The 144,179-nt window shown below is 33.5% G+C and overlaps 1 protein-coding gene across 1 annotated transcript; it reads left to right on the forward strand.

Moving 5' to 3' along the window:
* Positions 1-22,418: 22,418 nt before the first annotated feature.
* Positions 22,419-100,276, forward strand: Znf804a (zinc finger protein 804A). The gene is made up of 4 exons (XM_047543874.1): positions 22,419-22,481; positions 26,314-26,457; positions 94,219-94,349; positions 96,609-100,276. Exons 1-4 carry the CDS (start codon positions 22,419-22,421, stop codon positions 99,844-99,846), a joined length of 3,576 nt encoding a protein of 1,191 aa, XP_047399830.1. The 3' UTR covers positions 99,847-100,276.
* The last annotated feature ends 43,903 nt before the right edge of the window (positions 100,277-144,179 follow it).

Below are 144,179 nucleotides of genomic sequence, written 5' to 3' on the forward strand. Positions count from 1 at the left end.
TGAGATATTTCTTACTTTTAAAAATTTTCATTCATTCATTCATTCATTCATGGTGGTGCTGGGGATTGAACAGAAGTCCTTGTGCTTGGTATGTAAGCACTATACCAGTGAGTTGCATCTCCAGTCACCTTACTTTTGAATGTATTTATATATTCATATTTCCCTCTGCCAGTTGCTTTAACAGCACTGTTTACTTCTTGATATGCTTTGTGTTAATTTTCATTCATCTGTAAATATTTATTGGTAATTTACTTTATGTTCTATTTTTATTTAGAAATTTGCTATTTAATTTCCAAATATCTGTGAATCCCCTGTATTTCTATCTGATTCATTTCTAATTTTATTCAATTATGGTCAAATAATATAACTAATATAATTTTAATCTTTGTCAATTTATCAAGTTATTTCTTATGGCCTATTGCATGGTTTTTCTTGCATAATATCCCACGTATGTATGAATGATATACATTCTACTATTGTTGGGTCTACATGTATCCATAAAACTGATTGGTTTACAAGGTTTTTCAAATATTATATAAATTTGTTAATCTTTTGCTTAGCTACTATATACATTACTTAAAATGGTATTGAGATCTTTCACCATTATATTGAATTTTCTATTTTTCTTCCAATCTTGTCAATTTTTGCTTCATATATTTTGAGGCTTTCCTGCTATATGATCTGTGTTTTATTGTTAAATCTTTCTAAGCCTAGATTTTTTAAATGTGCATACTTCTATTTCTTGCAACATAGTTTTCTTTGAAACTGAATTTGTCTGGCATTACTATGGTCATCTGGCATGCTTATGGTTGTTTTTTTGCATAGTATTTTTCCCCATGATTTCATTTCAACTTCTTCTCCTCTTTGAAGGTAAATCATGTCTCTTGTAGAAAGTATATAGTCAGATTTTTAAAATACATTTTGATACTTTCTCCCTTTGAATTAATTATTCTTTTCATATCTAATATTATTATTGATATAGTTGGATTTGCATCTGCTATTTTATTTTCATTTTATTTTGTCTTGTGCCCTCTTTTTTCTCCTCCTTTCCTTTTTTTTCTTTTCAGTAAATGAACATATTCAATGGTAAACATAAGAATTCTTCACTATGTTTTAAAGTTATTTTTTAAGGACTTTTCTAAGGTTTACAATATACATTGTGAAAAAAAATTTGCACAATACTATTTTATATGTCTCTATTTCATTATCCCCATTTTTATGTTGTTAGTGCTATACATATTAGGTATCTCCCACCCTGTTCTCCAATATATATTAAAAATCTAAAATGTATTCTTAGAATGATTTTACTATATAATTTTATGTATTTTTAAAAACTGAGAGAAACAAGAACAGACAAGTATACATTTAAAGTGCTTCTTCTACTAATTTGTACTTACCATTTCCTATTCTCTTCATTTTTCTTCTATTTTAAGATGTCATGTGATGGCATTTCTTACTTCAGTAAAGTCTTCTTCATTTGCAGCCTACACCATCTGACATTGCTTTTCAGAAAACATAACCTGGGACATGTTTACTAGACCTCCTTTACCATAAGAGAGGACAATGGTGTTGCCTGGGCTCTTCTTTACCATATATCTCTATGATTTCCCTGTTAAAGTTTGCAGTACTATTCCTTTGTTATTACAACCATTGTTAACTTCAACCAATGATAGGTGATTATTCTATGACTTCTACAATGCCCAGAATATAAAGTCCTACAGAATTTGATCTGATTAAAGCTTGTTCTTTTTAAGGGAGTAGCCTTTTAGTTCAGTCCTTGAAATTTGCAGTGACTCAGGAGGATCCTTCTTGAAAGTCTCTTTCCTAAATTGTCTCTGCTAAACTTGGATCTGGTCTGCCATTTGAAATTGTTGCTATAATGCAATTCTGGCCTTGAGTTCTTAATGATTACCACCCAAAACATTATTTAGAAATTTCCCTCGGTCTTGATTTTACCACACTCTGTTCCAAATAAATAATTTTTCCCTTGGGAGCACTACAAAATTCTCTGTTCTTAAAGTTTGGCTTCCTCTCTGAGCAGAAAATTTGTGCCACTGCTCTGGAGTAACACATTTTGAGTGACATCCTAATTCTGTGAGCAGAGTGATGGTCTGGTGCAGTAATCACTGACCTTCTTGGTACAGTTCTACCTACATGGAATCCTTGCTCTACAGGGAGCAGAGTGCGTAGGACCCAGGATTATGGGCATGTCTTGCCTGTAGTAGAGTTGCCATCCTATGGGTAGGAGTTGAGTAGAAGAAGGGAGTCTCATCCTCTTATGTGTACTTGTTAAGAATAGAGATTCTGCAACACAGGGCTGGGGGTTGACTATGCTAATGGCCTGCATGTTCCTGGGGAAAAACTGTCACCCTACACTGGACACTAGGAGCAAAGAAGAGAGCCATCTTGTCAACCATACTCCCTGAAGTAGATTGTACCACATTGAGCTGTGCTGGAGTTCCTGGCTAAAATGTCACATGCTTTTTCTTGCTGGCATTGCCCATTTAAAAGACTTTCTAGGGTAAATGTTTCTCCATTCTTGTATGCACATTGAACAATTTCCAGAGACTTTATATGATTGTTTATTTTTAAAACCATTTTACATATTTGGTTGCTTCACCAAAAAGATCTGCAGAGCTCTTCATACCACTGTTAAGGACTTGCTTCTCATTTTCTATAGAAATTTTAACTTGAATTATTGTCTAAGTTCATGAATAAGGCCTCCTAGGATTTTGATACTGTACTGAATGTATAAATCAAATTATATAAAAATGACAGCTTTATTATGATGCTAATAGTTAGCACTAATCATCTAATTTTTCCATTTATTCAAATCTTCTTTTGCGTATATTAATAAGATATAATTTTCCTGCAGCAAGCACTATAAGGTTGATTCTGAAAGTCTGTTGCTTGAATTAAAATTACAAATGGTATCTTACTGTGGTTTTTCAAGGTGCTTTGCTGATATTGTAAATAACATGAAATTTTGAAACATATGTTGTGTTTCAAACTGAAATTTCTTTTGAATTCTAATAGTTTATCATATTAATTTAAAATATCAAACCATTTAAATAGTTCCTTTATGCATAGCTATATATTTTTAAATATAAAATTATTTTTTCAAATTCCCCAATTTTTAATCTAATAGCATTGTTATTACCAAAGAAAGTATTCTTACAATATATTTGAGTTACAGATGAAGGATTTGTGTTTCCCTCCTATTCCTAAAGTCCCTAAGACAGTACATTTATATCATACACAGCTAACATGATAATCTGATAATACAATTTAGTTAGCCATATTAGGGCCTGATGCACTTAACTAGATGATTCGATCTCACCCCAAGACTCAAGGCATACCATATTTGAGTCTCTGCAGTATCACCAACTGGCTCCTTTGATACAGGCTTCATATTCTACAAACGCTATTGCTTGTTGTGCCCTTCACCCTTATTTCTGCAGTCTTAGGACAGTCTACTGACTTTCAATTGAGCTGCAAACTTCATTTTCCTTCCAACATCTGCATAATTCTAGGTCTAATTAATATGGGTAAAACAGGAGGGAGAAATGTGAAAGTCCAAGTCCTGCAATACTACTGACTACTAAATTTGTCCTATTTGTTCATCAGATACTTATTGGGCATCTGATTCATGCATTAAACTTCTCTGGTACAAAAAAAAAAAAGTATTTTGAAAAGAAAAAGAAGATGCAACTCAGTGATAGAGCATTTGCCTGATAAGCACAAGGCCCTGGGTTCAAATTCTAATACCTCCCCATGGGGTGGAAAAAAAAAAAGAAGAAGAAAAAGAAAAACACAGTACTTATAAAGTATGCATTCTGAATTAATTTGTATGTGTTCATTGTTAGTTATTATTTCACCAGCTACTAGGCAATATTCATTCAGAGTTCATACAAAGTATTCCACCTTTGGATTCTATTATTAACCTGCATATATCAGATTTGAAGCTCTGGCTATTATCTTAGATCTCAATTTAGTACTCAAAATCAGCTATGAGGATTGGGGCATTAGGGCACATTTCATATCTATCTACTATGATTCAGTCACAGAACTAGTACCTGGAATGCAACATAAAAAATAAATTGCTCCTTTGTCAACAAACTAAGGGTTAGAAGAAGACCAAGGGAGAAGCTATAAAACTCAGGTAAGAGAGAAATAATTCATTTAACTTAGGAAGGCACAGGAATTTCAAAGAAAGATGAAGCAGAGATAACATTAAGTGGAACCCTTGGGGATTAGCAGACTCTAAAATGGGTGAAGAGCATTTGGTGAGGGGAATAGCATCAATGAAGCTTGGAGTTGAAAGATCACAATTCTGGGAGCAAGTGGGTTGGTTATTCCAGAGGGTCTGTGAAGTGCTCAAAGAATAAAATTGGGAGGATACCCTGGTTTAGGTTAGAAGAGTTTGTAGTTCATGATAATAAACTGAAATAGACTCATTGAGCAGGTTTAAGTACTGTCTGGCATTCATTATCTCTGGAAACATGGAAGAACTACTTCATCTGTCTGTCTTCTTTTATGATCTATTAATTAAAGGTAATAACAGTTAAAGTGTTGTTATAAGGATTAAATTAGAAATGTCTCGCCTGGTGCTTGGTACATTTTTAGTTGCTCCTTAAAATTAAGTTGTTTCATAACAATGAAATATCTCCTACGGAAAGAGATTGTGTTAGTCAGTTTTCCATCACTATAACAAATATTTGAGATAATCAACTTATGAAGAAAAAGTTTTACTGTGACTCACAGTTTTGGAGGTTTTAATTTAAGGTTGGGTAGACCATTTTGCTTTTGGGCCTGTGATAAGGCAGCATATCCTGGCAGGATCGTGTGGCAGGGCAAATCATTCACCTCATGGCCAGAATGTGAAACAGAAAGAGAAAGAGAGAGGCTTGGGTGCCACAGTTCCCCTGAGGAGCATGTCTCCAATTACTTACAACCTTGCACAAGGCCAGCCTCTTCAAAGTTTCCAAATCTCTCCAAGGTACCAAGTTGAGAAGCAAGACTTTAACATCTGAGTTTTGGGGGGACATTCCATAGCCAAACAATACTAGAGGCCAAGGAGGAACAGGAAGTGACAGTGTGGTAGATCTGAACTCCACTGAATGACTGTTACTAAAAATAAGGAGCTTCCTGAACACAGGCAACCACCTAGGAATGGACCTGGGGGAGCTGGGTGTGCACACATCCAACTGGGACAGGCTGTGTATGCCCGATGGAGACTCTGTGCCTTACAGAGAAAAATAATAGAGTTAAGTTACAGTGGGCCCATATGATTAAAATGGGATATTATGACATTAATTCCATTAAACGTTGAACAGTTTCCTTCGCAGAATCCTTTGCAAATTATTGAAGTTCAAATATATCATAGAATTGTGCTCTTGAAAAGTCAATGTGAATGCTGATCTCAGAAATGAAAAAAATAATTTTTCCTATAGGTTTCACAGTATGGCCATACTCCCATCATTTCTTTTCTTTTTTTTTTTTTTTTTTTTTTTGGGGGGGGGGGGAGTGTTGGGGCACGGTGTTAGGAATTAAACCCACCCAGGGATGCTCTATCACTGAGCTACAGCCCTAGACCTTTTTATTTTTCTATTTTGAGACAGGGTCTTGCTAAGTTGCTGAGGGTCTCCACTAATATGCACATGGTGACCTACAGCTTATGATCCTCCTGCCTCAGCCTCCAGAGTGGCTGGTATTATAGGTGTTTGTGCCACCATGCTTAGCCCCCATCTTCTCTTGTTTGAATGATTTTAACAACCTCTAAAAAAGCCTCCTCTTATCAATCTCTCTTCTTAATGATATTAAAATCAATAACCTAAATAACAACCAAATCCTCAGGGTGCTGTACACATTGCGACTGTACCTTTACTCCTTTCTCTTCCCTTCTCCTGCGTACATGCCTTGGTACTTTAAACCCAAATAAAATCAAATTGGTTTTGTTTGCTGACCCCATCAAGATATTTCAAGCCTCTGTGACTATGTACATGACTTGTTTACTTGCTGGAAACCCATTCAGCATCATTTTTCTTGGGTAATTACTACCGATTCTTCACAGCTCAGTTTAGTTGTCACTTTCTCCAGAACCCTTCTTGACCTCACACGCCTCACTGAATCCTGTGAAATCTTTGCCACGGTGCTTATGCCACTGAGTTGACAAACTCTATTTAGTGACTATCTCACTAACTCCTATGTTCCCATCTGCCAGGAAAACTCTTTACTCCCTCTTTGTGAACCTAGAATGTTAGTAGAATACTTGGCAAACAGTAGGTTAAGCTAGAACAGGGTAGACACCTCTTTTCTGGGTAATTTCACTCTTAAATTATATCATATTCTCTGACCTCAGTTTGATAAATTTTTATGCTTATTATAGTCACATTAAATATTATAGTTTTTTTATTTTTAGATATATTATTGCCCTCAAGTATCTTATTGAATTAAATTTTCATGTGTATTTTTCATACATTGATTTTATGTCTCCTCATCTGTTTATGACATCTTAATTTCTAAAAAGTACAAATAAAAATCACTTGTGGCACATACTATACAATAAAAGGTGTAACCCTAGTAGCAATTTATTCCTAAAGACAGAGAGATGAAGTGGGAGAGTGAGAGGGAAAGAGAATTATAGTAAGTTTTTATAGAAAGATTAGTGATACTATAATTTGTAAATTTAAAAGGCAAAAATGATTTTTATGTGATTTTCATGTAATCTTTATTTACAAATGCCTAATTTGATTTGAATGTGATTTCTTCACTTGAAAAGCCTGCATATGAAAGCTGAGACTATTTCACCAGATGTAGAAAACATTTCTAGAAGTTGCCCTTGTTAAGAAAATAATAGTTATTTCAAAGTTGTTGAGGGATAGTTGAATTTCTCCCAGGAATTTCAGAATTTATAGGATTCTAAATCTATACAATTAGGAATAGAGATCGACCAGGAGGTGGTAAAATGTTAATAATCATTTTAGGATTTAAAATTTTTCCTGGTTCCTTGACACTCAAGTGAACTTCTACAACTAGTGAAGTTTTTTAGCAGCATCTCTGCCTCTTTATTTGGCTGGCAGATACCTGCCTACCTGGTCTCCACCTGTCTTTCATATTCTACTTTCACTTCTATTGACATCCTGTGAGAATGTCCTAATGGCCTCATGGACACGGCAAAGTCATTACTATTCCATAGTTGTGTGGTTCAGGTAAATATCATTAATATCTAATGTGATATTATTTTAGAATTATCTACTTTAAATCTGTATACTAATAAAATATAAACTCCAAGAAGAAAGAGGTTTAATTCTACATTGTACAATGCTGTATTCTTAACCACCTCAGAACTATGTCTGGCATATAGTAGGAATTCTAATATTTATTAAGTTGATGAAGGTATACATCATTAATTTTGAAAGAATATTCACTCCTAAGCATGTTTAAGTGTTCAAGAAATGTTTATAAGTGAAAAAAAGTGGAGTTTAGTTGAAGTATAGCTAAATTATCCTAAACTAGGAGTCTCAATGCAAATATTGAAAATTAATAAAGTTCCACGTAGCATGCTAATTTTCTTAATGAAAATCCAGAGACAAAAACTTCTGTTTTCTTGTAAACTGCCTAATCATTCTAATGTCATCTGAAGGAGAAGAGATGAGGACAGGCATTGAACCAGTCTGCTGAAGTTCAAATCCAGATTCTGTCACTAATGAGTTGTTTGATTTTGGGCAAATTAGTTAAACTCCCTGCTTTTCATTTGTTATAAAAATAAGATCAATGTCATAAGACCATTCATAAGGAGAATTATGTGATGTGAAGCACCTATAAGTGAGCTAGGCAATTAGTACTGTTATATAAATATTCACTATTAATAATATTACTTGTTTTCTATAAAGATTGTCTAAGAAACTTCTCTGTTTGGCTAATTAATTTTCTTTCAGAAAGTCACATTAATATTCTTATTAAAAGCAACTTATAGTATTTTGATTGTTTCTCTGTATGTCTTATTTAAAGTAGTTTTTCCAGCATGAATGTGAACAATACAGACACCTGTATCACAGAGCAACCATAACAAAAGCTGTGGAACATTTTCATATTAAAATAACAAAGTTTTATTAGAGAAAAGTTCAATGTTGACTAGGCAAATACATAATTTGTTCTTAAAATACATACATACAATATTTCCTAGAAATTGATTGTATAGAGAACATTGTTTTTTCTGTTGTTTGCTTCCTGTTTTAGAAGACCAGAGTTGACTCCTTTGTCTAGCAATGTGAGTCAGTCTAAAGGATATATGTTGGTCACATGACACCTTTTCCAGTGGTCAGAGTTTTGATCACTGAAGTTCATACCATCTTTGTTATATTATTCAACCTAGCTTTCTCATATTTTTGCTACATATATTAACTGAATGAGAATTATTCTAAAAGACAGAAAACATATATACCTAATCTAAATTGCCACAATTCTAAAGTACAAATATAGCACTAGAAACAAATTGCTATGGGCATCTATGTATGTATGCATATAATTTAAACAAATGAAGTCATACCACATTTATACATGCCAAAAACTGAAAGTACTTAATCATTTTAATAGTTACACAATATTGTATTTTACGAGGATATAATCTCATTATTTTAAAAGAAGTTTTTAGTGATTCATATGCAATTTAAAAGTGTGAGTCCCTTTGCTAAGTTACACATTGTCAAAATTTTAAACATTATGTTTAATTTAAAATGTATTTCCTAAAGTAAAATATCAATTCATAACTAAAAAATTATATTTTTTATTAATAGCTGAACTTATTGCTGACTTCTACCTGATTCACAGAATAGAGAATCTAAAAATAGTTTGACCTACCTTTCAAAAAAAGATTATAACATAGAATAATTTTGGCATACTAAAGGAAAAAAAACTAGCATCCAGAATCGAATATATACTTAAAAATGTGCAAGAATGTAATGATCTGTATCATTATGTTATTGAATAATACTTGTTCTAACCTAGGGTATTTAATACAAATAAGTAATATTTTCCAGGAAAAGCATGCAATTAAATGAAAATTTTGTACAGTGAAAATTGTAAAATAATTGAGTTTTTTTTTATCATTTATCAGTTCTCAATGAAATGTTGTTTTTTAGAAAATGCCTGATAGAAATTTTTATTAAAAAAAAAATCAGGTTGAGGAACCATACTCAGCCTCTTAAGCTGGGATTTAGGAGTCCCTTGAATCCATAACTTAGTTGCCTTCACACTTGCTAACCCACCCTGATTGCAAATCTTTGTAATAATTGTATGGATTTTATAAATCGACTGAAACCTATTTGCCTAACCTGTGAGTTAGAAGTAGATTCCATGCATGATAAGTCAATGAGACTCAAGTTTCAAGTATTTTTCTATGCTTCTCTGATAAATTAGCTGAAACACAAACTTTCCATGACCAATATTCTAGAAATAGCATACTGAAAGATGAGTTGAAGTTGATATTCTAAAATAGAAATATCATTTATAGTTCAAGTATCAAATTCTGAGCACCCTGCAAGTCCCCCAATATGTTGGAATAATTCATTCAGCAAAACCCAACAAAAATTTTTATTGTCCAGTTTATTTTCATACGACAGGAAGCCCTGCAAACAGGTCCCCCTCCTAACATAGACACACACACACACACACACACACACACATACACACACACATTCCTCTGAGAAAAATAAGGAATTTATTACTTTCAACCATCTCTTTTTCTGCTTCTAGTCTTCTGAATTATTGTGTGCTTTCTATGCAATAACTCTCCTTTTTTTCTGACCTATGTCTAGTCAAACTTACACCATAATTGTCCACTCTTGTTTTATCCTGGAAATACAATCATTTTTGACCATATATTTCTCGCTAAATTTTACTGTAAGCTGGGATAAATTAAGAGAGTTTCACTATAGTGCTGCAAGAGAACAATTGAAAATTCAATATCAGAATTTCCATTTTGATGAAGGTTTTTCAGTTATCTTTGCCTCAGTGAGCCTCTTTCTGTACATGGTGTCCCTTTGAACTCTCTCATAATCATCTCAGTGGAATACCTGCCCTTTTTTTCAAGTTTTTTTTTTTTTTCGGTTTATCGCTGTTTTCTTTGCTCAAGCCACAGAAATGTAAAATCTCTCATTTTCTTGAGGAAAAGCAATTCATTCCTGCCTTTTCCTTACCCTAGTCCATTCCCGCCACACCAGGGAAGGGAGTAGTGGGAAGACAACCACTTTCATCACAGAGGCCTTCAGTGTATCTTCTAAGTAAATATCCTTTCTAAACAGAATCCTAATGGCATAGTTTAAAATGTTATTTCCTTAATACATTTTGATCAGTGTTTAATAACATCTAAATTTTATACATGTCTTCTACCCCTACAGTGTTTCTATTTACTAATTGGTATCACTATAACTTATGATACCTTGTATTCATGAATGAATTTTTAACAATTTATACTGGCTAGGAAAAACTATATGCCTGATATATTTATCAGGTTTAGTATAGTTTTAATGTACTATATGGATAACAACTTTATATAGGTGCTATAAAAATGTCATCTTACTAAAATTTATTGGTTAACCAGTTTCAACTCATTTAATAAGACAGGATTAAGTATTTTATATTTCAAACATTTAAATTTTAACTAAATTTGCATTTAGTAGAAAAGAACTTATCTTAAATTTTTAGTTTTCTTTAAAATCTGTGATATGCGTGTGTATGTGTATTATATACATATTATATATTTCTCTCTGTACTAATCTTTTTGGCCACTATTGACTCTTCTTAATGGAGAAAAAAATGTCAGGCATAGAAAGAGGGCTAATGGGTGGGTCAACAACTGTGAGCTAAAGTCAGAGTACACCATTACATAGTATAACATTTGGGGCAAATTATCCTCCTCCTTCTTGTCTAAAATATAGTCACCTGAGGGAGGGTTCATATTGTCAGAGCTGAGATAGCATATTTGCCATTTGTAGCAATCAATGAATGTTAATTTCTTTCTCTTCCTCATTATGTCTTCTCCACTCAAATCTTAGTTGCAAGTCTTCTGAATTCAAATGTTTCCCTTTTCAAAATATCCCTTTTCTTTTGGATATCTGAAATATATGATTATTTTCAAATGGACTTTCCCTGCTGAGCTAACAATGTATCAGAAACACAGACTATCACTCCCATTTGGAGTTCAAGACAAAGCAGAATTAACTGCAGGGACAGAGCCTGCAGGCGTTAATGGGAGGGACAGCAGGTTTCCATATATTGTTTCTCTTATAATGGGAGCTGTGGTTTCGTGATGATCTTTATAAGGCATCTGGGAAACCTCTGTGATATGACACCAACAGTGTCATGTTTGTTTTTTGATAATATATTTTCTAAAAATGCATAAAGCTAAAAGTTTTGAGGACTATTATTTTATCTTATTTTGTTCTCAGCAAGACAGTTTCACTTCATAGACAGGAAATGGGAAGAAAAGGAAATTTACGATTCTAGGAAGCAGTAAAACTAGTCTCAAATTAATTTGGAATCCATCTTTTTCATTTTCACGATAGATAATCCCTACATATCTGCACTTGATGTTTTGTTAAGTGCTTTCTGCTCCCATTGTCATATAACAAACTTTTAGAATAACATATAATTTAACAAATATACAAAGTTTCCTTGATTTTACCTTCCCAAAATGCAATATTTGAAAATATATTGATCTCATCCAATCCAAAGGTTTCCAAATAATCCTTGCTGAAATTAGTCATGAATGAGTTCAAACCGAGGATCAAAGTGAGACTGGCTAGCTCCTTCTTGAGAGAGAAAGTATTTTATTGAATGGATATAACACATTTCAGGGTACTTTGACATTTAAGAAATATTTGTTATGTCCTTTAAACCTTTTGTTGCTCTTGTTGTGCTGGTCATCAAACTCAAGGCCTCATGTGTGCTAGGCAAGCGCTCTACTACTAAAGTACAACCCCAGCTCTAAAGTTTATTTTTATATGGTAATAAAGTAACAGTTCCAGACTTTTTAATCTATCTTATGCTATGCTAAAATATCTAATAATTTAATAAATTTTCAAGCAAGCAATAAATAGCATAAACATTATAATTGAATAAAGTTAGATGACTAAGGGTTAGAAATGATTAAATAACTCATATCTAAGCACTGGAAAATTTAAGTCTTGATAAAGAATAAAACCTCTGGATCAATTTCATAAATTTAGTAGGTTGGTTCCCCTAGAAATGAGTTGCTACAACCTCATATTTTTCTTTCCCTTTTAAAGGTAGATACTTTAAATAGCATATCTACTATCTCACCTCCCAATCACTCATCCTCGTGAAAGAAATTGTCCCCATCACTCAACTGGAACTGTTCTCCTCTGAAGCCTTTATTTTATCAGTCACACACTCATGTCATGTTGTCTCTCAGATCCCCAGTACCTTTCCATCATTTCTGTCCTGATTGATTCTCTTTCATTAAGTATTTTTTTTTCACCTGGAATATATTGTCATTACGAGTCTCTTTGCTTCCAGTCTTAACTCTCTGTATCATTTTCTTCCCTAGAGTTATATTCTTTTTGCCAAAATGCCAATCTGCTCCTTCCTTACTTCAGATTCTTTTTTGGCTTTCTCATCAGCTTTTATTGACGCTCATACTTCATAGCATAAATAAAGACACCTTCAGAATCTGACCTGGTCTGTGCTGTCATTGTCACCAACGGCTGTCCCTCACCCTGCTCCAGAATAGGTACCAAATCTATAAGCCACATCAAATGTCTTGTAAAACCTCATGGATTAACACATATTGTTTATTTTTCTGGAATATAAAATCTACTACACTGATTCATCTTCTGATACTTATTCAATTTTTAGTGAATTAGTCATTATTTGAAAATAACCTCATGATTCCCTGAATTGGAATTATTTGCCTTATTCTAGGCACCAAAGACCACACCATCCTCAAACACAAAAAATTCAAAGTGCTGAATGCTAATGCCCTCTGAACATTAATCAAGTAATGTTTAAGGAGTTTGTTGGATTCAGAGCATAGCTCCCTTGCCCTGTGAATTCAAAAGCACTGAGGTTTATGTCGTCCACTAGGTTCCAGAGCTCCCTGACGGGAAGGCTTCAATTGTCCATTGTAGAAATTTCCTTGATAATAATTTTATTGGCTTTCAGATATTGTATCTTCAACATATCTGATTTCTTAATATTTAAAGTGGTTTCTTGTGGATAAAAGGTAGTTACACTGACTTTTTCATCCCCTTCAACCACCTGTGTCTTTTAATCAATATAATCAGACCATTTATTTTAAAGGCAATTATTTAAATGTTGGAATAATATCTGCCATGTTTGTAATGCTTTCTATTTATTATGGTTGCTGTTTCTCTCCCCATCCTCATCTTTTTCTGACTTTTTTCCTGTGTTCTTTGGATAATTAATGATTCAATTTTATCTCTTCTCTTAGTATATCAATTATACTTCTTAATACAGTTTAGTGGTTAGTGTCAAATTTACCTTGTACATGTTCACTAACTAAATCTGACTTCACGCACTACCATAAATGGTTCACATATAATGCACAAGAAATTATTCTTGATTCTTCCTCCAGTCACTCATGACATGCTGTGATTCATTTCATTTATTCATATGCTGTAACCACCTACTTAATTGTTAAAATTGTTGTTTTCCACAAATTATTCCTTCAGATGAATTAAGAATTTTTAAAATGTAATGTGTCATTTTAGTTTCATTTATTCCATTTCAAAAACTGTGTATCTAATATCCTTTCTAAAGATCTTCCTTCTTTCTCTCTCTCTCCATTTCTTGAGGGGCAGATTTGTTGGCAATGTATTTCAGGAATTTTTGTTGCTATGGGAAAAGTCTATTTCTGTTGGATAGAGAATTATAGGTTGTTGCTCTTTCTTTCAACCCTTTGAATATTTCATTCCACTGTCTTCTTCCTGTCATGATTTCTGATGAGAAGTATATTTTTAATTCTTATCCTTATTTCTCCATGGGTAAAATTTTACTTCCTTTTTCCTTTTTGAAAATATAAATTTGTGATTTTTCTCTTTGGGTTTCAGTTGTTTGAATATGACATGTGCTGTGTTTTCTGTTGTTGCTGTTGTATTGTTATTTATCTTTTAAGGTTTCCTCTGAGCTTTCTGGATCTGTGGTTTAGTATCTGCTACTAATTTTCACAAGTTCTCACAGTATTACTTCATATTTGCTCTATCCATTTTCTTTCTCCTCTTTTGCTATTCCAAATACATATAAGTTGCAGACTTTGATATTATTCCATAGTTTCTGGATGTTCTCTTCTGTTCATTTCTTGCTTGCTTCCTTCTCCACCTCCTTATTACATTCAGTTTGATAAAAACCTATTGACACACTTTAGTTCACTGATTATTCCTCAGTCATAATATGACTACTGAAGAGTCAATTTTTTATTTCAGTGCAATTGTATTCAATTTCTAGCATTTTATTTTAATTCTTTCTTGAATTTCTATCTCTCTGTTTATTATAGTCCCTCTGTTCTTGAAAGTTGGCTGTTTTTTCTTTAAAGACCTTGGCATATTAAATTCCCCCTATGATAATCCCAATATCTTTGTAATATCAAAGCTTGATACTTGATTTTTCTCTTTGAATTCTTTATTTCTTTAACATTTATCATTTATCATGCCTTTTAAATAAGGCTTGATATATGCCAGGTAATAGGAACTGAGGTAAGTGGCCTTTAGTGTAAACGTTTGTACTCATCTGGCGACACCTTGGATTGTGTTTAAAGTCTTCTGTAGTTAAAACTGCAGGAAGCTTTAAATCCCTTTTGTCTTCTTGATTTTGAGTACCTTTTAATTTAGCATTTCCCCACATCTACTTCTTACATTCTATATTCAAATAATAAAACATACTAGAGTCCTGTTGTTTGCTTGTAAGGTGTGCAGGACAGGGAAAAATTCTATAAACTTTTGATTAAGATTAAATACTAGTCTTGTCTCAGTATTATGACTGTTGTTGTTTTTTTCTGTAGTATAGCTTCTTTTTATTTTTTTTCCCTAGATTCCTACTTCAATTTTTAGCTGAAGAATACCAATCCATTTCCTTGAATCTCTGATGCCTATTGACAGTGTTGCCCCTGCTCCCCATACTCAACCTTAGGAAAGATAGAAAGCCTACATGGTCTGAAATGGACATAAATCCTCTTTCCTGGCTGGATATAGCATTTGGATAGACTTGTGGAAAGCCCCTATCCTTTGGAAGGAGGTCTTTATCACAGAGGAGACTATTACTGACTTATTTGACAGTAATCTTTCCATCCATCTGCCAAGGACACAAGAATCTGTCTTAGATCATCATCATGAGAACATGGTGGAATTTATCAAAGAAAAACACATAAATGCCACAAAAATATTGGGCATCCCCTTAAGATTGTGACCTCAAAGAGTTTGTCTTACCCAGTAGAACGTGCATGGTCTGCTTGCAGCAATTCGTCAGTTCACATTCAAGAGACCCGACAATTTCTTGGCTACAGTCACTTTTGATCCAAATAAACAGATCTTATTTTCTGAATTTCTCTGACTATGCTTTTCTCTCCAGAGTCTGAAGTGGAGTTATATCTTATGATCTCGGTACTCTGATCATTCCACTTAAAAAAAAAAAAAAAAAAAAAAAAAAAAAAACAATTTTCATTTTTCTTTTTGTTAATGTAGGAATGATGACTCTCAAGCTCTGCACAGAGCTGGGATCACAGGTCTTTATCAGCTTCCTACTCTAGTTCACTTTGCATTCTTTTACCAGTGTTTCCTGAGACTCCAAATAAAACACTTAAGCTCACATGGTTAAAATAAACACTGAAGTTCATTATCTCAGTCTCTATTTCTGAGAGAAGTAAATCTAGTATCAACAGCGAGACAATTTATCCAGAAAAACAACTCTTATCTTACACTAGACTACTTCTGCAGCTAAGAAAGCAACAGATATACATTACATGGTTACATGCCTGTCTTCTACCTTTCAGAAAAAATGGATGCGGCCTAGAAATTAAGAGGTTTTGTTTTGTTTTTATAGCTCTAAGGATTGGGGCCAGGACCTTGTATGTGCTAGGCAAGAGCTCTACCACTGAGCTACATCCCCAGATTTTTAAAATTTATTTTGAGACATGGTGTGCCTAAGTTGCCAAGGCTGACCCTGAACTTGTTCCCCTCCTGCCTAACCTCCAAGAAGCTGGGATTATAGGTGTGTGTGACCACACCTGGCATAATTTAAGAGATTTCTATAGTGAAACAAGCATTCTCAATAGTTATCACTCATTTTCCATATTGTGACTCTGTAAGATCTATTTCTATGGGATTCTCATTTTGGAAATTCTATTTATGGTATTTTATATGTTTGAACTAGAACTGTAACATGTCAGCTGGCATTCAGTTTTAAAAATCTAATATGAGTTTTCTTATTTTCCTTGAAGGGTGAGACCCCCTTCCAACCTTACTTCAGCAGAGGGATACTGCAGGGCAATTTCAAATTTGAGCCTCCTCTTAAAATAATCTGTCTAAACATGAGGGTAAAAGTCTAATTCAAATGAATCTGACATAATTTTCCTATGTACATATATGAAAACATCACAATGAATCCCACCATCATGCACATCTACAAGAATGGAGTCCTAACTAGAATAAGATATATTGCATTCTTACATAATTATATCAAAATGGATTATACTCTTATGTTATAACTAAAAAGAAACAATAAAAATGTTTAATTTGGTCTTCCAGTGCATTCCTGAGTTGTAGTAATCACTGGTTTAAATTGATCAGGGAGTTCAGCAAGTACTATTCACAGGCTAGGGCTTCCAGTGATCAAAGGATAAAGAATTAGAAAGATGTCTCCAAAGAGGGGGCAGCTTTTTTTGTTCCAGTTCTCAGAAATGTGAACATTCCTGTTGAGGTGTACTTAATTGAGCTCACCAGTGTTGTCCGTAGATATATGATATTCAAAGTACAGTCCTTTCAGTGTTCAGTCTCTGCTTTCACTTTGATGATGGTGTAGATGAGTTTGCATTTTTGTGGAATCTTTGTAAAAAAATGCTTAAATGTGCATTTTTGGTATAATCATTTCAGTACATCTGTGATTTTTAATAAAATTGTGAATTTTCTGCCTCAGCCCCTCATCTTCCTTCCTGAACTCTCCAAAAGCATTTTGTGATTAAGTGTGTAGTCTTTGTGGCAACAGAACCTGACATTTCAAAGCAAAATGTCAAGTATATTGAGACAATAATATAGACTTTTACCACCCAGAAATGGTTACTTTTTGCCAAATGGGGCAAGAATTTAAACCAGATAAAGTCTAACATAGGTACTAGTAGGATTTATTTCTACTTCCAAACCTTCAGACATCAAATATATGAAAATTCTTCCCCACACTAATTACTCTTCTAACACTTTGGGCAGCACTTGTGTGTCCCATAGTTCCAATTCAGTTCTGATACTAACTGTATCCAGAGTTAGCATCAGACCTTACAGGTTAAGGACTCATTCTGCAAGACTATCCCCACTTTAGATGGTAATCCCAAATCCATGCCACCTGTACAGTTGAACTTCATGGGATATCAAGACTTCTTCCTCAGGTTTGATAATTTGCTAAAATAGATCACAGGATTTGGGAAAGAGTTGCTTTATCATTACCAGTTTATTGTAAGGATAGAACTCAGGAGCAGCCTGATGTGAGAGATGCATAGAGGAAGTTTGGGGAAGTATTGTGGAGCTTCCATGACCTCTGTGGGTGCACCACACTTGTATTCCTGGAGGTGTTCATTAGCCCAGAAGCTCTCTAATCTCCGTAGGTTTTTAAATTTAATTTTAATTTTATTTTTTTATGAAGGTTTCCTATATAGGTGTACTTGATTAAGTCATCAACCATGGGTGTTTGATTTAATTTTTAGCCCCCCTCACAGCACCTTAGGGGTTGGGGGGTGGGGTTGAAAGTTTCGACCCTCCAATAATGTCTTGGTCTTTACAGAGATCAGCCACCATCTGGAAGCCATCTAGAGACTCCCAAACACCAGTCATCAATGTAGCTTACTAAGAGACACTCTTATCACTCAGGAGATTCCAAGGATTTTAGAAGTTCTACAAGGAGCTAGGGACAAAGACTAAATATATATTTCTTATAATATCACAGTACAATAATCACTTTTCCACATCCCTTCTCTAGTACTGTCTCTTTTGTTTTTAATATTGCTCTGAGATTGTGCAACACTCAAAGGTCTTCTATCACTGTTTTCTTCCTGAATAAAATTCTCTTCTTTATATTTTAAGAAAAGATAAAAAAAGACAAAGAATAAAAAGCATTTCTCTTCTAGAAGAATAATAAGGAAAGTAATCATATAGCAAATAACATTTTAGCAGATATCTGCAAGAACTGGATGGAATGAGTGTTTAATGCAAACATCTGGAATAAGAAGATTCTAAGGAGAATAAATATCAAGCCTAGATATCAAAGTGTAAATATGATTCAAAAAGTTTCAGAAATGTTAAACAATTTAAATGGGTGGCTTAAGCTATAAGATAATAATAGAAACCATGACAACTCAGTTCAAGAACCAAATTGCTTAAGGAATAAGTATCATTGTAACAGTATTCATTATAATAATGGTGATGGTCTATTGTAGAGCTTGAATTGAGAAATGATATAATCTTAAATTATTTGAGGAACTGTTACTTTTCCAAAAGTTATTTGTTGCAAATGCTTATGTATACATATTTTGAATTCTCCTTGAAGTTCAGCCCAGGATAAAGACTTCTATCCAGATAATCTGTTTGGGAAATGATTCCAGGAAAAAAATAAACTCCACAAAAGCAGAAGAGGTAAGAAAGGAAAACCAATTTGTTAAACAGTTCAACATTAGTAAAACTAATTTATGCTCTATTTCACTGGGACATTTTGTACAATTTTAGAAATGCTTCTTAGAAATATCTGTCTAGAAAATAAGAGAGAAATAATCTATGCTTGAGTTCTCACCTTCCACGTAGTCAAGGTGGACTCCAATACAAGTAACTTTTCGGAACTCCTGGGTTGTGCATTTGACAGTGTGAACTCCGTACCATGAGTTAGAGAAGCTCCTGGGCAGGAAGAGAAAGAAGCTTCAACCTAAGCTGGAGGGAAATTTAGTCAGGTATTGCTACAGATGCTGTCGGAAACTTTCTTATAGCCAGTCACTTAAATAGTGAGAATGACAAGAGATATGGCCTTGTTATACTCTTATATATGCAGTTTCCTAGGAGGTATAGACCATGAATTTCAAAATGAAACTTTTCTGTATGGACATTATATTAGAAGAGATAAGTTTGGATATTTCTTCCTTGACAAATCTTTTTCCTACAATGAGAAATAAACAGACACTATTTCATGTCTTTTCCCTTTAACTCTTTAAAGAAACTAATAGAATTTATTCTCAATATAGATCACAAGGATGCTCTGAAACTTATTACAAATGTAAATTGTGTACAAATGCTATTTTTCAACATTTAAAATAATTATGTATTAACATAGTTAATTTAATATAAGTATAATTTATATTATTTTATAATATATAATATATAAAATAAAAACAGTGCCCAATCTACTTCTAGTTTTGCAGTTTTAATCACTTTAAATAGGATATTTCTAGCAGAAATACTAAGATATAATATGTGATCAGATCACACCTCCTATTTGGCAATGATAATTTGCATATGGCATTACTTGCTGTAATTCTAAAGATATTGCTCAAATGATTGGGTACCACAAACCCAGGCATAATTAATCATTTTAATAATATCTTGTATATGTTCTGCTAGTTGCTGTTCTGCTATTTTTATACATATTTTATTTTTGCAATTTATTTTGTAGTTTATAAATAAAAGTTATGCATATTTTTCATGTGCAACATATTGTTTTGAAATATATATTAAAAATAAATGTATATAAAAATACATATGAAATGGCAAAATCAGGCTAATTACCATATTCATACTTCATATACATTTTTCTGTTCTTGTGAGAATAATTAAAATTTACTCTCTTATCAACTTTTAAGAATATAATATATTGTTATTGGTTATTTCCACCATACAGATCCCTTGAACTTGTTCCTTCTATCTAACTGAAAATGTATGGCCTTTGAAAATTATTTTAAGGAAAGTTACTTCTGCTTTCATTTGGTTTTCATTTTCATGGACATTTTCCATCCTTTTATTTTCAAGCAGCATATCATTATATATATTTTTTTAATGCATTGAGTCACTTTATGTGTTTTTATTGGAGAATATAATTTATTTACTTTTAAGGTGATTACTGAGAAGTAAGGGCTTGCTCCTGACATTTTGTTAATTATTTTTTATTGTTTGGTAGAGCCTTTGCTCCTTTTTTCTTGTCTTCATCTCTTCATTTTTTATTTAATAATTTTCTATAATAATATTCTTTGATTTCTAACTTTATATCCTGTATATCCACTACAAGTTTTTACTTCATTATTATTTTGGAGATTTAAAAAATACAACTTACTCTAATAATAGGATATCAAGATAATGACCACTTGTTTGGTTACATAACAAACCTTTCTTTACACTTTCATGCTATCCCCTTTGATATGTTTGATGTCATGATTTCTATCTATTTTGTATATTTCTTAACCTTTATTGTAATTCTTATATTTTAGTGTGCTTTCACCTTCCTACTAAAGATATAAGTGATTTACACACCAATACTAGAGTATTAGAGTATTCTGAATTTGTACTTACTTTTACAGTACTTACTTTTATCAGTATTATATGTTCATATGTTTTTCTATTACTAATTAGTATTCCTTTCTTTCAGTTTAGAGATTCTCATTAGCATTCCTATAGGACACTCTCTCCTGGCTTTTGTTTTTCCTGGAAAAGATTTCTTTCTTCTTTTATTATGAATGACAGCAGTGCTGGATACAACATTCTTGATTTCTTTATTGGTAATTATTGTTTATTTGTTTGTTTTTTCCTTCAACACCCTAAGTAATTCATTCCATTATCTATCCCAGAAAGAAAGTTATTGCCTGCCTTATTAAAACTATCTTACATAGTATTTTTTTCTCTCCTTTTAGGGTCCTTTTTCAAAAAGTCTTATTTTGACAGATTATTATAATATGTTTTGGTGTAGTCTAGTTGCGATTGATCTGATTGGAGACCTTTTACCTTCCTTTACCTGAATACTTGTATCTTTCCTCAGATTTGGAATATTTTTGTTATTACTTCTTTAAAACATAATTGCTACTCCTTTGTCTTTCTCCAGTCCTTCACAAAATTCTTTAACTAATATTTCCTCTTTTGATGCTTATCCTTAAATTCCAACAGCATTCTTCATTTTTCCCATTGTTCTTTTCTAACTACAATATTTTCAAATACCCTGCCTTTGAGCTCACACATTTTCCCCTAATTAATCAATTCTGCTATTGACGCTGTGTGAAGTATCTTTAATTTCGTTCAGTGTATTTTTATCACCAGCATTTCTATCTGTATGTATTTATAAACATGTATATATTCGTAACTTTTTCTGATTTATATATACATATGTATAAGTTTCTAACTATTAGTCTGGTACTGGGGTCTGTCTTGGGCCTGGTCTTACTTGGGTGTGCTATTGCATGCCTGTACCCCTAGTCCTCTGGGATCTGAGGCTATGGGTCCTAGTATATAGCTTGTGTCCCCTGGTGCTGGTTTATAAGATGAGTGTACAGACACTGATTTAGAGGATAAAACCCCAAGGACTGGCATGCATCCTGGGGCCTCAGGAAACAACCCAAGATCTGGGTATGTGGCATGGTTCTGAACCCCAGGTTCATGAGAGCCCTCCAGTAATAAAATTTACAGTGACAGATCTAGATTCTAGATCTGCTAGAGAATCCAACTTCTGAAGCTAGACTTAAGAACAGGGTTGTAAGTTTCTCTCATCCTGGATAAACCTGTGATTCATAAGTACCAGTTTGGTGTTTTAAGCAAGGGTTGCCAACCTGTGATAGGGAAGACCTGAAGACTATTACCACGTGGGCCTATATAGACTGGACTCCTGTATCTACAGGGGCAGACTTAGAGGTTGAGTCTGCAGGGATGAGTCTGATGACTAGTATTATGAGGTCCATCTTGACCCTGGGGTGGGTTGATTTGTGACTGTATAGAAATTGGATTGGTGATAAGTTGAGCCAAAAGTGTGGAGCTACTGGGTACTGTCTGGCACTGGGTGGGGTTTGGAGCCTGGGACATCTAGGTTTAGCCCAGCATTGGGATAGCTTGGAGATAGAGTTCACCAGGCAGACCTGAAACCTGAAACCTGAGACCCAGCCTTGCACCAGGTTGAACTTGGAAACTCAGTCTGTAGGTACTCATCTGAAGTCTAGGATAATGGGAACTTCCATGCTAGATTTACTTGGACAAGCTGACTCTGGTGGAGATACCTTATGCAAAGTTTGTTGTTCACACTCCCTCTCTACTTCTAAGAATATTTCTCTCCATACTTTGCTGTTTGAAATTGATGGAGAAATGACATAAGTAATATAAAACTATCTTCTCTGTACTTTTTAAAGCAGCACTTTTTATTTCTGTGATGTACCCATATTCTGTAATCTTTCACCTCATTTATTTAGATCTTGTGAAGGTATTTTCAAGGGTAGATGTTTGTTTTAAATTGATGTTTCTCTGGGGGATGAACACTGGTGTGTCCTATTCCATCATCTTTCTGACATCATCCTTCCTTCCTTACAGTGGACTGGTTTTGTGAAACAGTGGGATGGCTCTGTTAAATTTGTTAATGTATTAATAATCTAAGTCAAAGCCTGTTTCAATATTCATAATAAAGAAAGAGAGGGGCTATAGGGCATCTCAGTCCAGCTAGTACTGGTTTTGTCCATACAATTATATGATTAATTTTAAAACACTCCTGTCCCTCATGGTACACATACAATAATGAGGTCACTGTACTCTGAGAATGTTCTCTCAAATGAAATTCTGATTCCTCACTGTAGTTTCTATTGAATTGAAAGTCTGATCCAAAAATGTTTCTTACTATTGTACCTCTTGCAACTTCTATCTTAACCATGTTATGTTTCTTTTGATACCTTAAGAGGGTAGAAATACAAAGAGAGAGAGTCAAAGAGAGCACACAAAGGGATCAAAGTAACAATGACTTTAAGAGTTGCATATATAAAAGTTTATAGTCATATTTTTCTAACATTTTTGTAGTTCTTAACATATTTAGGTATGAAATATAATTGTTTTAAATCTTAAAATTGCAGTCAAAGGTAAAACAAAGATAATGGGAGACTCAAAATCATCAGGTGATGGGAATATATAGGCATTTTATTGACTCCTTTTTTAACTATCTATTTTATAATATTAGAAATTAGTCAAATTATGTTAAGTGTACATATGAATAAACCACAATCAAGCCCACTATTCTGTACAGCTATTATGCACAGTTAAAAATGTTAGACAATTACAACCATTTGAACACATTGACTGGATATTGGATGTTAACAGGGAATGACTGTGCTTTATTTATTGGATTCATTTGGTCATTTGGCCTGATTACAGTTTTGTGATTTTGATTTTATTTGAAGTCCTTCCAATTTAGAGATACATGCTGAAAGATTTAGAGATAAAATGATATGTAACTGGGAATTTCCTTCTAATTTATCTGGGGCAAGGGAAGAGTGTGTGACGGGAGAGATAACACAGGACTGACCTTGAATTTATTACTGTTGGAGCTGAGTGGTAAATAAAAGGGGATTATTATATTCTTATCTGTTTTGTAATATGCCTAAAGATTCATAAATAATTAAATATTATAGACCAGATTATTCATATTCAAACATGAGCTACGTATTTCCTCATTATTTCCTGGACCTAGTTATTTATTTTCCTGAACATTAGGTTTTCCCTTGTAAATTTAAGAAATGTTTAGAATATATATCTCTATCATTTTTATCAAGATTAATTGTGCTGGAAGCTGTGGCATACTCTTGTAATCCCAGCAAATCCAGAGGCTGAGACAGGAGGCTCCCAAATTCAAGGCCAACCGGGCAACTTGGAGCAACCTAATGAGGTCCTCAGAAATGTAATAAGAGTCTGTCTGAAAATTAGGGTAGTGAAGGGAGGGGAGGGAGTATGTAAGCAGAATGGATAGTAGAGTGAAAGACATTATTACCTCTTTACATATACATATATGACTGAATGACCAATATGACACTACAATATGTGCAATCAGAAAAATGAGAAATTATACCCTGTTTATTTATTATTTATAAAAATGCATAAATGCATTCTACTATTATGTATAACTCATTAGAACAGATAAATTTTTAAAAAAGATAAATGCAAAAATAATAAAAATAAAAAGGACCTGGCATGTAGCTCAGGAACAATTATTGCTTGTCTGAAGGACTACCAATATTACAAAGAAAAAAAAAAAAACTTATGTCATAAGATGTAATCAAGACAGAGGAAGTAAGCTTTGCTTACTTCACTGTAATTATAATTAATGGGGAGAATCAGCTAGTTTATCAAGAAATTTCTGTTCTTTCAAAATAATTCTGAGCCCTAATTCAGCTTTGAACTGAAAACTGTTGTCATTCTAGCTTAATTCCAATATTGGTTGAAACGCTATCTCTGCTTCACACACTTTAGCCATGGAATCATATTACTTAATTTCCATTTCATTTTGATTGGCTTTTCCATAAAGCATTATTTTGAAAATTGAATAAAAATTCAATAAGCAGCTTAGATCTACAGGACTCATTAGCATAATTTAAACTATTTTAAAACATGATGGAAGTAATGAAATTGAATAATTAGGAATAGTTCAAAAATCTGCTGAGAAATGATAAATTAAGTTTTGAAATTGATGGGATCATACATAAATAATTTACATAATTTTGTGCTTTTCACCTCTTTCTCATAAAACCTAACAATGGGTAACTGTCTTAAATTAAGTGAGAAGTATGCTATGTATTTATAGTTTATGAAAAATAGTTGATTACTCCAATGCATGCACCCCAGATTGTGGTAAATTTATTATTACATGTGTTGTGTGCACAAATATATAATATAAAAATATGGAAATATCAGTCATTCATCAGATTACTAGCAAACCACTTTTGAACTTCATGAAAACATTTAAGTTAAACATTCAAACTATGAGTCCCTTCCAGAGATGACAGTTGTCATTTCCACAAACAAAATAACATAATTTTATCTCCAAGTCCCAGTGCCTAAAAAGTGTCTTATGGAAGCATATGAGAACTGAATATATAGTTATTCTGAGTTTTAAAGGAGTTGTGTGTATGAGAATTTGCAAGTGAGAAACATAATATTTCCTGTGATGCAGACTTAAGTTTACATCTTCCTCACATCAGCATTTCAGTGAAAGAATCAGCCAATGTTTCAATGTTTCAACATGTAAAATTTATTCCTGTCTGGCAACATTAACGTTTAAGCAGGCATGAAATAGCACGTAAATTTAAATCTAAAGAAAATCTGAAATCCACAGTCAATCATTTTGCTATTTTATGGTTTTTATACAAAGGCTAATGATGACTGATCACATTTTTCTTCTTCAGAGGTATGAATGTATAGCTGTCTTTATTTACTATAACGATCGTGAATGCAATGTGCTATACAGGTTGTTCCTTTTTAGTTTAGATAAGTAACTTATATGACCTGCAGAAAAGTGCTTTTTCCACAAAGACTAGAAGATATTTTAAATTTCAGTCAAAGTTTATATAGGCCAAGATGAAAATGTTAGTCAAATGAAATCTAGTTTGTGTGAGTACATTATTATATAGATATTAAAGGAAACAAAATTCTCAAATTAAATGTACACACACCAATTTAAACTACTTCCAAGAGGACCCGTTTTAGACATTAAGCATACGAACGTTTTATATTAACTAAGTTGTTGCCAGAAATTTACAATTAAATCAAAACAGCTATATGAGTTTTATTTTTTATGCTAACATAGAGATGAAACTTGTTAAATCAACAGTTTCTATTTCTCCCTAGGATTTTCTTTTATTGTCCATGTTTCTGTGGTTCTTTACAATTATTTTGTCTTTGCTTTTAATATGTAGTTTTTAAACTCATAATTTCTTTTAATTTTAATTGCTGGTATTTGCTTTATTTTTCTAAATCTTATATTTTGTTTCTATTTCTGGTTATTATACTATAATTGACAACTGTCAAATTAAGGTAAACTTCAGGGGAAAGAGTTAACTGAACCCTTTCCCGAAATTTTATTTTTTAGGACTATGCTGAGAAGGAGAATACCATAGCCAAAGCTCTGGAAGATCTGAAGGCTAATTTTTACTGTGAACTCTGTGACAAGCAGTACTATAAGCATCAGGAATTTGACAACCACATTAATTCATATGACCATGCTCACAAACAGGTAAGAAAAAAAATTGTTCATAAAAAGCTGACATTTCTGAACCTTTATAGTAGATTATAAAATATGAATATGATGTATTTTATAATGTTTCTCTGATTTCCAGTTTTTAAAGATGTTATTCTTGTATGATGATTTGGTAATCTATAGCAAAATCTATTTTTTTAAAAGCATCATAAAGTTTGAAACAAATGACCAATGTAAAGGAATACCATTCATTTGCCTTTTAGTGAGTGTAGGTGTCTTGAAAGCAATATTATACAAGTGATGATCTTCTAAAGCCCTCAAATGTATTGTGTTAAATATTTAAATCCATGTTATATTCATCAAATGTAAATACATTTTATACATACAGGCATGCATTGCTTAATGATGAGGGACACATTCTGAGAAATGAGTCCTTCAGTAATCTCATCATCAGACAAATATCCTCATGTACTTAAACAATCAAAGACTTCTACAAAGTCACTAGGCAATAATCTTTTGAGACTACCATCATTCCACATGCCATTTGTTACTGACTGAACTTTCTACAGCTCATTATTATAATTTGTTATGGAAAGCCACTTAAATTTAAACTTACCATGGAATCATGAAGAAATAAAAATTCATGTTCTACAAATGGTCCCAGGGTTATGGATTAAATAAGTATATAATATGTGTATAAATTAGTTTATTTGAATGTTATTGAATTTTACTATCAATTGTAAATCCAAGATGGATTTTGTAACACTATGTAAAGGTACGTTTAAAATAGTGATCATGTTAGATGTGAAGTTAATATAGATTTCATTTTCTAATATGCTTTATGTTTAACAATGCAGCTTTATTTATTGTTTTAGTAATGATATGATAGCATTTTTGCTTTAATTTAAAGAATTTTATAATTTAGGCATCACCTACAAATACTGTCTGCAGAACTCATTTTGTAAATGAAAGGCAGAGCTTTGAACATTCCATTAATATCAGATTTATTTAGTATAAGAAAGAGTAGGAGGAAATGATCATATTTTTTGATGCTTATAAATGAATTGTGGGTATTTTATTTAATATCAATTTTTCATACTAGCTAAACTGTGCTTTGGGGAGACTGTCAAAGGGAGAAACTATCCTTCAATTATGTACTGATTAATTAATGAACATTTAGCTTAATGATCTGCCCTTGGCTTTTTCCCCCTGGTATGTAATAGATCCGCTGACATACTGTCTATGTCTAAATAATTAGAAATATAGAAATATTTCTTTCTCACTAAAAAAACACACATAAATTTATCATTGCTTGATTTGAACATTAAAATCCATCGGAAGTTGTATTTTTTTCTAAATTTGTTGGCATTATTTTATACACACACAAAAAATCTGCAATGTGTTGCTGATGTGACAAATCTAAGAAAGTGGTTCTCTTGTTTTTTTCCTAGAAATCTGAGATCCCAATATATGTTGTTACACAAGTATTTCATTATGTAAAGTAGGTATTTGGAAATGTATATGTGTGTTTGTCTTAAGAATATCTTGCTAGCTATTAATATATATTTCAATAGATTATAACCTTTTAGTTATAAGGTTTCATAAAGGTCAAACTCACTTAGGTTATCCTCAGGACTTTTACACTTCCTTATTCTTTTAAACTTAGCCTACTATATATTCTAAACAAATAAACTAAGAGAGTTCAGGGGTATCCAGCTTGTTATGTTGAAGGTCCAGAGGTTCACATTTGAAAATATTCAGGTACATCAGGTCCTAGAGAGATGCACTTTCCAAACACTCTGGTAGATAGCATTGTTACAACTGATCAATTTGATATGAGATGATATTATAGTAACTGAAAGTATTTAAAATCTATATATTCATTATATCCCTTCTCTTCAGGATAAAGGCACATCCACGTCTTTAAGGGTGTTTGCCTAGAGAATTCTCTCCCTTTTAGAAACAAATGTGTCACCCCATGACAACTATCCATATTTTTACAACATGACCCCCAAATCCTTGGACACTTTAAATGAAGTAGAAGTAGAAAATGGCTGATGGCGGAAAATTCAGAGTCATCTGTATTGATAATCCTAGGTTGGGATACGTTAAAAGCAAACAAACATAGAAAAAATTATGCACTGTCTGATAATGGCTTGACCTAACACTTGAAAATTAGGTCTTATTTAGGATTAAGTCCACCGAACAACCAAGAAATCTGTCTGCATACAGAACAACGACAACGAAAATGCATATGAGTAAGAAATGTAGTCACTCTGTGACACTTGACTGAGAGAATGTAGAAATAGCAATTTTGGTGGAATGAGACAGACATCATTACCCATGTACATGTATGATTACATGAATGATATGAATCCACATCGTGTACAACCATAGAAATGAAAAGATGTACCCCATTTTTGTACAATGAATCAAAATGCAGTCTGTAAAGATAGAAAAAACAATTTAAAAAAAGAAATAGTAATTTTGATTTCTATACCTGTATATTTGTCTTTTCTTAGCTTTGGGAAATTTTCTGTAATGATTGTTTTGAATAAGCTATCTACCCCTTTGGCAGTCTCAATTCCCTCTTGAATTACTTACTATAACCCGAAGTACATATATGCTTCCTTTATTCCTGTGTATTACTTTTCTTTCTTTTTTTCTCCTTCAAGTATGCATTATCAAATAGTTGGTCTTTGAGCTCACTAATTCTTTCTTCTATGCAATCTATTGCATTTATCATTTGCTTAGCATATTTTTTCATTACAAGTATTTCTGTTTTTAAATTGCTTCTCTTTTTTTAAGTTTGTTGAAATGTGAACTATTTTTCTATGTTTTTTCAGACTCCTTGAATTTCCTTAAAATAGTTGATTTAAATTCTCTGAGTTTTTGAATATCCAGTCGATCTCTGGCTCTTTATTTGGAACTTTGACTAAGATCATGATTCCTCAAATCTTTCTATGCTTCTTGGTCAACTGAGTATTAAATGATTAGATTTTTATTCCAGTCATTGCAATCTGAATTTGTTTGACCCTATCTTTCCAAAAATTCTAAGCAGGCTGCTCTGCTTATTTTCTTCAAGCTTATATTCATTTCAGCACAAGATGGTGACTTAAATCCAGGTTTGCTGTGAGTTGGTCATTGATGGGTTGTCATTGTTTCAGCAGTAGAGTACAATCCAAGATCAAGTTTGTCCCAAATGTACCATTAGTGTCTTGTTCAACATGAACCTGGGAAGTACCAAAAAGAGCAGTCTATTTCCATAAACCTCTTACGGTAATGCCTCATTCACAATTACTGGCCTGTGGTTAAGCAATGCAGGATTTGTTTTCTGCCAGTACTGGGCAGTTTCAAAATGGAGGGATGAGCTTCATGTTCCTATGTCATGTCTGTGGCCACTGATTCCACAATGCTGTGTTTTACCCCGAGCCCACTATAATCCACCAAATTCAATGCAACATGGCTCAAAGAAGCCCACAATCTATGGGTTTGCCTACTATTCAGGTGGACTCAAGACCCAGGACCACTGTAATAAGTTGGCTGGAACCTGGCATCACACCTGTTTCAGAGACTTCATCCACAGACACTGATCTGAAGATAAAAGCCATTAAAAGCTGGCCAGTATTAGGTTTCACCAGCTCAGCACTGAGTCCCAAGGCAATTCCTAGGCTTACTATCCTGTCCTACTCCTAGAAAATAGGGTCTTACTCTTTAATATGCTTCTTGAGATTGGTAAAGGCCACTAAAGATTATGTTAAGCTGGTCTGGGTCTCAGTCTGAAGGACCCGCATAGTCTTGGGAATACTTCCTGGCCCACTCTGTAGATGTTGGTGATGTAGGCCAAAACTCAAGTCCATCCTATTATGATGAAGAACTCTCTCTGGTTCCAGAGCAAGTTTAAAGGCTTCATCTATATAATCATTGGCCTTGGGGTAGCTGTGTTTTCTAAGGTTTTTAGATGGTACTTCATGACAGTCCTTTGTCCGCCATGGCTGACACTAAGCTGGTTGACACCTGAGTCTCACAGTCATAAAGACTTGCACAGTTTCTGAGATTTGAGGACTCCCATGACCACTCAAGGCTGTCAATGATGCGGGTGAAAACCTGAGTCTGTCTTGCCATTTGTTTTCTCTCTATTTCAGGCTCTTTCTGTGGTAGGCACAGGCTCTGCATTTCAAGGCAGAATTCTGTGCTAGCTTCCATCACCTTCTCCTCCGTGGGTAGAGTCTTGCTCTACTCTCTGCTGCCCACTGTTGACGGAAGAGTGGTGGAAGGAGTGGTGGAGGTATTACTTTGCTGTTTAGCTAACAGTTTCAACAGCTCAGTCTACAGGCATTGACCCCAGGAAGGTAATTATATTGTTAACACATACAAAATTAAATACTTTGCAGAAAAATGATATTTTTAAGTGTAATAATTATTTTACTCTATATACCCAAAATAGTTGATCTTTTATTTTAAAACATAGGGAATAGTTTTAAATAATCATAAATTCCATATTAAGGATAAATATACATCACCATATCTTATGAAAGTTTCACTTTATACCCACCAACCTGGTTTAATTTTTATGCATCCTCATTTGAGTAATAAATAATATGGTTGGAATATGTATGTTTATTGAAAAGTAACAATATTTCTGGACATTTAAGGAAGATGGAAGTTTAAAGGTAATGACCAAGAAAGCCTCATTTTTCTTGCTAGTGATTTATTTATCCAATCTCTGGAATGTTTGGGGAATTTTTTTAATCTAAAAGAACATATTATTAGTATATTTATATGTTTCCTAGAGGAAATTATAGAAACATATATTTACATATGTAGCAAATGCATTTGAAGAGTCCAGACACCTATATAGCTCCCACTAGCTCCATCAATAACTGCTGGTGTGTACAGAGCTTTTTATTTAAGTCTTTTCAGAGTTCCACTTCTGTGTCTATACACAGAGAATTTTGATGAGATGATTTTCTTTGACCTGTCTGGGTCTAAATTTCTAGAATACAAAATCACCAAGTATAATAATAATACCTATGCATCATTGTAAATTATCCATATATACTCAATTACACACTTCACAATTGATTCTCTGATGTAAAAAGATGAATAAAATAGTTTCCAGTAAAGTTATATCATTCTGAATTCTAGTCACTGAGATTAAAAAAAAAAAAATAAGATCAGAGAATCAGCATCAGGTAAAAAGGAAAGATTTTCCTCTAAACCATTTCACCTGTTCATCTGCCCTTAAAGTAAAGCCACACTGTGTCCGTCCTCTCACCTGGCAGCCTATGGGCAATTCAGAGCTATTTTCGCTGTAAGAGATTTGTCATACTGATGCTATGAAGAGATAGAAAAGGGAATGATTGCCTTATTGCTACTGTCCCTCAAACATCTTGATTTTTGCTTTAGTGGCTGCAATGTGGCTGAAATACCTCCCAAAAGGCACTGAAGTGCCCTCTACCTCAGCAAGTCAGGATTCAGTGCCTTGCTGCTTGCGGTTTTGTTCTGCCCCAGAGGAAGTCAAGGTCAGACTGGGTTGTTGGAATGTGTTGTTCCTGCAGGGACTTCTACTGCTATAGAAATAGAACAGCTTTATTCCTCCATTTGAACATTTCCTAATAATTTAAACTGCTGTTCAGTGACATGACACTTGAGAAATAAATTACTTCTTGATATTTTTGTGTAAATATTCACCTGTGGAATAAAAGTACATAGAAATGAATGGTTAATTTAGAGTGAAGATATAGATAGATAGATAAAAATATATATAATATGAAATAGTCACTTCAGATATCTTCCCTGTGATATTAATTTACTCATGTTTGTGTGCTGTGTATTTCAATTTGTTCTTTTTCCTTACTGTTTTTAAAAATTATTTTGAAATTTTTTCTCTTAGAATAAAGGAAGAACATGTAATTTGCTCCTACAAAAACCCAAAGACCCTCAAAATGAATGTTCCACATGTGTAAATATGTTTGTATACTATCTATACATATATATCATAAGATACAAGTCTTATAAATCATCATTATACTGTTCTCTTGATATTTCTCATTCAAAGCCACTCATGTTTCACACAGCACTAAATTGTAGGTTTTGTCTTGAGTTTGTGCCATGCTTTAGATAAAATAATAATTTCTGCTATCTGAACTGATGTCATTTTTATAAATTTTCCCCCTGTCAGCTTCAGGTCTCCTTCTTCTTTTCTAACGTCCATCATTCATCAGGCTGAGATGAAGGAAGATGGACTCAGTCAGTCAGTGTTGAGTGCAGAAAAAAAAAAATAGAACTGAAAACCACATTTTATGCCCCATATTACCTAAATGTAACTGTGCATAAAAAACACTTGAAAAAAATCATAAGAGAAACATACAGCTAATTCTAGGGAGTTCATTTCATGAATGTCAATTAGGCATTGTAATCTATTAAAAACATTCAACCTTTTAATGACAATTTATGTGTTTATTAACCTTTGGAAGTCTATCCTTCTTCTTGTTTGTGTGGGAACTTGTTAGTGTTATCAATGAGATTACATGTGTTTCTTTTACTACACTATTTTATAGTAATTTTTATGGTACTTTGTTAATGATCATACTTTAACAAATACATTTTCTGTGATTACATCTATTTTGGGAAATAATTAACAAATTTATTATATATTTTTAGTGTGTTCAATTATTTATCTTTCTTTTTTTTTAAAGAAATTGAGAAATTTTCTGGGTGTATGTTAGTTTGTTTGTTTTTGTACTGGGAATTGAATTCAGGTCCTGTGCATGCTCAACAAGTACTCTACTACTGAGCTATATTCCCAGTTCAGGAATTATTTTCAATACAATTATATTTCTAAGAAGAAAATTGATCCAGGAAAAAAAAAGAAATATATAAATCTAAGATTAACAAAATGTGAGGGTTCAATAGCAGCATCTCTTGAATATCAAATTTTTTATCTCCTACTAATCCTATCGAGTCAAACTTTACATTATCTGCTCAAAGGATTATTTCATAATACATTTCAAGATTCTCCTGACATTTTTAGCAGCTAAGACTTCAGTATTTCTGCTCTTGTGGTAGGAGGCAGTCATGGTATAGAGCAAAGAAACTTTAATTCTAGTTGTATGATAAAAGCACCAGAGAAGTTTTTAAAAACAGAATTCCAGAGTCTGGTATAGATTCCTGGCTCATGCTCATGTTAGATGATTTTCAGATGATTATGAGGCCAGGGTTGGAAAATAGAAAGGGGATACCCAGGATGGTAAATTAATATTTGCAATGCACTCTGATAAACTGTTTGTGTCCTTCTATGATCTAGAGGATATAGAATAGCAAAATGGCAATCCTTTGGGCTACAAAACAATTATTTAGATAAATGTAAAGAAGATAGAGTGAGAAGACAAGAGGATGAAGAGAAGCAGTTAACAAGCAGATTTTGATTTTCCACCTTAAACATTGAACTAAAGAAGGAGAGATGTATTACCAAGAAATGGAGAAAGTAGAAACCCTGGAAAGAGAATGCCTTTGGGGCTACCTGCTCCACATCAATTTGAAACTCAGCCAATATCAAATATATTTTGGCAGCAAAAGGAATTTAAGAAACAAATTTTTTGGTTGACCTGTCCAGGATATTACTTTTAAATGTGCCAAAATGTCACCTTGAATTTTTCTGCTTCCCTCTTGTAGGATCCAGAAGGAAACTATTTGAGAACTTGTGATCCTACCATAGATAGGGATGAGATGCACATAGATTAGCTGGGTCAATGAGCAGGTTGGAAGACATGGCTAACTTAGAGATGTCTGACTTGCTAGGGAGAATGAATATGGAACAGAATTTGAATCACCAAAAGAAGACTGCTGAACCTTCAATCAGAGATATAAAAAACATATAGTGGGACACTCCAGGTGTTGACTTCAGAAAATGGAAGCAGTTGTGTTCCCTGTACTGATAGAAAGTAGATAGTGTCTATGAAGAAAGTGTGAATTTCAGTGGGAATTTCAGCAGCCTAAACAACACATAAGACCCCCACCTACCAACCAATACACACAAACATTCCCAGCAACTAAGAATATGTGAATTGGAGTAAGAAAAATAAAGTGGAAGTTAATGATACTTAGCAATTACACCAAAAAATGTAATTAATAATCTATTTATATATAGGTTGAAATACTATTCATTTTCTACTACCCATTTGGGTTTAGCTCAGGTAGATGGGTGTTACAGTTTGGATGTGAGGAGTCCCCCAACAGCTCACATGTGGGACAGTGCAAGAAGGTTCAGAGGAGAAATGATTAGGTTGTAAGAGTCTTTAACCTGATTGGTGATTTAATTCCCTGATAGGGATTAATTGAGTGTAACTGAAGTGGTAGGGTGTGGCTGGAGGAGGTGGGATTGGGACATGACTTTGGGGTGTATATTTTTTATCTGGAGAGTGGAGTTTTTCTGTCTCTTCCTCCTGATCATGATATGAACTGGTTCCCTCTGCCACACTCTTCTCCCACTATGTCCTGCCTCACCTGGAGTCCCAAGAAATGGAGCTTGCTGTCTATGGATTAAGACTTCTGAAACCATAAACCCTTAAATAAACTTTTTCTTCTTTAAAATAGTTCTGATCAGATTCTTTAGTCATAGCAACAAAAAACTTACTAAAACAGAAATTGGTACCCAGAAGTGGGGTCACTGCTGTGCCTAACCTGACCATGTGGTTCAGAAAGTTTTTGAGCTTGTTGGAATTGGTGGGAGGAATTTTGAGATACTTAGCAGTACACGCTGGACATACTTTTTATTGTTGTTCTCTGCAACTTAATGACCAATTCTGGTGGGAACTCAGAAGACCAGAATGGCAATAGGATTATGGTCAGTGAGGGCAGGGCTCAAAAGAATTCAGAAGAGTAGGACTCTATTGGAATTTGGAGTAGAGGCCATCTGTGTTATGTTCCAGATGCGAAGTTGTCCACATTTTGCCTATGTCCTGACACTTTCTTTGAGGCTGATTTTAAAAGTGATTGACTTCTTAATCTGGTAGAAGAAATGTCTACGCAGCATAGCATTCAGGTGGTAACATGGATATTGCTGGCAGCTTTTAGTCGAATTTATTTTGAAAATCAGGAGCAGGAAGCAGAGCAGAAAGATATGGAAAACATGGACTTGAAAGGTCAAAGTAAAACTAGGGCTAAGGAAGTTGTAGTTTGTTAAAGACATTACTGCCACTAAAGAAATACTGAAGAGCGTCTAGAGACAGTAAGAAAGATGGCTTGAGGGCATGTCAGGAGCTGGCAAGAACACACTCATCTCAAATTCAAGGGAGTAAAGGTAAAAATTCTCTTGAGACAAGTGGGGCACCCTTCTTGTACAAGGAGGACTAGGAAATTTTTTCAACATGCTCAGTCACCTAGACACTCAGAGGCTGCTGCAGTCAGGGTCCTTGGAGTCTGGCTACTGTTCAAGATATTGGAAAATCTTGATTTCAACCACGTGGTACTGGTTCTGAAGAAATGCAGGATGCTGGAGTTAGGGTGTCATGGAGATTTCCATGTAGATCTCAAAAGAAGGTCTGCGAAGCGAGACAAAGTACAGCAGGGTTGGAGTCCCGGTGGGCACCCCCTGGGAAGGCAAAGTGTGGAGAAAGGAAGCTGAAGGTGCAGTGGAGACCCCCGGGATTAAGAAATGCCAGTCATATGGGACTTTGTCCTAGGAAAGCTGCAGGAATTGAGCAGAGACAAGCCAACAGAAAGGCCACTTGGACAGCAAACAACAAGGCCACAGGGGCAGAGGTACACATGCCATTTGGGGAGAACATCAAGATGCCATGTGCCCCAGATAATGGACATGGAGATACAGAACTTGTTCGCCCAGCTGGATTTGGGTCATGCTTTGGTCCTACCCCTTCTTTCTATGCCTCTATTTTTGTAAATAGCAATGTTTATACAGTACATTTATATGTTGGATAGTTGTAAATTGCTTTTAATTTTATAGGAGTTCACATGTGAGATTGCCTTAAGCCTCATAGAAGACTTTGGACCTGAACTTTGAGCAATCTCAGAACTGTTGAGACACTGGTGACTCTTGGGAATGGACTACAAGTATTTTGCATTGTGAGATGGTTGCGAGCATTTGGGAACCAGGGACAGAATGTTATTGTTTCAATGTGAGGTGTCCTCCAAAAGCTCACATGTGGGACAAGGCAAAAGGGTTCAGAGGAGAAATGATTAGGTTGCAAGAGACTTAATCTGATTAGTAATTTAATCCCCTGATAGGAATTAACTGAGTGGTAACTGAAGTGGTAGGGAGTGGCTGGAGGTGGGAATTGCATCTTGGCTGTGGGGTATATATTTTGTAACTGGAGAGTAGTCTTTCTCTCTTCTTCCTGATCATGACATTAGCTGATTCCTTCTGCCACTATGTCCTGCCTCACCTTGAGCTCCAAGAAATGGAAATTGCTCTCTATGGATTGAGAACTCCAAAACCGTGAACTCTCAAACTTTTTCTCCTTTAAAATTGTTCTGGTCAGATTCTTTAGTCACAGCAGCAAAAAACCAAAAAAACAAAAACAAAAAAAAAACCCAAAAAACAAACAAACAAAAAAAACTGACTAAAACAATGGGAATGTAATTTATTTAGAAAATGAGAAAGCAAAATGTCTCTTTTCACATCTATAGTACAACACATAGTAATTTTTCACTCTGCTATGTATTTTACCAATAAGTATTTCATTGTTAATAATACAAATGATAATTTGTTTTTGTTTTTCAAGTTATTACAGTGACAAAACCATACCCAAATTTCCAGAATGTGCTAAATTATATCAAACTTGATCATGAATAAATATAAACAGGCTATTAATGCTTAGTAATTAACATAATGCTTATTATTATGCTTGTCTATTTTAGAATTGCCTATGTTTAACCATTAGATGAACTATTGCACTTAGAGATCACCAGCTATTATTAAAAAAAAAAAAATTCTTTGTGAAGGACTACAAACAGAATAAGAAGATGAATGTACAATGTGTATGCATATTACATTTATAATATGTTACATATATGTATGTGTATATGTATGTATATTGAATATATACATATATACAATTAGTCTGCATTCTTCCTTAACCCAGAAATACAAATATTTGCAGTCTTAGCAATTTGGTATTGGAAGTGCTATAAAAAACTAGTATCTTTGTGAGCAGCACTGACAAAGGAAAATTTTGGAAATCTTTGACTTATAACAAATACATGAAATTGTGTACATGATTATGATCACAACCTCTGGTAAAAGACACAGTGATGTTTGAAATTCCCTTTGTAATAAACATTTTCTTTCTTGAAATAAATGCCTTTTGTTTTTACTGAATATTTGGCTTATCAATGCTTTCAGAGGCAGCTGTTGGTATAAACCTTTTTAAAATTTAATCTGGACTTCAGAGAAGTTATGAAATTAGCAAACACAAGCTATTGTGTTGACATGCTGTCATAATTCTTCAAGTGTTGAAATTCTGTTTTATCCCAGTAATCATTATTCTGTGGACAGACAACTTTTGAGATGTCATATGACTTAATCCATTTTATGCTACAACAACAGAATATGTAAACCTGGGTGTTTTATAATGAACAGAAACATTTTGGGCTGAAAGTGGAGAAATTTAGGAACAAGAGGCCAGAATCTGTTGAGAATCTCCTTGCTGGTCCTCTGGTGATGGAAGGCAGAAAAGCAAGAGGAAGTCAGAGGTGCCTGATCTCTCCCTCTTACACAGAGCCAATCCCACTCAGTCTAGTGGCCTCTTAAATGGCCCAACTCATCATACTGTTACAGTGGCAATTAAATTTCACCTTGAGTTTAGAGGAGACATTCAAACCACTGAACAGTATATGATTAATATAATATTGTTACATAAACCTCAAGGTGACTCTGTTATAGTTTTTTTCTACAAATACAAGAAATAAGCTTAAAATATGGATCATCTATAAGGTAACAATAATCTCAAAAATTTTCAAACTACCATTCCTAGAAATAGTAGTAACTCCCTTTGTACTCCCTAAGGTAAGGTTCTAGTTTTTGCTTACCATGTTATTCTTACTCTTTGATGCCATATCTAGCTCATGATGATGTTTAATGAGGGTTTATTGAAGAAATATGTTACTGAGTAAATGAATGGATTTTGGTTTCTTTGTAAAATGAAATGAATGGTAGCTGATGGAAAAAGAAAAGCAATAGACCTACAGTGGTGTCTTGGATCACTATGGTATAGTAGTAAAGACAGAGATAGGTGAATATCCAGCACAAATGTTCTCTATGTAGAAGCAACAAGACTCCCAATGAATTGAGTGTTAGAGAAAGAAAGAAGAACTCACAATCTTGTGCCCAGATTTTTGGCATGAATATCTGGGTAGATGGCATGTATAGGTCTCTTTGGGGGCAGGAGGGAATCAGGGTAACTGGTAGATAGGGCTCTCTTTCTCTTTCCAGGTAGTTTTCAGAACAGTGACTTCATGCTCCCCATTTAGAAATTCCTAGATCCTCAGAAGATATATATCAGATATACAATCTCTATAAGTTTTCAGGAATTCCAAATTGAATACATGTCAATTTTTTTTCTTTTAGTTGTTAATGCTTGGTTCTTGAAACAGTGATTCTCAAGTTAGCCAAAAATCAGGGGTACTTACAATACGTGTGAACTTGTCAGAAAGTCAGATTTTTTCAGGTCATACTGTAAAGCTCTTCTTGAGTCTTAGAAAACTAATATTTTTCTGTGTAAAAATTACTTTACATAAAATGTACCTAAGAATATATTCAAATGTCATTACTTAGCATTAAATTATGATAACTACTATATAAAAGTAATGATAAAGTTTATTCTTAAAGTAAAGAAATTTTCAATGAAGATGCAATGAAGATGTCCTTGAATTTTCTCTAACCTACACCACATATTCTACCTCTCATCTTCATCCTTGCCTGGGTGGTAAAAAGCAAATGTGTATAAATACATTCCGTATGTGCCCACTGAAAAGCACATGTAGACCCTTTTCCATGAGATGGTCTACTGTGTCCCTGTTTCAAGCAAAGGAAACTTTCCTTTCAGATCCCTTGTTTAGCTGATTCCCTGATTTCTGTTTGTTGGTGTGTATTCTCAGCATAAACTTCTAGTCCCAATAAACAATGTGTAAACTTTGAATAATCTAACACAAATCTCTGCCGCACTGTTGTAAAGGTTAACTATCACTGTCAGAGACATGCAGTCCAGAATCTCTCCAAGTCCTCCTAGGTGCCTGCCAAAAGAGACCAGTGTTTCAGGCACTGAAACGTTAAAGGCTTTGTTATTGCTTATTTGATTTCTTTATTGGAGGATTTTTCAAAAGAAGAAAAAAATGGCAGAAAATATAGTCCTATGAGTAAGGACTACTACATAATATTTCAAAGTGTTCTACCTAGTGGAAATTATATGAAGACAAAAATCTATATTACGATATTTATTCTCACAATTTTTAAATTTAAAGTATTCTGTATGTATTTTATGGTGCCTATTGGGTAAAATATATTTAATTAGGCATACAAATGAATAAGAAACATTTCATTACAGTGTCAATGATTTTCTCATCAACATATACACACACATACTTAAAAATACATTCACGCTAACATGCATGTCTTTAATGCACTATAAATATGATATGCAAACATAAAACCAATTTAAAATATTCTTTACATTTTAGCAATTAAATTTCACACCAATTCATTTATGTGATTCATGCTTTATAGATAGGAATTAAATTACTTATTAATGTTTTCTTCCATCTCCACACTTGCTTAAAATGTTTCTTAAGGTTTTTGTACCAATTTGGAAAATATTATCTAAGTATGTAGTCTAGGAGTACATGCAGCTTATATTTTTGTAAGATAGAGATATTTATGTGAAAAGATTGATGCCTCTTTAGTTATATTCCTCAGGGCCAAAGGTGAAGTCAAATCATTAGCATGATGTGTTCCAACCATGAAGGTGTGATTCATGTCACAAAATCTCCTAACAAAATTCTCCACAGAATAGTAAAGACTTTTTTTTAGCAGATTGATAATTTCTTTATAATTTCAAAATGTCACTGTGCTGTCTCATTTTAACAAAGATGTATGGTAAAAGTTTAACTGAAATATCCAATGAAAAGAATATTTGCTAAATGTTTCACCATAAATATTATTGTGTGCTGCAGAAGGTCTTTCACACTGGAGTTTATACAAAATGTTACTGTAAATGTTGCATTCCAAATATAGTTCATATGGGAGGAAAAACAGGGGAAAATAAATCATTGTTATCAAAAGATGGGAAAACATAAGTTGTCAAAGAAAATATTACACAGTTTATTTTGTTCAACCAAAATATCTTTATGGAAAATTAATAAAGAGCAAACAAAAATTTACATGTCCTTTTAGAAGTATCTCTCAAAAATAAATATATACACATATATGTGTATACATATGGTATATATTACTTTTTCTTCAATGTGTAAACTCATGATTCTTGTGAAATATAAAATTATGTCATTTGTAGAAAGATGAATGGAACCCAAGACCACTATGTTCAGTGAAATAAGCCAAACTAAAAAGATCAAAGGTCATATTTTTTCTCTCATATGTGGAAGCTAAAGAGGAGAAAGGAAAAGCAAGGTAGCAGGGATCTCATGAAAATCAAAGGGAGATTAGTAGAGGAAAGGACCAGGGAGTAGGAAGGAAGAAGGAAGGAAGGAGGAAGTGCTGAGGAGTGATATCAGCCAAATTATATATTTTTATATTTTGTGCATGTACTAATTGTACCACAGATTCTCCCATTATATTCAGTAATCCTGCACCAATAAAATAATGTAAAAAGAAAAAAGAAACAGTTAAAAGTCCTACCTTCGGTAGAGTGTCCTCATCCCTAGAGTGTCCCCTAAACAAAGACCAACACGTTATTGAAAACAAAACAAAAATAATTTCTTTTGTCCATGTTCAAGTCTTGGGTAACTCTCCATGATAACTCGAAGTACAGGGTGATATTAGCACCATACTCTAAACTGAATTCTGAATCTATACAAACTTTTCCTTTCAAGGTGTATAACATGTAGCAGATCAGTAACATTTCATATCAGAAAGCATGATGAATAGGGAAACCTGTATTAGAGTGAAGGAATATAATTTTAAAACTCAACTTTTATTATTTTATAATTTTAGGAAAATTAAGAGAATTTTTTTGTTCTTTTCATGAAAAAACAGTAATGTTAATACTGTTATAGAGGATGTGAGAGAATTTAATCTTAGGATTTTATTATTTCATTTTATTTTTAGAAATGTAATACATATGCCTAATATATTAATGAAATAATATATTCATTCTCTAAAATTATACAGTTAATTGGTAGACAAAACAAGGAACTATGTGATAAATCAATAGAAATGGTGGATATTATGAATGTATTTAAGAAATATGGACATAAATAACATTTTTAATATGGTATATACTTCCTGAAACATCTATTTTTACACAGAAAATGTCTTCTTTAAAAAGACTCAATTTTGTTATGATTAAGAAAAAAAAGAACAATAAGTTGTCCATCTCAGTGTTATCATCTTCAGACTCACATTCTCTCTGAATCTCGTTAAGAAAACTAGGAAAGGAAATCATAACATTTTTAAAGCACCAGAAAATGAAAAAATAAATAAATAAACCAGCTAGAGTTTTGCTAAGGTAGGCCTCTCTCTCTCTGACTCTCTCTCTCTCTCTGCTTCTTTTTATGCCCTCTCATACATATATGTATGCAGACATGCATTACACAAACACACACACACACACACACACACATCTGCCCATATACACTACAAATTGTATATAAATATAAATATATATATATATATATATATATATATATATATACACACACATTCCTATTAAGGATCAGAAAGTAACATAGTGCTACCAGTACTGAACAAATTAAAAGGTTTTCCTTTCAAAAAACTTACATTTTGGTGGAGCGAGGATAGTCAAAAAAACAATTTAGTGGCTCAATATGTAAGTTTCAATATTATTAACATTGAAGAAAAGAAGTTAGGAGTTGAATGAAAGACAGGGCGAGTTTAAATGAAGAAGTTAAGACCTCTGGGATGTTGTGGCAAAAACTTAAAGTGAATGAGTGATAAAAAATATCTAAAGTAATATTTCCTGGGTGCTGTAAAATGTGCTGAAGTAGGATTGTGCCTGGATTCTTTCAATAACAAAAACATGCTTATTCCGTCTGTCATTTGTGACAACATGGTAGACCCGGGGGACATTAAGTTAGGTGAAATAAGTCAATCAAAATAGTCCATGATTTTACTTATGGTCATATTCATAGACGCAGAGAATACAATAGAGGTCACCAGGATTTAAATGATGCGGAAAGTAGAGAATTATTTTTATGCAAAATGAATAGATTCCAGAGATCTGCTAAATAAGATAGTACACAAGAATATGTTATATGTGCTTCAAAATTGTTAAGAAGACATATTCTTGTTAGTTAATTATTCTTACCACAAAAAGTAGAAGAAAGGCACTAGGAAACTTTGGGAGGTATTAGATGTGTCTATAACCTGATTGGAGTAATGGATATCACAGATGTTTGCATATGTTTAAACATATAGAATTGTACACATTAAATATATGTGACTATCTGTATAACCCACCTTTTGGTACCTGAGAGGAATAGGTTCCATGTCTCCCCTACAGATGTCAAAATCTAAGGGGTGCTTAAGATCCTTTGGTAAAATGACATATTATTTGCACATAACCTGGGCACATCTTTTTATATATTTTAAATCTCTCTAGATTAGTCATAATATCTAATTTGAGGAAAATGCTGTACACAAATAGTTGTCCTGCTGTATTATTGAGAAATAATGACAAGAAAATATCTATATATGTTCAGTGCAATTCTTTTTATTTTTTAAAATTTTTTATTTGTTTTAATTTGTTGTACATGACAGTAGAATGCATTTATACATTTTGATAGATCATATGTAAATGAAGTGTAATCTTCCATTTTTCTGATTACACATATTGTAAGAACACATCATTCAGTCATATATGTACATGAGGTATGTCCTTTTCACTCTACTATCATCCTACCCCCATACCCCTTCCCTTCTCTTCACTCCCCTCTACGTAATGTAAAGTAACTCTATTCTTCCCTAGTGCCAATGCTTTAATGTGAATTAGCATCTGCATATCAGAGAAAACATCAGGACTTTGTTTTTTTTGGGATTGGGTTATTTCACTTAGCTTGATGTTCTCTAACTCCATCCATTTACCAGCAAATGCCAGAATTTCATTCTTTAAAGTTGAGTAATATTCCATCATATATATGTATATATATACACACCACATTTTCTTTATCCATTCATCTGTTAAAGGACATCTATTTTGGTTCCATATTTTAGTAATACTGAATTGAAGTGCTCTAAACATTGATATGGCTATATCTCTACAGTTTGCTGATATTAAGTCCTTTGGATATAAACCAAGGAGTGGGATAACTGGGTCAAATGGTGGTTCCATTCCAAGTTTTCTGAAGAATCTCCATACTGTTTTCCATAATAGTTGTACCACTTTGCATTCCCAACAATAATGTATAAGTGTACCTTTTTCCTCACATTGTTGCCAACATTTATGGTTGTTTGTATTCTTAATACTTGCCATTGTAATGAAGTGAGATGAAATCTTAGTTTTGATTTGCATTTCTCTAATTGCTAGATGTTGAACATTTTTTCATATATTTGTTGATCAATTATGTATTTTCTTCTGTGAAGTATATGATCAGTTCCTTAGCCCATTTATTGATTAGGTTATTTGTTTTTTTGGTGCTGTTATTTTAGTTCTTTGAAATGATTTTGATATGCAATTAGTTGAATCCATTAATGCAGAATCCAAAGATTTGGAGGAGTAACTGTCCTTCAATAAAACTTCAATAAAGCTGTTTAACAAACAAAAAGCAGGGAGTGGGTTAGGTGGTAGCCAATATGAGTGGCAAAAAGTACAGACTAGGGAATCTATAAGAAATGAATTTGTAAAGGAAATATGGGGACAGATTAACTTTTTGTAGACCATAGCAATGATTTGAGAATTTATTGTTAAATGCTATTGGATAATGCAGAAGTTCTGCCTCAGAAATAACAGCATCAAAATTGATTTTTAGAAAAAAAAAATCACTCTGGTTGTTATGTGCAGAATAAACTGGGAAGAGGGGGTTTGAGGGCAGAAACAAGACTAGTGGGAAGCGATTGCTGTACTCCAGAGTGCAGATGACAGTAGTTTCAGTTACATAACCAAGGTTTCCATGGTACGGATGGACTGAACTCTGGATGTAAAAAGAAAGTCCCTCAAAATTTCTGTTAGAGCATTTCATTGAAATGTGAAGAAAATTGGCAAAGTGTTTAGAGTCAGGTGTCAGGTGGTAGACTTGTCATGTTTGAGTGTTCCTATACATAGATGATAACTATGCAATTAAATATAGTAATCAGACATTTAAAATTGACAGCCATAAAATTGATGGTCATCCAGAGAATTCAGGGATACGGAGATGTGGTAAGGGAAATGAATCCTTAATACTCCACACATTGAGAAGTCGGGAGAGTGAAGAGGGTGTGAACTGTGGGGCTTGAATGAGCAGGACATTAGGGTGGAAGGAAAACAAGACTATTGTCAAGGAGAAGGGGTGAAGAATTGGATCAAAGATAAAGGTAATTATTTGATTTTGAACTTCAAAATGTGAATAAATTGAGAGTTTTTGTGGTATGATGGAGATGAATGCTTAACTACAGGTTCAAGTAAGTATAGTAGGATCATGTAAGAATGCAAAAGTGAAGTGAGTGCAGCTTCTGCTACTCAGATGCAAGTGCTTCTTACAACTGAATGGTTCTTGAGAACATATAAGAGAATGAAAGCACGTAGAAGATTTAGACATCTCTGGCAAGAGGCCATTTTTAAACAATCATAAATATGCTAAGTATTTATTTTCTAATTTGTATTTGCTGCTGTAACTAATTAAGATAATTAACTCTGGCTTAAATTCTAATTTAAATCTCTGCATTTTTCTTCTGAGGCATCTCAATTAAACACTTCTAAAATCACATCTAGTTAGTTCAGGAAATGAAACAATAATTAATAAACATTCAGAAAATTGATTGAGGTATCATACTAAGATGATGGAATCCTTGGATAGAATTGTAAGTAATGGTCAATAGCAATCATTAATAATAATCAATTTAATTTCATTGATTTCTTTCCAAAATTAATGCTTTCTTAAAATTCTTATTAGTTAAAAAAGTTGATATTTAATTTGACCCTTAATATCTTCTATTATATCCATCTTGCATATAACATATTATTATATTCTATAGCACATATTTTTATGTTATATAGCATATTATTTCAATATCACATATGTGTGGTTTACATATTACAAAATATATATATGCTATTCTTTTTAAAATTTTAATCATATTTGTTCTAATTAGCTATACATGACAACAGAATGCATTTTGATTCACTGTACATGAAAGGAGCCCAACTTTTCATTTCTCTGGTTGTACCTGATATACAGTCATACCATTTTTGCAAGCATAAAATACCTGTGGTAATTATGTCAATCACATTCCACCATCTTCCCACTCCCTTGCCCTGTCCATCCCCTCACTCCTCTCTGCCCAATCCAAAATTCCTACATTCATCTCTGCCCATACCCCATTATGGATCAGCATCCACATATCAGAGAAAACATTTGATCTTTGGGTTTTGGGGATTGGCTTATTTCACTTAACTTGATATTCTCCAACTCCATCAATTTAGCTGCAAATGCCATAATTTTATTCTCCTTTAAGGTCAAGGAATATTCTACTGTGTATATATACCATAGTCTCTAGATCCATTCATCTATTGAAAGGCATCTAGGTTAGTTTCATAGCTCAGCTATTGTGAAGTGAGCTGTTGTAAACATTAATGTGGCTGCATCACTGTAGTAAGCTGATTTTAAGTCCTTTGGGTAATAAACCGAGGAGTGGGATGTCTGGTTCAAATGGTGATTCCATTCCAAGTCTTCTAAGAAATCTGCATACTGTTTTCCAGAGTGGTTGTACTAATTTGCAGTTCCACCAGCAATGGATGAGTGTACTTTTTCCCCACATTGTCCCCAACACTTATTGTTGCTTGTATTCTTGATCATTGCCATTCTGAATAGAGTGAGATAAAATCTTAGAGTAGGTTTGATTTGCATTTCTCTATTTACTGGAGATGTTGAACATTTTTTCATATATTTGTTGATCGATTATATATCTTCTTCTGTGAGGTAACTGTTTGGGTTATTTGGCCTTTTGGTGTTAAGTTTTTTTAATTCTTTATATATCCTGGAGATTAATGCTCTATCTGATGTGTGTGTGTTAAAGACTTTCTCCCACTCTGTAGGTTCTCTCCATATTATTGATTGTTTCCTTTACAGAGAAGAAGCTTTTTAGTTTGAATCCATCCCATTTGTTGATTCTTGATTTTATTTCTTGTGCTTCAGGGTTCTTGTTAAGGAAGTCAAGTCATAAGCTGACATGATGAAGATTTGGGCCTACCCTTTCCTCTATTAGGCACAGGATCTCTATTCTAATTCCTAGGTCTTTGATTCACTTTGAGTTGAGTTTTTTTGCAGGATGAGAAATAGGGATTTAATTTCACTATGCTACATATGAATTTCCAGTTTTCCCAGAACCATTTGCTGAAGAGTTTATCTTTTCTCCACTGTATGCTTTGGGCACCTTTGTCTAGTATGTGATAACTATTTATGTGGATTTTTCTCTGTGTCTTCTATTCTGTACCATTGGTCTGCCTGTCTATTTTGGTGCCAATACCATGCTGTTTTTGTTACTATAGCTATGTCATATTGTTTAAGTTCTGGTATTGTGATGCCTCCTGCTTCACTCTTCTTGCTAAGGCTTGCTTTGGTTATTCTGAGTCTCTTATTTTTCCAAATGAATTTCATTATTACTTTGTCTATTTCCTTGAGGAAAGATGTTGGGATTTTATTTGGAATTGCAATGAATCTCTATCATGCTTTTGGTAGTATGCTCATTTTGACAATATTAATTCTGCCTATCCAAGTATATGGGAATTCTTTCCATCTTCTAAGGTCTTCTTTAATTTCTTTCTTTAGTGTTCTGTAGTTTTCATTATAGAGGTCTTTCACCTCTTTTATTAGATCGATTCCCAAGTATTTTATTTTTTTGAGAACAGGGAGTTTTCCTAATTTCTCTTTCAGAGGATTCATCACTTATGAATAGAAATAAATTCAATTTATGGGTGTTGGCTTTATATGCAGCTACTTTGCTGAATTCTAGAAGTTTTCTGGTGAAATTTTTTGAATCCTCTAAATATAGAATCATGTCATCAACAAATAGTGATAGTTTGAGTTTTTCTTTTCCTATTCATATCCCTTTAATTTCTTTTGTCTCTCTAATTGCTCTAGCTAGAGTTTTAAGTTTCAAGTTTCTATGTTGAATAAAAGTGATGAAAGAGGGCATCCTTGTCTTGTTCCATCCTTGTTTTAGATGGAATGCTTTCAATTTTTCTCCATTTAGGATATATTGGCCTTGGACTTGGCATAGATAGTTTTTACAATGTTATGGTATGTTCCTACTGTCCCTATTTTTTCTAGTATTTTGAACAAGAAGAGTTGTTGTATTTTGTTGAATGCCTTTTCTGCTTTTATTAAGATGAACATATGATTCTTATTTTTAAGTCTAATTGATGTGATGCATTACGTTTATTGATTTCCGTATGTTGAAGCAACTTTGCATGGCTGGGATGAACCTCACTTGATCCTGATGCACTATCTTTTTAATATGTTTTTGTATGCAATTTGCCAGAATTTCATTAAGAATTTTTCCATCATGAGAGATATTGGTCTGAAGTTTTCTTTCCTTGATGTGTCTTTGGTTTTGGTATCAGGGTGATACAATTTTCATAGAATGAGTTTGGGAGGGTTCGCTCCTTTCCTGTTTCATGGAATACTTTGAGGAGTATTAGTATTAGTTCTTTTCTGAAGGTCTTGTAGAACTCAGGTGAGAATTCATCTAATCCTGGGCTTTTCTTTGTTGGTAGCCTTTCAATGGTGTCTTCTATTTCATTGCTTGAAATTGATCTATTTAAATTGTGTATGTCCTCCTGATATGTCTCTAGAAATTTGTTGAGGTCTTCGAGATTTTCTATTTTGTTGGAGTACAAATTTTCAAAATAGTTTCTAATTATCTTCTGTATTTCAATAGTGTCCATCATGATATTTCCTTTTTCATCACAGATTTTAGTAGTTTTCTCTCTCCTTCTCTTTATAAGTGTGGCTAGGAGTTTATTAATTTTATTTACTTTTTCAAAGAACCAACTTCTAGTTTTGTCAATTGTTTTCAATTGTTTTTTTTTGTTGTTGTTGTTTCAATTTCATTCATTTCAGTTCTGATTTTAAATTTCCTGTCTTTCTACTACTTTTGGTTTTGATTTGTTCTTGTTTTTCTAGGGTTTTGAGGTATAATGTTAGGTCATTTGTTGATTTTTTCATTCTTTTAATTAATGAGCTCAATGCAAAGAACTTTCCTCTTAGCATTGCCTTCATAGTGTCTCAGAGATTTTGATAAGTTGTGTCGTGTTGGGGGCTATGCCATGCGAACTCGCTGAAGATGGCGCCTGGCAGCTAGCCAGAAGCTGTTTTGATCACATTGAAGGTACACGTGCACAGGTGTTCTCAAGTACTCCTGCTTGCACCTGCTCATGATTGGGCAGCTGGCTCCTCGCCTGATCTCAACTGGCATGGCTCCGCCCTCTGCCTCTTGGAGGGAATATAAGTGGACAGTAGGTAGTAGAGAAAGAGCAGCAGCATGCAGAGAAAAGTGACAAAGAGCAGCAGTAGGCAGAGAAAAGTGACAAAGAGCAGCAACAGGCAGAGAAAAGTGATAAGGAGTTAGGAGCAGCAGCATGCAGAGAAAAGTGACAAGGAGTAAGGAGCGACAGTAAGAGGAGCAGCTAGCAGAAAGAAACAGAGAAGCCATTAGCAGAAAGGAAGAAGAAGAAGCGGCAAGCAGATAGAAACAGCGAGTAGGGGCAGTGGTGGAAGATAGAGTGGAGAGCGGACAACTGAGAACACATCTTTAGGTTGCAGATCACAGATTGCAGTACGCGGGACACATCCCAAAAGCACCTTAGGTAGACGGACCCTTAGTTCACAGGATGCAGGACGCACCTTTAAGAAGCAGCAGCAAAACTGAGAAGACATGGATTTCTGAAAGTGTAGTCTCTCTCTTAAGCAAAGTCTTTCTCTCTTATGCAAAGCTTCTCTCTCTCTCTCTCTCTCTCTTTCTCTCTCTCTTTCTCTCCACTCAAAGCAATCAAATCTCAGTTCCTCTATTCTCTATACCCACACAAAGTGTTGCTTCAGGCAGTGACAAATTGCCATGGGCGGTGACAGTGTCGGTATTCTTGTTTACCTCTAAAAATTTTTTAATCTCCTCCCTGATGTCTTCTGTTATTCATGTGTCATTTAATAGCATAATATTTACTCTCCAGGTGTTAGTGTAGCTTCTATTTTTTTATCTTTGATTTCTAGTTTTATTCCATTATGATCTGATAGAATGCTGAGTAGTACCTCTATTTTTTTGTATTTGCTAAAAGTTGCTTTGTGGCAAAAACATATGGTCTAGTTTAGAGAAGGATCCATGTACTGCTGAGAAAAAAGTTTATTTGCTCATTGATGGATGGAATATTCTATATATGTCTGTTAAGTCTATGCTATTGATTGTATTATTGAGTTCTGTAGTTTCTTTGTTTAGTTTTGGTTTTGGAAGATCTATACAATGGCAAAAGAGGTGTGTTAAAGTCACCTCGTATTATTGTGTTATGGTCTATCAGATTCCTGAAATCAAGAAGGATTTGTTTGATGTACATAGATGCTCCATTGTTTGGGGCATAAATATTTATGATTGTTATGTCTTGTCGATGTATGTATTCCTTAAGCAGTAGGAAATATCCTTTATCTCTTCTAACTTTGGCTTGAAGTCCACTTTATCTGACAGGAGAATAGAGACTCCTACTTTTTTATACAAACCATGAGAGTGATATATTTTTCCCATCCTTTCACTTTTATTCTGTGAATGTCCTTTTCTATGATATGGGTCTCTTGAAGGCAGTAGTATATCATTGGGTCTTTTTTTTAAATACAAATGCCAGTCTATGTCTTTTGATTATTGAGTTTAAACCATTAACATTCAGGATTATTTTTGAGATATGATTTGTATTCACAGTCATTTTGGTTGATTTTTGGTTTTTAACTTGATATCTTGGTTTTGACTTGATATCTCCTTTGATTTGCTTTTCCTTTGGTGTAGTTCCTCCCTTTTCTGGTTTTCATTGTTGTTTTTCATTTTCTCCTCATGGAATATTTTGCTGAGAATGTTCTGTAATGCAGGCTTTCTAGTTGAAATTCTTTAAACTTTTATTTATCATGGAAGGTTTTTATCTCATCATCAAATCTGAAGCTTAATTTTGCTGGATATAAGATTCGTGATTGGCATCCATTATCTTTCAGGGCTTGACATATGTTGTTCCAAGACCTCCTAGTTTTAAGGGTCTGGACTGAGAAATCTGCTGAGATTGGAATTGGTTTCCAACTATATGTAATCTGATACTTTTCTCTTAGGGCCTTTAGGAGTCTGTCTTTATTTTGTATGTTGGGCATTTTCATTATAACGTGACTTGGTGTGGATCTGTTGTAATTTTGTGTATTTGGTGTCCTATAATCCTCTTGTATTTGAGTTTTTCATTTCATTTTTCAAATTTGGGAAATTTTCTGATATTATTTTGTTGAAAATATTGTGCATTCCTTTGGTTTGTGTCTTTGTGCCTTCCTCTATCCCAATAATTCTTAAATTTGGTCTTTTCATGTTAGTCCATTGTTCTTGGAGGTTCTGTTCATGATTCCTTACCATCTTCACTGTGTGGTCAATTTTATTTTCAAGATTATATATTTTGTCTTTGTTGTCTGAGGTTCTATCTTTCAAGTGATCTAGTCTGTTAATTTAGTTCTACCGATTTTTCAATTTGGTTTATTGCTTTCTTCATTTCAAGAATTTTGGTTTTTTTTTCAGTATCTCTATCTCTTTATTGAAGTAATATTTGCTTCCTGCATTTGCTCTCATAGTTGTTTATTGAAGTGATCTTTTGTTGCCTGCTTTTGCTCTCTTATTTTATCCTCTATTTCACAAATCATTTTAATTATGTATGTTCTGAATTCCCTCTCTCTGACATTTCTTCTGTGCTGTTAGTGAATTCTTTCATCGTGGCATCTTGGTTTGTTTGGAGTTCTTTCTCCCCTTGTTTTTTTCACATTGTTTGCATTTCTTCTCCTCTTGCAGAAGCTTTAAGGTTTCTACCCCATAGATTTATAATGTTGCTGCAGATTTTCAATATCACACCTTTAAGGGGGGATCAATATTAATAGCGCCTGATGCAAACAATATGCAGCTTTAAATCACTTATTCCCTATTAAGATATTTATAGTTTTGTCACAATAAAGAATTGATGTGTTCAATTATCATCTACAGTACAAAGAGTAGGTTTGCAATAGTGTCTACAATTTCTAATCTGGGACAAAAAGAGAACCAGGCTGTAGGATGTGATGTTTATGAAGTAGGAGGTGAGAATATAGAGGTATTAGATAATAGGAAGAGTGAAAGAGGAATCAGTAGAAGTTGACTGTTAGCAGGAGAAAAGAGAGATAGGGACTCTCAGGTGTAACCAAGCCTGTAGGGACCTTGGAGTGGTCTTCCAGGTCCCAGCTGTTGTCCCTATATGGAAGTGGCTGCATACCTAGTTGGTGTTGGGGGTGGCAGCTAACCTGTAAGTACCTTGATGTTGGGCTTCTATTTTCTGACTGATGTCCCACAATGGAAACTCCCCCAACTAAAGATGGCAGTGGCAGCAGCAACAATAACCCAAGATGGTTGTGGAGGTGACCTAGGATGGAGGCTACCACTTTCAGAGATGGGACTGTGAGGGCAGTCCTTGCAGTGGTGTTGGGCTACCTACCTGGATGTGCAGCGCTGTGTGGGAGTTGTTGCACAGGCCCTGTCTGTTGTCCTAAGGTGATGGCTACCATGTGGGGGTGCTAAGGCAGTAGCTGAAATGTCCAAAGATGGAGGCTGACCTTCGGAGCCATGGGGACCACATCGTGGGCACTCTCCTCTTCTCCACCCAGCCTGGAACCAGGCGGTCTCCTCTCCTCTGAGCAGGCGGGTGACCAGGTGCTCTCCTCTCCTCCTGTATGTTATTCTTATATTATACATTCTAAGTTTACATACACACATAATCAAAAAGATTATGCACTATGGATACCACAATATAAGAACAATACATGATAAAATAGCATATACTATTGCTATGATCATTGTTATATTCTACATTTTCCACAGTTAGACCTTATATTAAGAGTCTAAATTAATGTCACTAAGAGACCCTGTTTTTACATCGTTAGACATTACTGTCTATAATGCCCAGCTAACATTCTTCTTAGGTTCCAAGTGCTTGACTATAGTAAGCTTTGTTTTCCTGCTGCTGACTAAAGTGTTTTAGTAAGTTCTAAATAATATTTCAATAATTATGCATCTATTCAGTTTGTACTTCTTTTTTCAGTCTTAGTCTAAACTAAGTCTAAACTCTTACCATCTAAATCAAGAATGAATTCATCAGACTGTAAAATTTTCTCCATTCCAATCTATAACAAAAGTAGCAGAGGGCCCTGCTGAAGTCTCCTGTACTTAGCTAAAATCAGACTTCAATGCTTAATAAAATTTTACTGAACTTTGTTATTTAAGAATTATAAAAAGGAATTACAAACTTAAAAAAAAAGTTAAAACTATTTAACACATTATTCATGATATCTCCAGGTGATCCTCCTGTGTAGGGAATCACCTATTATTTTGTTCTTTTTCTTAGTGTCTCCTGTAGGGAAAGCGTTCACTTTCTTCCCCATCTTCTTTCCCCAGAATCTATTAAACTAATGGGGGAAATGTCTTATTTATTAAGTCCTGTCCAGATTCTTCATATACCTAATAATCAGAAAAGTAAAGCTATTCATGGTGAACATTATTTACATTGTTTTGATGAATGGTGTCCCTCCTAGTTATCTTAAAAATCAGTAACTCGAAATTGTAATTTGACATGACTTTGACCAAAATACTTCTCATTGCAATGTTTTCCTAAATCAGAAAATGACTTCAGTTAACTGTTCTGAGAAAACCAAAACTGCTTACAATTGAAAAAAAAAAAAAAAGCTCAATTGCAGAAAATAACAGAAAGGAATTACAATGGGGAAAAATTCTATCTGACAAATGACAGCAGAACTCTCTGTAGGTTATCCTCCTCTTCAGGAAGTCACCTTACATGTCCTCACCAGTTTATTTTTAATTGCTGACTTTAAAAATCAAGGCAACATTAAAAAAAAGTTTGCTTTTTTCTGTGAGATTGTTTTACAATTAACATTGGTATGTCACTTATAAAATAATTTTCTCTCAAATTTACGTCACATAAAAATCATTTAGTGGAAAAGGTATTGTGAAATTACTGATCCTCACTGACTAATTCCAGGAAAGCCAAGTTACATGATGTTCCAATAGCTAGAATCAGTGAAAGACAAGGTTAATTCACAGTTATTGCATTATAAAAAGGCCACATGGGGTGAATGAGAGGAGAAATGTTGTAAGAGGTTTCATCAAGCCATTTTCTCCACATTCTGTTTCTCATATTGTTTTGCTGTTTCCTTGAAATAAACATGCAAACCTACCTGAAGTTCTTGGCTACTGTTTGCTCTAATCATTGGGAACTTAAATCCTGCCTGATTCTGTCTCATTATACTTAGTTCACAATTACCTGTTATAATCAATATTGACTGTTTCATTGTCACTTTTTATTGTTTTTTGTGTTTTACAGTGCTCAGGATTGAAACCAAAGCTTTGAGCATGCCAGGCAAGCACTTAATCACTGAACCACATCTCCAGTTTCCTTTTAATGGAATTTTTATATTTTTAGACTTACATAATAATTGTGCAGAATAGTCAGTTTCCTTGTGGCATATTCATATACACACATAACACAACTTGATTAATTTCAATCTTTATTACTTTGCCTTGTCTTTCCCTCCTCTCATTGTTCACTTCCTTCTTCTATACCACTGATTTCCCTTCTATTTTAATGAGATTCCTCATTTTTCCATTTCTTCTCCCTAGCTTACACATGGGGGAACAAACATATGATCATCACTTACTGAGTATGTCTTTTTGACATGATATGCTCCAGGTTCATTCATTTCCTGCAAATGACATAATTTTGTTCTTCTTTATGGACAAAAACACTCTACTATGTTCATGTGCCACATTTTTAAAAATCTATTCATATGTTGACAGACACCTGGGATGGTCTTATTACTTGGTGAGTGTAAATCATGCTGCTATAAACATGGGCATGCATAAGTCTGCACAGTCAGCTACCTTAATACTTTCTTTCTTTCTTTCTTTCTTTCTTTCTTTCTTTCTTTCTTTCTTTCTTTCTTTCTTTCTTTCTTTCTTTCTTCTTTCTTCTTTTGTTGTTTGTTTGGTTTTTGGTGCTGGGAATTGAACCCAGGGGAATTTAACCACTGAGACACATCCCCAGCCCTTTTTTATATTTTATTTTGAGACAGAGTCTTGCTGAGTTGCTAAGGGCCTCACTAAAATGCTGAGGTTGACTTTGAACTCGTGATCCTCTGCCTCAACCTCCCAAACCACTGGGTTTACAGATGTGTGCCACCATACCTGGCCTTAATATTTCCTTAGAAAAAAAAATGATCTAAAGGAAGGTTAGAGGGAAACCTATTAACAAAGCTTTTTTTTTTCAGTTACAACTGGATAAGTGTAAATTTTCATATCTAATTTTCATAAACTTTAAAATATTCTTCAGTACTCATTTAATCATATTTTTGTTTTTGTGTTTTGTTAAATTTAGTAATGACAAGGGACATTATCAGCATTTATACCTTAAAACAATCCACATTCTAATAACTGAAAAACACTATATTAACTAAGAAATAGACATACTTCTCTGTTGATATTTTCAAACTATATTTGCTCCAAGTTATATGAGAAATTGCTAATAATATAACATACTTTATCATTGCAAATAATGTACTTAGACCTCAAAGTAATTTGCTAATGATTTATGTATTTAATCATTTTAGCTGTTGAAAATTTAAGCCATTTCTTATGATGTTTTCTAAAGATCATTTCTTAATTTGAATTTTAAATTTGCAAGCACTGAGTTTATATGCTTGTCATATTCATTTCTCTTCGTGTAGAAGTACATTGAATAGTCATTTTTAAGTTTGTAATTTGTTGAGATAATGTAAGCGTAGGACTATTACAAGAAATAAATGTGTTGATTGTTACATTTTCAATTGTAAATTTTCAAAATTGTTGTTTATCATTTAAATTCATAGTTTCCCATCCCTTGTCCTGACATGACCTGTAATTTTCTCTGAGGAACCAAATGTTACCAATACAGACTTAAATGCTTAATTATTTCATTAAATTTTTAATTTTAAAACAAGTAAATTCCCTGTAGATTATACAACATCAAAAGGTATTAAATTGTTAATCACATGTTGAAAAAGTTTTAATACATACCTGAAAATCATCTTTTGAAAAGCATTTGATGACAATGTATACATTTTAAATATATCTTCTTTACATATTATAAGGTGTTTTAAATAGTTTTATTTTATTCTTCTGTGTAGTGTATAATTGAAGCATGATGACTTATTCTATAACTTCATATTTCTAAAAGACTAGATACTCTTTGAATATGCAAAAACAGATTCAGAATGGTTTGCAAGAGTTCATAGCATTGTGTACATAGAACTCATCCATAAATAAAATGTTCTATCTATAAATCCATTTTTATGGTTTAGATTAAGATATCCACTAAAATCTTTGTGTGAGACAATGCAAGAAAACTTAAAGTAAAATTGATTGTGTTATGAAAGCCTAAATCAAATCAGGGCATTAATCCACTTGAATGGATTAACTGGGTGTTAATTGTAGGTATGAAGGTTGTGGCTGAAAGAAGCCAGGTCACTGGGCGCCTCTGGGGTATGTATTTTTATCCCTGATGAGGAAAGCTCTCTCCACTTCTGGATTGTCACGTCCTAAGTTGCTTTCCTCCACCATGCTCTTCAGCAATGATGTTCTGCCTTACTCAGGCAGAGAACAATGAAGTTTGCTCTATGAATTAAGACCTCTGAAACAGTAAGCCAATTGAACTTTTCTTCTTCCACTATCAGGTCTTTTGGAGGTAGCAACAACAACAATAAAACAAAACAGCTGACTAACACTTCCACTTGCTTTTCATTTTTATGGCACTTAATTTGGAGACTAAACTGCAATAAGTTGCTCTCTCTTTCCTCTGAGTTCTAATCAAGGTGTTTACATCAAGTAGTTTGATAGCACACTATACAAACTCACACCAACTTGTCTGTGTTGCCTAGAATTTGAGTTCCTCTTCTTTATAAAACATAAAACTGTCCACTGGATGTTCTAGTCCAACTAGCAGAAGCCTCAGATTGTGTGTTTGTGTGTATACATGTGAATCATATGTTTTTTTATATTAACTCTCTTCTACCAATTTTTAAAAATTTCTGTGTATCTGGGGAAAAAAAAGGCCTTCAAAGCATATGTAAGCAATAATTTGATAAGTGAACTGTGAATCTCTGAGAAGTCTTTTAATAGAATTAATTGGCATTAATAAGGTCATCTCACCCTTTGTAGTATTCAAATGTTCAACAAAGTCAATCTGCTAGGTGTTCAAGAAGCAGAAACAAACAAACAGCAAGATACATTTATTCCTAGGGAACTGTGTTGTTTTCTCACCCTATACTACTGTGAAAGCACAGTTTTAACTGTGGCTAATGTTTCCCAGAAGGTTGTCAGGTCATTTAATTAAAGTGACTGAACTAGAGGAAGAAGTGTACTTGCAATTCTCAACCTTAGCAAAGAAACACAATGAGGCTTCACTTATAACTTCATTTTCTTGTTTGTCCAGTTTGTTTGTTTTAGTAAGCCCACTGTGCTAAAACAAAGAAATCTAAAATGTGATCTTTAGTTCAACTTCTTAATAAAATTTGTCTTACAAAATATATTGTTTTGCCTATGCACTTTAGGCTGCATGAACATTATGTTTCTTTTTAAACGCATGTAGCTTTTGTCTTCAGACATGTTACAACAAAGATAAATTCTAAAAAGTTTGTGTTAAAATTAAAAAAAAAACATTGTATTACTGATATTGTAAACAATATGAGCAAAATACTCCCGTTCTCCTTTCTCTACTCTACTGGTCTTCTTTTCACTCATTTATATTTTATTTTTGATTGGTCCTTTTACAAATACATAAATGTGAAATTCCCAGTGTTTAATCTATATCTGCACAGAGGATGATATTTAAGTTCTTTCCTCTCCTTCCCTGTCCCTCTCAATCTCATTCTTCTATGCCAATCATCTTCCCTATAGAAAGATTTATCTGAGCCTCTGCCCCTTTTTTTCTGTTGATTTTGTACGTGAGAAAAAAACATTTGGCCCTTGACTTTCTGAGTCTGGGTTACTTCATTTAGCATGATGTTCTCCAGTTTCATTCATTTACTGGTAAATATCATACTTTTTTCTTCTTTATGGCTCAGTAAAACTCCATTGTGTACGTATACCACATTTTCTTTATCCATTCATCTATTAATGGCCACCAGAATGGGAACCATAATTTGGCTATTGAGAATTGTGCTGCCAAAAACATTGAAGTGACTGTATTGGTATTTTATGCTGACTTTAGTTCTTTTGGATAAATACCAAGGAGTGGGAGAGCTGAGTCATATGATGGTTCCATTCCTAGTTTTTTTGCAGAATCTCCATATTGCTTTCCAGAGTGGTTGCATTAATTTGCAGTCTCACCAAAAATGTATGAGTATACTTTTCTCACTACATCCTCAACAGCATTTATTATTATATTTCTTTTTTGATAATTTCCATGCTGACTGGAGTGAGATGAAATCTCAATGTAGTTTAATTTGCATTTCCCTGATTGCTAGAGATGTTGAAATCTTTTTTCATATATCTGTTGGCCATTCTTCTGAGAAATGTCTTTATCTCTTTTGCCAATTTGTCATTGTATTATTTGCATTTTGGTGTTGTTTTTTGACTTCTATGTATTCTGAATATTAATCCCATCAGAGGAGTAGCTGGCAAATATTTTCTCCAGTTCTGTAGGTTCTTTCCTCACACTTCGTAGTCATTGGCTTTACTTTGCAGAAGTTTTTTAATTTGATGGATCCTACTTATTGATTATTGATTTGGTTTCTGTGCTTTAGGGGTCTTGATGAGGAATTTGGTGCATGCACCAATATGATGGATTGTTGACCAATAGTCTTTTAGCAGTTGTAAAGTTTCTTATCTAATTCCCAAGTCTTTGATACACTTCGAGTTGACTTTTGTTCAGGGTGAGAGATAGCAGTTATGTTTTATTCTTCTATATATGACTATTCGATTTTCCCTCTTCTCCATCAAATATTTTTAGCATTTTTGTTAAGTATCACATAGCTGAAAGCATGTGGATTTGTCATGTGTCTTCTATTCTGTTCCATTGATCTTCATGCATATTTTGATAACAATACAATGCTATTTTTGTTACTATAGCTCTGCAGTATAATTTGAGATCTGATTTTGTGATACCTCCAGCATTGCTCTTCTTGCTTAGGATTGTTTTGGCTATTCTCCATCTCTTATTTTTTCAAATGAAATTTTAAAACTACTGAATGGAGAAAAACTGAAAGCAATTCCTCTAAAATCAGAAACAAAACAAGGACGCATGCTCCCATTGCTCCTATTCAACGTAGTTCTTGAAATTGTTTACCCAGAGTGATCAGACAAGAGAAGGAAATTAAAGGGAAAGGCATAGGGGGAAAAATGTGAAATTATCTGTTTGCTGATGATATGAACCTATATCTGGAAGACCCAAAAATTTTACCCAAGGACTTTTAGATGCGATAAGTGAACTCATCAAAGTATCAGGACACAATATCTGAATAAATAAACCATTGCTTTCCTAAACTCCAACTGTGATTCTGCTGAGAAGGAAATCAGAATAACTACCCCATTCACAATATTCTCAAAAACAAAAAACTACAACAGCAACAACAACAACAACAACAACAACAACAAACTTGTGAATTACCCTAACCAAAGAGTGAAAGATAGAATACAAAGAAATTGAAGAAGAGCTTAGAAGATGGAAAACCTCTCATGTTCTTGGGGAGACAGAATTGATATTGTCAAAATGGCCATACTATCCAAAGCACTATACAGATTCAGTGCAATCCCCATCAAAACATCAATGGCATTTTTCACAGAACTACCTTACTGAATATTTTTTAGTATTTTAGATTTCTTAGAAATGGTTGGTTTAAGCCTGACACACACAAAACATAGCAAATTTAGATTTTGTGAGAGCTTATCTAATTCATAAGTGGTACTTTCTTTCCGTCTTCCTGAGGTGAGAGGGAATAAGGCAGCTCTCTAGGATCTCTTTTAAAAGGGCACTAATTTCAGTTACGAGAACTTAACCCTCATGATTTGATCACTTCCTTAAACAATCCATCTTTTAATATGGTTGCCTTAGAAGTTAGGATTCACACATATAAATTTTGTGGGGCTGCAAATATTCAGACCATAGCAAATACTTTCTCCTTTTCTAATACCTTTAGTGAGATACATGTTTAATACAGTTAGATTCCCCAGACATATTCTGCCTTCTTTTCTTCAATCCCTTAATTTCCTAAATGAACGTTTAAGGTTTTTATACTTAAATGGTAATTCTTGGTGTTGTGAAGTTATTTGGGTTTGGGAAAACTAGTAATGTCAAGTACCCACCATTATAATAGCATGCAGAATAGTTTCACTGCACTAAAAATCACCTGTGTTTCATTTACTCATTCTTTTCTCACTTGCTTCAAATACCTCGTGACTACTCCTTTTACTGTCTCTATGGTTTTGTCCTTTATGTTTGGTCTTGTGATTGGAATCATATACTATGTAACCTTTCAGACCAGCTTCTTTCATTTACCAACATGTATTTAAGGTTTGTCCATATATTTTAATGGCTTAATGGTACATTTATTTCTATTGTGAAATGATATTTATTATATGAGTGCACTACAAGTTTGTGTGTGGGTGGATACAGGATTGAACCCAGTTTTCTATCCATTCAGCTAGATGACATTTTAGTTGCTGCACATTTGGGACCATTGTGACAAAATAAATGCCTTATAAAAATCTGTGGGCAGAATTTTGAATAGAATTTTTCAATTGATTTGATAAATACCTAGGCATGTTATTGTTAGATTTTTTTGTTAAGTTGATATTTATCTCTGTAAGAAACCACAAATTATATTGCAAAGTGACTGCACCATATTACATTCCCACAGCTATGAAGAGGTCCTTTTGTTGTTCTATGTCCTCATTGCTGCTTGGTTTTGACAGATTTAGGATTTGATTCTTTCTAACTGTACATAGAGGTATCTAATTGATTATTTTGCCATTCTCTAATGGCAAAAGATGTTGAGCATATTTCCACATAATTGTCATTGAATTATCATCTTTTTAGATCATTTTCCATTTATTATTTATTTGTTTGTTTTTGTATTATTTTTTAGTTTGGTTTTGTTTTGAGTACTGGAGATGGAACACAGGGGAACTTTAGCATTGAGTTACAGCCTCAGACCCTTTTATGTTTTATACTGAGACGGGGTCTCACTAAGTTGCCCTTGCTGATCTTGAATCTGTGGTTCTCATATCTCATTCTCCCTGGTAGCTGGGATTATAGGAGTACTCCAACATGCCTGGCCTTTTGCCAATTTTTAAATTCTGGGTTTTTTTTTTTTCTTCTTACTGTAGAAGTTTAAATGTTTAGTGTATAGTGTAGATGAAAATCATAAACCATTTAAAAGTTTTATTTCATTTAACATCTGAAAATATCAATACTTATGCTTGAAAACACACTATAGTTAATCCTACATTAAAAATGGGTAATTAAGATTAGTATAGTAAAGATAATAAAGATGGTAGAGCATTAGGAGTTGTTTGTATTACAAACACGTTGGTGATAATATCTGAATATGGGAGAAATATATTTTCATAGATTGTTTAACCTGCAGAAAGAATACAAAGTTACTTTAGTAGTGAATACAGTAATAATGAACAATAAGAAAAATATTTTTTACTATTTTCAATAGTTCAATAGCTCTTTACTTTGAAACCTATTGTTAAAAATTACTTGCTTACCTCATAATTTAATACAGAATATCAACTGCAAAGTAGTAGCTTTTCTTACCTAAATTCACTGTCTTTCTAGTTTATAACAAATGTAGACCTGGAAAGGTGACAAAAATTTTCTTACTTAGTTGCTAGTAGGGCACAAAGTACAAGCAATCTTCACACTGAGTAAAAGCACAGAGAGCCTGGAGAAGCCTTTTAAAATTTTTTCAATATGTCTATATTTCACCGTCTTCCAGATTTAAGTGACTTGTAAGTGCAGAGTTTGAAAATAATTGATAGTTCATTTTTAGATAGGATATAAATTGCTTAGATAGAGACATTTTTATTATTTTCTTACCACCTAACTCTAAGAAATACTTAGAAAAGTATCTCCATGTTGAAACATTTCAATTTACAAATTTGAAAATGTTGCTGTCACCAATATGAATTTTGTATATACATGAAAATTGACCAAATCCTTATTGCATACTTATTTTTAAATAATGTCTATGATTCATGGCAATTATAAGGTAGTCTTGTGTTTATAAATGTGGTTTAGACATTATACTTTTAATCTAACTATGTTTAATTTTATATTTATTAATATTTATATGATAAGATTACTCAATATTTGCATATAATGACAATCACTATGTCAAAGGATTTCACTTAACACATTGTTCATTCTTACAATTTTAAATGGGTTTCCACTTGGTTTTTTAATTAATCTATTAGATTTTACTTCTTAACAATCTCTTTTATGTTCTATTGAATATAAAATAAGTGTACATTTTTGACTATATGTGTGTGTGCATATTTGTGTCTATGCATGCATGCATGTATAGTCACTTGTAGAAGTCAAATGTTGATTTTGGTAGTTGTAATCATATACAGATATCACTAATTGAGGACAGTGTGAATTGCATAGATTTGAGAGGCATTGTGAGTGTATATGTAGTTTTCAAAATTTCCTTCTTATGTGATAGATTTTATGTGTATGTATTGTATGTGTGTGTGTGTTTAACTCAATTTTTGTGTTATAATTGGTATGTAGTTTTGTAGGTATTAGTCATAGCCTGTGTACTTGGAGTCTGGACTGATTAGCATAAACCAATTGACTTCTCCAGTCCCCTTATGTGGTTTTCAATTTTGATAAATCACCCATCCATATATATCATTCCTATGGCAGTGGATCTAAACATCCAATAATATCAAACACGTTTTTTTTTTTTTTTCAATGAGGTGGGAACTACTATTTTCCAACATACACAAATAAGAAAATACTCTTCAGACATGATGAAATATCTTTTTAGACTATGAAATAGAATATGAATTGGACTTGTGAAAGAGAAAAAAACAAAATGAGAAAAGTTTGGATGGAGGAGTCCATGGAATCTTCTATCTGCTCTCAGTTCTGGCAGTTCTTTCACAGCAAGAGATAAAACTTGGTTTGTGTAGTACAAAACACACTGTCTGGTTTGAGCTTTTAGCCTGTAACTGTTAATGATCATCATTTTTTTTCATTATTCTTCTGCAGGATGTCAAAACAACTTAGTTATAACTGACTGGTGATGCTCTCCTTGCAGGGGTCTTTCAGTCCATCTCCAAAAGCTTGAGGCATTCTAGTGGGACGAATGTTCTGTCTTTGGCAATTAAGCTCCCCCCTTGTGCCAACAATTATCCATACCCCTAAACTTTTTATGATAGCATGTTCTTTATCCATTGAGCAGTGATAGAATCTGTTATAAAACTCCATTTTACTACTTGTTTCTCAGAACACTCCTGAAATAACTTTTACTTGTGTAGGTTTTACTTGAATCTCACTCTAAGAATGATTTAGAACTAAAATATGTGTATTTGAGCAAATAACTATAAAGAATAAGGAAGAGGGACTGAAAGAAGGTTGGGGGTCTACAGATCATAATACAGGACTAAAACCTATATAAAAGAAAGCAGTGGTAAGGAGGTAAGTTGGAAAATTTGGGCCAGGCACAGGTAGGGCTTTTACCTTAAGATCATCTCCTGCAGGAACCACAGGTCCTATAGGAATGTACCTATATTGGTACAGATACCATGCTTAGTCATTGACTCAGAGAAGTAGGGTGCAGGGAGTGTGTCCTTAGCATGAATATGGCATAGTTCTTGAAGACAAACAATTGGGGCAATGGGTAAATTATGCTTTCCTCAACTACACATCTCATAGTGAATTTTCATTGTCACTTTTGTAATAATTTCTAGTGGGATCAATAGATTATTATAATAAGAAAGTCTTATTTGATTAATAAATCTTCAATGAATATTTATGGTATATGCATTTTTATGAACTCTAGAAAACTATTCATATGCATGAATAATCTTGGATGTAATGAAGATTTTTCCTCTTTTGTATATTTTGCTGATTGTGCTTCTTATCTTGGAAATTGCTAGATTGGAATGGTATATTGCCATATAGAAATGAGATTTTAGGTAATTAATCCATGTCTGTGTTATGTATAGATGTGTATGTATATATTCATAACACTTTTCTTATTCTCCATATATATATGTTGATTTTTTTAAATCTCTAAATGATACAAATACTTAGCTACATTTTCCTCAAAACTATACGTAAGAACATGCCAGAATGCAAGTCAAAAATTTTCTCAGCAAGTATCTGCAAGCTTATTAATACTTATGTGACTAAATAATTGTATATAGAATTAGCCCCCTGGACTCATTGTGGATCATCCCAGTTTTGTTTATATCTAATTGTTGTAGTCATGATTCACTTGTAAATCCTCACTCCATCAGGCCTGATCAGGGTGTCAACCTTGACCTGGTCAGTGTCACAGAACTTCTTCACAACCTGTTTGTTCTGGTGCTGGTTGGTTTCCATACTGGCAATAACACAGTGTGTGACTGTCCTTATCTTCTTCATGGTTAAACCTGGTGATGGCACATCAAGCTTCTCTATCCTGGGAGAACTCTTTGGCAGATGTATTTGGACTCCTGTGGGAGCCTCAGGGTCTTTGGCTGCTGGAAGATGGGTGACAGGTGGACCTTGTGAGTGTGGGTGTCTGTGTGTGTGTGTAGTGCAAGTGCCTGTGGACACCTTTCATCTTTTGAAGCCTTTGCTTTGGCTGTTTTGACTTTGAGAGGGACAGGAGCTTCTGTCTTCTCTTTCAGTGCCATCTTGGAGTTAAGGTTCCTAAAGTTTTGCCGTGTCTAGGACGTATTCAGTTATGCTATACTGGACCTTCTTTGTAGCATTCCCAGTGAAAACAAAGAACAAAACCTTTCTCAAGCTCAGGCAGGGTTGTTCTTTTGAATATTTTTGTTTTTTGTTACAGAAACCATAGATCTTGCATGTGATATTGTTTCCTTTCTCACTGGTTATGTGATAGGCTTAAAACCAATTTTGTGAGCAACCTGAAACTCATTTGATATGACTTATGTTATTATTTTTGAACAGCTCATGCTAGTGCTATGCTTTGGACCTGACATTTAATCTAAGCTAAGAAATGCAGTTACATGATTTAAAACATTGTGCATAGTCATATCAGATTAAAAGACTATGCTCTAGATGTTCCCCACTCAGGAAGCAATAGACATAACTGTAAGGTACTTCAGTAGGAACTATTTTCTTAAGAAACGTTATAGATTGTCACCAGCTGCTGCAGCTTGGCCATGTCTCAATGACACAGTAAAAGACTGTTTTCCCTACAACATTTATCCACACCGTTATAGGTTTACCAGCCCTTATGTCTTTATTATTCTCCACTATCCCCCAACAACTCATGTGTCTGACTGAAAGCTCTTAAATATGAGTTATTAGAAATTCGCACACAAAGAATGAAGGTAACTTCAAAAATAGTGTAAGTTTTAACGTTTATGTGTTCTTACTCTCAACTAAAAACTGTGCTAAATGTTTTTAAATGGTTTAGTATAGACTATGAAACCACCAACACAACCTATGATGGAAACATATTCCTTCCCTCCAGAAATTTCAATCTGCCCTCCTTATTTATTATCTTGTGTATATGTGATAAGATCTGTCTTTAATAAATGATACAATATTATGAACTGAAGACTCTATTCTGTCTCTCCCCTTTTTACACCAGTCCAGGGAAACAATCATTCTACTCTCTGCTTCTGAGTTGGATTATTATTTTAGACCCCTCATAAAATGGTATCTTGTGGTATTTGTCCTTCTGAATCTAGTTTATTTCACTTAGCATACTAACCTCCATATTCACCTACATTGCTGCAAATGGCATGAATTCTTCCTTTAAAAAACATTTTACTGAGGTATTATTGACATATAAAGTCACAAATATTGCATGTGCATGTGTGTTTTATGTGTGTGTGTGTGTGTGTGTGTGTGTGTGTATTCAATTTATATAACTGAAACTTGTTCTTTAACTAATGCCTCCCCAACTTCCTCCTCCCCTACAAACCCTGGCAACAACCTCACCACTCTCTGCTTTTATGAGTTTGATTACTTAGGATTCTTCATGCAAGCAATATCATGCACTTTTAACCCTTCTGAATCTAGTTTATTTGCCATAATGTGAAACCTTCCAGATCTAACCATGCTGTTGAAAGTGGTGGTATTTCCTTCATCTTTTAAGGCTGAATATTTCATTATGTATGTGTACCATTATTTATTCATTCAATTATCATGGACATTAGGCTGTTTCCATATCTTAGCTATTAAAATTAATGCTGCAATGAACTTTTAAGCACACATATTTCTTTCAGTTCCTAATAGTTTTTTTCATTTGGATACACATTCAGAAGTAGACTTGCTGAATCAAATGGTTTTATATTTGATTTTTTAAGGACTCTCCATACCAATTTCCATAATGATTGCACTAATTTATATATCTACTAGCAAAGTATGAGTTCCCATTTATCTACATCCTCACTAGGATAATAGCCATCCTAACAGGTATTTGGTAATACATCACTATGATTTTGATTTACATTTCCCTGATAATTATTAATATAATATTCATATACCTGTCTTCTTTGGAGAATTATGTGTTCAATTCCTTTGCTTATTTTTTATTCTATTTTTTGTTATTGAGTTGTAGGATTTCTTTCAATATTTTTAATATTAACTGTTTATCATATATATGCTTTGCAAATATTTTCTCTTGTTCTGTAAGTTACCTTTTCATTTTGTTGATTGTTTCCTTTGCAGTGCAGAAACTTTTTAGGAGATATTACAACTGATGCCACAGAAATAAAAATGATCATAAGGGACAATTACTAGTAAGTATTTGCCAACAAATTGAACAAACTAGAAGAAATAGACTATTATTGAGCATCATATTACCTATTAAAATTTCAGTTGAAGAAAATAGAAAGTGTGAACAAACCAATAACTAATACTAAGATTGAATAGTAATGAAAAGCTCCCCAGAAAGAAAAACTAAGAAATAAGTATCTTCACAGGTGAATTCTGCCAACATTATGGAAGAATTAATATCAATCCTTCTTAAATTATTCCAAAAAATTAAAGAAGAGAAAATACTTCCAACTAATCTTCCAAGACCAACATCAAACAGATACTAGAGTCAGACACATGATACAAGATAAGAAAGCTAAAGACCAATAACCCTGAAGGACACAGATGCAAAAGTCCTCAATGAAAGATTAGCAAATTGAATTCAACAGCACATTGAAAGAATCACACACTATGACCAAGTGGGATTTATCCATATGATGAAAGACTGATTCAACATAAACTAATCAATTGATGGTGAACACCATTGACAATAAATTAAGAATAAACTTTTTAAAAATTCCATTGACAATACCATTAAAAAAGAATAATGATTTACACACTGAAAATAATAAAATACCGATAAAATAAATTGAAACAGACAAAAAGGTCGTAGCAGTAAGGGAGACAATGAACAAAATTGAGAGTTCATTAAATTTTTCCCATACTTTGTTAAGTAAATATAATATTTTCTCCATCTTACAGGTATGGAAAATAATTAAACAGTTGAAATCTTATAGATGGGGGTTTGAACAAAGGTTTACTAGAATCTAGTCCTGTGTTGTTTACCATTGTCAGATGACAATTTAGAATTGTGGATAATAGCTAAACAGTTGATTAAATTTTTTGGCTATGGCCTGGAATTTGAAGGTGAAAATGCATTAGTTTTCACAAGCATGGTTACAATATTATATTTACCATAGCACAATATCCAGGGTATAAGATTTACTTATTTGAGTCAATGAAGGAAGTTTGTCAGGAAGAGTTCAAACATCCTAATCATATTCGAATGCCTTTAAAAGGATGACAAACTTATCTTGAGTTTCTTGTAAACCTATTATATCATGATTAACTGAGTCATGATTTAGTCTTAGCACTGGTCCAATGATAAATGGCAGGCTTTTTGCCATATTAGTTTATTAGTTTTCTTTGAAACTGAGAAATGAAACTCCATCCATCTTTACCAGGTTTTAAAACAGAGTTATTATATGTTTAAAGGTAGTAAAAACAGTTGGTATTCCATAGGGATAATTAAACTCTACCATATCAATCTTCTAATTTATTTTTGTTATATTCCAAAACTTTTCCTGAACCATCTTTGAAATTGTGGAGGGTTAATTTTTGTATCTAAAACAGACTTTAAAGTTGTAAATATGCAAAACAGCTTTTAAAATCTATAAATACTTACAAACATGTAGAATGATCCTCAAGAATATATTGTCTTGCCTTTATTTCTCAACTCCATCCTCAGTTTCAAACAGTAATAAGTTTATAACAATTTCTAAAAATGCTTATCCCAAGGTACTTAAGTGTATACATGTGTGTACATATACACTATATAGTCTTACTAACTTAATTTCAACTTGCATTCTGATATCCCATTATGAAAATGAAGAATTGCTTTCTTTACCTCCTGATTTTTTCTGCATCCACCTATGAATTTTATTAAATATATTATCTATACGGTATCTAGTAATCTTTGATGCTTTTTTCTTTACTTCAGAATTCATTAGCATTGCACAATACATATTGACCTGTTGATATAAAAGATAAAAGTCTTAGTATGCCTGCATTTAAAATTCCCCCTTCTTCATAGATTTGTTAGACAATTTGACAATTTTAAAAGAACGATATTACATTTATTATGTTCTGCAACCATAATTAAGTCGTCAATGCACTGTGTCTATGTTGAATCATTTTACACCCAACAGCAGTATATATGTTATGATGACTAAGTTGGTGCTTTTTACAGAACTAAGCTGGTAACTGAACACATAAAGAGGGAAATGTAGTCTTTTGTTACTAAGTCCTCTTGCTTGAAAGAGACTAATGCTGCTTTCAAGAGTCAAAACAACTTCCTTTTTATTTTGTATAAGCTTTATTTGATTCTTCTTGACAATGCTCAAGTCACTGAGTCACATAGCATGCTTTTTCTTCTTATCTTTTTTTTTTTTTTTTTAACTGTAGTCTTTCCTGGTAAGAGATGTCATATTTAGAATAATCATATGACATGTTTTAGCTCTGGCATATTTCAAAATAGTTTCTTTGCTTTTGACATTTGCTTGAGTATAGAATTCTGGATTTAAATGTTTTTTTACTTTCCTGGTGCTGGGGATTGAACCCAAGGCCTGGCACACATAGGGCATATTTTTCCACTATCCATACCCCAGTCCAGCTAGACTTCTGTATTTAAATGTTATTTCTTCAGCTATTGAATATGCAGCATTTTGTTTGGATTTTATCATTCATGATACTGAGGATCTCAGATTCATTCTGACTTCTTTTAGGTGATGTGTTTTAATTTGGAAGGACTGGGGTTATTTGTACAGAGATATGGAATATCTGTTTCCTAGGTATCCCTTCCTTGAAAAGGAGTTTAGATTCTGGGCTTTTTCATTAGGGGTACAAAGTATTCATAGGTAGGTTTCCATGAGAGGTGAATTGATGGCGAGGAGCTAGAGGGAAAGGGCCCCTCTACTATTGTTAAATTAGGATGTTTTGGTTTTGTGAGAGGAGACTTACCAGTATAGTGTTCAGTTTCATTTTAAAATTTAAATAATTAAATTTATGTCCATTCCCCATTTTTGATCCAGTAGGCAGATTTTCTGGATTTCCCTTTGGAATTACATACTTAACTCAGAATTTTGGACTGTTGCGTTTCTTATTCGTATTTCTTAGCTGTTCAGTCTAATTGACTTGTATATCTGGATTTCTTCCAACATTCAGGTCCCCTTCTGGCTAATTTTCTTAGTTTGAAGAAACTTTTTTTTTTTTTTTTTTTTACTTTTTAACTTATATTTTTTCATCTTATTTGATCATTTGAAAAAAGAAAATATAAAATATTTGCAGTAACATATTTTTCAAGTCATTTGACATTGCCGGTTTCCTCAGAACAACTCAGAAAATAATATATAAGAGGGGTCATTGCCCCAAATATCTATTCATAGAATAGAATCCAAGCATTGGAATATAATTTTCAAGGTTTTCTTCAATAGAAAAGCATTTACTTTTATAAAGAATACATTTTTTTTTTTTTTAATTTCCCATAGTAGTTGGGATTCTAGATTGGCCATCTTGATTACCAGCCCCCGTTGTGCACATGTCTTATGTTACTTATTAATTTATATCCTACCATGAAGGAATTTTGCAGATACCAGTAAGATCCCAGATGGACTAAATTTAAGATTATCCCTTTAGGCCTGTCTTAATCCCATAAGCCCTTTAAAAACATAGAGTTTTCCCTGGTTTATTTAAAGAGAAAGTCAGATTTGAAGCATGAAGGGAATTTGACACGTGGAAAACTCCCACCGAAAGCTTTCCAGAGCAGGGATTACACAACAAGGAATGAGACACCCTGATGAAGCCAGTTCTGATGGGCAGCCAACAGAGGAACAAGTATCAGGGTCCTACACTGCAAAACCAGAACCCTTTCTATAGCAGGAATGAGCTCAGGAGCCTCCAGATAAGTCAGTCTGACTGACACTCTGATTTCACATTTGTGCACCCTGGGGAAAGCACAGTCATTCTGTATCTCATGATTTGTGGTACTGTGACTAATAACGTGTGTCACTTTAAGCTATCTAGTTTGCAGTGATTATTTTTATACAGCAATATAAAACTGATGCATTCCCTTACCATGGTAAATTTGTCATGCTAAACTCTAAGCATTCCTTCTCCTTTCTCATGTCTTTGTTTCTAGCTTAGAAACTACCTGCCGTGTCCCTTCTTCTCTCTCCAGAGTTGGTTTGTATCATTGTTCTGTTTCGTTTTTGACAACATACTCAAAGCTTATTTACAATTCTTCATAAATTCTTTCATTTCTTGGAAATATGATTCCAACCACTTCTGAAAAAAATATCACTTTACGTCCATACATGAAATATTTTTTTCTGTGAAATTTTATATTGCTGACAGCATTCCTTTTCATCTCTTTGCTTTCACAGCACCTTCAATAGTGCTGTATACCTAGGAAATAAACAATCATACTGCTCAATTAAATCATGACACTGTAGACACAAAAACGGCAGCAAGTTAAATATAATCCTTCAAATGGATGGAAGATTTGAATAAAAATATTGCACTGTTGACTGTAAAATAAATACTGGTAGTGGTTTAGGCTTGTGAATTCAAATTATCAAAGGTCTCATCATCTAAATCATGATAATAACAATATTTATGCCATGTAACTGCACATCGCATAGTTTGACAAATATTTCATATTTATCATTTTCTGATGTTCAAAAAAATCCTAAAATGTAATAAGCTCACATTAAATAAATGAAGACATATACTTCTTTACAATATATAGCATCATATTGGTGAATGATAATATAGCTTAGTTTTCATATTATTTATTCATGTGCTTATTTATTTATTGGTACTAAGTTGCTGAGGGCCTCAGGAAGTTGCTGAGACTGGCCTCAAATTTGCAATCCTCTTGTTTCAAGCCTCCCAGGTAGCTGGAATTACAGGAGTGCACCACCTGGCAGAAATTTAAAATCACAAAGAAAAATTTTAAAATCCTCTCAGAGGCTAACAAAGGAATTAATTTATCTTCTTAATTTATCTGTTAATTTTGCTACATTTTTCTTAGTGAAATGGGATAAAGTCATTCTTACTGTTGCTTTCTGTTGAAAACAGATCTGTCCTTCACAGAACAGTACAATTGTCCACAGATAAGTTCTCTAAAGCCTTAATGAAAAAGCAGTTTATAATTTGATCAGTTTATGAGCTAGAACAATTCTCAGAGGATCTATTGTATAAAAATTTCAAGTTACAGGATTGCAAGTTTAAAAAAAGCTGGTGTTTCACCTCTAACACTGAAATTTGCTATACATTTGCTCAAAGTCACACTACATAGTAGAGTAATACTTTTTGCCTTTATGTTTTTTTACTCCAGTGCTAATCTGATCTCTTCTCTTTTATTGGATATCTGCTGCAAAGTAACTCCCATTAAACTCAAATTGAGAGTGACAACCTGTATTGTATATAAGCCAGTTTTGTATAACTATGGAAAATGGTAAAGAGTTGTTTGTAAATTAGAAATATATATTATCTCGATGAGCAAATAGATTCAATAAAGCACATGTTCTATACTGTTTCATCTTTTAAGTATAATGTATTCTACTGTTTAAATGTAGAGGTTTTGATGAAGAGTTTTATATGGAAGTCTTCTGAAATCAATACTTGATAAAAGGCTATTGATTTTAGCTAATTTATAGTTCTAAACAGAATTACACATGATGGAAAATATAATGCCCCCATCAAGATATTTGTGTTCTAATACTCAGAAATTGCACATATGTTACCTTACATAGCAAAGGGACTTTGACTGTGTGATTAATTTAAGGACTTTGAAAAGGGGACAGTCTCCTGGATGTCCCTGCATTATATTTTGAACTAGATGTAATTCTCAAAGGTTCTTATAAATAAAAGAAGCATGCAGGAGAGTCATAGCCAAAGCTTACTAGTGAGAGAAAGACTGCTGGCTTTGAGGGCAGCAGAGGTCAAGCCCCAAGGAATGAAGGTGACTTCTGAAAACTAAAGTGACAAAGAGATGTGATAACTGTTACAGAAGCAATAGGAAACTCATACAGTACCTAAGACATGATTATTTTTAGCAGAAATGTACCATAACAAAAGTGTGCAGTACGTTTTGGAAAAAGAATAGATTTCAGCCATAAGATTTATCTGGACTCTCTGGGCACAGTGGTATATGCCTATAATCCCAGTAACTTTGGAGGCAAAGGCAGGAGGATTACAAGTTCAAGGCCAGTGTCAGCAACTTAGTGAGGCCCTAAGCAAATTAGAGAAATCCTATCTCAGACTTGGTGATATAGCTCAGTGGTACCAAAAAAAAAAAAAAACCTAATAAATACAATTTTAAATTGATTAATATGTAAATGTATGAACAATTGCTGCAAAATAGACATACAAATCACATTGAAAAAGTAACATTGATATGATATTGATTTTCTAAAACATAAGGAACAAAGCACATTTGACAATGTCTTCTACCTTCAGAAATGTACTTGATATCCATACTCAATGAAATGTCATCATATATAACATGTATAATAATATAAAATCTTTATGCTAATAAATTTGAAGATTTAGATTAAATGGACAAATTTCTGAACACTGACCTACAAAAATTTAAGCAAGAGGATATAAAAAATAAGTAGATCAATAGAAAGTAAGGAGATTGAGTAATAAAAAGTCAACAAACAAATCCCAGGTCTAGATAGATTCTCTACTAAATTTTAGCAGACTTTCAAAGAATAACAAGCTTTAATGCTTCTCAAAGTGTTCTCTATAAAATGAATGAACCCTTTCAAACTCGTTCTAGAAAGACAGTGTTGTCCTGCTTGCATAACCTGATGAGGTCTTAAGGAAGAAAAAAAGAAAGAAAGAAAGAGAGAGAGAGAAAGAAAGAGAGGGGGAGAGAGAGAGAGAGAAAGAAAGAGGAGGAAAGTAAGAAAGAAAGTTATAGATCAATATCTCTGATGAATATAGATACAAAAATCTTCAATAAAATACTTGGAAATTGAATTCAGCATCACATTAAAAAACATACACCATAATGAAGTTGGTTTCATTCTAGGGATGCAAAATTGTTCAATATATGCAAATCAGTAGACAATGCAGCATATAAATAGAATTAAGGATAAGAATCACTTGATTTTCTCAAAAAATGCAGAAAAAAATGCTTTAATAGAATTCAACAACTCTTCATGATAAAACCCTGATTGAATTAGATATATAAGAATCATAATTCAACATAATAAGAGCTATGATAACTAGCCCATAGTCAATGAACAAATGTGGAAAACCGAAAGCATCTCTTCTTCATACCAGGCACAAGATATGGGTGTTCATTCTCAATATTTAATAGACTATAAAAATTTTAGCCAGATCAATGAAGCAAGAAAAACAGATAAAAGGAATGCAAATGGAAAAAGAGGAAGTCAAATTATCCCTGCTTGCTGATGACATAATTCTATACTTATAATATACTTGATGGGGTAGAAACCACCTCATCCACAGTGCCTCAAAAAGCAGGGGGCGAGAGGTAGATAGATGAGAAGAATAAAACAAAATAGAAGAATGAAACAAAACAAGGCAAAATCTAGGAATAATCCTAACCAAGTTTAAAGACCTCATTATAAAATAAAAATACTAAACTGAAGAACACATTAGAAGATGGAAAATATTCCATATTCTTGAATTTGGAAAATTAATGTTGTTAAAATGACCATAATAATGAAAGCAATCTAAAGATTCAATGCAATCCCCATCAATATCCCAAAACTAGTGAAAAACACTTCTAAAATGCAATACCAAAGCACTGAAGACTCTGAATAAGCAAAGTAATATGAGCAAAATGATCAATGCTGAAGGCATCACATTACCTGATCTCAAAACATACTACAGAGCCAAAGTAACAAAACAGCATAGTATTAGCATTAAAACAGACTTGCCTACTAACAGAATAAGAAAGAATACATAGAAGAAAATCAGCTTAACTACACCAAAATGGTTCCTGATAAAGATATCAAAAACATACATTGGAGAAAAGACAGATTTTTCAACCAACGGTTCTTAAAATGGAAACTAGGTTCCTATTTCTCACCTGTATAAACATCAGTGCCAAATGGATCAAAAACATTAATGCAAAGCCTGAAGCATGAAAACTTTTAGAAGACAACATAAGGGAAACACCACAAGATATTGGGATAGGCAATGATTTCCTGAATAGGACTTCAGTAGCTAAGGAAACAAAAGTGAGAATTGATAAATAGGGTTACATCACATTAAAAAAGCTTTTGTACAACAAAGGAAACAATCAGTAAAGATACACCTGTAGAACTGGAGAATGTCTTCCCTAAATATTCATCTGACAGAGGAATGATATCGAGAATAAATGAATAACTCAAAAAACTCAGCATCAAAAAAAAATAATCAATCATATTTTGATCTAATCAGACTATAAGCAAATATTCTCAATAGATCTCAAAGAAACTACAAATGACCAGTAATATATGAAAAATGCCTAGTACCTTAGCCATCAGGAAAGTATAAATCAAAGCTATAGTGAGATTCCATCTCACCTCCATCAGACTGGCTAATATAAAAAGAATAACAAATGCTGACAAGGATATGGTAAGAATGTAAATTAGTACAGTCACTATGAAAAACAGTATGGAGATTCTTTAAAAAAAAAACTAACATTGAAATATCCTATGATTTAGCCATACCACCCCTAAGCATGTATTCCATGGAAATGAAATCAGCATACAAAAAAAGAAACTCTTACCATGAATACTATTCATACTACCTAACATGTAGAACCTGCATAGGCACCTGTCAACAAATGAATGAATAAAGCATACACATTGGATAGAATATTAGTCAGTCATAAAGAAGAATGAAATCCTGTCTTTTGTATGAAAATGAAGGACACTGTGTTAAGCTTAATAAGCCAGATGCTGACAAGTATTTTGTGTTTTCTCTACACATGTGGAAACTAAAAAGAAACACACATACACATACACACATGCACACACACACACACACACACACACACACAGACACACACAAACCTGAATGTAGAAGTGTGATTTTCAGAAAAAGGGGAAGGGTTTCCAGGGAAGAAGGGAGAGAGGGGAAGACAGAAGAGGGCAAAAGACAAGATAAAGAGGCATGACCTATGCATATATGTGAATGTCACAGTGAAATCCATTAATTTGGATTATTAATATGTGTCAATAATGAAAAGAAATATGTATTCACGATTAAGCTACTTTAATTCAAAATGCTACTGCTATTTATTTCTTTAAGCAATTATACAACATAACTAAACAGTACTTTGTTAGAGGTTTTGTCCAGTTTTACAAGATAAAGTCACTCCGAGTTCAACATACTAAATTTACTGAGTGAGTGGGTAGTGTTTTTGCTTTACATAGGTATTTTCTTGCTCCTTTGATGAACGGAGAAATGATTACTATGGATCATGAACACAGAAAATGGTGGAATCAGTTTCATTTCTTGAAATATTCCCAAACATATAACTTTTTCATTATACCATTAAAAATTATTTTTTTACATATAGACTTTATTCTAGGGACATAAGTTTTTAGGGAAAGCTAACCTGAACAATAGATCATCATGGATATAGACTTTAAAATTGAAACCATTTGGTGGTTCCATTCCAAGTTTTCTAAGGTGGAACCAACCTAGATGCCCCTCAATTGATGAATGGATAAAGAAACTGTGGTATATATACAATGGAATATTACTCACCCATAAAGAATAATAAAATTATGGCATTTGCAGGCAAATGGATGAAATTGGAGAATATCATGCTAAGTGAGATAAGCCAATCTCAAAAAACCAAAGGACAAATGATCTCACTGATAAGTGATGATGATACATAATGGGAGGCAAGAATGAAGGAACGAGGGACTGTATAGAGGGAAAAGAGGGGTGAGAGGGGTGGGGGGGGAAGGAAAAAAAATAACAGAATGAATCAAACACCTTTACCCTAGGTAAATGTATGATTACACAAATGTTATGTCTCTACTTCATGTACAAACAGAGAAAGAAGTTGTACCCCATTTGTTTACAATAAGAAAATTAATTTTAAAAAATCAGCTAAAAAAATTGAAGCCATTTTCTGGATATAATCCCAATTTCAATTTTATCTGGGACAGCATCATACACAGTTAAATGCTGAAAGTCTCAGCCTTCTGGAGATATCCTACATTTTCTTGAGGAAAATGGCAATAAATATAGATCTTTAAATATGTCTTAAGTTCTTAGGAGTCTCCTGAAGCCTCTATGAAAACTGTGTAGTTAGTAGATTAGATATTATTTTAGCCTCAGGTGTAGTATATGGCACTGTTCATGAGCCTTTCCTTCTCCAAGAGATTAGAGAACGTGTAATTTTGCTTAGCTTATTTCTAGACTGGACTATGCCAAGAAACTATATGACCTGGGCAATTGTTCAGGTTGAAGCAGTCTTCTGGAATGTAAAATGTCTGATTTATTTAAAAAGAGAGAGAAAACAATGTAGTAGTTTTTTTGTTTTGTTTGGGGGTTTTTGTTTATTTTTATGGTGCTGAAGGTTGAACCCAGGACCTTGTGGATGTTAGGCCATCACTCTACCAACTGACCTATATCCCCAGCCCTGTAGTAGTTTTAATGCTAATGATTCTACAAATATCAGATTCAAATAAACCAATTAGTAAACAAAAATAAGTTAAAAAGTTTGTTACTGTTGGATTTTTTCTGCTTTTTGCCTTTTCACATGCTTTCCCTCCTTTAATTCTATATTCTCCCCACTGGAAATTTTGTTTGATGGTCTTCAAATCATAACTATTCATTTTTATTAACCAATTAAGAATACTTATATAAATTCATAATTGTTTAAAAAATGTGATAAAATCAATGTATTATGTGAAGTTCACATAATATAAAATTTATCATAATGAAGTGCACAATTCAGTGGAGCCTAGTATATTTAATGTGGTATAACCAAAATTTTTGTCAAGTTCTAAAACTTTTAATCACCCAGAAGTAACCCTGGATCTTTAAATGGTCACTCCCCATTTCCTTACCCTCAGTCCCAAGAGACTATTAATCTGCTCTCTGTATTTGCAATTTAGTTATCCTGGCAATTTCATATAAGTTGAATTGTACAATATGCACCTTTTTTGTCTAGTTTGTGTCCCACAACATAATATTTTTCAGTTACATCAACAGTACATAGAACTTTTTATGTTCTTACAAATAATAGCCCATTGTATAAATATACCATAGTTTTGTTCCTTCATTATTAATAGGCATTTGGGTTGTTTCCACATTTTGGCTATGGAAAGTAGTATGGCTCTGGTCACTTGTGAACAAGTATTTGTTTGAATATCTGTTTTCAAACAGTTTTGGAACATACATAGGAATAGAATTGCTGGATCATATGGCAATTCTGTGTTTGAATTTTGAGGATATTCCAAACTATTTCAACAATGTCTGTACTATTGTACATTCCCCAAAATAATTGAAAAACATTCAAAAAAGTGGTGCGGGAAAGTCTCATGAAAACTGAAGGGAGACCAGTACACTAGAGGAACCAGGAATGGGGAGAAGGGAAGAGAAAAGGGGAGTATTGGGGAATGCAAGTGACCAAATCATATCATTATATTGTGTGTAGGTATAAGTATGTAACAATGAATTCCACTATTTTGTGTAAATATAATGCACCACATTAAGAGTTTAAAAATTTTAATTTTTCCATATCATTGCCAGCATTTATTTTCTGGTGTTTTTAAATTTTATCCATCCTAGTGAGTTTGAATTTACTTTAATTTACTTTAATTTACATTTTTTTAATTACTAATGATGCTGAGCATGTTTTCCTCTGCTTTTCCACCATTTGTACAACTTTTTAGAGAAATATCTATTCGAGTCTTTTACTAAATTTTAAAAATTGGATTGTTTGTGTTTTGTTTATGTATTTGGAACAATGATTTTTAAAGTTGTATGGTTTACAAACAATTCTCCCATTCTCTTGGTTGTGTTTTCAGTTAACTTGATGATGTCCTTTAATACACAAAATTTCTTAATTTTGATGAAGTCCCATTTATCTATTGTTTTCTTTTCTTTCAGACTTTAAGTGTTGTAGGCTCAGAAGCATTGCCATACCTGAGGTCATGAAGTTCTAGTCCTGTGATTTCCTCTGAGGGTTTTATAGATTGAGCTCTTAGTTTTAGCCTTTCAATCTATTTTGAGCTGAGTTTTCTAGACAGTGTGAGGTAGGTATTCTAATAGTATTCTTTTGTAAACATCCTTCAATTTTATTTTTAAAATCTGCTCTGGTACAGCTTTACACCTTCCAGTTTATGGAGTTATCACTATAAATTACATTTTATTCACTACATATACATTAACAGTTTTATAATATGGGTTTATATATTTGTTTTCAAATTACATAGAAGTCAAAGAGGAGTTGCAAAACAAAATGCCATTTATTTTTATATTTACCTGTGCACTTCCCTTTACCACTGCATTTTTTTTTCTTTGTATGACTTCACTTTATACCATGTCCTTTAATTTCAACCTGAAGGGCTACATGTAACATTCTCATAGTTTAGTTTACTTGAAACAAATCTGGCTTTCGTTTATCTAAAGTATCCTCATTTTCAAAAGGTAGTTTTGTCAGTTAGAGTATTTTTGGTTAGTTCTTCATTTTCCAGGTAGAGCACTGTAGCAAGGAAAAATCCCATAAAGCTCTCCTACAGTGTTTGTTTGAGTGTGTGTGTGTGTGTGTGTGTGTGTGTGTGTGTGCTTGCATGTACAAACACAGGGGTATGTTTCTGTGGCGATGCAATTCAGGCCCTTGGAAATTCCACTCTTTCATTTTCACCAATGTCACTCAATAATAATTTCTAAACATTTGAAAAGATGCTGAACTTCACTACTAAAGCGGCTATGTTTCCAACAGTGCATCCCTCACAGCTTCCTCTGACCACCTTTAATTGTGGCTGAGATTCTGTTCTGGACTTAGGGATTCAGAGGCCCTTTTGTCTGCTATAAAAGAACACCGCGGCCTAGGTAATTTGTAATGAACAAACACAATTTGGAGACTGAGAAGTCCAAATTCCAGGTGCTGACACCTTAAAGGTTTTCTTGCTGTCTTGCCCCATGGTGGAAGAGTACAAGGAAGATGAGAGAGAACATAAAAGGGGGCCAAAATCTCTGCTTTGTAATAAAGTCACCTCTGTTCACAAACTCATGTCCATGACAATACCATTCATCTATTCAATTTGCTGCCCTTCTGACTTAAACACCTCTGATTAGTGTTCACTGGCCAACACTGTTGCATTGGGAATTAAGATTCCAATGCATGCTCTTTTTACATTGAAATCATAGTGCATGTATTCCCTGCCCTTTAGATTCCTCAGGCTGATGTTATCCCAAATATTCAAGCACCACCTTTGAGTTCTGTCTCTGTAGCAGCCTAAGTCAGAATATCTGTTTCTTCAAAAGCTGTGGAACAAAATTTGAAATAGCTCTTGGATACAGGTTAGCATGATCACCAGGCAGACCAAGCTCTCATCTTAGTGCCTGGAAGACACAATTTACTTTGGCATGAACCATCCTGTCATGCATGCAGTTTTGAATGATGACTCAACATTAGATTCTCTTAGAAGAATACAAGTGAACGTCTCACATCCTATCCAGCAAGAAATTTTTTGCTTTCCCATAGCAGTTCTAGGTTTTCAGCATTCAAGTTACAGTATAATTACATACAGATGAGCTCACATGGGTGGATGTGGTAGTCTTTATGTCTTAGAAGCCCCATCTCATAAATAAGAACTAAACCCGGCCAAGTGATAATCCTGGTTTTTTCAAGTCTCAGTTATCACTTCCTACCAAGTATTAGTAAATCCTTCACATTCTTCCCAGTTCAAACCCAATTAGAAGTTATCTGCAATCATAATCAAAGTTTTCTATTACATAACTGGTATTTCATCTTTATTAGATATATAAGAAACAGCTCTAAGGTAAAAATTCCTCTGTAGATGACAAAACATTTGTTAATGGTTTACTCACAATGTCTTTATTATATACTAATTGATAAATCGTAACTGTACCAAGTATTTTTGAGTCTAAAAAAGAGATAGGTTTAAATTTATATAGTGTATTTCCCACAGACCAGTACTTCTATAGGATATATACAGTATTCTCCCATTACACCAAAGAAGTGATAAAAATGTTAATTCACATAGATTTCATACCCTTAAAATAACATATATAAAAATTTGCCAGACTAATTTTATCCATTTTATTAAACATATTGATTTACTTGTGAATGTTCAAATTTTTGGAAATATTTGGAATGATCTAATTACTTATTAAGCCAAATACATAAGTATATAAGAATTCGCATAAGAGTAATTGCTGCTTCAGTTATAAAATACATCACATTTTTATATTTCAAATTTGAATTTAATAAATTTTAATCCAAGTAAAAAATGATAGTAAGAAAAAAAAATGGAAAATGTTATATAATGGAAAATAAAAGTACAATTATCTAGATTTTTCTTACAGAGAGAAAGGGGATTAACAACTTGCATATTTTCTGGCAATTTAATACTATTAATATAGATGAAGATACTTTTAATTATATTATAAAATATTGGCATATTCTTTTAAAAAGTTAGTACTGTAATCCAAACATATTACAAATATTTGATGACTCAACATTATTTGTAATAATGATATAGTATATCCTTATAAAGTTGAGCCATTATTCAACCATTCTTCAATTTCTACCCATTCAAGTTACTCATGCGTTTTTTTAAAATAATAGTGTCAATATCTCTTACAATCAAGTTCCCATTGCTCTCACTATATTGCTAAAGATCTTATCCAGATTTTTGTTAGCAAATTTTCAAAGCCTCCTATTGTAAAAAGAAGTTAATCACTGCCATCCTGTGCCAATTCAATTTGACAAGCATTCATGAGCACTTACAATGCACAAGACACTTCTGATCCAGCACTTAAGAAAATGAACTCAATGGTCGGAAAATCAGTTTTAGACATAACACATACTGATTGCAAAGACTTTTATATTAGAATGAGAATAAGTTTTTTGTCCACAAAAGGAGACTTGAGTTAATGGAATCTAAAGAACGAGAGGCCTTGGGGAAAGATATTGTTCAGATCTGATATGCCATTAAGAGATTAGATGCTTTTAAAGCTGCCAGGAGAAAAGTCCAAATGATACACATTCGTGATAGTAATGGGGGAAGAAATTTTGAAAAAGAGAGTCTTCTACAGTATCACTCAACATAATGCCATTGATTAAATAATGACTAGAAGGAAATTACACCTTAAAATGTGATAACATCCACTAGAATATTTTAACCTTCTCTGAAGAAGTATATTTGCTAACATTCTAATAGAACTCTCTGCAGAGTCTCTTTCAAGAGAGCTAAATTGATTCAGGAAATGGAGGTGGTGATTGAGTTGAAATATTTTGAGGGAATTACTCCTCTATAAGGTAAAAAGCATACTTAGATTTTTTTCAAGAGCCAATGAAAATAGTTCTTGATAGAAACAACTCTCCAGGATTGAAAGGAACTTTTATACCTGAGGAAACAGTAATAGTGGATAATGTATTAACTATGAAATGTGAAACTATTAACAGAAGTGTTGAAACAAAAATTAATAGAGTCACTTGTACTAGGAAACACATAATATAATTCTTATTGCTCTAAACATTTTATTTAATATCAATTAACTTTATTTTAAAAGATGACATTGGAAACATTATTCTTAGAGAGTGAAGTACAAGAAGGACTTTCAATATCATCTGAGAAGACAGCAATCTATTTATATGAAGAAAATTATCTAGAGATAATTAGTAGGTGTTCTACTAAGCAGATACATAAGTTAAGAGTATTTTCAACTATAAATAAGAGAAAATGCAAAGTTTACTTTGTTCTCAAATTCTATAAGTAATCAGTGTAAGGGTGGTGCTATATTTCAATGATGCTATTATGGAGTGGGAATATTTTTATTTTTCTGCTTTAGCATCTTGGCCTATTCAAACTGATAGCATTTCATTATCTGCTACCTGTCTAGACTTATAATTATACATAGAAAGGAACAGAATATCATGTTAAAAATAACGAAGAAAGGTAGTTTTGCTTTTCATGAGATTTTTTTAAAAGGGATATCCACTTCAGGGATATCGATTTACAATTGTATTAGTGGGGACTGTGTGACATATCCACTTTGTTTACAAGGGAGGCTAGGATTTTAATATTTTAATTCAGTGTCTTTTTGCCACACCCCCTCCAAAAAAAAAAGGAATTTTGGTAATGAATTAGAAGAGTATAATTCATAAATTGAGAGCAACTTACAATGTTCATTGCAGAAATCATGATTGGAGTACTCATCTTCTATTAGGGTTCTCTAAAGACTAGAATATATGAATGTATGAGAGGGAGATAGTTGGAGAGCAGGGTGGGGGGGTGAGAGAGAGAGAGAGAGAGAGAGAGAGAGAGAGAGAGAGAGAGAGAGAGAGAGAGAAGAGAGTTTAAGGAACTTCTGCACACAGTTATAGGGACTGATAAGTTCAGGATTTCAGGATCTGCAGGGCACGGTGCCAGGTATAAACTCAGGGCAGAAATCTGAAAGTAGTCTGGAGACCAAAGTTCTTCCTCTTTCACGGGACCTTGGTCTTTTCTTTTAAACTCTTCAACTGATTGAAAGAGTCTCAAAAACATTATTAAGGATAATCTACTTTCCTCAAAGTCTGCTGGTTTCATTGTTAACCCCATCTAAAAAATATCTTTACAAGAAAATCTAAACTTTGGCCAACTGTCTAGATGGTCTTCCCAAGTTGACATGTACATTGAACCATCACAAGTCCACTCTTGCTAACTTGGCACCTGTACACATCCCCTTAAATGATATTCAATTGCCAAAGAAATATAATTATGAAGTGACACTCTGCCTAACATGGCACAGCTACCCTGTATATGACAGAAAACACACTGATCCTTTCCCCAAGAATAGGAGGTAAAGGTATCAGGTGATGTTCACTCTTCTCTTTAATGTTCTATAACTTAAATACTATAATGCAAAATCAGCAATAACAAAACACTGTGATATAATTCAATAATCTTATGTGATAATGGGATAAGAAAAGAGAATCAAGATATGTAAAGATGATATAGATATAGTAGATATAGATAGATACAGAGTTTGCCCTTTATCCAAGGTTACACAAAACTGATATTTGTAACTTCTTTCATTCACTATCCATTTCCTTTTCCTTCAGAATGTACCTCTGCTGGTCATAACTCTTAACAGGATGAAGTGACCCAAACCTTCATCCTAAAGGAACTGGGTCATTATTAGTCCTGCCTGAATAGAGCTTTAGTTTTTCCTTACATCAATCATAGATTGAAGTTAATGCTGAGAGTCCTCAAGGGTCACCTGTATTCCATGCATACTTTTCCTCCTTTCATTGTGGGGTAACTGCCAATTTCTCTTGGAAATCAGAACCAATCTCTTTATCCAATACAATTATTGCCTTGTTTGTCTATCAATTCAGAGGCAGGAGGAGACAAAGTGACCAGGCACATTCTTAACTTCTCATTCAATGGGATTGTGAGTAAGCCTCCTGGCAGAAGCACTTCTCCTTTTGAAATCGAGAGCTCTAGGTCAGCAGAGCATGCAGTGTGGGACAGAAAGCATAAATTTTGCTAGTTGATCACTAGGGGTGATAGGGATTGGTACCACTCTCAAGTTCCCCCACCAATCAATCTCTTGAACCATGAATCCCAGTTATGGAATTCATAGCACCATAGATTGGCCACTAATTCACAGCATATACAGCCTTCTGGAGAACTTCGCCCCAACCCAACAAGGCATCCTCCACTAGTTGGAGCTGTAACTGCGTTTTCAAAAATTGGTCTGCTCTCTATGAAACTAACTGATTCAGGATGATGGGAAACATTGCAAGACCCAAGAATTTGAGAACATGGGCTCAATGCTTAACATTATTTATTGTGAAATGAGTTCTTTGATCAGGGAAATAAAGTGGAATGTCACAAATTTACATAAAGCATTCTGTTAAACATGGAGGGTAACTTATTGAGCAGCATTGTGGGCAAGGAGGCCAATCCATACCCAGAGTAAATTTCTATTCCAGGAAAAACATAATATTATTCCTTCAATAATAGAAACAGTAGTTCAAAGCAATCAACCTGCTGCCAGGCAATTGACTGATCATCCCAGGGAGATACATGATCAGTGATGGTCTCCGCTGCTGGTCAAGTGCACCCTCAGCAGTGATGGTAGTCAGATCAACTTTGGTGAGTGGAAGTCCATGTTGCTGAGCTCATGCATAACCTCCATCCCTACCACTCTGGCCACTAGACGATGACATAAGTGACTGGAGAAAGAGACTGTTTGGGCTCCATAGAACACGTTTCCTTTTCTCTTGATTGTTAAAATCCTCTTATCTGAGGTCCTTGTCACCAACTTCCCAATCATGTTCCTTCTAAGTCCCTACCCAGCCACCTAACACATTGGTCTCAGCTCATGGATTGATGTAGAATTTCATATCTGACTATTTCTCATTTCAAGAGAAATACATAATCATATTCACTGTTTAAGTTTCCACCCTTTGGGAGAATTCCTTCCATTGTTCTTCAGGGGGGCCCCAGGAAGGAGCTGTAGCACCCCAGATTGCTACTTTCAGACAGCACTTGCATCTCACCCAGAACCACCTATAAACCAGGTCCAAGTTTCTTCTCCCTCTGTCAACTGTCACCTGCCCAGTGTCATAATTTAGATAACTCTTCTTTCCCCACCCTTTAAAAAGTAGCAGCTCTGGAGAATCAGTGCAAACATCAAGGCATAAAACAACCAGGAGCTGTGATCAAAATATAAATGGCCTGCAATTCATATTTCTTTAGCCCTGGCTGTTCTCTTTGCTTGGAGGTTTTGTTTGTTTGTTTGTTCTTTGTCTTCTGTTTTCCTCTCTTTTTTTCCTGAAGTATCCTCACGTCCTACAAATCTTTGCTCAAATGTTCCCATCTCAATGTGATCTCCAATGATGAAAATATCCAAAGCTGATGCCCAGTGAGTCAGGCCTTTGTACTCTGCTTACCTTGAGTGTGGCCTAAACTTGGGTGACTTGTTTCTAACTGGATAAAATACGAAAAAGTGATAGACTTCCACACCATTGGCTATGCTGCTTCATGTATAACATTTTATGAGTTCATCCTAGACTGGGAGAGGAGCTGTTCCTGCAATCTTGGAAGCCTCTATTCTGTGGTAAGAGCTTGTGAAAAAGCTCCTGAGCAAGAAACTGCTGGCAGCCTCTAGTTGCTGAGTGGCCCTGAATGGTGGTCAGTAGGAAGCCCAGGATCTCAGTCCTACAACAAGGACATAAATAAATTCTGCCCAAAATGCTAGGATTTTTTTTCCTTGACAAGTTTCCAGATGAAAATACTGTCCAAAAAAAATCTTTATTGGTCAAAGAATAGGCATACTGACCCACAGAATAGGCATACTGACCCACAGAAACTAGCAGATAATAAATGTGGATTATTTTAAGATAGCGAATTTGTGGTGATTTGTTAGACACAAACACACACACAATACAACAAAACAAAAACAAAAGTAATAAACCTTTCCCAATCACTGTTTTTGAGATTGCTATTTTTTCTCTTACCGCATGCATGCCTAGTGACTGTCTCTGCTTAACTTTGTGTTATCCACATCCATTTTCATTATCTATTATTCATTCAACTAACATATTTATCTGTTTTAATCTCTCTCTGTCAACTATGATGAAAATACCATAAAAAAGGGCAGAACTGCTTTCCCCTTTGTCACAGCAACTCTGCTAGCATAGCACCTGACCAAAAAAAGGAAGCCATTCAATGAAAGGTAAATGAATACAGGCATCACAGTCAAACCACCCAGACTGGAAATATGAGATAGCTTGAATAACATTCAGCAGAGTAAATATAGAAGATAAACCACAGGTCATGATCCAGGACATCCTGACTCTAGGGTGGATTCTACCACTTACAATAACTCTGGACAAGTTTGAAAAAGTTGCTTACCTTTTGTTCTCTCGATTCTGAATATGAATACTGTTATGTTTTGGATATGAGTGTCGCCCAAAAGTTCATGTGTTAGTCAACACAGCCGTGTCCAGAGGTGAGAAGATTGGATCACAAGGGATCTGACCTCTTCAGTGGATTAATCTTTTCAATGGATTAATAATTTGAATAAAGTATTGGGAGGTGGTGGAAACTATAGGCAGGTGAGGCATGGCAGGGCGAAGTAGGTCACTGGGGAAGTGACCTTGGGAAATGTGTCTGTCCCTGGCTTGTTTTTCTATTTCTGTCTCTCTCTGCTTTCTGGCAGCCATGAGCTGAGCTGCTTTCCTCCACCACACCCTTCTATCATGATTCTGTCTTAGAGCCAGCGGACTGTGGACTGAATCCTCTAAAACTATGACAAAAAAAATAAATCTTTTCTCCTGTAAGTTGTTCTTGTCAGGTTATTTTGGATATAGTGACAAAAAAAAAAAAAAAAAAAAAACCTGAGGAACATAATATAAGCTTTGTCTACTTACATATTGATTTTCAGAATAAAACAAAGAAATGTATATAATATTGCTTAATTCATTTTAAGAAGCAACATTAATTCTAAATGAAGAGATCCAGAAGATATGTTTCAATCTTCATATTAAACACAGGAATTATAGACAAGAAGTTAACAATATAGCACTTAAGAAAAATTAAGAGTTGCTTCCCAAGGTTGGGTATGATACACACTCACATATGTTGGGAGTGGTGTAAAAATGGTGTAAAATTCTGAGCAACTGTTTGGAAAATATTAAAAGTCTCAAAAACATCACATGCATATAATTTACTCCAGAATTTCTACTTATAGGAATCTGTCTTGTGATTGGTCAGGTATAAAAAGATTACAATTCAAGAATGCTTATGGAAGTTTGGCTTGTATTTTAACACAATGTAGTTGACCTGACTGTTTAAGCACAAACTGATGATCTAATATAAAGTTTTATATTTTCTCTTTTGTTGGTTGGAATCTATACTATCCCTCACCTTCTCTCTTTCTCTTCACATTGATTACATTTTGGCCAGTCTCTTAACTTTGTCCTAACCTGAGACCAGGATCTTCACATTTCCAACCTCATGGGTTTGCGGAGAACATATCTGAGGACTAATGTTGATATATCTTTTGTTGCCCTGGTGACATTTTCTCTCTCTAAAGAAAAAATAATAGTAATTCAAGGAGAAAAATAGAGTAGTCCTGCTAAGAAGATATCATATCGAAGAGTATTTATTTGCTATGCTTTGCCATTTTCTAAATGCATATTTACAAAGCATATATTAAATTATATGTCAGGGTTCATTACAATTTGTTTTGAAGTACAACAACTAGACTACCTTTTCACACAATTTCTTTTTAATTTTTTTTTTCTTATTTTTAAATATTCTGGTTAACTGACATTCCTGTCTTGGTATTTATCACTAAGAATTTCTTTCTTTTTATTTATTTATTTTGATTAATTGTACACAATTGGGGTATAATTGTTGTTTCTCTGGTTGTACACGAAGTAGAGTAGCAACATATGTGTAATCAAACATTTACATAGGGTAATGATATTTGTCTCATTCTGTTATTTTTCTTTCCCCCCACCCCCTCCCACCCCTCTTTTTCCACTCTACAATCTATCTGTCCTCCACTCTTGCTTCCCTCCTGTCCCCTGCCATTATGTATCATCATTTGATTATCAGAGAGATCATTTGGTCATTGGTTTTTTGGGATAGGCTTATCTCATTTAGCATGATAGTCTCCAACTGTATCCATTTACCTGAAAAAGCCATAATTTTATTCTTCTTTATAGCTGAGTAATATTCCATTGTGTATATACACCACAGTTTCTTTATCCATTCATCAATTGAAGGGCAATCTAGCTCCTGTGAATTGAGCAGCTATGAACATTGATGTGGCTGCATCACTGTAGTATGCTAATTTTAGGTCCTTTGGGTATAGGCCAAGGAGTGGGATAGCTGGGTCAAATGGTGGTTCCATTCCAGCTTTACTAAGGAATCTCCACACTGCTTTCCAGAGTGACTGCACTAATTTGCAACCCCACCAGCAATGTATGAGTGTACCTTTTTCCCCACATCCTCTCCAACACCTATTGTTCCTTGTATTCTTGATAATCACCATTCGAATTGGGGTGAGATGGAATCTTAGGGTAGTTTTGAATTGCATTTCTCTTATTACTAGAGATATTGAGCATTTTTTCCTATATCTGTTGATCACGTGTAGATCTTCTTCTGTGAAGTGTCTGCTTATTTCCTTAGCCCATTTTTGAGTTATTCCCCATAAATTCCTGGGGAACTTTTTGAAATATTGGTATTTCCATAAACCTCACTCCATAAACCTCATGGGTATTGTCTTGTGTTATTTATTTGCATGAAACAAACCATATTATTTCCATTTTAAATTCCTAAAAGAATTTGCTAAGTTTCTATTGTGTACATTTCAAAATTAATCTCTATATATACACTATGATGTAGACTTTTGTTTTGCTACAAAAACTTATAAGAAAGGATATCAAAACTCATAAATTATGGCCGTAACACTCTCCAAATTATTTGGTCAGGTCTATAAACTCTGTAGTTGAATATTACATGAACTGATTAATCCTAATATCAGGAAGTACAAAGTAAGAGAAGTATGTGTTCAAATATGATCAAGATTAGCAAGATTGAGTGGGTGTAGCTCATCTCTTCTGTACAACCTCTGCAATCTTTATACACTAGCACTTTAAACACACAGTTTTTGAAATTAGCATTTAGGCAGGGTCTCCAGATATGTCCATAAGTCAATCATGCTACAGCTGAGACAACAGTATTGGTATTTGATAATTGGCAACTTGATAGTCATCTACTGTGTCAATGCAACTACATTAATTCAAATGAAGCAAATAGAATAATTCAAATCATAGTGGTTAGTCTGAAAGAGTAAATCATGAAAGTCTTGATATTTCACATACCTGCATCAGAACGGAAGCTTCGCTTTTCATTAGAAGCATTGTACTTCTATTAATAAAATGTAAACTCACTTATTTTAACATTCTATTATTACATGTATTGTACTTATTATACATGTATTTATGTGTATATATTACAGAAATTAACTTTTATTAAAAACTCTAAGGTCTATCTTTCTTATTTGTTGCCTACAGCTTCCCAACAAAATATTATTTTATAAAAGATTCTTTGATGATTAACTCTTCCATTAGTATTGCAACTTTTTTACTTCGTATCACTTGCCACTCTAATTCTTTTAAGTACTTATTTTACTAAACCTAGCCTCTATTTTCTTTCACAATTCTCCTTTAGCATCCTCTTCTTGCAACCAAATTAGTCACCCCTCTTGATTGGATATCTCTTCCATGCAATGACAAAGAGTACTTCTCAGTAAAGGAGTGATAATAGAAATGGAACAGATAAGATCTATGATTTGACTACACTATTATTTATCCATTCTTATCACTTCTGCACATATACCCCACCCTAGACATATTTCTCTACATAGATATTTGTTAGAAAATGCATGTTCTTCTTTCTGTTTGTACAAAACAGTTTATTTTCCCTGATAATATCCTTCCATCTCCAATGTCTAACCTTTCTTCCTCAGACTAATACAACAATATTGTTCAAGACTCAGTTCAGATGTCACTTTTCCTAAGTAGGACTCCTTGGTATTTTTAGAGCATGTCTGTTTTTAGGTACTGCACCACTGTACGAATATCTCAAAAAGGGATTGCTAACATTTCCTGGGTGTGATCTCTTCTTATTTCTGCGTAGTGTACCTAAATACACTTGCACTTGCCTGCAGGTACATTTACAAAATAGTATTTTAAAAATACTATTGTAAAAGTGTGCCTTTTTCCTCACATCTGTGCCAACATCTATTATTGTTTGTGTTTTTGATAACAGCCATTCTAATTGGAGTAAGATGAAATCTTACTTGTTTTAATTTGCATTTCTCTAATTACTAGAGATGTTGAACAATATTTTATATATTTATTAATTGCCTGTGTATCTTCTTCTGTAAAGTGTCTGTCCAGTTCCTTGGCCCATTTATTGATTGTTTATATTTTGGATGTAAAGTTTTGTAAGTTCTTTATAAATTTTGGAAATTAGTGCTCTATCTGAAGTGCATATGGAAAGGGTTTTCTTCCACTCTGTAGGCTCTCTTTTCACATTATTGATTATATCCTTTGCTAAGAAAAAATTTTCTAGTTTTAGTCCATCCCATTTATTGATTCTTGCTTTCATTTCTTGTGCTTTGGGAGTCTTGTTGAAGAAGTCTGATCCTAAGCCAATATGATAAAGATTTGGGCCTACTTTGTCTTCTATTTGTTGCAGGGTCTCTATCTAATTCCTAAGTCCTTGATCCATTTTGAGTTGAGTTTTGTGCAGGGTGAGAGATAGAGATTTAATTTCATTTTACTGCATATGGATTTCCAGTTTTCCCAGCACCATTTGTTGAAGAGAATATCTTTTTTCCATTGTATGTTTTTGGTTCCTTTGTCTAGTATGAGGTAACTGTATCAATGTGGGTTTGCCTGTGTGTCTTCTGTTCTGTACCATTGGTCTGCCTGTCTATTCTGGTGCCAATACCATGGAGTTTTTGTTACTATTGCTCTGTAGTATAGTTTAAGGTCTGGTATTGTGATAACTCCTGCTTCACTTTTTCTGCTCAGACTTGTTTTGGCTATTCAAGGTCTCTTATTCTTCCAGATGAAGTTCATGAATGCTTTTTCTATTTCTATGAGAAAAAGGCACACTTTTACATTGCTGGTGGAGTTCCAAATTGGTACAGCCACTCTGGAAAGCAGTGTAGAGAATCCTCAGAATAATTGCAATGGACCCACTTTTGACCCAGTTATCCTACTCCTTGGTTTGTACACAAAGGACATAAAATTAGCACACTGCAGTAACACAGTCACATCAACATTTATAGCAGCTCAATTCACAATAGCTAGATTGTGGAACCAACCTAAATGCCCTTCAGCAGATGAATGAATAAAGAAACTATGGTATATATCACAATGGAATATTATTCAGCCATAAAGAAGAATATCATTATGGCATTTGTAGATAAATGGATGGAATTGGGGAATATCATGCTAAGTGAAATAAGTCAATCCCAAAAAACCAAAGGCTGAATGTCTCTCCTGACAAGTGGATGATAATATATAATGGGGGTAGGGGGTGAGACAAGAATGGAGAAACTTTAGATTATGTAGAGGGAAATGAGAGGGAGAGGGGTATGAAAAATGGTGGAACGAGACAGACATCATTACCCTATGTACATGTATGATTACACAAATGGTGTGAATCTACATCATGCACAACATAGAAACAAAAAGATATACCCCATTTGTGTACAATAAATCAAATTGCAGTCTGTAAAAATAAAAAGTAATTTAAAGAATACTATTAAAATAGTATTTTAAAGAGTATTTAAATACTATTAAAATAATAAAAGGTACTGCTTTATTAAATACAGTATTTGAAAATACTATTAAAAATAGTATTTAAAAAATCTTAGACATTTAACGAAGTATCTGTTGCTGGTGCTCAATAATTATCTGTTGAGTCTATGTAAAGTTTTTAACAAATATAAATGACTAAAACTATGAATTCTTGAAATTGAGAAGTAAAATTTTCTTGACCTATTATACTTTAATTCTAGATCTGGTTTTTAAGATCAAACTAATTTATACACATTATAAAGCTGTAACTAGTTTATTAGTCATATCAATCTAATGATATCAAAGTTCTACTTTATATGACATGTTTGTACAATTTACACATTTATGACATGGTTTATCCTCTGTCAAATTCTACTTTGCAAAAAATATTTTTGTACAAATGTGTCAATGGAAATGAGCTTCTCAAAATTAACTTTATATAATTAAAAATAATCCTACAATAATCACACATATGTAGATAAATGATACAGATTTAAGTATATATACACATACATCTTCTATAAAACCCATCAATTAAGATATTAGAAATTATTTGAAACTGAAACTGTGTTTATGCTCTATGAAAGTGATACAATCAGAATCTAGTTATAATCCAGGATCACTAGGAGTCTAATGTTATTTAATCAGGATAACTAATTTTTATTAAGAGTAAGAGAAAATTCCTAATTTGTATAAAATAACCGATTTATACAATAACTTACAAATATTTATTCAACAGAAATTTTATATATCTGGTATTATTCTAAGTCCCTGGTACACATCAGTCTATAGGTACAAGACATGTATTAAAACTTTATTCAATAACTTCATTAAAATGTGACAAGTGTATTTCTTAATTCTCTTAGAATCATACTCTCTGACATAGCAAAATAAAACAACAGGGGAAAATGCTACCTTAATCATTTTAATAGCTATACATCATCTCCATGAAAGGTCACAGTGAAAATATTTGGGGTATGGGACCAATTTGATCTCTCATAGTACCTACATATCTATTTATCAGCTGTATTCAAGTCTATATACTCTTTTTCTGACATTCAACACAGAAAATAAGCTCCTTTAATAAAGATGAAAAACACTGCCCAAGGGAACAAGATTCCTTAGAAAACAATATTAATTTTCTTCCAAGGTCTTGAGTTATTTGGGAAACGTGCCTGATATTTGAGAAAAGGTATTGCTTTATATCACATCATAATTTGCCTTATGGATTAATATAAGACATTTACTCTTAGAAAATATTAGAAGGACCAGATAACTTTCTAGGATACAGCACATCAAAATATAAGGAATTTTATTATGTATAACTGAAATATGTAGTTATTTGAATTTCTATGAAACTTAAGAGTTTGTAAGACTATAAAATGCTTCATCTAAATTTCGCAGAGAAACTTAGCAAACAACAATCAATATGAAGAGAAGAAAATTACATTTTCAACTTATACCTTTTGCTGTAATGTAGCAATATGCTTGTGCATTTTCACAAGCCAAGGTGGAAGAAAATACTTTTGTTAAAAGTGGGTTGTAGGAGCTAGGGTTGTGGCTCAGTGGCGGGGCTCTTGCCTGGCATATGTGGGCGCTGGGTTCAATCTTCAGCACCACATAAAAGTAAATGAGTAAAGTGAGGATGTTGTGTCCACCTACAACTAAAAAAATTAAAAATAAAAAAAGTGGGTTGTAATGAATATTGTTTTCCTTTGATGAGGCATTCCAACAATAGAACTTTAAAATTGCCATAGACCCAAAGGCTATTAATTATTTCCATTTTTTTAATAGAGGCTCAAAGAACTGAAACAAAGGGAATTTGCTCGAAATGTAGCATCTAAATCCAGAAAAGATGAAAGAAAACAGGAAAAGGCACTTCAACGCCTGCACAAGCTGGCCGAGCTAAGAAAGGAAACTGTATGGTGCGTATGCAATGAAATGTGAAGTTTTCTTAAAACATGACCAAAAAAAAAAAAAAAAAGGTTGGAGGAGTTAGAAATAAAGGGCACAAATCTATTTATTTCTGTACCCAGAATAAGGCACACATGTTTTCATGACCTTCTGTAGGCTGTAAACAGTAATTTGAATTTGAATTTTATGCAAACACCTGTTTAATGCACATTTCAATAAAATGCCAAAATTACTATAATTTTAGTTTATAAAAAAGTAGATTCATATTATGCTTCCATTTAAGCTATCTGAATTGAAAGCTATCCTATTTCTTGGTGAAATTCAAAACATTTGATTGAAGAAGAGGGTAAGAGACTGTCTTATGACCTTGTTTGCAAAGGGAGTTTTAAGAGGATCTTATTTTTAAATGAAATTTTGGAGAACATTTATTTGAAATTTTCTTTCACATTTTAAAAAGAGGTCAGGAAGATGCTATGCACATCAGAAGCAGATCAAAATTAGTTTCACTGTGAATAAACTATACCTGGAGTGTTAAAAGTTCATGACTCTTAAACTTTGACCTGCTTCTCACAGTGAGCAGCTGTTAGATGTGAACAGTAGCATAATACAGACCTCACAATCCCAGGCAGGGCAACGTTATTAAAAGAAGACCGCTTTTAATAGTGTGCTTTTCCCCCCCCTGATAAATAAAACTTCTTTTGTTACTGTCTATAACAAAGTTATTTATAACAAATCTATTGTACACTGAATAGTGTTATGAAATTTACTGATTTACCAAAAAAATTTTAGGCATGCTGGATTTAGAAAATAATTCATGAAAATAAAATTTGGACATATTTAGAATCCTTTATGAACTGTAAATATACATATACTAACCAGATATGTTTTACTAAAATATATATACATATATATCATAAACTAACCAGATGTTTTGCATATATATAATATGTACACACACACATATATATATAATGTCATATATACACACACATATATATATAATATCATATATACACACACACACACACATATATATATATGTGTGTGTTTATATATATATAAACCAGATGTATTTTTTTACTCCATGAGGGGAGGGATAAATGGAAAATTATAACATTTGAAGTTAATGTTATAGAGAACCATGGAACTTATGTGATTTAATGTTCTAGAAGTAGCATTTGCAAAGGTAAATTCTAATATATTAAGGGAAATAGAATTGACGAGACATGTACAAAAAACCCTAATATTTCTTACCTAAATTACTGTCCTCATTATGGAACATACATTTTTACATTATGCACGTGCACAGCCCCATACACACCCAAACAGGCATGATTTTTTCATTAACTCTGTTCTTCTAACGATGTACAAATAGCAATTGTCACTGTTACTAGTAGCAGATGAGGCAAGAGAAGAGTACATTGTATTAGTGATTAAATAAAGAAAATATCCCAATATAAATGTTTAGTCATTTAAACTTCTAAAACACTAAAATTTTAAAATAACTTGGAACATTCTGCACAAGATGGAAAAACTTCTAATATTTGTGTGCTGACCACATATATTTTTAAAATCAGCATTCACTATTTTATGGTATAGTGTAATGCCATTTCTTTTGCCCTGCATTACTGTATATTATGATGTCACTTACAATTTCAGGATAATTTTAATATTGAGCCTAGCAACTCTGGAAGACTCAAAGCTGTCATCCAGTCAGCACTATTTCTTAGATATCTTTGCATGACAGCAAACTACTTGGGCCATGGTAGGCTCTGAGTGAATGCTGGTTGAACTGAGTTGTGGAATAAAAATCTCAGCATTGCATTTCTAAGGTCAAGATTGTGTGATTTTTCAATTTCTTTCATATTTTTCACATAATACCAATAAAGTTAAGTATTTGTGAATTAAAAAATAATTTTACTTTAGAGAATTTTATAACACTACAAAATGTCACTGAAAGAGGATGTGGAGGTAGAAAATCTTGGACAAGAAATAATGCTTTGAGGGCATAGTACTATCCAAGACATTGCTGGGTTTTTTTTGGCTGTAAGAGTAATTATAAGACCATATTTCCTAGTTATCCCAAACAACAACCAATAACTAAGAGGGACTGTGACAGTGTGGAAATCAATTGCAGCACATGAAAGTAGTCCTTGTAATGATTTAAAAATTTGGAAAAAAAAGATTTAATGACATTTCTAAGATTTAAGAGTTTGAGGTTTCTTCCTTCAAAGTATCCTATTTACCATACATTTGGTTTCTTTTTCTAGTGCTCCTGGAAGTGGCCCCATGTTCAAGTCAACAACTGTTACTGTGAAAGAAAACTGTAATGAAATATCTCAAAGAGTTGTGGATTCAGCTAATAACCAGCATGATTTCAAATATACTTTGATTCACAGTGAAGAAAACACTAAAGATGTTACCACTGTTGCTGCAGATCCAGAAAGCACAAATAATTATACAGAGAAAAATAACCAAGTTGGGGATCAAGCCCAGGGAATTCACAGACACAAAATCGGCTTTTCTTTTGCATTTCCAAAGAAAGCATCTGTGAAGCTGGAGTCCTCAGCTGCAGCCTTTTCTGAATACAATGACGATGCCTCTGCGGAGAAAGAATTTAGCAGAAAAAGTAGATTTGTCCCCAGTGCTTGTCATCTTCAACTATCTTCACTAACAGATGCAGTTTTGAGTTCTGAGGAGAAAACTAACTCTTTTCATCCACCAGAGGCAATGAGCACTGAGAAAGAAGCTGCTCAAACTCAAGAGATAAAAGAAGTTTCTAGTGAAAAAGATCCATTATTATTACCTTCATTTTGCCAGCTTCAACTTCCTTTTACTTCCAATGCAGATGATTGCCAAAATTCAGTTCCATTAGCAGATCAAATACCACTGGAAGATGTTAGTATTAATGAAGACATACCTGTGAGTGATAATAGTTCTGAATTGTTAGGAAACCAATCGACAGTTCTTGAAATGGCTAATGATTGCAAATCTGTGCAAGCTACCACAGAGGAAAACATTAAAAATAATGATGCATCCACTATTGAAATTGAAAATAAAAATGATCCTGAGACAGTGGACCCTTCAAATACTAAAGAGGATAATATAACCTTACATAAAAAAATAGATCTATGTAAAAGACCATGGGAGCCATTTGTACCTGTACTCAACAAACTTGGATCAACAGTTCTTCAGTGGCCATCAGAAATGCTGGTTTACACAAATACTGAGCCATCGATTTCCTATAGCTGCAATCCTCTCTGTTTTGACTTTAAGTCCACCAAATTAAAAAATAATCTAGATAAGAATAAGGTCCCCTTAAATGACCTTTCTTCTCAGCAGAAGGGAGAAGACTTTTGCAAGAGATCAATTTCTGAATGCAAGGATACATCTCTTACAGAACTTACAGATTGTGAAATTGATGGCAGCAAAACTGAATACACACAAGTCACTCCTCTTTTGACTGATGATACTCTTCCTAGTAGTTGTGATTCTGAAAGACATGAGAATATAGGTCAGAGGTCTAAAAATATTTCCTGTGGGACAAAGAAAACAGAAAAATATAATTTTACTAGAAATCAAATAAAGCATAACACTATGAATGAGAAATGCAACAAAATAAGGTTGAAAGATACTCATGAACATTGGTTCCATAAAAGTAGAAGAAAGAAAAAAAGGAGAAAGTTATGTCAGCATCATCATGGGCAGAAAACCAAAGAATCAGAAAGTTACTGCAAAATGGAAATGGAAAATAGTTATTCTGATAGAATTAGGAAAAATCCACTGGAACCAATTTCAGAAAGGCAGTATGTAATTGCAGGGCAATTATTAGACTCATATCAGTTACCTGAAAAAAAGCCTAAATCATCGTCTATATACTTAAATGAAAATGAAGAAATGTGTAAAATCTGGAATAGTGACTACAATAACAGTGATGCCATCAGTTTTAAAAACCACTGCAAAAAGAACACAATACTTTTAAAAGGACAATCACATCCAACAATGATATATTCTGGGAAGCATAATTTAACATACTCCAGAACTTACTGCTGTTGGAAATCCAGACTGTCAAGCTGTAGTCAGGATCACAGATGCACAGCTTTTCAAAACAACACAGAGTGCGTGAGTCAGAATCAGCCCGTTAAGAGAGCTTACAATTCCCTCATGAATGAATCAGAAAGATTCCATCGAAAACGTAGACAACATTCATACTGTTATTCTTCAGATGAAAGTTTAAATCGACAGAATTATTTACCAGAAGAACTTTTGAAGCCAGCAAGAGCTTCGATTGCTCCCTGTAAGCCTAAAAAGAAAAAAAGGAGAAAAAGAAGCAAATTATACATGGGAGGTGAAACTTTGGAAATCAAAGAAGATACAGATTATTCCATGAAAAGGAGTTCTTTAAGTCACCCAGATGGGTTAACAAGTGAGGGACAAAAGGAAGAAATAAAATCACAAGAAGTTGCAAATATTGAAAGGAACTCAGAAGAACCAGACCAAGGAAAAAACAAATTGGTTTTGCACCCTAGCAATCCCCTGCCTTCTGAAGCCAGTGATGAAACTGAGCAGTTAGTAGCACAGGCCACTTCTACTGAACTGTCAGAGGTTTCCAATGCTCCTACCACATCTGTCTATGTAGCTAGTGCCCCAACGAAAGAAGCAATTGGCAATACTTTGCTTGAACACAAAGAAAGAAGTGAGACTGCAAATATAAATGAAAAGCAAATTCCTTTCAAGGTACCTAATATTGAAAGGAACTTTAGACAGTCACAGCCTAAATCATACCTCTGTCATTATGAACTGTCTGAGGCCCTTCCACAAGGAAAGATGAATGAGGCATCAACAGATTGGCTGTGCTATAATTCAGGAATACTTAACACACAACCACCGCTACCATTCAAGGAAGCACATATCAGTGGTCATACCTTTGTAACAACAGAGCAAATCCTGGCTCCGTTAGCTTTACCCGAGCAAGCATTATTGATCCCACTAGAGAACCATGACAAATTCAAAAATCTACCATGTGAGGTCTACCAGCACATCATACAGCCAAACATGCTGGCCAACAAGGTCAAATTTACCTTTCCTCCAGCTCCTCTCCCTCCCCCGAGCACACCTCTGCAGCCTTTGCCTTTGCAGCAGCCCTTATGTTCTACCTCTGTTACCACTATCCATCACACTGTTTTGCAGCAGCATGCTGCAGCTGCTGCAGCTGCAGCCGCAGCCGCAGCTGCAGGAACCTTTAAAGTGCTTCAACCACATCAACAGTTTCTTTCCCAAGTCCCAGCTCTGGCCAGAACATCTATACCTCAGATCTCAGTAAGACCAGTAGGACCTAGGCTTTGTCCTGGGAACCAGCCAACTTTTGTTGCTCCTCCTCAGATGCCAATCATTCCAGCTTCAGTTCTTCACCCCAGTCATCTGGCTTTCCCACCTTTGCCCCATGCACTCTTTCCTTCACTGCTTTCCCCACACCCAGCTGTCATCCCTCTGCAACCCCTCTTCTAGTCATTACCATAAACCGGAAAGAAAATACTCACATGAAAACCATTGCTCTATGTGTGGGAGTTCCTCTCAATGAATAATTGGATATATAACTGGTGGAAAAAAAAAAAAAAAAGAAACTGGCCAAGATATGGCCTCATTGATTTCAATTCATTTACTGTAAGTGTAATGATGCAAATAAATTCTTAAGTTTCTGATATATAACATTATTAAAGCACTGAATAGTTTGAAAATCAATACTATATATGCTGTATATTAAAATGATGTCTTAAGAGTATGTATAATGTACATAAAATATATTTCTAGTACTGTAATTTATGTTATAAAGTATGCTTTCTGGTTTTTATTTCTAATCTTTGTGTATTTGCACCTATTTAACGTTTAGACAAAGCTGATGGCACTATGTTTTGTACCATGTTCCTTGAAACTGTAAATTCAGTGAAAAATATCTCTTGCAATAAATTTTTGTTAACTATTTAAGTAAATCAAACTTTGGTTTTTAGGTGGTTTTCACTATTTTCAGAGTGTTAATAACAGGATGTGTTCTATTTATGTTGTTTCTTGAGTCCACTTGTGTCTCTGAATCTCTTAGGCCCAACAAAATATCTTTGAAGCTCTATCAATTCCTGGATGTTACGATCTATCAGAATAAGTATATCAGAGGGTCCATTTGTTTTTCTCTTTATTCTAATATTGTTTATAATTTACTGTATTTCTCAGTCCTCTAATTAGACAATAAGCCATGAAAAATATATGTTAAGGTAATATTAGTATTTGAAGGGATAATAACTCAAAAACATGAGAAATATGTAGTATCCACCCAGGAATTCTCAAATAGAAATTGCAAATAACCAAATAAGTGTGCATATAACATTTTTGAATGTTAAATTTCTTGAATGTATTATGTTCATTTTCAAGTATAACAGGAAATATATAATACTAGCATGGATTGTTTTAATTCTAACAATTCACTATTCATTAAATAACATCTTGGGGAGAATGACATAAACATAACATATATATTTGGGAATCTGGAAGTGGGATAGAGGGAACATAATCCTCATGCAAATCTTTTTAGTACTTATATTTTTATCACATTTCCAAAATCAACAAAAAATAATTAGAAAGAATTTTCATCACTTTTCCAAATTGTTTCATTTTTAATTACTTCTGCAGTATTCTTTTCTTAATTGTGCAACACTTTAATAATTATACATTAGAAAACTAGGAAATATTACACTTTTCCTAAGGTTGCCTGCTCCAGACCATGCAATTTAGTATAACAAAAATCTCCCTTCTAGACTAGGCTCACCTCATGAGGTATAAATGTTAGAGGATTCTGGTAACTGGGTAATATATCTGAACATCAGGGAGCTCAACAGAGCCCCTCATAAGGGAGAGCAACTTTGAAATAGAGTTGTTCGGAGGAAATGTTATTTCATTATGAGGAAACACTAATCTATATGAAATGGAATATATTAATAATTTAGAACACAATATTTCCCATATCATAAAAATTAATATTGAATTCCATTTTAACAGAAATCAGAGAGAGAATCTAGGCCATTTACTTCCATGAATACTTGCCATAATGATCATTGATTTAAATGTTCTTTTGAAAAATGCTTGTGAAAGACTGCACCAGTTTATGATTGACAAATAAGAAGACAAAAATAGTAAGGAAGTAATTCCATTTCAAATGCTGTATGATAATATGTTCCAAAAATGGGAACTTAAATTGGAACAGATGATTTTTCCTCAAGCAAAATATTTGAAACTATCTTTGAAGATAAAGTAGAAGGAATATCTACTGGGAAATGCTGACCCAGTTTGTTTTTAGTCTGTCAAAGCAGAATTGTTCCTTCTGTTGTTAAAAAAATCAAACCAAGATATTGACTTTAAATATGCAGATTTCCCCTCTTTTTTTTTTTTTCATCATCTTCTGACTATTATTCTGGTTGTTCATTTCTTATCTCTTATTTTATCCTTTAATTCTTTTTTTTTCTTAATCTATTTTCTTTTCAATCTCATTGTAGACATAATTTGGGTATATGTGCGTTTTCTCATCTTTCTCCATATTGTTATTTCTTTTTTCTCTCAAATTATGTGAATGTCTTAATTTTTGTTGTTGTTGTTAAATAACATGTTTAGACATGCTTCACTTTTCAGTTGTAATAGAATATATTTGTTTTCAATTGTATAGTGGAAATATCTGGAAACTTTGAGGAGGAAAATTCTTAGTTAAGATTAATTGAAACTGAACTTGTTAGTACCTTGATTGTTCTCATGGATACCAATATCTAGATAAGAAAATCGAATCATAGTTAATTATCAAAGCCATTCTGGTCATAAATTTTTCTAGATATTTAACACCTTGATAAAATATTATTTAAATAATCTGAACATTCTGTATGTGTTAGAAACTCAAAATGAATGAATGATGAGGCACTTATTCATCTATTCTGATAACATTAAGTCCAGAATCACAGGAATTAGGTCAATTGGCTACAGACCAACGATGAGCAGAATAATCAATAGGGAAGTCAGGAAGGAGTCATCAAGAAACTGGGCTGTCAGAGGACCACAGGTCAAGCACATTAGTGGCAGCAGGAGTCAAGGCAGTAGGGCAGGCATACTCTGGAAGCACTCTGGGACATGGGCTGATGGCTTTTCCATCAGTTATATCCAGGAGCCAATATGCTAATCCTTTCTAGGCATAAATTAATTTATAACCTATAAGCTATGGAAATTTAAATGATTATCACACATCTCTTACCCACCATGTCTAGTCTTCTAGTTACAGGCATTACTATAGCATGTGTTACTATGTAGAAGAACAAATTGGAATATAGAATGAAATCTGAATATGAAAAGTAACTGTATGAAACAAAGAAAAATGTTTACATTAGATAATAGGAAGGAAACTTGCAGTTTCATCTATTATGCATATATCAGTGATGTATTTTCTCCAGGTGATTTTATGGGTCAATAGCTGTATTTAACTATCCTCATGACATCTCAAAGTGAATATCTAAAAAGTACTTTGTGCTTAGAGCTCAAAATCACTGTTTCACTTTATAAGTGCCACTAAAACCTGTTCTTTGTTCTGTGCATAACTTTATAATAAAATCTATTATTCAATTCAGAAACCAAGGTTTTATGGCCACATCAAAAAAATAAATGAACCATTTGGCTCCATTTTCTTAAATTCTTTTCAAATATTTTCCACTTTTTTCCGATTGCATTCTCTCTAAAGTTCTTGTCCTAGTAGTTCATAAAGAATGCTCTTTTAAATTCAAGTCTTCATTCTCTTATATCTCATATCTATAGCCCATCTTCTCCAATGCTGCCAAGGCCACAGTTGTAAAAATGCAATTTTAATATGATAGGTCCTCCACTTCAAAACCTACTATGGATTCTGTTATTCTCAAGGTAAATACCAAAGTCATGAGCATGTCATAGAAAATCTGTGGTGAAGCAGATGCCAGCTTCCATCCATATGAGCACTCCTCTGGGTCACCCATTCTAATTTACACAGTTCCAATCCTCTTTGAGCTTGTGTGAGCCTGTTCTATTATCCTCAATACTTTCCATTGTGTACTTGTTATCACTTGAATAATGAGCCAAAACTCAGCTAGATAGTCAGTGTCTTTTAGGAATTCTGTCTCAAGTTTCCTGTTCCCAGATAAGATAGCTTCCTGTAATTTATCTTTTTATGATATGCTGTGCACAAATTTTGCTATAAAATATTTTCTGTGTTGATGTATTGTCCCATCTGTCTCATTCACTAGATTAAGAGATCCTTGAGTCAATGTAGTATGTGACATAGTAGAACTCAATAAAAATTTATTGAATGAAGGAATAAAATAAATTGGAAAATATATAATTATAATCTATGCAGATAACTTCCAGAACTGTTATCATTTTTTGCTCCAAACTAGTCTTAAATCAACCTAAATTAAAATCTGATTTTCCAATAACTCAGGACTTCAAAGAGCTACTAAGCACAAAGAACTTATTTTCTAATGAAATTTTGAAGTATTTAAAATAGAACTCCAAAACCAAAATCAAAGGATAACTTGAACTTTTCCCCTGTCTTAGGGAGAAGGCAAAACTCGACCGTGTCTCTCTTTAGCACTTTATCTGTTTATCTACTGACCTACCTATGTGTTTACCTATCATCTATCTTTTCTATCATCTTTCTATCTCCCTCCTAGTGCCTGTCACCATACATTGGCATTATACATTAGACACCAAACTAGCTTTTAGGGCTAAAATAATGAATACATCACAATGGCTATTCATAACGGAATGTGGTAAGGGTAGCAGACGTGCAGAATTTTATATTTATTTATGCCATTTTTGCTATTTCATTAATAAACAGTTAAAATACGTTGAATTTCTGTTCACCTTTGTTTCTTCCCCACTGTCCTGGGTTCTCCATTCATCCTTCTGTCTATTCTGCCTCCCTCTAATTTCTTACCTGGCAAAACCACTGTCAACTCCATGTCCTTGGAAGACAAGGTTGCCCCAAGAAGCTTTCCCTTAAGCTGTTTGCCTTCTCTCATATATAAAACTTAATGCAGTCTTAAGTCTTATGTCATGAGTTGAGGCCCACGGTTCTGCTTTAAGAGCAGCAGTAGGTACTGTGCCGTTTGTTCCAAAGTGTTGAGTACCACTGAAATGAAGCCCACCATGGCTGACCCTGTGGACTGTGAGCACTCCTCCCCATTAGGGATTGACGACGTTGTTGCAATGGAAAAGACAACTTTTTCTGTTCACAAAAGCACAATTGTTTGTTAAATCCAGTGCCCAGAGCAAGACCTTCTTACTTATTTACACAGACATTTTGTAGAATAGTACCTGCCCTGAGTTTTCAACATTTAAAACCATGAGTTATCAAATATACTTGATCCTGAGACCTCCTGGCAGAAAACTAGGCATGCAACCAGTTTTTATTGTCTTTTAAATATTTTTGAATAACCTAATGATGTGTTCTGATTATATCTTTTTGTGGTAGTAGTTTGAATATATGTTTTTACATATTTACTTAATGTGTCAGTCAGCTTTTCCATACTATGACCAAAATACCTGACAAGCACACTTAGAGGAAGGAGATTTATTTTGACTCCAGGTTCCAGAGGTTTAGTCCGTGGTCATCTGATTCATTGCTTTGGGCCCAAGTGAGGCAGTGCATCATGGTAAAATGGTTGGTGGTGGTAGAGAATCGATGCTCAACTTATGGCCAGAAAGCAGAGAGACAGAAAGGCGAAGGGGCCCAGGGAAGATGAGTCCTTCCAGAGCACATCCCAGTGACCCACCTCTACCAGTCATGTCTCACTTGTCAACCTTTATTACCCTTCACTCCATTCAAACTAGGATTGATGGAATAGGTTACAGCTCTCATAATTTAATCATTCCACCTCTGAATACTTCTGCATTAACACTATCCAAACCATAACACCTAATATTTTCCCCCTTAAAATTCTGTTTTTACCTGCTTCATTTTGTGTTTTGTAAATTACTACCGAACATTTTTCATAGAGTATGATTAGTATTTCTTTACCATCTTCCCAATATTGAGACTATTATGTAATATATTTTACATTATTTAAAAACATACCTTGTTATATTTCAAATTTTGTTTGCCACTATCACCTTCCGTATCTAGTTATTTCTCATTACTATTAAGGCTATCTTAATAATTTCATTGAATATAATTTTTTTTCATTCTTTCATATGTTTATCAACAATATAAGCAGGAAACAAATTATTTGGGAAATGCCCACATATTATGTAAGGAATCATGATAAGAAGCTCAACAATTAACCCTTCGGGCTTCTCCAAACAGGTTTTCCTTCTCTTCAATGTTCAACTTTCATAATCAGCAGCCATCCAAATCTGAATGTTCATCATGCCCTACAGGAACTAGAACACAGTGAACTAGAGAAAAAATCCATGCAATCATGTACAACACAATTCACTTTTCTTGCTTCTTTGGGTTAGTTCAATGCCTGGGCTTCTAACTGGAAAGCTCTCATTGCATAAGCCCCTGAGTCACCCTGCTTATTCCCCTCTAGAACAAGGCCAAAAATTACTTACTTTCTTTCTTAGCTCCTGTCAGCACTCTCTCATGTTGTGCAGAATTCACCTGCTGCTTGGTTTGCCCTAGTTTTGTTGCCCCAGTAGATCTAACTTCTTGCTGTTTCCTAAATTTGTCATCTCTTTTGATCCTTTTATTTGTACTTGCTGAATCTTACATCTCTATTGGAGTTAATTATATCACTGCTGCAGGGCTTACTGTCTTCCATTACACCTTTCCCCCTTTTTAACAAATTCTTATTTCATCTCCAATTTGAACCATTATGAGTTATAACATCTTAAGTGCAAAGAGAGTATTTTAAATCCTCACATTCAAGTGTCACTAATTTTGAATCTTTTATTAAAATTCCTATACATTTTAAAAACAACTAAGTTTGAAATTAATGCATTGGGTTTCGACTAATCTTCTTACCTTATTCAGCTTATTTTTTAATCCAATGATTTTACAAGTGGCTATTACTTTAACTTATGTGAATTGGCAGGGAATCAATCTGCACATTAAAATGATAAGCCTAAAAGAGATTATAGGTTTCACTAAATGTCTGCCCATTCCAAGAACAGCTGTACTGAGACCAAAAAATGATAGAAACATTAACATGCTCTGTAGCAATGAGAAATCTTTTGTTTTCTGTCTTACAGTGTAACTGTTCAGAACAAGACCTTGGTAAATCCTTACCATTTATTAGATACCATGAAACATAAACAAGTATTTTAAATACATTTTAGATACTAGTAATTATCATTGCCTTTCATAGTATCAAGGGTTTAATTATGCACTTTCCAATTTGTTGTGGTACTATATAACACTACTTTGCACCATTCTTCTGAATCATTAAACAAAGATTTACCTGCAAAATATAGAATCAGAATATTTTCTAGTATTCATATAACATTATTCTTTCATGTGGACAATGTTTGCCTTAATATGTCAGCATAGAATGGATTATACATAAATGCATTTGCTTGTGGATAAATGTATCTACTGTTAGATATAGAAATTAAAGCTCATTGTAGTTGTACTGACAAGTTACTACAGTACCCATTGATACTAAGAGCTGGTTTATCCATTTTGATCTGAATGACAATTTGGTAACAGAAGAGATGTTTAAAATTTGACCATTAATACAGATTTTTAGATAGAGTATAAAATTAATTTTCTACATGAAAAATGATACATCATATTATTTTTATACATAAATTTACACTTAAATTCATCTACAAACTTTGAACTCAATGTCAGAAAGTTGATTTTTTTAAACATGTATTTCATGAATTGGTTGTGTGGAAGGTCCTTTGCAGTATTGAATACTCTTTTCCTTTAGTCCCAAGAACCAGTGTTCACTTCTCTGATTGTTTGTAATTGACTGCAACTGCTAGATACTGTCATCTTGGCAATGCTACTGTTTGTCTTTACAGTTAATGAAGAAGTCACATTGCTTCTATGCCACCTTGCCTATAATACCTTCTAAGAATAACAGTATGACTTTACAGAACAGTTGGGGCATTTTGAGGGAGGAGGAGTGATCATATAGGGTGAGTGTAAATGTTAAAATTAGGCACTGCGTACTTCTGACTTTCTCTGGTAGTAAACTCAGTCGTTTACAAGGAGGAAGTTTTAGTTCCTAACCCAGCCACTTACACTCAGTTATGTTTCAACCTCCTCAAGGTGTCTTCAAATTTTTTTCCTATTTTGAGAAATATTTTGACAAACTATTGCTTTAGCAATTAATGAAAGTTGAAGCCCAAATCATCCAGGTAGAGTTAGATTAGTACACAAGGAGGGTACTGGCAAGCTGTCTCCAGACTTCAGAAAGATCAGGATAGTTTGTTCCCTCTGGACAAACTTTGTAAACATACACACTCACTCACTCACCCAGCGGCACACATACCTCTCAAGGACTGCCTGTTGATTCTGGCTGGAATTCCTGCACATAGTGCTCTTAACAGGATACTCCTCTCTCTGTCTGCACAGACTTAGGCAAGAGGTACAGTGGATTGTACTATCAAGTCTGCTACAGTCTAAAATAAGCTTTTGTAAAAAAAAAAAAAAAAAAAAAAAAAAAAAAAAAAAAAAAAAAAAACTCTAACAGCATGGAAAACTGTAAGATCTCTCCCCTTTCCATGCCATCGATATATATCATGTTTTCTTAGATTTTCTAAAATTAAGAAAGCAAACATATTTACTCTACAACAATGCCTTGGTAACCCCTTTACCAAATTAACAAACATTTATTCAACGTCACTTCTCCATGTTTTGATTAGCAGTGAGAGGAAGGAGATAAAGCACACCCATATTATCATTGTAGGCTGTAACTAAGGTATTCTCATCTATGAGGCATTAATTTAATTTAATAACTTATTTGGGCAGAATTGTCTCTTATGATCATTCATGTCCAATATGTACCAGACCAAGAGATGAGCAGGGTAAAAGTGAGCTCATTCGGTCTTCATATATAAGATGCTAGTCATTGACAGTTTTTAAATAATGAGATGAAAAGCCCTTATCAAAGTAGCAGTTTAGAAATATCACTAGAATTACAAAAGAAAGAGTAGATTACTGTGTGTGCATGTCTTGGTGGGTATTGATGAAAGTTTCAAACAGTAGCAAGCAATTAGAATTAAAAATCATTAAATAATCTAAAGGTTACATAATCTAAACATACTTAGGAGTCAATTTTACAGAAGAAGTTTTGGAAGAGAGCAGAGAGGAATTAAAAATTAAATTTAGAATTCTGGCCAGAGCAATAAGGTCTATGTGGTGTTTTGCAAATAATGGGATCACATAAAACAGAAGTGGAAGTCAGTATGCAGATTTGGAGCTCTTTCAGGGAAATGAAAGAAAATATATTCAAGTAATATGGTTTTGCAAGAAGTTCCCAGTGGGGAAAAGTGGGCAAAGAGTGCATGGGATATCTCCATATTATTTCTTACAAATAAATGTGAATGTAAAGAAACATTTGAGGTTCCTAGAATATATCCAAATAGAGTCCTCTAATAAATAGTACCATAGGTAGTCTGGAACAATAAAACTAGTTTACTGTCAGTATTTGATTAAAATAGGAAAGCACACAGGCACAGTTCAAGCACCATATACTAATTCACATTATCTTATTGTATGTTAATTTCACCAACCTTGTCTGTCTTTTAAGTCTGTCTCTTTTGCTTTGAATTTGTGTTTTAAGTTATTGGTCTTCTTTTCTTTTATAACCCATACTCAAAATAAATCACCTATGAATTCCAACCTTATATATTTAAACTGCATTGAGTACTTGAGAACACAGCTGAACAAATTAAAATAGTTTCTTGTTCCTTTTATTTTTCAGTCTTATCATGTGGCCACACTCATGCCACAGTTAATGTGATTTATTTAGCAACCACTTTGATTTAGAAATTCTAAAGTTTTATACTTCATTCTGGTTGGAGTAAACTCTACCACTTTACACTCATAGTTTTATCATTTTACTTAGCATTGAATAAAATGATGGAATTATACTAACAGATGCAAGATGAACAAAGCAACTTTAAAACAAACAAATCTGAATCTTGGTAAGCAAATTATCTCAACAGGAGTGAAGATAAATAAAGTGCAATCGCATCTGCAGAGTAGCCTCAGAGCTTCACACTGAACTCGGGGAATCAGTTTTAAAGGAAATTAAGAATTCAGTCACTCCGAGGAGATAGAAAGGCAGACCATTAAAAAACGGTCCAAAATTTATTTATTTATTTATTTATTTATTTATTTATCTCTCTCTTTTTTTTTTTTTTTTTTTTTTTGTATAAGGGATTGAACCCACAGACACTTTGCCACTGGGCCACATCCCTAGACTCTTTTTATAAAAAAATTTTTTGGAACAGGGTTTTGCTAAATGCTGAGGCTGGCTTTGAATTTGCAATCCTCCTGCCTCAGCCTCCCAAGCCTCTCATCTAGGTCTAAAATTCAAAATTGGTATTACTAAAATGATATTTTGTAATTATAAACCTGCTTATTATATAATCATGGTGTTGGAAGGCTTGAGATTTCCCCCCAGGAATTCAAGATTCAAGAGAAAAATGGATCCTGGATGTAACAACCAACCCTTAATCTTAAAAAGAAGAGGAAGAAATTAAAAAAAAGAAGTGCTAGAAGAGTTTTTGAAGAATGAGTGTGTAAACTAGAGGATTATGGTAACATGGATATAAATCCAAGAATGGTTACAAATAAAAGCATATGTTAAGATTTATCAATGTTGGTTAGTCAGATAAATACAAATCATGCATTTTTCATTTTATGACCTGTAATTGCTGATTATTAATTTTCATAGAAAGAAAGGCCTAGAAACCATGTTATATTGAGTTTAAAGGAGAATTTGTGGGCAAGAAAGAATATGCAAACCTTTTCAGAATTTCTATTAAGATACAAAAAGAAGTGGAATTATTTTGGAAAGAGAAAAATAAAAGTTTTAAATTTTATAATGATGTCCAAGATCTCAGTTATAAATATATAAAAATTTGATCAGGTGCAAAGCCATCTATGTTTATCTGCAACTTAGGTCTCATACATGCTAATTAAGTCTTTTGAACATATATTTGAAGGATCCTCTGCACTCAAATACTAAAATGCAGTTTGATGTTGTATGTTAATGTCATTCAAGTTCAGTGAATTCAAGTTTTCAGTTTAGGGAAAATTTTTATCAAAACAAATGTAATTCACTGAAGCTTTTTTCTTGGTACCATTTTTCATTTTAGATTATAGTCGAATGTGAGGAAACAGCTTCACATAAGAAAATCTAAGAAAAACACTATAAAATATTCAGAAAATATTCATGTATACAAAAAGCATTATTTGAATAATATTAAGATAGATAAAAGAAAATCTGAGAATTCTTTAAAGTCCTAATATTTAAATTTTAGATGAATAGCTATTATTTTAAAATTCACATAGAACCTGAATTTCAATATACTAAAGTTATTTTGCATAGTAGCATATTATGAGAATCAAAATTCTATACCCTTTATCACTTAACATTACTCAGTTGGAATCATATATTAGATTAAAATCAAACATGATTTATAAAGTAAAACGGTTTTTCCATTTTTAATTCTCTATAACTTTCTATTTAATAATAAAATTATTTTTTTTCTTTACTATTTATTGACCAATGAAATAATAAAACAAATTCCTATGGCAGGATTAAATTCATGCAATATTTCTTAGAAAACAGAAACTTTCAATTTTCACCTATATTCTTGTTGTGATTTTGATTTTTTTAAATTAGCAATCTAAAATTCAAGATACTTTTTTCTTTATAAAATCATTTGTAATTGATTTTGCTTATTAAAAAGAATTTTAATTTTACATATATATTGTTAGTCATGACATGCAACCAAGCACTTTGCACTTTCTAACCCTTTGTGGAATGGTGGCAGCAGCACTAGACTTGTGGTGTTCTATTCCTTTCCTCAAACTAAGAGAGATTTTGTTAAGATTCAGTCATTCATAAATCAATAATGTAATTCAGTTGTTTGTGGGTGATACAACTATATCAAGAAATTGGATTCTGTGTCAATCAGAATCATGAGCCAAAATTAAACAAAAATTCCATTGAGATGAGCTAATTCTCCAGATCCTAAGACAGATGAGTCTCAGTCATGCCTCTGAAAATGTATACTTTCCTCAGTAAGACTGTGTGAATGCTTTAGCAAGTCTTATCTCAGTGGTCTCTACTTACTGGAGGCACATCTATTGTAGCAAATGTGGTATGGTAGTAAGCTCTTTAGAGGCTTCAAATATCTTTGGTTATAGAATCTGATATTTTCTTGGGATCAACTTATCAACTACCAATAAAAATATATCTACACTGGAAATAAAATACTTATTAAAATACTCTTCAGACCTGCTCTTTTAGTATGAAAACAGTTCAGAGATTAGAAATTAAAGCAAATTTCCTAAACTCTGTATGAGGAAATAGAAGAGAGTCATCTCCCTTAGAATTTATTGTCTATATTTAGGGGCACATTCACATCGTTTGGGTATGGCAGCCTGAGCATAATGCTATCTATAATTCAGATGGGATTTGAAAATGTCCCCGTAGGCTTTGTGTGATGAAACTTAAACCCTACTGTGAGATATTGAGTGGAATCTTAATTTGACTAGCTTGTTTAGAGGTGGGGAATTTTGTAGTTGACTAGGATAAGTTCATTGGGGTGGACCCACCATGTGAATGTTGGTGACTTTACAAAAAGAGGATGAAACACCAAAAGGCACACCCATTCACACATACACACAGACACATGCTCCCTATGTTTTGCCACATTATGTCCTGTACCACCACAGGACTCTGCCAGAAAGCTGACAATCACTAGATGCAGCCCCTCAATCTAGCACATAGAGTATAAACTAAAATGGACCTCTTTTCAATGTAACTCACCCAGTCTGTGGCATTATGTTATTGGCAATAGAAAACAAGCTAACATACAGACTGAGCACTTACTAGTCATGGTACTAGATAAGTCAGTTAACCTCTCTGAACTCAGCTGTCCTTAAGTAAAATGGAATGATAATGATAGATATTTGATCGTGTTGTTGTGACAACAAAATAAAATTCTGACACACTGCTGGCATAGTGTAAGTACTCATAAGGGTCAGTGATCATTTTCTTTAATCTTTCCTGCCTGTCTTTGGATGACCAACCACAAGCAGAATCGGAGGTAGACACCTGTGTGCAAATAACTTATTAAAAACATGCTCCCAGAAGATATTAGGAAGAGAAGAGAGAGGGAGAGGAAAAAAAAAAAAAAAAAACAAAGAAGAAGAACAGGAAAGGAAATGGGAGAAATCAAGAAGGTTGTCATTGCTAGAAAGTTGCAAGGAAGTGAACTTTAGCCTGACCCCTCGGAAGAACTTGGAGGCGTAAGTTCCATTTGAGTATCGACCTTGATTAGAAGCATAGTGAGCTTTCAACTCAGGCTCAGAGCAGTCTTTAGAACATGAACCCCCAACTTCTTTCAACTCTTTGCAAGTGTAAGAAAAGTGAGTGGTACCAGTATCCTAATGAAAGTTCTCTGAAGACAGTTGCTGTTTCAGGCCCTTAGAAATAAAATTGCAAAGAAGCCAGGGGAAAGCACACCCAGAGAGCCAGAGAAATTCCAGTGTCTGCTACACTAGCTTTCCCCTCTACTGTTTTATATTGTTTACTCTTTTACCTCATTGCAATCTCATCACACTTTTGTTTTCAAATGGGATTTATTTAAATTTTCTTTTCCTTTCAAAAGCTTCCACAAATCGCTCTATGTTAGAAGGGGATCCTGAGAAAACATTTTACAAGGGAGGTGTCAAGAGGTAACTCTCCATGTGGCTCTCACATTTCCTCATGCCCTGAGACACGGAAAGCTTTTTGCTCTAATTTATGTTTCAAGAATGTTTTAATAGTGAACATCCTTGGGAAAGAGTTTCTCTCTCCAGGAAGGCATGTTGACTGTCCATTATTTCAAAAATTTTTAAATCACATGCTGTAAAATGAGTGTTCCTCTTCTCTAATGCAACTGTCTGTGTGCAGGTGTCACCTGGGCTTTTTTACATTGCCCTGTCAGAATTGAGGCTCAGAGAATTTGCACAAAAATGCTGATAAATTCAAGTAACAAATATTGCTCTTCATCCTGAATCAAAGTTTCATACTTCTATCAGAATCCAGGCAAATGTGACATGCTGAGTAGGGGAAAATCTCAGACCATTCTCTCCTTTTGATTCAAAAGGATTTGTCATAAAATTGCTTATGTCAGTTATTGTTGATTCACATTGTTCTAATTTTTAAGTCACTTTCTCCAACAGTCTTCAGTCTACTTCCCATGAACAAAGCACAAGCAAACAAAGAAAATACTAACAAAAATATTTGAGCATGATTTTCTGTCTTAAAATATATTGCTTAATCACAACAGAAAAAGATTACAAAAATGACTATCTATTGCATGTAACTTTCTATTTAACTGCATATTTATGTTTATAGATGACAAGAATAAGGCTCCTGAAGGTATCAAGGAATATCAAAGCCACAGCAAAGGTATGAACTCACACGGGTATATAAGAATGTGGCATCCACTGCTACAGAGAAGGCTATAGTAGCATACTGGAATAGGTTGTTATTCTTTCTAAGTTGTGCTGGGAAAATTCCCTGGGACACACTTATTTTGAAAATACCAACAAAGATGATTAGAGAAAGATAGACAGAAAATGGTACATAGGATGGAGGGAAGGACTAAAGTCTAACAGATTAGAATTCTCCCAACAAATGAACAAAGATAGTTTATGTTTTTGAAATGTCCTTTACATGCACTGACCATAAACTAATGTGTTTTGTTTATTCATTTAGTAGGATAGTAGAGTAGACTGTCATTTTGTAAAGAAAAAAAAAAAAAAAAAACTAACTTGAGAGTAAGTCAGAAAGGGAATTTTTATATTCTAACTCTTATAATAACTAAGTACGTGATATTTAACAAAGTGACCTCCCTGTGGTTTAGGGATTTCCCTCATTATAGGCAGGAACTGAATTAAATGATTCCTAATTAAATGAATGGAACACATTTTACAAGAAATTACAGTTGTTCCAAATTATATCTCCATCCATCACTCTGTGTCCTGGTTCTGAAACTCTCAATGAGAAATTGTGATTTTTTTAAAAAAATTGTACTTGGTTGAAATAATTGACTTGTCTCCTAAAAGAGAACACAAACCCAGAATAGTAAATGGAATATAACACATGTTACATTCTGGCACACTCTTGGTTAAGAAGATGAGGGATTTTAGGTGCTTTATAGACTGATTACTTGTACCTGATGGGTATTAAGTAGTTCTCTGTGAGTCGTTATAATTTACAAATGGGAATATAGGATTTAACAGTTGTTCAGCTTATCTGAAATATAAATATAAATTTTCCAAAACCCTAATTTATTTCCTTTCACCTGAGGCAATTTCTTTCTCTGACAGGCTGGGAATAAAAATCTATTGTGAATGAATGGAGAATAACAGCATTGGTCATAATCATTTAGAAAAAGAAATGTGTATAAGAAAAGCAATATAGCTTTTGCTCTTTTTAGCTCTAGTCCCGTGATGCTCTTAGAAAACTGTAGCAGATTTAATAATAGTGTTTTGACTTTGCTATAAATCTCTGGCACCCCCAACTGAGCCACTGCAAGAAATAATATGATTGAAAATCAGTACACCTGTGTGTCAACAGAAACCCTGCTCTTTCTCTGGAGTCAGAAATAGATGAAGAGATTAAAATAAAGAGCATTATAGACACTGTGACTGTGCAGATTTGTATAGGAAAGGACAAACATATATTAATTATTGAAGTAGTTTTGAAGTAAATCATAACGAAAGGACTATATTTCACACAATGCCAAAATATTGTATAAAACAAAATTTATTATAGAACACTTCCTAGATGTCTACCCAATGGCCATTTTTTTAAAGTGACCACTCCTTGTGAAACTCCTAGTGTGTGAGACAATAATCTTCCTTACTGTTTCTGTCTTCTGAAATAGGGTTTTCCTTTTTGATAAACTTCAGCTGAAGGAAATCATCCTTTATAGAGTTTGACCTGTATAATAAGGGTATGGACGTATTTTACAGGGCAAGCAAATGTTAACTGAGGATAAATAATTTTTATTAAAAAGTTAACACATCTAACATTCTTACATTTAATCTTAATCTTTATAATAAATAATATCAGATATATTTAACATCACATTTTACTAATGAGTAAACTGTGGGTAAGTAATTTGTTCAAGATAATTTGCTAAATAAGTAGTAGACAGGGTGCATGTATGTGTATTTAATTGAGTACCTCTATATAATGGAGTACTATTCAACATTAAAAAGCAATGAGCTATGAAGCCATTAAATTCACCAGGCATTTTAAATGCATATTTCTATATGAAGAAGCCAGTATGAAAAGGCTCCATACTGCATCATTCCAATAATATGGCATTCTGGAAAGCAAAAACTGCACAGAAAGTAAAAAGATCAAGGGGTTCACTGGGAGGAGGAAAGAGATAAAAAGCTAAACAATAAGGGAATTTTTTAAAGTAGTGAAACTATTCTGAAAATACTGTACCTAGTGGATACATGGAATTTTACATTTGCCAAAGTCTGCAGAATTGTGTAAGACACAGAGTTAACCTTAGGGAAGCAATAACTTCATTTAATGATAATGTATTAATAGTGGCTCATTCTTTGTAACAAACATACGACAGTAATGCAAGATGTTAATAACAGCAGAAATCGGGTATAGCAAAGGGATATATTTAAGAACTCTTTGTACCTCATGCTCAATTTATTTTTAAATTAAAAAGTCTCTGTCTATAGAAACCTTAATTTAAATATAATGTCCAATTATTAAATTTCCATTTGTTGTAAAGACATTTTCATTTTTAAAGGTAGATTTGAACCCAAAGGTACCTTGTAAACACTCTTTCTTTGAATTGTCTTACCATCTTTGTTAAAGATCAGTTGAATATATGTGCATTCATCTATCTCTGGGTTTTCTGTTCTATTTGGATGGTTTATTTTTTCACAAGTCTTAATTACTGTAAATCTAGTAATTCTTAAAGTCAGGTAGTGTTAGTTCTTCAACTCTTTCTTTCTTCTGTATTGTTCTGGCTGTTCTGAATCTTGTTTACCATATAAACTTTAGAATAAATGTGTTAACTTCCACAAAATAGCTTTCTGAGATTTTGATTAGGATTGTGTTGAATCTATAGATCAAGTTGGAAAATAATCATCTTAACAAATGTTATCTACTTATTCATAAACATTAACCTTTCTCCATTAATTTAGATCATTGTTGGTTTCTTTCCACAGGGTTTTGTGATTTCCTTTTATAGGTCCTTTAAATTTTGTTAGATTTATATATATAAATGTTTTATTTTTATTGTGCATACTATGGAATGAATAGTATCCTCCCAAATACTTTGAAGCCCTAATCCTTAACATGATTATACTTGTAAATAAAGGAGGAGGTAACTAAAGTTAAATGAGATTATAATCTAGGAGGACGAGTGCTTGTGGAAAAAGAGAAAGAGATTACAGGAGTTTGTTCACATAGAGCAAAGACCCTGCAAAAACACAATAAGAAGGTGGGCATCTGCCAGTCAAATGGTGAGGCCTCAGGAGAAACTAGATCTTCTAGCACATTGATCTTGGACTTCTAGCCTCTAGTACTATGAAAAATGATATATATTTGATGTCTAAACCACCCACTCTGTGGTATTTTGTTATGACAACAAAAGCAGTCTATACTATAGTGTTGTGTTTTAAATTTCAAATTATAATTATTTACTGCTGTCACATAGAAAAGCTGTTTGCTTTTATATATTAACCTTGGACCCTGAACATTTTTGTAGTCATTTATTAGATCCAGGATTTTTTTTTAGTTGATTCTTTCAGATATTCTACTTAGATAATCATGTCATGTATGAGGAAAGTTGGTTTCAGCATACCTTTATTCATTGTTCCAGTCTTGAGGCTTTGTGTGCTATAACCAAAATGAGTTGATAAAAATTTCTAGATAGTAAAATACTACATTTCCCATTTTATCATAATTTTCAGCAAATTCCAGAATTGTTTATATTTTCATGTTAATGGTTTTGCTGTGTTGGATATTATGAGGAGATTACTTTAGAAATTTGATTGTGACCCAAACTGGGTCACTTCCTGACTGGATTAAGTGATTAACCTCAATACATGTTCTGTTAAATTACAAGAAACTTTGCCTGAATCCTTTAAAAAATAATAATGAGGAAATTCTTAGCCTCAATTGTTCAAATAAAAACTACCCTGTGGAAAGACTCCGTAGATGGTCTTTCTTCCCCATATCCATAAGTTGTGGAGTAAAACTTTCTGGACTATTGGTCATACAGTCTTATAAGAAATAATCAAGGTCCATGATATGGTTTCATGAAGTATTGGTAGAACTGGCTGTAATGGTGTGTGTGGGCAAGTGAAAGTGATTCTCTCTCTCACTGATAGCTTGTGGTGCAGAATGTCCACTCTAAGACATTTTCTTACTGTTACCAAGATTCCTGCAATTATCTTACAAATGGCACCAGGATTACTTATAATTTCAGTGGTTGTTCTGAAACCTTTTGACTTCTCAAGACAATATAATTAGCAGAAGTCCAGAAAAGAAATGAGGGGTATTATCAAATGATTAGTGGTTGGTTTGTTTTGATTTAGCTGAGACCTCAAAATGAAATCCTGACTCCAACCTATCTTCCCTTAAACATTTTCTGAAAAAGTCTAAAAAAGAAACACCTACCTTTTAATTCATCTCTCACATATTTCTTGTGCCCCAGATACTAAATCCCCCTTTAATGACACTACAATTTTTGTAGATTCTGCCCCCTCCCCTGGTTCTCCTCAATCAGTAGAGAAATTACTCTTTTTTCAAAGGTCATCTCCAGAAGGCTACTATTTTAATAAGTGGCTACAAGAAACTTTCAAAAATGTTTTGAAGTAACCCCAACTATTGATGTAAAAGATTCATTGCCACTGTTTTCATAATGGACTAAGATTAGAGATAATTTATTTAATAAATACAAATCAATTAGAATGGAAATCTGCAGGCTTTGACTTACCTAATACCTAACATGAGCTCAATAATTTCAGTGAACCTTAGAAAAGTGACAAGCTAAGAAACAAAACAAATATGAATTTTCAGAACTATTGCTGAACTCAGAAACAGAAGTTATACCAAAAGAACAATGCTAAGAATCAGAGGCCTACTATTAAGAAATTGGGCCTTGAAAGAGCAAATGCCCATATGAACTGAATTAAACAACTAAACTAAACTAAAATAAAATAAAGAGCTCTGATGATACAAAATCTACCTCATGGTGCTGTTTTAATGGAGAATTCACCATCTAGGCACTCCCTGTCCTTCCATTAAATTCTTAAGGAGGACTAACTGTAAATATATATATATATATATATATATATATATATATATATATATATATATATATATGGTGGTTACATTTCCTAATAGAAATGATGTCATTATTTATTCCAAAAATCTCATTAATATAAAACAGAAGAGTCCTCAGAACATTAAAGATCCTTGGATAATATGAATCTCTAAAAGTTCCAGATCCTCAATCATTTTTCTTCCTAAAACTGTCATCTTGGGACCATTATCAATAGAACACTCTGAACAGAGACAGAGAGAGGGAGACAGACAGACACACAGATAAAGAGACACAGAAAAATGGACAAACAGTGAAATTGTCTTCTCCCTACCAAACCCTAACAGGAATTTTAAGATCAGTCTAGGTTATTTTTATGTCATAAATCGTTGAGGCATATTTTAGTCATCTTTTTCATCACTTTAAACAAAGGAGCTGACAGGAGAACTAAAGTAGTAAAAGTTTATTTTGGCTGAAAGTTTTAGAGGTCTCAGTTCATAGATGGCCAACTTCATAGCTCTGGGCCCAAGGTGATGCCGACCACTATAGTGAAAAGGCACATGAGAGGAAAGCAGCTCAAGACACGGCAATAAGGAAGCAGAGACAGTACCACTCACCAAGGACAAAATAGAAACACCAAAGCCATGCCCCCATTAACCCACCTTCTCTAGACACTCCCTACCTTTCCACAGTCACCACCCAGTTAATCTATATCAGTGGATTAATCCAATGATTAGGCTACCTCATAATCTAATCATTTCCATCTGAACATTCTTACTTTGTATCACACATGAGCTTTTGGAGGGCCCCTTGTAGCTAAAGCATAACAACGGGGTTCAGTGTCTGCTCTCCCAAAATATAGCACCTTGATATTTGAGGAAAAAGCAGAAATAAAAAGGTCAGTCTCACCTTCATTTCCCACCTTTACCCTGAAGCAGACCAAAAATCCTGGGTTAACTTTTAATGTGTGTCCCTGTGTCTTTAGAAATAATCATATTCTTTTCCTTCTGATATAGGGAGGACTCTACTGGAATGAGGGTCTTCTGACCTATTTCATAGGATGGCAACTATGAACTTATCACACAAAGGCAGTTATTATAAGACAATTGTTCAGCAGCTAACATTTGAATGTTTCCTTTCTCCTCTCTGTAAAACTGTGAAGCCCAATCAGGCAAAACAATGTGGTGAAGTTTTGGTATATTTCATATGGAACTCACAACTCATCTCTGCCTTCTCTATACATTAAATAATCACACTTTGTACATATAGTAAATATGAGAGATGAGAGGTGATGATTTGTAAACATTTGATCATTTTTATGGGTATAATACTTTCAGAAATCAGTTTGTACATCCAAAGACATAACATTTCACTGATTATGATTGAAATGTTAACTTTTCTCTTTTCCTGCCTCTGTTTTTGAAATGTGCTTCATCAGAGAGAGGGAGAGAAAGAGAGACTTACTACAAATACTATAGCTCTAATTTGCCTTTTTTCCCTTTGCTTTTTTTCTGTGTGTGGATAAAAGTGGTGATAATTAAGTTTAAGTTGTTCCTTACCTCCTTTTATGTGTGCACCTTCTCAGGCGCCCCATTACTGGTTAACCACTTAATGCCGGAGGATGGGAACTCCTGACACCATATAACATCTCATTAGCATGAACAGCTGGAGCCAGAAATAGATGGCACCACAGGGACTAATTACCTGAAAAGACTTAAATAGCAAATACCTACCAGAATCTTTTTTCACAGAAAGCAAAACTCTGTTAACCCACGTATTAAAGCTCTTATATGCCTAAAACTAATATTTATTTGAAATTTAAATTTTAAAGACTCTCAACAGTAATGCTGCTTGGTGACAAAATTTATCAGGACAGTTACCTCATTCTTTATGTCTTATCCTGTGTTATTATGAGCTTAACCTGGTTAGTGTATTTGATGTGTCTGATCTCAGGGATATTTCAATGGAGACCACAGAGAGACACAGGTATTTTTTTCATCACTGCTGTTGTGAGGTCCAAAGAAGCTATTTGAATGTATTTGAATATAAGATAATTAAACATTTGTCAGCCATGTTTAAACATGGTCCCTGGACTCTACAGAATCTGCAAAGTCATTGAAATTATAGTCAATAGATTGTGAATTCTTTCATATGAAACCAAGTATGTTTTTTCAGAAGGTGTACATTCCCTTGGAATGTTCCATGTTTTAAAATGTGTTCCAATGTTTTAAGAAACCCCAAAGCATTACTGCCACATACTCTTCCCTCCTGCAAGGAATTATAGAAATATTAGCAACACTATTAATTTTAAAGTAGAATATGTGACATATATCCCCAAGGAGAAAGGGCCAGCTCATCTGAGAAAGAGAAAAAACAGAAACTATTAGTCACATAAGGCAGGATCCACACATATAAGTCAATATGCCATCGACAAAAAATTTTAATCACTTGTGATAAAAATGAAAAAATGTTTTTCACAATTTTGAGGATCATATTTTATTCTATCATATTTTGCTGCATGTAAATATTAAACTCTGACTTCTTTTATTAACTCAGAGTGGTTACATTATTTTGAGGTTTTTGTTTTCTTCTTTGTAATCTTTCATGACAAAATGATAAAGAAAGGCTGTGTTCAATCTTCTCCTTCAAAGGTTGAAGACCTGAAATTTGGCTACTTCAGCTTCATGTTCTCCCTACTCTCCTTTTTATAAGCTTCCCCACAATGAGAGCCACAAGTTGCCATTTCTATGGTGATAGCCTCTCTGGGTGGCCCAGAACCAAATAATTTTCTGGAACTCAGAAAATACATTGCTGAAAGAAATGTGTTTGAAAACCACTGAAATTTACTGACATCAACAATAAAATTCAACAATTGAAAAACATCATCTGGGAAGTTGGTGTATACATTGATAATTAAAAACTATTGAAACAGGCATATTGCATAAGGATGTTTTTAAATTTCTAAACCATGGTTTTACCCAAGACCATTTCTATTAATTATTTTAGTGATTGCTCAGATCACATTACTTCATGCATCTTCACCTAAGCTGAATCCTGGCCTTGGTGAAAAAGTGTAGAGTAGCTACAGTATATAAATTCATCACAACGTAGATTCAAATGGTACAAATTTCCTTGACTTCTCTTGAAATAACTTTCAAACAGAAGATGTTCATGTTTGGAGCATCTTCATGAAAAGAGATGGGAAATAGACTGGTATAACTCTACAATCTCTCACATGTGGCATTATGCATTATCTGCACACCTATTATAGTCTCTAGTCTACCACATGTAAATAGTGTTTGCAAACCAACGTCATACTTGCTGCAAAGTAGGACAAAAGGCCTTTGAAATGTTGTAAAGATAAGCTAACTTGTTATGTCTTATAGATTCAACTATTTAAACGAAAAAAGGCATAAACATATAGATGATTATAATTTTTAAAAATTATTTTTTTTATGTTTTACAGACTACATTTTGATTCATTATACACAAATGGGGTACATCATTTCATTTCTATGATTGTACATGATGTAGATTCATACCATTCATGTAATCATACATGTACATCGGGTAATGATGTCTGTCTCATTCCATAATTTTATACAAAGTAATTGTTATAGTTCATATTTAAGCTGCAAAGTTTTTCAGAAGACTGTGAGTGTAATTGTGTGTTAATCAGCTTTTTATTTTTGTGAACAAAAGACCTCACAAGAACAACTTAGAGGAGGAAAAGTTTATTTTGGATACAGGTTCTCAGAGGTCTCAATTCACGATCAGTCAATTCCATTGCTCTTGACCTGAGGTAAGAAAAAACATCATAGCAGAAGGGAATGGTACAAGAAAATTGCTCAGCTCATGGCAACCAGGAAACAGAGAGGGATGAGATGCCAGGATCAAAGTATAATCCCCAAGGACAAGTTCCCACTGACCTACTTCCTCAAGCCATGCCCCACCTATCTACAGTTATTACCTGGTAATCCATTCAAATTATTAATTCTTCAAATGGATGAATCAACTGATTTAGGTTACAACTCTCAGAGTTGAATTATTTCACCTTTGAATATTCCTGCATTTCCATGTGAATTTTTCAGGGGAAATCTCATATATAAATTACAATGAATGTTTATTTTATATGTCAACTGAGCCATCATGCCCAGATATTTTGTCAAACATTATTTTAAATATTCCTGAAACCATGTTTTTGAATTTGTTAGCATGTAAGTATGTAGACAACATTATGGAGGTAGATTACGCTCCATAATTGGTGACATTCATGCAATCCATTGAAGTTCTTGATATAATAAAAATGGAGCAAGAGGAAATTTGGTTAGCAGGAGGCTGCTTGCATTTGTTTTGTTTTGAATTTTTAATTTTTTAAAAAATAGACTGTGCTTAGAATTTGAAATGAAATTCTTCCCTGAGTCTTTTGCCTACTGATCTACTCTGCATAGTTTTTTGCAGATTTTTTATTTGCACCTTAGCAAGTCTATGAACCAAGTCTTTGAGATAAATCTCTCTACATACATACATCACATTAATTTTGATTCTATGGAGAATTCTACTGAATACAGCAAGTACATAAGTCATCCTATTCTAAGAACCGATTTATCAGAATTTTTTATTGTTTATTTTCCTAATTCATATGATCTTGAAGGATATGAGATTTTGCGTACTGTACCAAAATGTACACCATTATAATTGAGAAATGTTTTAGATTTTCTAGGCGTAAGTTAATAGGAAAGATTGATTGTCTTTTAAGAATGATGTTTGAATAGCACTTATTAATTTGAGAAAGTTATGATTAAAGTAAATTATAGTAAGATGGAAAACCTGGGATAAACAAGCAATTGTTTGCTGGTATATTAATAGCCGAAAATTTCTGCAGACTTACCAGATGTATGACTATTGAACCATGGCAAAAACTAAATTTGGTTTCAATCCATATGAAGCCACACCAATAGGGGAAAAAAGCTGAGAATAAGAAAAAAATATCTAAAAAATAAAAATATTTGTGATACGGCAAAGCATCATCAAACCATATTCAGTAATTGTAAAAGTAAAGAATGGGTTGTTTTAGTCAGTTTTCTTGCTGCTGTGAATAAAATATTTGACAGGTTTATCAGAGGTTTTAGTCTATAGAAGGCTAGCTCTGTTCCTCCAGACTCAGGGTGAGGGAGGCATCATGGCGGAAGAGTGTGGCAGAGGGAACCACCTCAAATGATGGTCAGGAAGCAGAGAGACTCCACTCTCCAGATATAAAATGTACACCCCATAGCCACGCCCCTCCATGAACCACTTCCTCCAGCCACTCCCACCTGCCTCCAGTTACCCGTCAGTTAATCCTGCCAGGTATTAATTCACTGATTAGGTTAAGGCTACGACCCAATAATTTCTCTTCCAAACCATCTTGTGTTGCCTCACACATGAGCTTTTGGGGGACACACATCTAAACCAAAACAATGGTTATATTGGAATAATGTGAATTATAATAGTTAATCTTAAGAGTGCAGAAACTAAAAACAACTCGTAGAGAAATTGCTGCTAAAATATAATTTAAAACTAAGAAGTAGCAACACAGAATTTTGGATAATTTGAATAATAATCTGCTCATTTAAAATCATATCATTTTATAGAATAAGAAAAGTATCTTTTGAAAAAATTGAATCTTTTATCTTTCACTCACCACAACCATAAATTTCATTTCTCTTACTTCGTTTATTATTTGGAATGAGGCCTAGGTGTCAGTGCCATAAAAAAATAAGTATATAACATAGTAGGATATCTAGTTAGAGAATAGTTAGAGAGTCATCACTAGATAGAAAGAAAGCACAACAGATTCTTTGGAATAGAAGAAAGGATATGCTTAAAAATAAATTTCCTCTTTCTTTGTTATAGTCCTTTTATTCTGGCACTGATTCTGGAGGATGTGACTTTTATGGAGGAAAAATAGAAGAGAAAAAGTAAAAACAAAAGCAGAGAGAACATTGTCCAGTGTTTAGTGGGCCCTGAATATTGAATGTTTGTCATGTTCCAATTTTAAAAAAATCTATGAGACATCAAGAACTGGAGGAAGGTCTGATCTATTTTGTAAGATGATCAAGATTGCTGGAAGCATCATGGGAGAAAACATACCTTGGACTGTGTTAGACACAAAATTGAGCAATGTAGGTCATTCTCAAGGAAAATAAGGGAGGGAGAGGAGAAGAAGAAGGAAGGGGGTGGGAGAGAAGAGGTAGAATGAGACTCTAATATGTATTATTTATATATTTATAATGAAGAAATTAAGATTTTTTGCTCTACCTAAAGACTGGTGGGAAGAGGGTACTGGTGAAGGGAAAAATAAGCCTAGAAAATTATTTAATATTAGAAGAGACTATAATAGATTATTAACTAAAGTTCTTCTCATCTATGACCCTATCCTTTGCACACTTTTTAACTCCTATACTTTCAATGGAAATTGAAAACAATGAAATTTACATCAGTTACAATAACAAACACAAGAGTGTAGATTATTTTGTACAGTTCAATCTCTAGTATAAGATAGATACATTTAAGTCCTTGAAAAGCTAGCCCATTTTCTGAGAAACCCAACTCTCTTCTTAGTACCTTTTCCAACACTGGTATTTAGTATGTTCTAGATTGTGGATATGAGAAAGCATAGTTTCCTATAGATTTGTCTAGTTATAGAAGTCAACATATCTCATTCTCTCAATGATTGGAAACTTACTGGAAATATCACAAACTAAAATTTCAGGTCATTTTTTACCATCTGACAACCAAGAGGATAGGTATTGTTGATTTGAGAGATGAGTGCTAATTTAGATATGGTAATTGAAGAAGATCAAGAACTGCTAGAAAGGGTAAAAGAAAAAAAAAAAAAAACATGATTTGTTGAGAGAAGAATGTTCTAGTCTAGGTGCACAAAACAGATGCCCTGATACAAGACCACACTTTCATGTTTCAAAAATAAATTTTTGGAACAGAGGGAAGAGGCAGGGATGCTGTCAGAGTGGATGGAAAGAGAAAAGCTTACACAGGACTTCACATTTTAAAGAAGTTTTACAGTTAATGAAGTGGGATACAATGGAGGTTTTGAACAGAGGTGTTCTATCATTTTTCTTTTTCTTTTGAAAATTTTCAAATATATGTAAGAGTAGGGAATACAGTACTTTTTAGTACTATTTGGAATGTATAACTTGACTTTTAAAATGTTTGATTTCCAGTTTTCACTTGTATGTAGAGAAGTAATTATTTTTATCTAGACCTTGTGTTCCACAAATGTGCTCACTTCTTCTATAGTTCTAATAGTTTTTCCAAACCTTCTGAAATTATAAACAGGAATTCATATTGTATGTGAGTAGAGACAGTTTAGTTTTTTTGTTATAATCTGAATGGCATTTATTTATTTATTTACCTTATAGAGCACATGAGACACTCCAACACAATGTTGAATACTAGTGATGAGATGAGGTACTTTTCCCTTGTTACCGATTTTGGGGGGAATACATAAAGTCTTTAACCATTAAGCACAATATTAATAACAGATTTTTTTGTAAATGTGGCTTACATTTAAAAAATTTTCCCTTAAATTCTTGTTGATTAACCTCTCAAGTTAGGAATTGCTGATGATTATTTTTAAATATTTTTCTGTGTCTGTTGAAACAAACTTAATTTTTTTTTGGTTGATGTGGTAAATTACACTGATGAATTTTTAAACATTGAATTCATCTTTCATTCCTAGGATAATCCATATTTTTCATGATGAGTATTCTCTTTTATGTGCTACTGGATTTGATTAACTCTTATTTTGTAAGCATGTTTTTATAATGGATATTCCTCAATAGATTTTTTTTTTTCTCTTGTAATGGCTTTGTCTTTTGTTTGTTCTGGACTGTTTTGGCTTTATGAAAAGAGTTTGAAAGAGTTCCCTCCATCTTTTCTAAGACAGTACTTATAAAGTAGGTGTTAGTTCTTTCTGAAATGCTTAATATAATTCACTTGTGAAATCATCTAGACCAGGAGCTTTATGTATTATAAGGATGTTTGATATAATTTCTCTAAAAGAACTATTCCATTTATGTCTTTCTGAGTAGCCTCTGATAGTTTGTGACTTTCAAGGAATTGTTCACTTCACATAAATTGCCATATCTATTGAAACAAACTTGTTTATAAAACTCTAATATTATCCTTTTAAGTTGGTATATTTTTAGTAATGTCTGTTTCCTTTTTCATATTGATAATGTTTGTTTTATTCATTTCTCATTGGTTTATCTAAAGCTTGGTCAATTTTACTGATTATTTCAAAGAACTAAATTTTTTTTATTGTTTGTTCTTCTGTTCAAATTTTCATCAATTCCCTCATTTTTGTTAAAAGAGAGAGTATCATCTCTTTTTTTTGCTTATGTCAGAAGCCAAGATAAGCATATCAAATTAATTCTTCATTTGTAATAGTCACATTTATTTCTATAAATTTATTTCAAAGCACTATTTTACTTTCATCTTACAAATATTGCTATAATAAATTGTTATATTATTAATTGACTTTTGACTTACTCACAAATGTGTTAAATACTAGCATATTGTTTACTTTTCAAATATTTGGGGATTTTACAAAAATCTTTTTGTTATTAGTTTGTATTTTAGCCTCAACTCATTCATTTATTCCTCAACTCATTCAATTATTTAATAAATATATTCCATCAAACCAAAATGAAAATTCAAAAGTAGCAGAACACAGAATCTTCTTCAGGTGACATATTTAGAAAAAAATTTTTTGGAATTTTTCCTTCTTACAAAATAATCTATTTAAAAGTGATATTAAAAATCATAAATTTATTTGTCTTATGTAATTTACTGGCTTAAAAATGTAACTATCAATTCCTATATACTTCTCCAGTAACCCTTTTTTTTTTTTTTTTTTTTTGCAGTGCTGGGGATGTGAACCCAGGGCCTTGTGCTTGCAAGACAAGCACTCTTCCAACAGAGCTATATCCCCAGCCCTCCTATCTACTTCTAACCTAATTATATTTAGTGATTTTCTACTACTACAAAGTTAACTTTCTTCTTTATACTTCCATGACCAGAATACTTTTCTTAATTTTTCCCTTCAAAAACCTATAACTTACATGTATTTTTACCAGTGATTCAAATTTTTATTAGTATCATCTCTTAAAACTTGAGTAACACTAATATTCTTGGCCATTCAACTTACTGTGAAATTATGGAAATTTTTGGGTTTCTTTTCATCTTTAACTATATATCATTTTAACTTTCTGATTTTTTTTCCTTAACTACATTCATGTGAAATAATTTCTATAGCACTTTAACAACTTCCATAGTGTCTAGTGAGTTCTGGTCTCCTTTTAAAAATGAAAAATAAAAAAAAAACCTGAGTAAATATATTTTTTATAAATCTCAAGGAGAAGTCAAAATATTTTAACTAATCTTGTTGAATAAATGCATTCAATGTAAAATCTCAAGAGGATAAATACATATCTCTTGATAATTGAGGATAAGATTCATAAAATGTGAAAGTTTAAACTTTCTAAAATAAGGAAACTGATTTTTAGAAAGATTAAACTTTTCTCTTCAAGCTACATTAATTACTTTCAGGATTTTTAGGGTGATCATGGTCACATATATTAGGGCCTGATTTTAATCTCTATATAGACTATATCATAGGAAAGCATTCATATTTGAAAATTTTGATCAAAATGTATCTATGTGATATTGTCTCCATGCTAAATGTTGAGATAATTGAATTATGGTCTTTTTCATTATTAGTGAAAAAATGAAAAAATAAAAGTTTTTCTTTCTAATTTCTCTCTTTCTACATTGATAAGTATCCCAAGAGAAATATTGAAATTTTCTATGGTGATTCTAATTCTCTGCAATTCTTTTCAGGGACAAACTTTTTAAGAAAATAATAGAAAATTCAAAAATTCAGAACTCCTTACCAAGTAACTTCAAATCTAAACATATGGAAAAATAGCAGAAATATGTACTTGTGAATTTTCTGTCTGGATGGAAATGAGGTAATGCAAGACCACTTCTACTACAGCATGTCTGCTGGGAGATTTGAAGATAGAATAGTTCCTAACATTATATCTTTGCCAAATGGGACATGTATTGGATTCATTAGTTTATCTTTAAATTATTTTTTATTACTTATAGAGAAGTTGCAACAGATTGGAATAAGATAATTCACGACATAGAATATTATTCCTTGTCTTGATTCCAAGCAACTGAGAATAATCTGACATAGAAGTAAGAGAGTACAAGTTTGGTATAATTATATACATTGGGTATAATGTCTGTTCATCACTTTGGTAAAAGTAGGCATTATGACAGGTTTTTGCAATATTTTCCTATCTAAATTCCATTTCACATTTATCTTCTGAGAATTTATATTTCCCCTACATCCAAAGACTCCTGACCTTAAATAAATAATAGTATTATTCCCATTATTTCCTGTTTTTGCTTAAACTATATCTAAATTCTAAAATTTTAGAAACTAATTATCTTATTTATAGTTTGTTTCCAGTAGTTTGCTGTTTTTGGTATATCAGGGTTACATTTAATATCACAAGTGCACTTTGAATCCTTGTTTTCCCAGGATAAACTAGATGGTTTGACATAGCAGGAATGGCCAACAATGCAAGCAATGAAGCTCTGTAGGAAGACTGATCTTGAGGCCCTGCAGTGATAAGCAGTTTTTCATTCATCAAAATGAACAACTTCACATATGCACACAGAAAGTGAAGGTCAGACATCTCTAACTTGCATAAAATACCTAAGTGGCACATCACACACATTAACATTTTCTTTAGTTGAATATTTTATATTTGGGGTTTTATTTCATTTTTTATAAACCCATTAATTTTTTCTAAGAAACAAATAATAGGCAGCATTTGATAGTGATTCCTAACAATCTAAAATCTGGTCAACAGGAAGAATTTTGAGATGAATGCTCATTGACGGACTGAATACTTTCTTTAGAAGTCACATTTTATTCACATCTCTCTCTCCTTCTCTCCCTGTGTATGCACATGTGTCTTTCCCTTTCTGCATAGTACTTTGCCATTCAACTGTGACAAACACATCACTAATCAAATCAATCAAGAAAGTTGATTCTTCAAGTTGCCTTTCTTGTTTCTACACACAGTAAAATCTTCTATAATAGTATCTGGGTCTTATAGACTGTGATTACAGCATCTGATTTATTCCTTTCATAACTTTAATACTAACATAAAATTGAAAATTCAATCTTATATGAGTTCTGGATCTACAGCTCACAGTTTTTAAAATTATACTCTCATTTCAAGATTTTATCATTATTAAATATATCAACTATTCCTCTTAAAGTATTTGCCATGAAGGAATGGGACATAACACTAAATATTAGAATAAAAATCTTAATTTAGATACAACTCTGAGCTAAAGCATGATTTCTCTCCAGATCAAATAATTTCTCTTCCTCTATTTTGGAAAAAAAATATAGTCACATTGTTGAGAATAAGAATATAGTTTTGTTTTAGCTCTTTATGTTTAAATCAGGCGCATTTTGTTTTCCCTAAATTTCCAAGATGAAATAATAATAATTTTAGTCTTTACAAATATCCTATTATGAACAGTTTCTAGGGGGGACACATATAATGTTATCTTTCTTTGGCATACTATGGAATTTCTGAGGTGTAGCAGAGGATTTTATGATAGCCTTTCACTTGGTTTAGTAAAGTTCTTAAGAATCTTTTTAAATTAGTTTAATTTTACTTCATATAGAGAAAAATAGAATTTTCTGTCTTTATCATTATTCTTTAGTATTACTAAGTTATTGAACAAATACTATACAGAAAATGGAAACATCAGATTAGACGTGTGTGTGTGTATACTTGCTCTCTGCTGTCCAGAATCCTGTCAAGTTTGCATTCAGATATAACTTGTTTTGGCTTTCTACGAAATGAATGATTACTTTAGGATTTCTTTCATAAATCTGCCCTTTATAATTAAAAATCTTCACCTTATTAGTTGCAAGATATGTTCCCAAATTTATATTTTCACCCTTGTATAAGTCAGTCAATGAAAAGTTAGACAGGTAGATTTTTTAAATGATGGTACAGAGTTGGGGAAAATAGATTTATAAAGTGCACCTATATCATTAATCTATAAGTTCTTGAAGAAAAGAGATGCACACTCATAAGGTGAACATTACTAAGTGATACAGGTAAACAAGGACTCTTTAGAATTCTTTCTCATCTTCATGTAACACTAGAGATTCATTAGTGTACTTAAGACATAATGATGTAGATAAATAAACGTTGATGTGTTTGCAGGTATTCTATTGATTTTTCTCTCCAAGTCTTGTAGTTACTCTGCTGCTTCCATATATCTTCTAGATTTTGGTGTCCTGTAACAAACAAAAATTCCTTTCTTAGCAAGTCAATTTGATAAAATAATGAAAAATTATTGAAGTATTGTTGGAAATGGACGGTATTAATATGAGGAAAACAGGGACTCACAGCATTCCTCTTAGGTTTGCAATGAAGGAAGAGTTTATAATATGATGATACATATGATTAGGAGTCACTGTTCTCACATATTGTATAATCTCCTATGGACTACCTTCACTTCTAAAGACTAACAAAATTTATCTTAGTAACAATGTATGACTGCCTGTGAGTATTCTTTCTCTAGAGATACAGTGACAATATCAGGAGGTTTGAATGCTGGGAGAAGGATCATCTTTTTTTTTTTTTTTCTTTTTGCCCTTATGAAAGATTCAAGTATGATTGAGAATGACTGTATGCCAACCTGAGCAGAACATTTGTCAAGTAGAAGTATCATGCACTCAGCCTAGATACTACCAAGGAGTAACCTTGTATTTTAGAAGGTGTTGTTTATCTTCCTTGTTCTATAAGCAGCAGATTTATGTGATGTTCAAAATCATACTAGGAATTGTAGTGAAGATTTAAACTAAAGGAACCTGGATCTAGAGCTCACAGTTTTTATCATTATATGATTTTCTCTTCATATTTCAAGAGATTGAGAATGCCTTAAAAGATTAGCAGGCTATATTTCATTGTAATTTCATTGTTTTTTTTTATAGAATATTGAAAGTTTTAATACTGTACTAATTTTATAAATGTGTAAAATGAAAGCAATTTAATTTAGGGATACATAGTTATGCTTGAGCTTCTACCAATTAATAGATTGTGTGATTTAACAACAAAAGTATGTTTTTTCATCCTACTGGAAATTTGGGTTTACAATGAGGATTCTCTTCTTGGCTTGTAGAGGGCTGCTTTTCTTTAGACTTCACATAACTTTTCCTTGAGAAAATTCCAAGTGAGAGAACAAGGAGAGGGAGAAACAAGTTTTCAGCATTCTCATAAGGACATCAACTCTTAAAAGTTTTCCAGTATTCTCATAAGGACACTAACTCTAATGGCTTGATTTAGTTACCTTGATTATCTTCATGTAATCCCTGTCTCCAAATACATTCATACTAGGGGTCAGAATATAAAGTTAGGGGGACAATTCATTCCATAACAGGTAGCTTGGGTCCAAGAAAAACAAAAATAATAGAAATATTTATAAAATTTGTGGGTTTTTTTTCATTTCATAGAACTTTTTAATGTTAAAGAGATTTTATAGATTTTTACCTTAAAAATATTAGCTATGGCTGGGTGAGGTGGTGCATGCCTATAATCCCTATGGCTCAGAAGGCTAACTCAGGAGAACTGCAAGTTCAAAGCCAGCCTCAGCAACTTAATAAGGCCCTAAGAAACTTAGCAAGACCCTGTCTCAAAATAGAAAAAATAAATAAATAAAAACAGGCTGGAAATGTAGCTCAGTGGTTAAACACTCTGGGTTCAATCCCTGATATCCACCTCCAAAATACCATTCATGCTTTATTCAAACCGTGTGTCAAGTAAATATGAGTTTGATTGGTGCATATTTTCATTAAGTTGATGTGATCTCTTTAAAACGGCAGAGCTATCTATTGAATCAACATTGCATACAAGTTCAAATGAAATTATTCATATGCTGAAAGAATAAGGTGTTTTTATAAACTTGGTTCAAATGGAGTTGGTTCTCAACAAAGCATTAAAAAAATTGCTTTCAGTTAACACAAATATCAAATGTCTAGAGAACTTCAGTAGCTTTGTATTAATTTAGTGATCAGTGCATGATTTATCTGAGTTTCAAATTCACTATTTCTTGCTTGTCCTGTGTTAATGTAGATGAATCATGTATTTCTCTCTTACATGCATGTATGCATATGTCAAAATGAACCCTGCTAGTATGTATGACTATACTGCACTAATAAAAGGATTAAAAATATTTCTCCCTTGTTTGTTGGCCCAATATTCAGTATTATCAGTAGAAAATGATAATGATATCAGGGAAAAAGAGGATGCTGGAGAAAAAGAGAATTCTATTTCTTTTTTTGATGTGCTTGTCTGCTTGGGCTCCTAGAGAGTGTATGGCTGATTTGAGCAGTCCCCCAGGGGTTAGCAGCAAATTCCACCTTATTGGGAAAGGTTTACAGGGAAGGCTGGGTGGGTAGCTCAGTGGAGCACTTGCCTTGTATACCTGAGGCCCTGGTTTTGAAACCCAGAACCATAAATGACAAATAAATATGAAATAATAAAATGCTTACTGGCAGCTTTCTGTGGTCAATTCACAGCGTAGTGCTTGCAGGTGCTTTACCATAGCAGAGCACATTTTTTCCCCTCCGGCAGATTTATTGATAGTAGTGATTTGCAATTTCTACCAGGCATCCCTCCTTGAGCACCTTCCCAACTGTGAGTTTAGTTGAACCCCGTGAGTAGCTGTAAAGTTTGAGTGCCAGATTGCTTCCAATGACAGCTTTCTGGTGAGTGCATAAACAATACACATTTCCTATAACTTTCCAGTAAGCAAGGTTGACAGCAAGCAAACTCCTTTTCCTACATTTGCCACCCAGATCATAGCCTCATTAGCTTCGATTAAATTTCCTTGTCCTCACAACAGCTTTTCCTTTATCTATCCATCTTGGTTCTTTGACTATAGATCACTTGTGTCTAGGAACAACCCAGAAAACTTCTCTGATATTGTTTGGGGTGCTACCACATTGTTCCCAGTTAAAACTGGGTCACTCAGAGTGAGAGAGGATTTAGAGACCATTGTCCTTACTGGCAGTAGGCCTGCTCAATAATGTGTAGTTCAGGAGCACTGAAAGTAAACTTTTTAATCCAGTCTCTTCAGTTCTGACTGTGGTGGAAATCATGCTTCCATTCTAATACCAGTTAGATTGCGGTGTATTTTTTGCTTTTGTTCTTTCTTCTGCTTTGCATGTGTGTGTGTAATCATGAAATTATGGAAGTCAAACTTTGTCTTATAGAACACATGTTAACAAGTAGAAGAATTATATGGAAAGATATCTCAAACTCTGATGACAAAATAGGTAAAAAGGAAGAGAACACATTGATTTATGATGTATGTCAAACATCATTAAGCATCATCAAACATCATTAAAGATTTAATGGTTGCTTAATATTTATAAACACGCATAATGAAAAACGATAGAACGTTTCAAAACTAAAATTATTATATTGTAAATGGATTTATATATTAATAGATATAATCATAAAAATAAATGTACCAATCACTCACTGAGTGCTAGTTCTATGATGGTCTGTTTTGGTATTGTATACATAATTTTATGTAATTATCATAAGAAATTATGGGCTGGGAATTATTGTTCTTATTTTAGAGATGATAAAACTGAGATTTAAATAATTAGCCTCAGATTATACAAAATCCAATCATGAAAATAATTGCATTCTAATTACGTTTTAAATTCTAATTAAGAAGCAGAGATTATATTTAAAAATATTTTATAATATTGAATTATATCAAAGATTGTGAGCCTAACTACTAAGTTACATCAGGAGTAATATAATCTAGATGAGGCTGCTATATTTCGTTCAGTTACTTCAATCATGACTGTTGTGGTTTAGATCTGTGGTTTAGATCTGGACCGACCGTCCTGCCAAAGCTCATGTTTGAAGGCTTCTTCCCTAATGTAGCAATATTCAAAGTTGTAGCCTTTAGGAAGTGATTGGATCAGGAAAGTTCTAACCTCATCAGTGAATTAATCCATTTACAACAGAATGAACAACTGGGAGATGGTGGAAACTGTAGGTGGGTGATGAGTGTTTGGAGGAAGTAGATCACAAGTCATTACCTTGGGGTCTGCATTTTGTCCCTGCCCCTTTCCTCTCTCTCTGCTTTCTGATTCTCATGAGCTTGAGCAACTTAACTTTCCATTCTCTTCAGCCACCATATTTCCACCATAGAACCAGCTGACCATGGACTGGAACATTTGATAACATGAGCCAAATAAAGTTTTTCTCCTTTAAATTGTTTTTCTCAGGCATTTGTCACGATGAAGAAGCGTTATCACACAATTATCTAGAAGAGTTTTTCTAAGGAAGCATAATTAGTATCTTCTGTTTTCTATTTAAAATATTATTTGAAAATAATTTTAAGCTGAGAGTTTCAAAACAGTATACAGAGCCACTGTATTCACTTCACTTGTTATTGTTTCTTCATTATTAGAGAATAAATTGTAGAAAAGGTGCCACATTGCCTTTTAATACTTCAGTTTATATTTCTTGGGTGCAATATAGCACTCAAAGAAATGATTCAATAATATAATTCAATCTAAATCTCATTCATTTTCCTGATAATGCTCTTTTCAGTTCAAGGATCCAATCTAGGTCACATGTTACTTTTAGTTGTCTCATTTTTAAAAACTTTATTGTACACTGCATCTGGAATGTTGCCGAAGACTCATGTGTTAAAGGCTTGATCCTTTGCTGGTGGCACTATTGGGAGGAGGTAGAGACTTTAGAAAGATGGGCCTAGTTGGATGAAGCAGATCAGTAGGGTGTGCCTTCAAAGGGTTTATTTTGTACCTGGCTCCTTGTGCCTGCCCTCTCTCCCTGTCTCTCCCCCTCCCCTTTCCTTGCTGCAATAAGGTGAACCATTATGTTGTAACATACCCTCTCAGCTGTGATGTTCTGCCTCACTACAGGCCAGTATCAATGAAGTCTATTGACCATGGACTGAAACCTCTGAAACTATGAGACAAGTCAAATCTTTCCTCTTTTAAGTTGTTTATGTCAGGAATTTTGTTATAATGATGAAAAGCTTATTAACAGTATTTTCAGTCTGCAATAGTTTCTTATTTATCTTGCATGATCTTGATAGACTTGAAGGTCCAGGACAATGAGTTACTCTTTTAACTGATTTAATTTTTAGACCAGATTTAGGTTCATAGTAAAATTAAGTGGAAGTTACAGAGATTTCCCATGTAACCCCTGCCCTAACACATGGGTAACCTTCCTAATTATCAACTTGTAAACCTTGTTTCACTTGTTTTCTAATTCATTTGTTGATGTTCATTAGCGTCCACTAGATTTCAGCTGATATCAAAGAGATGGTATCATAATATAATTTAAACAAAATAGTTTTAATTCACATATAATTATTAACTATCTATTTCTTTAGAAAATGTTCAAATTGTCCTATATGAAATATGAGACAATTAAGTTTGTGTTTTTTTAGAAAGTTTCTATAAGAACTACTGAAAAATGATTTTTCTCATTAAAAGTCATAGATAACTTGTTGTTCCTAAGCAAAACATTATGAAAATGTGTGAAAAGGAAGCTGGGTGTGGTGGCACACACCCGTAATCCCAGAGGCTCAGGAGGCTAAGGCAGGAGGATCACTAGTTCAAAGCCAGTCTCAGCAAATTGAGACCATAAGCAATTCAGTGAGATCCTGTCTCTAAATAAAATACAAAATAAGGCTGGGGATGTGGCTCAGTGGTCACGTACCCCTGAGTTCAATCCCCAGTACCCTTCCCCCCAACAAAAGAAACAGAAAAGAAGATGCTTAATGTACAAAAATGGAATACGTTCTTGGCCTATAGTAGGGAATACACATGTATATTTGATGGCTTAAGCAACTGGACAAATCAGGACATTCTTTTGGTGAAATAAGGAATGGCAAATCCTCTTAGAAACAAGATATCAATAACATTGCTATACTTTTTGCACAGGTAAGCAAATAATGAATAGACATTTGACTCTTGCATATAAAGACATTTGAGGAAATCTTTATATATACAATTAATATATGGCAGCATCATTGCTCTAATTTATTTTACTATTAAATAAGTGAGAAACTAAAGCAAGAGAAATATAAAGGTGAAAATATATAAGGAGGAGTCTTAGTGTGAGGAATGAGTCCCAATATAACAATCATATATTTAATTGCATATTAAGAGTTAGGAATTTAACTTTGAGTTTTAAAATATATGATTGCATGTAGGAAAAGAATAGAATCAAAGAGATAATTCTAGAAGTCATTTTAAAATTAATTAGTTAACTTCATGTAAGGTGAAGTAAAAGTAGCACAAGAACACAGAAATTTTCCCGGACCAGAGAATAATCAGCTATTACTCCACCATAGGAGAAAGAATTGGCGGGTGGTGAGTGTGATGGCTGGTTTAGGTTGGCTTTGGTGGTTAATAACCATCAGGTTTCTCATAGGTTTATGTTTGTGTTTTGCGATTCCTAATGTGCTTCTGGCATCGTTTTTAATTTTTTTGGGTACGTTTACATTTCCCTGTTGTATTGCCACTTAATCTTTTAACACTGTATTATTCTGAGCTGCTGTAAGGAAATGTGACTGGAAAAAACAAAATTCCTTTTTAAATTACTGACATGCTTAATCTTCCCTAATAAATTGACAAAATATATTAAAAATTTCAATTAAAATAACTAGATATGTCAAGTTCTTAACAAGACCTATTCCTTTCCTTAAAGTAAATAATAATGCAATATTTAATCTATATGGGCCAATCTGCAAAACTTTTCTTATCTGGATTAATATGCGTTACCAGCTGGTTATTTACTGAAAGACATAAGATACTGTAAAGTTATTGGTGAAAAAATCCAGAGTATATAAAGCAAGAACCTTCAAATACCACCTTAGCTATAAAAATCATGATGTGCTTATTTATTACACAAAAGATGTATGTTAATGTGATTTTTAAAATGTCTCACTAAGTCTGAAAATACAAAATGCAATCATTTTACTATAAATGTGGATCTGCAAACCAAGATGTAATGTATTTACAGAATAATCTAACAATGAGTAACTATAGTAGTTGACAATAAGGAATTCCCAATCATACACAATATTAAACAAAATTTCATAAGGCCACTTATGATAATGTTTAATAATTTTTTAAGTAGTGTGATCTTTTTGCTCAGAAAAGCAATTGGATAAGAACTAAACGTGTAAAACAAATCGCAATGAGATATCACCTCATTTTAAGTAAGAATGACTATTATCAGAAAGATTAAAGCTAACAAGTGCTGTGGAGGATATGGAAAAATGGAAACCCCATAGACAGTTGGTGGGAGTATAAATTAGCCCAGTCATTGTGGAAAACAGAAAGGATAACTCTCAAATGATTAAAAATAGAACTGTCGTATGATCGGTATTCCCACTGCCTGGTATTTACAATGGTAAGGAAATCAATATTTTGAAGAGACTTCCATGTACTCCCATGTTCACTGCAGCACTATCCACAATACCCAAGAAATGGAAACAACTCACGTGACCAACCTGTGTTTATGTATGTAATACACACACACACACACACACACACACACACACACACACATGCACACCCCGTGGAATACTACTCAGTCATAAATATAATACAATTCTATCATTTGTGACATGGATGGAGGTAGAGATCATTACATTAATTGAAATAAGTTAGGTACAGAAAGACAAGTACCACATGATCTCAATCACATGAGTAATAATTTTTAAAAACTTGATCTCATAGAAATTGAAGGTAGAATTACCATTACTAGAGTCTGGGAAGAACAGGAGACATTGAGGATAGAGAGAGGATGAACAATGAGTACTAAGATAAAGTAAGTATAGATACTCCATAGGAGGAAGAAGCTCTGGTTTGCTGTGCATAGTGTGGCAACTCTAGATAATAATGTACTGCACATTTTAAAAAGCTATAAGAAAGGATTTTGAATGCTTTAATCCTAAAAAAAATGCTTAATGTTTGAACAGACAATATATTTACCCTAAATTAACTTTATGCAAAGTATACTTGAAATGAAGCATCACATGGTACCACATAAATATATACAATTTTATGCTATTATGTAGCAGTTATAATTATTTTAAAATAACAAAAATAAAAGGAACTATCCAAGTTTGTTCCATACAAAACCAGAAGTCCATCATTATTTTTCATATATTTTTAAAAGTGTTAATATTGTAACATAACAGTAAGGTAAATGAAAATATGTTTGTAGGGTATTAAAAGTTTTTTTCTTTTTTTATAATAATTATGCTTCAGTTGACAGGACCAGATGACTTTTCCCTATTTTATGTTCCTTTCACATACTTCTTTGTGCTTCTATCATTTGTGCCTCTTTACTTTTCTTCTTTCTTCTTTATTAACCTTTTAAAATTTCCCTCTTTAAACTTTCCTGTCCTTGCAAACAGTTTTTTTTAATCACTGTAATACAAAATTTTTTATGACTTTCACTCTTTTTTTCTAGTGCTTCTTTATTATACAGAATAGTGGGTTCATTGTGGCATATTCATACAGCATATATAGATAGAAAATTTGATAATTCCGTTCCTCAACACCTCCGCTTGACCTCCCTTCATCTCTTCCCTTGATCCTATTCCTTTAGCCTAATGGTCTTTTCTACTTTCATGATATTCTTAATTTTCTTCTTTTTTTCCTTCCTAGCTTCCATGTATGAGAGAAAAGATATGACACTTGTCTCTCTGTATCTGGCTTATACCATTTAATATGATTCTCTCCGATTTCATCCATTTTCTGAAAATGATATATTTCCATTATTTTTTATGACTGAAGAAAAATCTATTGTGTACCACATTTTCCTTACTCATTTATCTGTTGCTGGACACCTAGACTGATTCCATATCTGGGGTATTGTCAATTGTGCTTCAATTATATTGGTAGGCATGTGTCTCTAAAGTATGCTGAATTTAATTATTTTGTTTATTTAAACAACAAGTACTTATATGCCTGCATTATATAGTAATTCTGTTTTTCATTTTTGAAAAAGCTACATACTATTTTTCACCCTGGTTCTACTAATTTATATTATCCATCAACAATGTATAAGAGTACATTTCTTTTCACATCTTTACCTTTGTGGTTATTTGTATTTTTTTTTTTTATTTTTACAGACTGCATTTTGATTCATTGTACACAAGTGGGGTACAACTTTTCATTCCTATGGTTGTGCACGATGTAGATTCATACCATTTGTGTAATCATACATGTACATAGGTTAATGATGTCTGTCTCATTTCACCATCTTTCATACTCCATCTCATTTCCTCCTATGTAATCTAAAGTTCCTCCATTCTTCTCTCAGTCCCACCCCCTCAGTCCTGTTATATATCATCATCCACTTATCAGGGAAAACGTTCAGCCTTTGGTTTTTTGGGATTGGCTTATTTCACTTAGCATATTATCCAATTCCATCCACTTATCTGCAAATGCCATAATATTATTCTTCTTTATGGCTGAATAATATTCAATTGTGTATATATACCACAGTTTCTTTAGCCATTCATCTGTTGAAGGGCATCTAGGTTGGTTCCACCATCTAGCTATTGTGAATTGAGCTGCTATAAACATTGATGTGGCTGCATTATTGTAGTATGCTAATTTCAAGTCCTTTGGGTACAAACCAAGGAGTGGGATAACTGGGTAAAAAGTAGGTCCATTACAAGTTTTCTGAGAAATCTCCACACTTTCCAGAGTGACTGCACCCAATTTGCAACTCTACCAGCAATGTAAAAGTGTGCCTTTTTCTCCACATCCATGCCAACATCTATTATTGTTTGTGTTCTTGATAACAGCCATTCTAATTGGAGTAAGATAAAAATCTTAGTGTTGTTTTAATTTGCATTTCTCTAATTACTAGAGATGTTGAGCACTTTTTCATGTATTTATTAATTGCCTGTATGTCTTCCTCTGTAAAGTGTCTGTCCAGTTCCTTGGCCCATTTATTGATTGGGTTCTTTGTATTTTTGGTGTAAAGTTTTGTTCTTGGGAATCAATCTAAAAAAAGAGGCAAAAGACCTCTACAATAAAAACTACAGAACACTAAAGAAAGAAATTGAACAAAAACCTTAGAAGATGGAAAGATCTCCCATGTTCTTGGATAGGCAGAATTAATATTGTCAAAATGGCCATTCTACCAAAGGCATTATACAGATTCAATGCAATTCCAATTAAAACCCCAATGACATTCCTCATAAAAATAGAGAAAGCAATGATAAACTTCATCTGGAAGAATAAGAGACCTCAAATAGCAAAATAGTCCTGAGCAGAATGAGCAAAGCAAGAGGTATCACAACACCAGAACTTAAACTATACTATAGAGCAATAGTAACAAAAATGGCATGGTATTGGCACCAATATTGACAGGTAGATCAATGGCACAGAATAGGACATAGAGATGAACCCACAAAAATACAGTTACTTCATACTAGACAAAGGAGTCAAAAACATACAATGGAGAAAAGATAGCCTGTTCAAGAAATGGTGCTGGGAAAAACTGGAAATCCATATGCAGTAAAATGAAACTAAACCTCTATCTCTCACCCTGAACAAAACTCAACTCAAAATGGATCAAGGACATAGGGATTAGATCAGAGACCCTGCACCTAATAGAAGACAAAGTAGGCCTGAATCTTCATCATGTTGGCTTGGGATCAGACTTCCTTAACAAGTCTCCCGAAGCACAAGAAATCAAAACAAGAATAAATAAATGGGATGGATTCAAATTTAAAAGCTTTTTCTCAGCAAAGGATACAATCAATAATGTTATTTGTATTTTTGATCATTGCCATTCGGACCGGAGTGAAATGAAATTTCATTTCCCTGATGGCTAAAGTTGTTGAAATTTTTTTTTTTATATAATTATTAGCCAGTTGTGGTTCTTCTTTTGAGAAGTGTTGGTTCAGTTCTTTTGCTCATTTATTGAATGAATTAATTGTGTTTTTAAATTGTTGTTTGTTGTTTTTCTTCTTTTGAGATTTTTTTAATATATTCTGGAGAACATCAAAAATTAATATTGGCAAAATTAATATTGTTAAATGGTCATATTACTACAAGTACTCTACAGATTCAATGTAATCCCCATTAAAATACCAATGACATTCTTCACAGAACTAGAAAAAGTTCTAAAATTAATGTGAAAAAGAAAAAGGACACAGAATAGCCAAAGCAAACCAGAGCAATGCTGGTGGCATTGCAGTACATGATATCAAATTATACTACAGAGTCATAGTAACAAAAACAGCACAATCTTGAAAATAAAACAGACACATACACCAGTGGAACAGAATAGAAGACAGAAACAACTCACACAGATCGAGTCATCTGATTCATGACAAAAGTGCCAAAAGCATCCATCAGAGAAAAAACAGGCGGTTCCACAAAGGGTGTTGAGAAAACTGGTTATCCATATATAGGAGACTGAAGTTAGATCCCTTTCTCTCACCTCGCACAAAGTTAGTTCAAAATCGATCAAAACCCAGATATAAGACTAGAAACTTTGCAACTGCCATATGACAACAGGGGAAATACTTCAAAGTAAAGGCACAGGTCCCAACTTCTTGAATAGGATTCCTACAGTTCAGGTAATAACACCAAGAATCAATACATGGAATGCCATCAAATTTGAAAACTTCTGCACATCAAAGGAAACAACAGTGTGAAGAGAAAAAGCCTACAGAATGGGAGAAAATCTTCACCAGTTATTCTTCCAACTTCTGCCTTTTGAATGTAATGTACTCAATTTTTCAAAGTGATTTTTAATTTTTCCATCAGTATTTTTTTAGCAAATTCAAATGTGATTCAGTGAAAACCATACAGTTTATATATAAACTTAGAAATACACTGAATAGTTCAGTAGCAGATAATTTGTAATTTGGGGCATACGTTTGTGAATAGAACATTTTTAAAAATAGAATATTTAATAGCTGGCAAAGTAACTGCCTTATGTAGCTACATTTGAAAGATATAATTTTCTACTGAGAGAAAATAAAATTGGGGTATTGGTTTTATTAGTTTGTTTTGTTCATCTTTCTTTTTTTATTTTTTATTTTTTATTATTATTATTTTTTTACGTTTACATAGGGTAATGATGTTTATTTTATTTTTCCCCTCCCCCCCCACCCCTCCCACCCCTCTTTTTCCTCTACACAGTCCTTCTTTCCTTCATTCTTACCACTCTCCTTAGCCTAACTCTAAACCTAACCCTAAACCTAATGCTAGCCCCTCCCGCCCCCCATTATATGTCCTCATCCTCTTATCAGCGAGATCATTCGTCCTTTAGTTTTTTGAGACTGGCTTATCTCACTTAGCATGATATTCTCCAATTTCGACCATTTGCCTACAAATGCCATAATTTTATCATTCTTCATTACGGAATAATATTCCATTGTATAAATATGCCACAGTTTCTTTATCCATTCATCAACTGAAGGGCATCTAGGTTGGTTCCACAATCTGGCTATGGTGAATTGAGCAGCAATGAACATTGATGTGGCTGTATCTCTGTAGTATACTGATTTTAAGTCCTTTGGGTATAGGCCAAGGAGTGGGATAGCTGGGTCAAATGGTGTTTCCATTCCAAGCTTTCTGAGGAATCTCCACACTGCTTTCCAGAGTGGCTGCACTAATTTGCAACCCCACCAGCAATGTATGAGTGTTCCTTTTTCACCACATCCTTGCCAACCCCTATTGTTGCTTGTATTCTTGATAATCGCCATTCTAATTGGGGTGAGATGAAATCTTAGGGTAGTTTTGATTTGCATTTCCCTTATTACTAGGGATGTTGAACTTTTTCATATATCTGTTGATTACTTGTACATCTTCTTCTGTGAAGTGTCTGTTCATTTCCTTAGTCCATTTGTTGATTGGATTATTTGTATTCTTCGTGTAGAGTTTTTTGAGTTCTTTATAGATTCTGGAAATTAGCGCTCTATCTGAGGTATGTTTGGCAAAGATATTCTCCCACTCTGTAGGCTCTCTCTTCACATTTCTGATAGTTTCCTTTGCTGAGAGAAAGCTTTTTAGTTTGAATCTATCCCAGTTGTTGATTCTTGCTTTTATTTCTTGTGCTATGGGAGTCCTGTTAAGG

This window comes from Sciurus carolinensis, chromosome 3, assembly GCF_902686445.1.
Source record: "Sciurus carolinensis chromosome 3, mSciCar1.2, whole genome shotgun sequence".
Taxonomy (NCBI): Eukaryota; Metazoa; Chordata; class Mammalia; order Rodentia; family Sciuridae; genus Sciurus; species Sciurus carolinensis.

Coding starts and splice junctions, on each gene's coding strand:
- Znf804a (XM_047543874.1), top strand. CDS start 22,419: ATGGGAACTTCCATGCTAGATTTACTTGGACAAGCTGACTCTGGTGGA. Junction 22,482..26,313: donor GTGGAGATACCTTATGCAAA/GTTTGTTGTTCA, acceptor TTTATTTTTTAG/GACTATGCTGAGAAGGAGAA. Junction 94,350..96,608: donor CTAAGAAAGGAAACTGTATG/GTGCGTATGCAA, acceptor TTCTTTTTCTAG/TGCTCCTGGAAGTGGCCCCA.